This window comes from Bombina bombina, chromosome 1, assembly GCF_027579735.1.
Source record: "Bombina bombina isolate aBomBom1 chromosome 1, aBomBom1.pri, whole genome shotgun sequence".
Classification (NCBI taxonomy): domain Eukaryota; kingdom Metazoa; phylum Chordata; class Amphibia; order Anura; family Bombinatoridae; genus Bombina; species Bombina bombina.
This window is the reverse complement of record NC_069499.1, coordinates 1,518,451,791-1,518,595,969: the sequence shown is the minus strand read 5'-3', so window position 1 is coordinate 1,518,595,969 and position 144,179 is coordinate 1,518,451,791. Positions and strand designations below refer to the sequence as shown.

Genomic DNA, 144,179 nt, shown 5'->3' with positions numbered 1-144,179 from the left:
CAAAACCTGTGAGGCCATGCTGGAGCTACCAGCAGGACAAACGAGCATTCCTTTAGAATATTAGAGAATACCCTTGGAAGAAGAACTAGAGGCGGAAAGATATAGGCAGGATGACACTTGTAAGGAAGAGATAATGCATCCACTGCCTCCGCCCGAGGATCCCTGGATCCGGACAGATACCAGGGAAGTTTCTTGTTTAGATGAGAAGCCATCAGATCTATTTCTGAGAGTTCCCACATTTGAACAATCTGAGGAAATACCTCTGGGTGAAGACCATTCGCCCAGGTGCAACGTTTGGCGACTGAGATAATCCGCTTTCCAATTTTCCATACCTGGGATATGAACCGCAGAGATTAGACAGGAGCTGGATTCCGCCCTAACCAAAATTCGAGATACTTCTTTCATAGCCAGAGGACTGTGAGTCCCTCCTTGATGATTGATGTATGCCACAGTTGTGACATTGTCTATCTGAAAACAAATGAACAACTCTCTCTTCAGAAGAGGCCAAGACTGAAGAGCTCTGAAATTGCACGGAGTTCCAAAATATTGATCGGAAATCTCACCTCCTGAGATTCCCAAACCCCTTGTGCCGTCAGATACCCCCACACAGCTCCCCAACCTGTAAGACTTGCATCTGTTAAGATTATAGTCCAGGTCGGAAGAACAAAGAAGCCCCCTGAACTAAACGATGGTGATCTGCCCACCATGTCAGAGAGTGTCGTATAATCGGTTTAAAGATATTAATTGAGATATCTTTGAGTAATCCCTGCACCATTGGTTCAGCATACAGAGCTGAAGAGGTCGCATGTGAAAACGAGCAAAGGAGATCGCATCTGATGCGGCAGTCCTAAGACCTAAAATTTCCATGCATAAGGCTACCAAAGGGAATGATTGTGACTGAAGGTTTTGACAAGCTGATATCAATGTTAAACTTCTCTTGTCTGACAAGGACAGAGTCATAGACACTGAATCTATTCTAGAAACCTAAAAAGGTTACACTTGTCTGAGGAATCAATGAACTGATTGGTAAATTGATCCTCCAACCATGAACTTGAAGAAACAACACAAGTCGATTTGTATGAGATTCTTCGAAAATGAGAAGACTGAGCAAGTACCCAGATATTGTCCAATAAGGAAATACCAAAAAACCCTGTTCTCTGATTACAGAAAGAAGGGCACCGAGAACCTTTGAAAAAAATTCTTGGAACTGAGGCTAGGCCAAACGGTAGAGCCACAAAACTGGTAATGCTTGTCTAAAAAGAGAATCTCAGACACTAAAAGTGATCTGGATGAATCGGAATATGTAGATACACATCCTGTAAATCTATTGTAGACATATAATGCCCTTGCTAAACAAAAGGCAGGACAGTCCTACAGTAACCATCTTGAATGTTGGTATCCTTACATAACGATTCAATATTGATAGATCCGGAACTGGTCTGAAGGAATTGACCTTCTTTGGTACAATGAAGAGATAAAATAAAACCCCAGCCCCTGTTCCAGAACTGGAACTGGCATAATTACTCCAGCCAACTCTAGATCTGAAACACATTTCAGAAATGCTGAGCCTTTGCTGTGTTAACTGGGACACGGGAAAGAAAAAAATCTCTTAGCAGGAGGCCTTAACTGAAGCCAATTCTGTACCTTTCTGAAACAATGTTCTGAAACCAGAAATTGAGAACGGAATTGATCAAAATTTCTTTGAAGAAAACGTAATCTGCCCCATACCAGCTGAGCTAGAATAAGGTCCGCACCTTCATGGGTACTTAGGAGCTGGCTATAGGTTTTCTAAAAGGCTTGGATATATTCCAAACTGGAAATAGTTTCCAAACTGATACTGCTCCTGAGAATGAAGGATCAGGCTTTTGTTCCTTATTGTGAGGAAAGGAACGAAATGATTATTAGACCTAAATTTACCTTAGATTTTATATCCTTTGGAAAAAAAGTTCCCTTCCTTCCAGAAACAGTTGAAATAATAATTTATTACCCTGGGAAGAAAGGGAAAGCAAAGTTGACTTAGAAGACATAACAGTATTCCAAGTTTAATCCATAAAGCTTTTCTAGCTAAAATAGCTAGAGACATATACCTGACATCAACTCTAATGATATCAAAAGATGGTATCACCAATAAAATTATTAGCATGTTATAGAATAATAATAATGCTATAAAATTATGATCTGTTACTTGTTGCGCTAAAGCTTCTAACCAAAAAGTTGAAGCTGCAGCAACATCCGCTAAAAATATAGCAAGTCTAAGAAGATTACCTGAACATAAGTAAGCTTTTCTTAGAAAGGATTCAATTTTCCTATCTAAAGGATCCTTAAATGAATTACTATCTGCCGTAGGAATAGTAGCACATTTAGCAGGAGTAGAGACAGCCCCATAACCTTAGGGATTTTGTCCCAAAAAAACTCTAATCTGTCAGATGGCACAGGATATAATTGCTTAAACGTTTAGAAGGAGTAAAAGAATTACCCAAATTATTCCATTCCCTGGAAATTACTTCAGAAATAGCATCAGGGAGATTAAACACTTCTGGAATAACTACAGGAGATTTAAAAACCTTATTTAAACGTTTAGATTTAGAATCAAGAGGACCAGAATCCTCTATTTCTAATGCAATTAATGCTTCTTTAAATAAAGAACGAATAAATTCCATCTTGAACAAATACAAAGATTTATCAGCATCAACCTCTGAGACAGAAACCTCCGAACCAGAAGAACCATTATCAGTATCAGAATGATGATGTTCATTTAAAAATTCATCTGAAAAAAGAGAAGTTTTAAAAGACTTTTATGTAAACTAGAAGGAGAAATAACAGACATAGCCTTCTTAATGGATTTAAAAAATAAAAACTCTTATGTTTGGAACACTCTGAAAATTAGATGTTGACGGAACAGCAACAGGTAATGTAACAGTACTAAAGGAAATTTTATCTGCATTAATAAGTTGTCATGACATGCAATACAAACAACAGCTGGAGAAACAGATACCAAAAATTATAGCAGATACACTTAGCTTGGTAGCTCCAGCAGTAGACAGCGATTTTCCTGTAGTATCTTCTGACTCAGATGCAACGTGAGACATCTTGCAATATGTAAGAGAAAAAATAACATATAAAGCAAAATTGATCAAATTCCTTAAATGACAGTTTCAGGAATGGGAAAAAATGCCAAAGAACAAGCTTCTAGCAACCAGAAGCACTGAAAAAATAAGACTTAAATAATGTGGAGACAAAAGCGACGCCCTTATTTTTTAGCGCCAAATAAGACGCCCACATTATTTGGCGCCTAAATGCTTTTGGCGCCAAAAATGACGCCACATCCGGAACGCCGACATTTTTGGCGCAAAATAACGTCAAAAAATGACGCAACTTCCGGCGACACGTATGACGCCGGAAACGTAAAATAATTTTTGCGCCAAAAAAGTCCGCGCCAAGAATGACGCAATAAAATGAAGCATTTTCAGCCCCCGCGAGCCTAACAGCCCACAGGAAAAAAAGAGTCAAATTTTTGAAGGTAAGAAAAAATGATTAATTCAAATGCATTATCCCAAATATGAAACTGACTGTCTGAAAAATAAGGAAAGTTGAACATTCTGAGTCAAGGCAAATAAATGTTTGAATACATATATTTAGAACTTTATAAACAAAGTGCCCAACCATAGCTTAGAGTGTCACAGAAAATAAGATTTACTTACCCCAGGACACTCATCTACATGTTTGTAGAAAGCCAAACCAGTACTGAAACGAGAATCAGCAGAGGTAATGGTATATATAAGAGTATATCGTCGATCTGAAAAGGGAGGTAAGAGATGAATCTCTACGACCGATAACAGAGAACCTATGAAATAGACCCCGTAGAAGGAGATCACTGCATTCAAATAGGCAATACTCTCCTCACATCCCTCTGACATTCACTGCACGCTGAGAGGAAAACCGGGCTCCAACTTGCTGCGGAGCGCATATCAACGTAGAATCTAGCACAAACTTACATCACCACCTCCATCGGAGGCAAAGTTTGTAAAACTGAATTGTGGGTGTGGTGAGGGGTGTATTTATAGGCATTTTAAGGTTTGGGAAACTTTGCCCCTCCTGGTAGGAATGTATATCCCATACGTCACTAGCTCATGGACTCTTGCTAATTACATGAAAGAAAACTGAAATTATAAGCAGAAGAATCAAACTGAAACAGCTGCCTGAAGAACTTTTCTACCAAAAACTGCTTCTGAAGAGAAAACATCAAAATGGTAGAATTTAGTAAAAGTATGCAAAGAAGACCAAGTTGCTGCTTTGCAAATCTGATCAACAGAAGCTTCATTCTTAAAAGCCCAGGAAGTAGAAACTGACCTAGTAGAATGAGCCATAATCCTCTGAGGCGGGGATTTACCCGACTCCAAAAAAGCATGATGAATCAAAAGCCTTCTGACCTTTTCTAGAACCAGAAAAGATAAAAAATAGACTAGAAGTCTTTCTGAAATCTTTGGTAGCTTCAGCATAATATTTCAAAGCTCTTACCACATCCAAAGAATGTAAAGATCTCTCCAGAGAATTCTTAGGATTAGGACACAACGAAGGGACAACAATTTCTCTACTAATGTCGTTGGAATTCACAACTTTAGGTAAACATTTAAATGAAGTCCGCAAAACCGCCTTATCCTGATGAAAAATCAGAAAAGGAGTCTCACAAGAAAGAACAGATAATTCAGAAACTCTTCTAGAAGAAGAGATGGCCAAAAGGAACAATACTTTCCAAGAAAGTAATTTAATGTCCAGAGAATGCATAGGCTCAAACGGAGGAGCCTGTAAAGCCCTCAAAACCAAATTAAGACTCCAAGGAGGAGAGATTGACTTAATGACAGGCTTGATACGAACCAAAGCCTGTACAAAACAATGAATATCAGGAAGATTAGCAATTTTTCTGTGAAACAGAACAGAAAGAGCAGAGATTTGTCCTTTCAAGGAACTTGCAGACAAACCCTTATCCAAACCATCCTGAAGAAACTGAAAAATTCTAGGAATTCTAAAAGAATGCCAAGAGAATTTATGAGAAGAATACCATGAAATGTAAGTCTTCCAAACTCGGTAATAAATCTTTCTAGACACAGATTTGCAAGCCTGCAACATAGTATTAATCACTGAGTCAGAGAAACCTCTATGACTAAGCGTTCAATTTCCATACCTTCAAATTTAATGATTTGAGAACCTGATGGAAAAATGGGCCTTGAGATAGAAGGTCTGGCATTAACGGAAGTGGCCAAGGTTGGCAACTGGACATCCAAACAAGATCCGCATACCAAAACCTGTGTGGTCATGCTGGAGCCACCAGCAGTACAAATGAACGCTCCATTATGATTTTGGAAATCACTCTTGGAAGAATAACTAGAGGCGGAAAGATATAAGCAGGTTGATAACTCCAAGGAAGTGACAACGCATCCACTGCTACCGTGTGAGGATCCCTGGACCTGGACAGATACCTGGGAAGTTTCCTGTTTAGATGAGAAGCCATCAGATCTATTTCTGGAAGCCCCCGCATCTGAACAATCTGAAAAAACACATCTGGGTGAAGAGACCACTCTCCAGGATGTAAAGTATGGCGACTGAGATAATCTGCTTCCCAATTGTCTATACTTGGGATATGGACCGCAGAGATTAGACAGGAGCTGGATTCCGCCCATGCAAGTATCCGAGATACTTCTTTCATAGCTTGAGGACTGTGAGCCCCACCTTGATGATTGACATACGCCACGGAAGTGACATTGTCTGTCTGAAAACAAATAAACTGTTCTCTCTTCAGAAGAGGCCAAAACTGAAGAGCTCTGAGAATCGCACGGAGTTCCAAAATATTGATTGGTAATCTCGCCTCTTGAGATTTCCAAACCCCCTGCGCTGTCAGAGATCCCCAGACAGCTCCCCAACCTGAAAGACTCGCATCTGTTGTAATCACAGTGCAGGTTGGACGAACAAAAGAGGCCCCTTGAACTAAACGATGGTGATCTAACCACCAAGTCAGAGATAGTCGAATATTGGTATTTAAGGATATTAGTTGTGATATCTTTGTATAATCCTCGCACCATTGGCTCAGCATACAAAGCTGAAGAGGTCTCATGTGAAAAAGAGCAAAGGGGATCGCGTCCGATGCTGCAGTCATGAGACCTAAAACCTCCATGCACATAGCTACTGAAGGGAATGATTGAAACTGAAGGTTCCGACAAGCTGAAACCAATTTCAGACGTCTTTTGTCTGTTAGAGACAAAGTCATGGATACTGAATCTATTTGGAATCCTAAAAAGGTTACCCTTGTCTCAGGAATCAAGGAACTTTTTGGTAAATTGATCCTCCAACCATGTCTTTGAAGAAACAACACTAGTGTGTGAGATTCTGCAGAATGTAAAGACTGAGCAAATACCAAGATATCGTCCAAATAAGGAAACACTGCAATACCCCGCTCTCTGATTACAGAGAGTAGGGCACAAAGAACCTTTGAAAAGATCCTTGGAGCTGTTGCTAGGCCAAAAGGAAGAGCAACAAATTGGTAATGCTTGTCTAGAAAAGAGAATCTCAGAAACTGATAGTGATCTGGATAAATCGGAATATGAAGATATGCATCCTGTAAGTCTATTGTGGACATATAATGCCCTTGCTGAACAAAAGGCAGAATAGTCCTTATAGTCACCATCTTGAATGTTGGTATTCTTACATAACGATTCAAAATTTTTAGATCCAGAACTGGTCTCAAAGAATTCTCCTTCTTTGGAACAATGAACAGATTTGAATAAAACCCCAGACCCCGTTCCTGAAAATGAACTGGCACAATTACCCCAGATAACTCCAGGTCAGAAACACACTTCAGGAAAGCCTGAGCCTTTACTGGGTTCACTGGAATGCGTGAGAGAAAGAAACTTCTCACAGACAGCCTTACTTTGAAACCTATTCTGTACCCTTGAGAAACAATGTTCTGAATCCAATGATTTTGGATTGAATTGATCCAAACATCCTTGTAAAATCTTAGTCTGCCCCCTACCAGCTGCGATGGAATGAGGGCCGCACCTTCATGCGGACTTGGGGGCTGATTTTGATTTTTTAAATGGCTTTAAAGGATTCCAATAGGAAACCGTTCCTTTAGGGGAAGGGTCAGGTTTCTGTTCCTTATTCCGACGAAAGCAACGAAAACTGTTAGCAGCCCTAAATTTACCCTTAGATTTTTTATCCTGAGGCAAAAAAGCTCCCTTCCCCCCAGTGACAGTTGAAATAATAGAATCCAACTGAAAACCAAATAATTTATTACCTTGGAAAGAAAGAGATAGCAACGTTGATTTAGTCATATCAGCATTCCAAGATTTAAGCCATAAAACTCTTCTAGCTAAAATAGCTAAAGACATATACCTGACAAATTAAATTATTAGCATGTTGAATTAGCTTAACAATGCTATACACATTATGATCTGGTACTTGTGCGCTAAAGTTTCCAACCAAAAAGTTGAAGCAGCAGCATCAGCCAAAGAAATAGCAGGCCTAAGAAGATGACCATAAATGAACATAAATAAGCCTTCCTTAGATAAGATTCAAGCTTCCTATCTAAAGGACATTTAAAAGAAGTACTATCTGCCGTAGGAATTGTAGTACGCTTTGCAAGAGTAGAGATGGCCCCATCAACTTTGGGAATCTTTTCCCAAAAAAGTTTATCATGACAACTAACACAAACTACAGCCGGAGGAACAGTTACCACAAGTTTACAACAAATGCACTTAGCTTTGGTAGAACCGACATCAGGCAGCAGAATTGCAGAATTAGATTCTGAGACAGGGTCAGATTGAGACATCTTGCAATATGTAATAGAAAAAACAACATATAAAGCAAAATTATCAATTTCCTTATATGACAGTTTCAGGAATGGGAAAAAATGCAAACAAAATAAGCCTCTGGAAACCAGAAGCAAAATGAAATAAGGACTTAAATAATGTCAAAAATCTGGCGTCAAGTATGACAATATCTCTATAACTGTCGACAACTCCATCATTACCCCTACCCCGCATGCCCGATGTCTCGGGGTCACATTTGACTCAGATCTTTCCTTCACTCCTCACATTCAGTCCTTGGCTAAAGCCTGCTGCTTCCACCTTAAAAACATCTCCAAAATTAGACACTTCCTTACACAAGACACAACTAAGATTTTAATCCACTCTCTCATTCTTTCCAGCCTTGATTACTGCAACTCTGTCCTCTCTGGTCTCCCCACCTGCCGCTTAGATCCTTTACAATCCATAATGAATGCCTCTGCCAGACTCATCTTCCTTACACGTTGCTTTTCATCTGCTGCTCCTCTCTGCCAATCCCTTCACTGGCTTCCTCTGAAACAAAGCCCTCAACTGCACTGCTCCCTCCACTGCTCCATTACCTCCTACTTTCCTCCTCTCTGGTTACCTCATCGCACTCCCGTTTACAGGATTTCTCCAGACTTCAAGCGCTCCCTAAAGACTCTACTGTTCAGGGATGCATACAACTTATGCTAACTTACTTTATACCAGTTCCACTCCTCCATTGCTATCCCTTGAACCCCCTTAAGTTCAGCTGTCTGTAGATCACCTTCTTAAGAGCTAAATTACAACAGTGCAACTCTTGGCAGGGCCCTCTACCCATTTGATCCCTTTAATCGTTTTGTTGTACTACACTCTGCTTACAGTGCTGCTAATAATGACGCCCACAACTGACAAATATTTTTTGGCACCAAGAACGTCTGCAACAAACACGAGCGTTATAGATGACGCAACTACGTGAAAACTCTCGGCGCCAACTAAGACACCGGAAATGACAAAATTACGTCAACAAACGTAATTCTCGCGGCAAAAAGTCTTGCGCCAAAAATGATGCAATAAATTATAGCATTTTGCGCTCCCGCGAGCCTAACAGCCCGCAATTTAGATAAGAAAGTCAATTTGAAAAATATTCAGGTAAGAAAAACAAAACAAAATTTATGTTTACCTGATAAATTTATTTCTCTTGTGGTGTATCCAGACCACGGGTTCATCCATTACTTGTGGGATATTCTCCTTCCCAACAGGAAGCTGCAAGAGGACACCCACGGCAGAGCTGTCTATATAGCTCCTCCCCTAACTGCCACCCCCAGAAATTCGACCGAAGACGAGCAAGAAAAAAGGAGAAACTATAGGGTGCAGTGGTGACTGTAGTTAAAAATAAAAAACACCTGCCTAAAAATGACAGGGCGGGCCGTGGACTGGATACACCACAAGAGAAATAAATTTATCAGGTAAACATAAATTTAGTTTTCTCTTGTAAAGGTGTATCCAGTCCACGGGTTCATCCATTACTTGTGGGATACCAATACCAAAGCTTTAGGACACGGATGAAGGGAGGGACAAGGCAGGCCCTTAAATGGAAGGCACCACTGCCTGTAAGACATTTCTCCCAAAAATAGCCTCAGAAGAAGCAAAAGTATCGAATTTATAGAATTTTGAAAAAGTATGAAGCGAAGACCAAGTCGCCGCCTTACAAATCTGTTCAACAGAGGCCTCATTTTAAAGGCCCATGTGGAAGCTACCGCTCTAGTGGAATGAGCTGTAATTCTTTCATGAGGCTGCTGGCCAGCAGTCTCATAAGCTAAGCGTATTATACTTCTTAGCCAAAAAGATAGAGAAGTTGCCAAAGACAACAAACAAAGCAGATGTTTGACGAAAATCCTTCGTAGCTTGTAAATAAAACTTTAAAGCACGAACCACATCAAGATTGTGTAAAAGACGTTCCTTCTTTGAGGAAGGATTTCCTGATTGATGTTCTTATTAGATACTACCTTAGGAAGAAACCCAGGTTTGGTACGCAAAACTTCCTTATCTGCATGGAATACCAGATAAGGGGAATCACACTGTAAAGCAGATAACTCTGAAACTCTTCAAGGAGATAGCTACTAGAAACAGAACTTTCCAAGATAAAAGTTTAATATCTATGGAATGCAGAAGTTCAAACAGAACCCCTTGAAGAACCTTAAGAAGTAAATTTAAACTCCATGGCGGAGCAACAGGTTTAAACACAGGCTTAATTCTAACTAAAGCCTGACAAAACGTCTGGAACCTCATCCAGACGTTTGTGTAAAAGAATAGACAGAGCAGAGATCTGTCCCTTTAAGGAACTAGCAGACAATCCTTTCTCCAATCCCTCCTGGAGAAAGGATAATATTCTAGGAATCCTGACTTTACTCCATGAGTAACCATTGGATTCACACCAATGAAGATATTTACACCATATCTTATGATAGATTTTCCTGGTGACAGGCTTTCGAGCCTGAATTAAGGTATCAATGACCGACTCGGAAAAAAAGCAGTCAGACGCAGAGAAATTAGATTTGGATGGCCACGCAGCATCTATCAAAATCACAGATGCTCTCTCCTGCTTGATCTTGGCAATCAGACGAGGGAGCAGAGGAAACGGTGGAAACACATAAGCCAGGCTGAAGGACCAGGGCGCTGCTAGAGCATCTATCAGCGCTGCCTTGGGATCCCTGGACCTGGACCCGTAACAAGTAAGCTAGGCGTTCTGACGAGACGCCATGAGATCCAGTTCTGGTTTGACCCATAGTTGAATCAACTGGGCAAATACCTCCGGATGAAGTTCCCACTCCCCCAGATGAAAAGTCTGCCGACTTAGAAAATCCGCCTCCCAGTTCTCTACTCCTGGGATATGGATAGCTGAGAGATGGCAAGAGTGAACCTCTGCCCATAGAATTATCTTTGAAACCTTCAACATCGCCAGGGGGCTCTTTGTACCCCCCCTGATGATTGATATAGGCTACAGTCGTGATGTTGTCCGACTGAAATCTGATGAACCTGACCGCAGCTAGCTGAGGCCAAGCCTGAAGAGCATTGAATATCACTCTTAGTTCCAGAATGTTTATCGGAAGGAGGGCTTCCTCCTGAGTCCACGAACCCTGAGCCTTCAGGGAGTTCCAGACTGCGCCCCAGCCCAGAAGGCTGGTATCTGTCGTCACTATAGTGCATTCTGGCCTGCGGAAGCTCTTTCCCCTGGACAGATGGACCCGAGATAGCCACCAGAGAAGAGAATCTCTGGTCTCTTGATCCAGATTTAGCAGAGGGGACAAATCTGTGTAATCCCCATTCCACTGATTGAGCATGCAAAGTTGCAGTGGTCTGAGATGTAGGCGAGCAAACGGAACTATGTCCATTGCTGCTACCATTAAGCCGATAACTTCCATACACTGAGCCACTGACAGCTGAGAAATGGAATAAAGAGCACGGCAGGAAGTTAGAAGCTTTGACAACCTGACCTCTGTCAGAAAAATCTTCATTTCTACTGAATCTATCAGAGTTCCTAAGAAGGAAACTCTTGTGAGAGGGGAGAGAGAACTCTTTTCTTCGTTCACCTTCAAAAACCCGTGAGACCTCAGAAAGGCCAGAACAATGTCCGTATGGGACTTGGCGATTTGAAAAGTCGACGCCTGTATCAGAATGTCGTCTAGGTAAGGGGCCACAGCTATGCCCCGTGGCCTTAGAACCGCCAGTAGGGACCCTAGAACCTTCGTAAAGATTCTTGGTGCCGTGGCTAACCCGAAGGGAAGAGCCACAAACTGGTAATGCCTGTCTAGGAAGGCAAACCTGAGAAACCGATGATGATCTCTGTGTATCGGAATGTGGAGATAAGCATCCTTTAAGTCCACGGTAGTCATATATTGACCCTCCTGGATCAAATGTAGGATGGTTCGGATAGTCTCCATCTTGAAGGATGGGACCCTGAGAAATTTGTTTAGGATCTTGAGATCCAAGATTGGTCTGAAAGTTCCCTCTTTTTTGGGAACTATAAACAGATTTGAATAGAATCCTTGCCCCTGTTCCTCCCTTGGAACTGGGTGGATCACTCCCATGACCAGAAGGTCTTGAACACAACGTAAGAATGCCTCTCTCTTTATCTGGTTTGCAGATAATAGTGAGAGATGAAATCTCCCTTTTGGAGATGAGGCTTTGAAATCCAGAAGATATCCCTGGGAAACAATCTCCAGAGCCCAGGGATCCTGGACATCTCTTGCCCAAGCCTGGGCGAAGAGAGAAAGTCTGCCCCCATCTAGATCCGGTCCCGGATCGGGGGCTACTCCTTCATGCTGTCTTAGAGGCAGCAGGCTTTTTGGCCTGCTTTCCCTTGCTCCAAGCCTGATTAGGTCTCCAGACTGGCTTGGACTGGGCAGAATTTCCCTCTTGTTTTGTAGTAGAGGAAGTTGAAGCTGCACCACTCTTGAAGTTCCGAAAGGAACGAAAATTAGTCTGTTTGGTCCTTAATTTGTTGGAGCTATCCTGGGGAAGGGCGTGGCCTTTCCCTCCAGTAATATCAGAAATGATCTCCTTCAGTCCAGGCCCGAATAGGGTCTGCCCCTTGAAGGGAATGTTGAGAAGCTTAGACTTTGAAGTAACGTCAGCTGACCAGGATTTAAGCCATAGCGCCCTACGCGCCTGAATTGCAAAACCAGAATTCTTAGCCGTTAGCTTAGTTAAATGAAACATGGCGTCAGAAATAAATGAATTGGCTAACCTAAGAGCTTTAATCCTGTCTAGGATATCATCCAACGGGGTCTCCACCTGAAGAGCCTCTTCACGAGACTCGAACCAGAAAGCCGCTGCAGCAGTGACTGGGGCAATGCATCCAAGAGGCTGGAGAATAAAACCTTGTTGTATAAAGATTTTTTTTTTTTTTTAAGGAAACCCTCTAATTTTTTATCCATTGGATCTAGGAAAGCACAACTGCCCTCGACGGGGATAGTTGTACGCTTAGCTAGGGTAGATACTGCTCCCTCCACCTTAGGGACTGTCTGCCACGAGTCCCGTGTAGCGGCATCTATGGGAAACATCTTTTTAAAAGCAGGAGGGCGAGAGAACGGTACACCTGGTCTATCCCATTCCTTCGTAATAATTTCTGAAAACCTCTTAGGGTTTGGAGAAACATCAGTGTAAACAGGCACTGCAAAGTATTTGTCCATTTTACACAATTTCTCTGGGACTACAATGGTGTCACAGTCGTCCAGAGTTGCTAATACCTCCTTGAGCAACAAGCGGAGGTGTTCAAGCTTAAATTTAAATGCTGTCATTTCAGAGTCAGACTGGAGTAACGCCTTCCCTGAATCAGAAATGTCACCCACAGATAGAAGCTCTTCTGCTTCGGCTTCTGTACATTGTGAGGGTATATCAGACATAGCTAGTAAAGCGTCAGAAAGCTCTGTATTTGTTCTAGCCCCAGAGCCGTCTCGCTTTCCTTGTAACCCTGGCCGTTTGGACAATACCTCTGTGAGGGTATGATTCATAACTGCCGCCATGTCTTGTAAGGTAAACGCATTGGACGCGCCAGATGTACTTGGCGTCACTTGCACGGGAGATATAGGTTCTGACACGTGGGGAGAGCTAGATGGTATAACCTCCCTTTTGTCAGTCTCAGAAACCTCAGGTGATAAATTTTTAAAAGCCATAATATGGTCTTTATAACTTATAGAAAGGTCAGAGCATTTGGCACACATTTTAAGAGGGGGTTCCACAATGGCTTCTAAACATAATGAACAAGGAGTTTCCTCTATGTCAGACATGTTTAACAGACTAGTAATGACACCAGCAAGCTTGGAAAACACTTTAATAAATGTGAAAAAGCAATTAAATAAAAAATTAGAAAAAAAAACTACCTCAAACTGCAAAACAGTGATAAAAAGTAGTAAACTCTACGAAATTTTTACAGTGTGTATAAGAGACTAAAGCAGCATTGCACCCACTTGCAAATGGATGATTAACCCCTTAGGCTCCAAAACGGATTAGAAAAATGCAAAAACAGTTAAAAAACGGTCAAACAAACTGCCACAGCTCTGCTGTGGCCCTACCTGCCCTTAAACACGATGTTTTGCAGGAAAAATACCCTCTATAGTGGTCCTAGATGCCAGAGGACTCCTTCAGGGAAGCTGGATGTCTCAGACTGAAAACGAAAATAGGCCCCTCCCACCATGCACTGAAAGTCAGGGGGCCTTTTTTAGGAGTGATCTAACGAGCCATGTGGAAAATTAGGCCCCAAAATAAAGATTTATCACCCTCAGAGAAAAAACGTTTTTACTTCTAAAACATGCAAACGTTTTTAAACTAAGTAATAAGAGTATTAACATGTATATTACCCTTTTTTGCAAGCATGATCCGAGTTGCTGTTAAATCACTGTATCAGGTACCAGGCACTGTCAGCATTTTCTAGACCTAATCCTCTCTGTAGAAAAAAATATACTGAACATACCTCAAAGCAGGCAATCTGAAGACCGTCCCCCCAACTGAAGTTTTCTTTCCATACTCTTCAGTTATGTGTGAGAACAGCAATGGACCTTAGTTACAAACCGCTAAGATCATCAAACCTCCAGGCAGAATTCTTCTTCCAATTTCTGCCTGAGAGTAAAAACAGTACAACGCCGGTACCGTTTAAAAATAAACTTTTGATTGAAGGTAAAAAAACTACACTAATTCACCACATCTCTCTTGATACTTCCTTTCTTGTCGAGAGAATGACTGGGGGTGGCAGTTAGGGGAGGAGCTATATAGACAGCTCTGCTGTGGGTGTCCTCTTGCAGCTTCCTGTTGGGAAGGAGACTATCCCACAAGTAATGGATGAACCCGTGGACTGGATACACCTTTACAAGAGAAATATATATATATTTTTTTATGCATTTCCCAAAATGAAACTGACATTCTGTAAGAAGGAAATAAACTGATTAACCTGAATCATGGCAAATATAAGTACAAAACATATATTTAGAACTTTACATATAAAGTGCCAAACCATAGCTGAGAGTGTCTTAAATAAAAGAAAACATACTTACCAAAAGACACTCATCTACATAGAGTAGATAGCCAAACCAGTGCTGAAACGAGAATCAGTAGAGGTAATGGTATATAAGAGTATATAGTCTATCTGAAAAGGGAGGTAGGGGATGAATCTCTACTACCGATAACAGAGAACCTATGAAATAGATCCCCTTTAGGATGACCATTGTATTCAATAGGTAATACTCCCTTCAGATCCCTCTGTCATTCACTGCACTCTGAGAGGAACCGGGCTTCAGCATGCTGAGAAGTGCATATCAACGTAGAAATCTAGCACAAACTTACTTCACCACCTCCATAGGAGGCAAAGTTTGTAAAACTGAATTGTGGGTGTGGTGGGGGGTGTAGTTATAGGCATTTTGAGGTTTGGGAAACTTTGCCCCTCCTGGTAGGAATGTATATCCCATACATCACTAGCTCATGGACTCTTGCCAATTACATGAAAGAAAACTGTCTTATGGGTACAGAGCATTTCTTATTTCCCCATAATATTCCTTTAAATGAATGGTTTTATGCACATTACACTACTTTGCAACCTGACTAGGATATTTACTCGCCACAGTTCAATTTCTACTCGCCGATGGCAAGTAGGCGAGTGGAAATTTTAAACCCCAATAGATTTTTATATATAACATTTACAACTTTCATGCAAATATACATCTAAATCTTTTCACTTTTAATCCAATGCATCCATCCGAGAATTCAGTTCTTGTTTTTAGTGCGGCGTCTTCAATTGCTTTTATTATCTGCGTATACACACATGTGTTTATAGTACTTGCCATTATAAAAAAAGGTGTTTATAAATAACAAACACGTGTTTTACAATCATTTTATTAGTACACTCAAAATGCAAGAATGACATAAAAATGTGTACAGAAAAAAAAATAATGTAAAAGTTCACTTAATACTTAGATAGGTTAAGCTATAAATGCTACCAGAATCACAAATACAGTGAGCAGCTACACATGTTTAGTGGTTTATGCATTATTTTTAACGGTACATGAATTTGTAAGAAGAGGGATAAAACACATTGGGATAAGTGTACAAAATATATTCAGTAAATTCACTTACTATTTTGTTTGCTTTCCATAACATGCACATTCACAAAGAAAAAAACCCTTTGCAGATTGAGATATGGCAGCGATACAGAAATGTATAATCAAAATATCAAATAAAGGTAGGTGGAATCATTTGAATGGGAATACAGATGGTTTAAACACTTTACTGTGAGCGTAGTTCAGATCCTTTGGTGCAAGGTAACAGAAACCTCACATTGTAAAAGCTCTTATACTGTAAAGCACACAGATTACAAACAAACAAATTTAGGAAACTGATTACTCTTCCCGCAGCTGTATCCATGCTATGTTCATTGTGTCCTGAGAACTGGCGCTACATACCACTGCCACAAATATATACAATTGATATATAAAACACTAATGCCAGATTAAAACATTTAAAGGCCAAGGCAAACAACCAATTTGGTGATCCTATATTCCAATCAGACACCAGATTGCTTATGTTATGTTAAATCTGTTCATAGATATCAACTTTTCCCTATTATCCTACAACCATTGTATCAGCTTTTTTATAATGAGGGACTGTAGAGCCAATGGTCAGATGTGGGAATATGACAGAGGAGCTGCAGGGCAAGGGGTCTAATATGTAGCTGAGAGCGGTTTTATGAGAATTATGTTTGAGGATGGGGATAACTGATAACAGGAGAGAGAATAATAAAAGATCAAGGATTTACTAGTCTCTAAGTGCAGCATGCAGGTACATTACAGACTAGTTGTGTGCCTGATCAGCTGACTATTGATGCTAAGGCAGCTACACTAGTTGTGTGCCTGATCACCTGACTGATAAGGCAGTTACACTACTCGTGTGCCTGATCCGGACGGATAAGGCAGCTACACTAGTCGTGAGCCTGATCATCTGGCTGATAAGCAAGTTACACTAGTCGTGTGCCTGATCATCTGGCTGATAAGCAAGTTACACTAGTCGTGTGCCTGATCACCTGGCTGATAAGGCAGTTACACTACTCGTGTGCCTGATCCGGACGGATAAGGCAGCTACACTAGTCGTGAGCCTGATCATCTGGCCGATAAGCAAGTTACACTAGTCGTGTGCCTGATCATCTGGCTGATAAGCAAGTTACACTAGTCGTGTGCCTGATCACCTGGCTGATAAGGCAGTTACACTACTCGTGTGCCTGATCCCGACGGATAAGGCAGCTACACTAGTCGTGAGCCTGATCCCTGACGGATAAGGCAGCTACACTAGTCGTGAGCCTGATCATCTGGCTGATAAGCAAGTTACACTAGTCATGTGTCTGATCACCTGACTGATAAGGCAGTAACACTAGTCATGTGTCTAATCAGCTGACTATTGATGCTAAGGCAGCTACACTAGTTGTGTGCCTGATCACCTGACTGTCGATGCTAAGGCAGTTGCACTAGTCATGTGCCTAATCAGCTGACTGTTGATGGTAAGGTGGTTACTAGTCATGTGCCTGATCAGCTGACTGTTGATGGTAAGGTGGTTACTAGTCAGCTGATCAGGCACATGACTAGTAACCCGACTGTTGATGGTAAGGTGGTTACTAGTCATGTGCCTAATCAGCTGACGGTTGATGGTAAGGTGGTTACTAGTCATGTGCCTGATCAGCTGACTGTTGCTGCTAAGGCAGCTAGACTAGTTGTGTTCATGATCAGCTGACTGTTGATGCTAAGGCAGTTACATTAGTCATGTGCCTTATCATCTGACTGTTGATGTTGCAGGACCTAGACTAGTTGCGTGTCTGATTGTGGATGCTGGGACATTTGGGCTGGTATTGTGCATGCTCTCTCAGCTGGGCTCCTGTAGCCAAGGACCTTAGGAGATCAACTAACACGCCCTGTCCTTAATTTTACTAAGACTAAACATTAGTTAACTGCCAAATGCAATAGAAGGCAGAAGCTTGCGGCATTCGGCTCTTTATGGAGAATGTTTTCTTCTAGTGAAAGTGCAATACACAAGATCTGGATTTGAAACTACTGAATTCACATGTCAAGATATAACTGCTCAAGCACTTAATGTAACTGTTTTAACATTTGTATCATTTTAATCCAACCCAGCTTTACATTTCTACCAGATGAACAGTTACCACACTGACACATTCAACATACCTCATAAAAAATTCAGTCATATCATATCAAACACCAATCTGGTTTTTATTCCATGATAAAAGGTGTTACATAAAAAAAGTGTTTAGATGCAACTTTCTAATTTACTCCTATTATCAATTTTTCTTCGTTCTCTTGGTATCTTTTTTCAATTTTTCTTCGTTCTCTGGGTATCTTTTTTTTTTTTTTTTTTAATGTAAGCTTAGGAGCCAGCCCATTTTTGGTTCAGAACCTGGGTAGCGCTTGCTGATTGGTGGCTACATTTAGACACCAATCAAAAAGTACTACCCAGGTGCTGAATACCAAGAGAACGAAGAAAAATTGATACTAGGAGTAAATTAGAAATTGCTTAAAACTGCATGCTTTATCTGAATCATGAAAATTTAAATTTTAACTAGAACATTCCTTTAAATATTAATAAAATAATATATTATATACACACAAATAATTCCTTAATCAGTATCGCACCAAATAGAAAATATCAGAAATCTATATAAGACACAGTTAAGATTAGGCGTGTTGGTACCTTTTCTTCAATATCTATCACAACTATAGAATAACTAGGATACAAATGTTGTCCCCAAATAGATACAATATAGATCATTTTATTGGCACAGTTGAAGGAAGAATAATACAAATTACTTTATTAACTATTGTAAGTATTTATAAAAAAATAATAAAGACACACAATGGGGAGATTATATATTTAAAAAGTAAAAAAATGCCTTTAATTCTGAAATACAGAAGCCTTTCTTTATGTTTAATTTTCATTGCATTAAATATCCCTGCAAGTAAATGAAAGGCATTTAAGTTCACATTGCTCGAACTAAAACATGCCAATGTTTGGTCAAGACTATTATACAGTACTTTGTCGGAACGCTGGATGAAGCATTCTGGAAGAAAGGGGCAATTCATCAGTTTCTTTGTCAACTTGACAGTGGAAAGAGAGGTCCTTCTAGTCACATTATATTCAGCAAAGGTTGTTTTGTTTTTTTACTTTTTGCCTTTTATATTATATATATTTACTAACAATCAGAAAACAAAAAGGAAAAAATATAAATATCAGCTATAAATGTGTATAATATCTACTACAATTGATGCACACAGTGATATTTTTTTCTTCTTCTTTGGGCCAGATTACAAGTGGAGCGCAAATTAATTGTGCTAGAAGCTAACCCGATGAGGGCAAAAAGCCAAACTTACAATTTCGCATGCACATCACATATTCTCCTATAGAAGTCAATAGAGAAAAAAAAAAAGTGAAGGAAACGCCCCCAAATCTCACGCAAAGCCGATTGCACATTCTCATGTGCGCAAACCGGACTTGAAAATATCAATATTTCACATATTAATGTTCTTCACATAGAATATGTTCTATTTATTCTTAAATAATATTTCTACAAATGTCTGATGGTATTTTGGTACTAATATATATATATATATATATATATATATATATATATTCATAAATGTGTATCTATTTATAAATACATTGAACAATCTGCTATGTGCAGAACATTGGAATGTGAAATAGTTAGTTAGGCTTCTGCTAGACAGCTGAACATGAAGAGGAACTTTATCTTTCAGCATGACAACGACCCTAAGCATACATCCAAATCAACAAAGGAATGGCTTCACCAGAAGGAGATTAAAGTTTTGGGATGGCCCAGCCAGAGCCCAGACCTGAATCCAATTCAAAATCTGTGGGGTGATCTGAAGAGGGCTGTGCACAGGAGATGCCCTCGCATTCTGACAGATTTAGAGTGTTTTTGCAAAGAAGAGTGGGCAAATCTTGCCAAGTCAAGATGTGCCATGCTGAAAAACTCATACCCAAAAAGACGGAGTGCTGTAATAAAATCAAAAGGTGCTTCAATAAAGTATTAGTTTAAGGGTGTGCACACTTATGCAACCATATTATTTTATCTTTACTTCCCTTCACCTAAAAGATTTCAGTTTGTTTTTCAATTGAGTTGTACAGTTTATAGGTCACGTTAAAGGTGGAAAAAGTTCTGAAATTATTTATCTTTGTCTCATTTTTTTACATCACAGAAACCTGACATTTTAACAGGGGTGTGTAGACATTTTATATCCACCGTATATATGTGTGTGCGTGTGTGTCTCTATATGTGTACATATGTATTTATGTGTTTATAATATATGTTTACAATATATATACATACATATACACACACACACAAAATATATATATATATATATATATATATATAAATATATATATACACATACCCCTTATCACTTGCTTTGTGATCCACTCATAATCTGGCCCTTTTTTTAAGTTACTAATGCAGGCTTAAAAAAAAATATGAAAAAATAAAAAATAAAAATAAATCAACATACATTCACCTTATTAAAAAAACAGAATTTATGCTTACCTGATAAATTTCTTTCTCTTGTGATGTATCGAGTCCACGGATTCATCCATACTTGTGGGATATTCTCCTTCCCTACAGGAAGTGGCAGAGAGAGCACCCACAGCAGAGATGTCTATATAGCTCCTCCCTTAGCTCCACCCCCCAGTCATTCGACCGAAGGCTAGGAAGAAAAAGGAGAAGCTATAGGGTGCAGTGGTGACTGAAGTTTTTTAAATAAAAATATACTACCTGTCTTAAATAGACAGGGCGGGCCGTGGACTCGATACATCACAAGAGAAAGAAATTTATCAGGTAAGCATAAATTCTGTTTTCTCTTGTAAGATGTATCGAGTCCACAGATTCATCCATACTTGTGGGATACCAATACCAAAGCTTTAGGACACGGAAGAAGGGAGGCACAAGACAGGTTCCTTAAACGGAAGGCACCACTGCTTGTAGAACCTTTCTCCCAAAAATAGCCTACGAAGAAGCAAAATAATCGAATTTGGAAAATTTGGAAAAAGTATGAAGAGAAGACCAAGTCGCCGCCTTACAAATCTGTTCAACAGAAGCCTCATTTTTAAAAGCCCATGTGGAAGCCACTGATCTAGTAGAATGAGCAGTAATTCTTTCAGGAGGCTGCTCGCCAGCAGTCTCATAAGCCATACGGATGATGTTTGACGGAAATCTTTGGTTGCTTGTAAGAAGAACTTTAAAGCACGAAACACATCAAGATTGTGCAACAGATGTTCCTTCTTTGAAGAAGGATTAGGACACAGCGAAGGAAGAACAATTTCCTGATTGATATTCCTATTAGAAAGAACCTTAGGAAGGAATCCAGGTTTGGTACGTAAAACCACCTTATCTGCATGGAAAATAAGATAAGGTGAGTCACACTGTAAAGCAGATAACTTAGAAACTCTTTGAGCCGAAGAGATAGCTACTAAAAACAAAACTTTCCAAGATAGAAGCTTAATATCTATGGAATGCATAGGTTCATACGGAACCCCTTGAAGAACTTTAAGAACCAAGTTTAGGCTCCACAGGTTTAAATACAGGCTTGATCCTGACCAAGGCCTGACTAAACGCTTGAACGTCTGGGACATCTGCCAGACATTTGTGTAAAAGAATAGACAAAGTAGATATTTGTCCCTTTAAGGAACTAGCTGATAATCCCTTCTCCAATCCTTCTTGGAGAAAAGACAAAATTCTAGGAATCCTAATCTTACTCCATGAGTAACCCTTGGATTCACACCAACAAAAGATATTTGCGCCAAATCTTATGATAGATTTTCCAGGTGACAGGCTTTCTAGCCTGAATCAGGGTATCAATGACCGACTCAGAGAAACCACGCTTTGATAGAATCAGGCGTTCAATCTCCAAGCAGTCAGACGCAGAGAAATTAGATTTGGATGCTTGAACGGACCTTGGATTAGAAGGTCCTGCCTCATTGGCAGAGTCCACGGTGGAACAGATGACATGTCCACCAGGTCTGCATACCAAGTCCTGAGTGGCCACGCAGGCGCTATCAGAATCACAGAAGCTCTCTCCTGCTTGATTCTGGCAACCAGACGTGGGAGGAGAGGAAACAGTGGAAATACATAAGCCAGATTGAAGGACCAGGGCACTGCTAGAGCATCTATCAGTACCGCCTGGGGATCCCGGGACCTGGACTCGTAACGCTGAAGTTTGGCGTTCTGTCGGGACGCAAAGTCTGACGACTTAGGAAATGCGCCTCCCAGTTCTCTACCCCTGGGATATGGATTCCTGAGAGATGGCAAGAGAGATCCTCCGCCCATCGGATAATTTTGGTTACCTCCATCATCGCTAGAGAACTCTGTGTTCCTCCTTGATGACTGATATAGGCTACAGTCGTGATGTTGTCCGACTGAAATCTGATGAATTTGGCCGCAGCTAGCTGAGGCCACGCCAGAAGCGCATTGAATATAGGTCTCAGTACTAGAATGTTTATCGGGAGGAGAGATTCCTCCCGAGACCATAAGCCCTGTGCTTTCAGGGATTTCCAGACTGCACCCCAGCCTAACAGGCTGGCATCCGTCATTACTATGAGCCACTCTGGCCTGCGGAAACATATTCCCTGAGACAGGTGGTCCTGAGACAACCACCAGAGAAGAGAATCTCTGGTCTCCTGGTCCAGATGCAGTTGAGGAGATAAATCTGCATAATCCCCATTCCACTGTTTGAGCATGCATAGTTGCAGTGGTCTGAGGTGTAGGCGGGCATAAGGAACTATGTCCATTGTCACTACCATTAGTCCGATTACCTCCATACACTGAGCCACTGATGGCCGAGGAATGGAATGAAGAGCTCGGCAAGTGATCAAAAGTTTTGATTTTCTAACCTCCGTCAGAAATATTTTAATTTCTACCGAGTCTATCAGAGTCCCTAGGAAGGAAACTCTTGTGAGAGGGACAAGAGAACTCATTTTTATGTTCACCTTCCACCCGTGAGATCTCAGAAAAGCTAACACGATGTCCGTGTGAGACTTGGCTAGCTGGAAAGTCGACGCCTGAATTAAGATGTCGTCTAGATAAGGCGCCACTGCTATACCCCGCCATCTGAGAACTGCCAAAAGGGACCCTAGCACCTTTGTGAAAATTCTGGGAGCCGTGGCCAACCCAAAGGGAAGGGCCACAAACTGGTAATGCCTGTCCAGAAGGCGAATCTGAGGAATTGATGATGATCTCTGAATAGGGATGTGTAGATACGCATCCTTTAAGTCCACGGTAGTCATATATTGACCCTCCTGGATCAGAGGAAGAATAGTCCGAATAGTCTCCATCTTGAAAGATGGTACTCTGAGGAATTTGTTTAGAATTTTGAGATCACAAACAGGTTGGAGTAAAAACCTAGCCCTTGTTCCGCTCTTGGAACTGGGCGAATCACTCCCATGGTATGTAGGTCTTCTACACAGAGTAAGAACGCCTCTCTCTTTGTCTGGTTTGCAGACAATTGAGAAATGTGAAATCTCCCCCTGGGGGGGGGAGTCTTTGAAGTCCAGAAGATATCCTTGGGACACAATTTCTAAAGCCCAGGAATCGTGAACATCTCTTGCCCAAGCCTGAGCAAAGAGAGAGAGTCTGCCCCCTACTAGATCCGGTCCTGGCTTCTTGGCCTGTTTACCTTTGTTTCAAGCCTGGTTAGGTCTCCAGACTGACATGGATTGGACAGAATTCCCCTCTTGTGCTGCAGGGGAAGCTGAAGCGGGACCACCCTTGAAGTTCCGAAAGGAACGAAAATGATTTTGTTTGGTCCTCATCTTATTTGTTTTATCCTGAGGGAGAGCATGGCCTTTCCCTCCAGTGATGTCTGAAATAATTTATTTCAGTGCAGGCCCGAATAGGGTCTTTCCTTTGAAAGGGATGTTCAACAATTTAGATTTTGATGACACATCAGCAGACCAGGACTTAAGCCATAACGCACTGCGTGCTAAAATGGCAAAACCTGAATTCTTTGCCGCTAATTTAGCCATTTGGAAAGTGGCATCTGTAATGAAAGAATTAGCCAACTTAAGGGCCTTAATTCTATCCATAATATCCTCTAATGGAGTCTCCACCTGGAGAGCCTCTTCTAGAGCCTCAAACCAGAAAGCAGCTGCAGTAGTTACAGGAACAATGCATGCAATAGGTTGGAGAAGAAAACCTTGATGAACTAAAAAAATTTTTTAGGAGACTTTCTAATTCTAATTTTTTTATCCATAGGATCTTTGAAAGCACAACTGTCTTCGATAGGTATAGTTGTACGCTTAGCAATAGTAGAAATAGCTCCCTCCACGAGTCCTGTATGTTGTCAGATATGGGAAACATTTTCTGAAAAACAGGAGGGGGAGCGAACGGAATACCTGGTCTATCCCACTCCTTAGTAACAATAGTCACAATCCTCTTAGGGATTGGAAAAACATCAGTGTAAACAGGAACCTCTAAGTATCTGTCCATTTTACACAATTTCTCTGGGACCACTATAGGGTCACAATCGTCTAGAGTAGCTAATACCTCCTTGAGCAATAAGCGGAGGTGTTCAAGCTTAAATTTAAAGGCCATCATATCAGAATCTGTCTGAGGGAGTGTCTTTCCTGAATCAGAAATCTCTCCCTCAGATAACAAATCCCTTACCCCTACTTCAGAACATTGTGAGAGTATATCGGATACGGCTACTAAAGCGTCAGACAGCTCAGCATTTGTTCTTAACCCAGAGCTGACACGCTTTCCTTGTAAACCAGGCAGTTTAGAGAAAACCTCTATGAGGGTTTTATTCATAACTGTGGCCATGTCTTGTAAAGTAAATGAATTAGACGCACTAGAGGTACTTGGCGTCACTTGTGCGGGCGTTACTGGTTGTGACACTTGGGGAGAGCTAGATGCTAAACCCTCATTTCCTTCTAACTGAGAATCATCTATTGCAATATTTTTAAGTGCTAAAATATGCTCTTTATAATTTATAGACATATCAGTGCAAGGGGGACACATTCTAAGAGGGGGTTCCACAATGGCTTCTAAACACATAGAACAAGGATTTTCCTTGGTGTCAGACATGTTAAACAGGCTAATAATGTAACAAGCAAGCTTGGAAAACACTTTAATCAAAGTAAATAACACTTGAAACAAAAACGGTAATGTGCCTTTAAGAGAAAAAAAGCTGCACAAACTCTGCAAAACAGTGTAAAAAAGCAGTAAACACAACAATTTTTTTACAGTAGCATCATAAAGCCTTAGTAACTTTGCACAACTATGCAAATAAACAATTAACCCCTTAATGTAAAAACCGGATTGAAAAAAACTTAAAAACCGGTAAAATAACGTTCAGCACCTTGCCACAGCTCTGCTGTGGCGCCTACCTGCCCTTTAGGAACGAATTGTGGGGAAAAAAAGCCTCTTTACAGCCCTCAAATACAGCAGGAATCTCTGGAGAAGTAGCTGGATGCTTCTGAGGTAAATAAACTGTGCAACTGAAAATAGGCCCCACCCACCTCACTCGATGTTATGGGGCCTAAAAAACACCACAGAGTGTTTCTTAAACTACCCATGTGGGTTAATAGCCTTTAAACAAGCCACAAAGACCCCTTAAAGTCCCTCAAAAAACGTTTTATTTGTAATTAAACCAAAACGTTTTTTCCTATCAGTGTCACCAGTAACTAATGAGCCCTTTATGCAAGCTGGGATTCCTACTAAGTGTCTGAATACAGCTTACCCTTCCCTCATGGGGATATTGTCAGCCTTTTCTAGAATTAACACAGTCTGTCTAGAAAAATATAGACTGAACATACCTTATTGCAGTTTAGCCTGCAAACTGTTCCCCCAACTGAAGTTTTCCTCTACTCTTCAGCCCTTGTGAGAACAGCAGTTGATCTTAGTTACAAAGTGCTAAAATCACCATCCTCCCTGCAGAAATCTTCATCCCTTTTCTGCCAGAGAGTAAATAGTACACACCGGTACCATTTAAAATAACAAACTTTGCCCTTCCTAGCAGTTTAGCAGGCAGAGAGAATGACTGGGGGGTGGAGCTAAGGGAGGAGCTATATAGACAGCTCTGCTGTGGGTGCTCTCTCTGCCACTTCCTGTAGGGAAGGAGAATATCCCACAAGTATAGATGAATCCGTGGACTCGATACATCTTACAAGAGAAAAAATAAAAAATATGAAAAGTGCCATTGAACATTAAACCACAAGAAACAAGGCTAGTACGTTGCTTCATCCTGATCTATGCGTGGGAAGCCAGATCATTATATCTTGTGAGATTTAGATTTAATTTAGAAGCCACTAGTAAGACCTTTAACATTATACTTTGTTTCTGCAATGTCAAATAAATTATTAATGAATGTTAATATACAATTTGCAGGCTGTACATTGAAATTGGGTCCTACCTAGAGTGAATTTTTTTTTAACATCTTTGTTTTCAAATGTTCTATCACTGAAAAAACAGTTAAAAACTAAATTTTTAGTTTATGTAGAAACATTACCTGATACTCACCTATATTTAATACTCACTGGGTGGTTTGTGGTTTTAAAAGAATAAAAATGGTTGTAAAATATGAGATACAAAATCCTATACATAATTAACACATTTAATTTGAGGTAATTTGTTAATTACTATAATTAAGATGGTGTATGACGGTATCTCTCAGTTAAAAAAAAAAGCTGTATGTTTAGACCTCAAGCAAACATTGTAGGAGTTTAATGAATACTTTGTTAAGAATTGCAAACAAATAGTGAGTGAAATTTAACAGAACAAATGGGGGTAGAAAACTGCAGATAAATAAGCTACAACAAGGGGAATAACTTGATTAAAGGCAACATATGTCTCAGTACAAACATGAAAACAGTTCACACAGGTATCTTAATATAAGACACTTGTATAAAGCAAAAAATGGAAATATGATCATGATTCTTAGCTGCGTGCTAAATTACGGATTTACGACACGTGAAATGTTTCTTATGGAAAGTGACGGTATGTTTGAGAGTCATGATTCTGCGCTCATTCTCTCTTTACATTTAAAAAGGATGTAAAAGTGTAACAATAAAATGCTTTATTTCCTTTAAGCATTTTAAATATTGAAATAATTATTTTGTTTTAGTGCGTCTAATGTTGTATAGTTGTGCAGTCAGACACAATGCATTACGGCTTCTAAAAAAGGGACATGGCTGGTGAGACAATGAAGAGAATCATATGTATGTGTCTACCAATCACTGTCTGTGTCTTGCTTAGGAAGAACCTTCGGAGCAAGTCGGTTGAGCGACCTATGTGTTTCAAGTGGCATTAAATTCTACAAATTTCTATTATGCATGTTAACATTAAAAAAAGTTATGTTAAACTTGTTGAAACCGATATTGAAATAACTAAGTCATCCAGGAAAAAGTTTATATTTTAAATAAAAAACAAACAAACAGCCAAACTTTTATATATTGGCTTTTTTAGATGCATAAAAGGGAGGGGGGGGGGGGGTTAAGTGACTACTGTTCCTTTAACCACTTTTTGGAGTTAAAAAGTGGAAAAAATGGAGCTTGATCAAAAAATAAAATGCTCTGATGAAACAGATTATTTTATGTTTACACTTTTATATCCCTTTAAGGATACAGATTTAAAGGGACAGTAAAGTAATAATTAGACATTCATGATTCAGACAGAACATACCATTTTAAACAACGTTTCCAATTTACTTCTATTATTTAATTTGCTTTCCTTTTCTTCTTATCCTGTTGAAGGGTTTATCTAGGTAAGCTCAGGAGCAGCAAAGAACCTGGGTGCTAGCTGCTGATTGGTGGATGCATATATATGCCTTTTGTCATTGGCTCATCCATGTGGTTCAGTTAGAAAGCAGAAGAGCATTGCTGCTCCTTCATCAAATGATACCAAGAGAATGAAGCAAAATTCTTAATAGAAGTAAACTTCAAAACTATAAAAAATCCTATATTCATGTCCCTTTAAGCACCCTTGCCTATATACAGAACAACCTTGGTAGTTTAATACTCAAACACAACTGCATCACACCTTTTTTTTAATATATATACATTTACATAATCTTCATTTGATTAAGCAACTTTTAGATGATTCTAAAATAATACTGGTACCAGAAAAAAACCCCAGTAAGATAATAATGGCAACAATCAGAAATACTTGTCTTTTACGGTTGTAAACAGTTAAACACTCCAATCCTTAAACCTTTAGGGCCTCTGAATAGCGCTTTTATCTTTCACAAATTTGTTCATCTGGATTCAAAAATAGAAACAAGACACTAATGAGCGCATTATAATTTAATCTGAAAGACAATATTTTTTTTTTTCCTACTCAACATGAAAATGAGTTGATACCTTACCAGCATAGTTACTTTTTGGAATGTATATTTTAAGTGCTTGCAAAAATTGAGGAAGAAAAAACCTCATTTTCATTTTTTTTTTTTTTTAAACATTGCCTGTTAAATGTTAAATGCATCATTTTGTAAAGAAATAAATCTGTTTTAAAAATTGTACAGTCAAACTATAGATTTACAAAAAAATCTCTGCTTTGTAAACATTAGGTAAGCCAGTTTCCAACTCTAGCTTAATCGTGTGTTAGACCTGGCATGTGAAGGCGATTTTAAAAACCTCAACATACCTGTTAATAGAAACGCCAGCAGCAAACTGGCTGTGGAATGGGCCTTGTCGTAGCAGATGTATAAAAGAAAATACCTGGATACACACTTTGTTCACAGTAGTTTGTAGAGAACCAGATAAGTCAGTGCATTTGTTTTTTGTGTATCATACAATACTTCCCTCAAACATACACTACTTTCAAGTCAAGTAATACTGATAATCAAGAAGGTTTCACAAGTGTCGTATGATGTCGGTGGCGGTACTTTTGTACAGGTATTTCCATATGGCGTAGTAATGCACGGCAGCCGCTATGGCTACAAATAGATGCCAGATGGCATGGGCAAATGGAATGATACCATCGCTCTTGAAGAACACCACCCCCATACAGTATATCAATCCACCCCATGCGAGTTCTTGTAAACCATCCGTATTATTCTGTAAAGAAAGGGTGCAACGTTATACATATAAACAGAACAGATAAAACATATATAGATTAGTTCAAATAAAAAAACAACATTCTACTTAAAAAAAAAAAAAAAAAAGGTTTAAAAGGGATAGTCTAGTCAAAATTAAACTTTCATGGTTCAACGCCCTGGGTAGCGCTTGCCGATTGGTGGCTAAATGAAATCCAATCAATCAGCAAGAGCTACCCAGGGTGCTTTACCAAAAATGGGCCGGCTCCTAAGTTTACATTCTTGCTTTTTCAAATAAAGGATACCAAGAGAATGAAGAAAAATTAATAGTAGGAGTAATTTAGAAAGTTGCTTAAAGGAATAGTCGAGACAAAATTAAATTTTCATTTTTAGACAGATGAATGGCTACATTAAGATACCAATCATTAAGCGCTACCCAGGTGCTAAACCAAAAATGGGCCTGGCTCCTAAGCTTACATTCCAGCTTTTTTTAAATAAAGATAACAAAGAAAAAATAATAGGAGTAGATTAGAAAGTTGCTTTAAATTGCATGCTCTGAGTCATGAAAGTTTAATTTTGACTAGACTATCCCTTTAAAATTGCATGCTCTAACTGAATCATGAAAGTTTAATTCTGACTATCCCTTTAAGCATGAAAAGATGTATTTAAATTTTGGGAAAGCATACATAACATGGGCAATCCACTGACAGAGGGACAACTAAGCAGTATCATTTTTAAAAAGAATATTTTATTACTATGTCATTGTTGTGATTATTAAAGGGACATAATATAGTTAAATTTTAATTGTGCACAAATGTGTATTGGTTTTGAAGAGAAGCATTTCTGCAATATACTATCATTGTTTCAATAGTATACAAACATATGTTGTGCATAACCAAGCACCTTTATTCAAACACTGTGCCTCGCATGTAATGTCAGAGGTGGCATATCCGGTGTTGTACAAACATTCTAGTTAATACAAGTAGATTTCAAAGCTGCTTCTATTCAAAACTGAAAATCACTCCTGCAAATTTCAAATGTTTTGATTATGTCTCTTATATTTAAGTACGCAGCCAAAACAAGCACTTATAAAAAGTCACTTTTTTTGCAAAGAGGATTTAATTATAATACAGATTTTTTTTATTATATGGGTGTCTAATTCAGCGTTTTCAACACCGTTTGCGTTTTCTGAGAAATGTGCTTTTGTTCACTATCCACTACTGATGATGAGAGAGAGAGAGTGAGTGAGAGTGAGAGAAAGAGACTGACAGAGAAAGAGAGAGAAAGAAAGAGAAAACAAACAGAGAAAGAATTAAAAGGGACATGAAACCCAAGTTTTTTTCTTTCATGATTCAGATAGAGAATACAATTTTAAACAACATTCCAACTATACATTATTTAATATGCTTCATTCTTCAGATATCCTTTGTTGAAGAAATAGCAATGCACATATGAGAGACAATCACATGAGGTAGCTTTGTGCAGTCACCAATCAGCAGCTACTGACCCTTTTTAGATATGCTTTTCAACAAAGGATATCAAGCGAATAAAGCACATTGGATAATAGAAGTAGATTGGAAAGTTGTTTAAAATGACATGCTTTGTCTGTATCACGAGAAAAACAATTGTGTTTCATATGCCTTTAAAGAACAAAGTAACAAAAAAGAAAAAAACAAAAGAAAGCCATAAAGAAAGAAATAGCGAAAGAGAGAGACCGAGAGAGAGAGATAGATAGGGGGAGAGAGAATGCGAGCGATAGAACCCGAGCGAGAGAGAATGCGAGAGACAATGCGAGAGACAATGCGAGAGACAATGCGAGAGAGAGAGAGAGAGAGAGACACAGACAATGCGAGAGAGAGAGAGACACAGACAATGCGAGAGAGACAATGCGAGAGAGACAATGCGAGAGAGACAATGCGAGAGAGAGACACAGACAATGCGAGAGAGACAATGCGAGACAGAGAGACAGACAATGCGAGACAGAGAGACAGACAATGCGAGACAGAGAGACAGACAATGCGAGACAGAGAGACACAATGCGAGACAGAGAGAGAGAGCGAGAATACAAAAGAAAGAGAGACTATTTTGTATGGACGTGCAAAAGGATTTGCAGCAACAACTATGTTTTTAAAATTAATTTTAAGCAGTGTTATGCATTGAACAGAGCAAAAGTTCAAAACTGCAATGACTGTTGAGAAATGCAGGGAAAAGGGTGTTATGAAAAAAAATACAAAAATAAAAAACGGGTTGTTACACGAACATACAATTCCTTACCATTGATGTCACTACTAAAGCAGGAGAAAATCCCATTGCTAAATAGAAGAGCAGTTCAACAATCTTATACCTAAAAGAATAAAATACATTCATATTGGCTCAAGCTGAACAATGCTCCCACACACTGCAAAATACATCAGTGAGCTATGTTGCCTATATGCTTAGTAATTTAAATACATCTTGTGCACACATGCAAGGCCAGAGGTTGTTTTTGCACGGGAACTTAATAGAACTGAGTAATGTATTGAGTAATGTAAAATATTTCAATACTTTAAAAAAAATAAAAAAAGTAAAAAAAAAAAATACTGTGGAGATGTTAAAACCAAACAATTTAACAATACATAAGCAATAGACAATTTAAAGACTATAAAAATAATAATAAAAGCATTAAAAAGAAGTGCAAGCTTACGGACATTCAAATGCAAATTGGCCTAGTCAAATTTGCTAGACATTTATGCTGCCATTTATGCATTACAGACCCTAACTAACTATGCAGTTCATATCACTCGTTTGATAATTGGCATGTTAACAGCTGCAGATGAGACCTTTTTAATGCTGATATAATCATAAGCAGCCATTTTTTAATTTTTTTTTTATCCAAAAGCCCTTTTTACATTATCGGTTTGGTGAAAAATGGTCCTATATTTAATATGCACCTGTTCCATTTGGCTTATCACAATAAAAAATGTGAACATTACGTTACAAGGCAAATTAGTGGAATGAGCCGTAATTCTCTCAGGAGGCTGCTGTCCAGCTGTCTCATAAGCCAAATAAATAACTCTTCTTAACCAGAGGGAAAGGGTTAAAATTTCCTTTGAGCTGGACATGAACCAGCGACCTAAGGATAACTGAATTGTTCCTCTACAGTCCTCCGCTCTACCAGCTGAGCTATCGAAGGGGACTAGTAGAAGTGGCCTTCTGACCTTTACGCTTTCTAGAGAAAACAACAAACAGGGCAGAAGATTGCCGAAAATCTTTAGTTGTTTGAAGGTAAAATTTTAGAGCACACACAACATCTAGGTTATGCAAAAGACGTTCCTTATGGGAAGAAGGATTAGGACAAAAAGGAACGAACAACAATTTCCTGATTAATGTTTCGATCCGACACAACCTTAGGGAGAAAAAACAAGTACGAAGGACAGCCTTATCTGCATGAAAAACAAGGTACGGGGAATCACACTGCGGAGCCGAAAGCTCAGAAATTCTGCAAGTAGCAGAAATAGCAAGAAGAAACAAAACCTTCCAAGATAACAATTTTATATCAACAACAGAGCCTGCTGCAAAACTTTAAGAACAAGGTTAAGGCTCCAAGGAGGAGCAATAGCTTTAAATACAGGCCTGAATCTGACCATGGCCTGAACAAAAGCTTGAACATCTGGCAAATCTGGCAGATGTTTGTGCAAAAGGACAGTGCAGAAATCTGACCCTTCAGAGTACTGACTGACAAACCTTTCTCCAGACCATCCTGAAGAAAAGATAAAATGCGGGGAATCCTAACCCGGTTTCAGGAAAAACCCTTAGATTCGCACCAATAAAGGTATTTATGCCATACCTTATGGTAAATAGGAGGGTGAGTGCAGCTGCAGACGCTTCCGTCAGTGTGAATGAGAAGCCAGGTCACAGCCAAGTACAGGGGTTGTGTGGAGCCAGTGAAAAAAAAGCGGTGGACAGCCACACATCAATAGGCGGCTTTTTTTCTACCTTATGGTAAATCTTGCGAGCCTGAAGCAAGGTATTAATGATCGCCTGAGAAAAACCGCCGCTAGTCAAAACTAGGCGTTCAATCTCCAAGCAGTCAGCTTCCGAGAATCTAGATTTTGAAGGAGGAAGGGACCCTGAAGTAGAATGTCCTCCTCAAAGGCAATCTCCAAGTGGGAAGAGATGACATCTTCACCAGATCCATGAACCAGATCCTGCTAGGCCAGGCGGAGGGCGATTAGATCATCAACGCTGTTTCCTAATAGATGCAAGCTATAACTAGAGGAAGGAAAGCAAACGGAGGAAACAGGTACACAAGACCAAAATCCCAAGGACCCGCCAGAGCGACAATCAGAGCTGCTTGCAGAACTCTTGATCTTGACCCGTACTTTGGAAGTTTTGGCGCTTAGACGAGACGCCATCAGATCTTACTCCGGAACCCCCCCACCTGAGGGATATATCCAAGTTCCTCCCTGGTTGTAGATGTACACCACCGAAGAGATGTTGTCCGACTGGAATCTGATAAACCGGACTAACTCAAAAGAGGCCAGGCATTGAAGATTGCTCTCAACTCTAGGATATTTATTGGGAGAGAAGACTCCTCCCGAGTCCAAAGACCCTGAGCCTTTAAAGAACCCCAATATGCTCCCCAGCCCAACAGGCTGACGTCTGTGGTAACAATCTCCAAAGATAGTCTCAGGAAACATGAAACCTGGGCCAGAAGGTCCTGAAAGATCCACCAGGACAGTGAATCTCTTTCAACCAGACGTCAAGACTATCCACAGAAGGAGGTCCGAGAAGTTTCCGTGCCATTGTCTGAGTATGCATAACTGTAGAAGTCTCAGATGAAATACGAGCAAAAGAAGTAGTATCCATGGAAGCCACCATTAGACCATTTACTTCTATACACAAAGTCACTGCATGAAAGTAAAAATCTCAGCAACTAGAAAGAAAAATGAAGGTTGCTGCCAAAAGGACTGGAACTTAAATCCAACCCTTTAGGCCACTCGGCCACGCTGCTGGCGTCATCCTGACCCCACGCTATCAGCAAAGAACAGAGATCAGTAAAGAGTGGAAAACTACTGACTTAAGATAAATTATCCCTATTTGTGAAAAATATGAATAAAACATGCTAGGTGGGCCAGATAACCACTAGGCTACTTACGATTATCTAGACTTGCTAGATATAAAGTTGTTCTAGAAGGGCGTGCAAATAAAGAAACAATCCGGTTTAGTTAAATGCAAGCCCTCAAACTTCTAACTTACAAAGACATCTTTGCAGGCCACAATAAAACAGAACCCGTGGGTGGATCTGATCCCTCTATCATCTGCTTTGTAACCAGGCATGCTGACCACTAAGCAATGTCAGAGAGACCCAAAAATGTACACATTAATATGTACAGAAAAAGAATAACCTAAGCAGAAAAGTACTTCTACTATAAAAATTAGGGATATAGAGATAAAATCCCTAAAAACACTCAATTTATATGCCCAAAAGAAAAAGATACAATAAGCAAACAATGCTTATAATAATATCAATAAATATTTAAATATAAAACATCAGATTATTATGATGACAAGACATTAAAATGAGAGGGATTATACCAAAGTATGTCTATAAATACAACCATGCCTGTCACGGACATAAGGAAAAAACAATTCCCTCAATAAGAGAAAAAAAAAAGGAACATACTGTCACAGGCAATCGTAAAAATCACCTCAAGAAGAGGATGATAAATATAAGCCCCTATTAAAAAAGGACAATATACATGTCCTTATGGAGGTGAAGAAATATTCACCTCCATAAGAGAGAAGTTAACATAAAGCCCTATAAATAATAGGACAACGGACATGTCGCAGACAGTAGAAAAAATCAACTCTTCTAAGAAAGAGAGAGATAAATAAAATCCCCTATTTATAAAATAGGACAACAGACCTGTCACACACAGAAGGAAAAATCACTTCCATAAGAAAGAGATTAATAGAAGTCCCTTTAAATAAAATAGGGCAATATATATGACGCAGGCATGGGTAAAATCACCTCAATAAGGGAGAGATTAACATTATACATAGTTTCCTGCGTGAAAATAGGAAACGTAAATATGGAAAGAAAAATATATAGTACAGGATACCAAAAATATTTGAAAGCTCTATAGTCTCCTCAGAATGAGAGATAGAGAAATTGCATCTTTATATGACAATATATAAAATCATTTTAAAAAGAACTGCCAGCAGATAGTAGCAAATACTAAGGAAATGCACTATTATCCAGAGAAAACACTTCTGAAAAATAAAAGTGCAGACATATTGAATTTTAGAATAAAAAACCCAAGCCATCAACAAAGATTATCAAGCTCATTACACTGTGTGTACATAATACTCATTACACTGTATGAGTTACCGGCTTACGTGAGTACATAATAGAAATAATGTTGAGCCACAGCCAGTTCTTAGTTATCCATTGCTAAAAGGGTATCAATAAATATCGGCAACCTGCAGATCCTCCATCGCAATCTCTATGTAAGAGATCCCTCCTGAAAGTGCTAATGGAGCCGAGCGCACTATCACAGCGGCTCTAATGTACCCGCCCACAATGGCGGAACAAACTGCGTAACCCAGCAAGAAATCAGGACAAAATACGCACATGGTGTGGCAACAAAGCAAGTCCGACTAGGTAAAGCCTAGTATGCGATACGGTATAACTACTGCGATCACAAACAGCAGGGGGAGGAAACCAAAATGACAGGCAAAACAGCCTAAAATAAAATAAGCCTATGGCATTTAACCTGTGAAAAAGGAAAGGCGCAGGAAAATACCTCTAAGGTATGAAGGCTCTAACTGCGCCATTAACGGTCCGGTCCCTCAGCAGTTAGTAAAAACAAGGGAATGATAAAAAGTTACAAACACAAATACATACTGGGCTCTTACAAATATATAATCCCATATTTGTAGTGAACAGACCGTGCAGGGAAATAAAATGGGAAACTCATTATTACTTATATCCTCTTATGAGAGCCGGTCCCCACAAACCATAAAACCTGGGTGCTTATAGGAATGCCCGATCATGGAAGCGGCAAATCCCTGATCATATGCTCAGCAGCATTAAATCTTGGTGATCAGATACATATATTACAGGATAGACCCCATCTGAAGGTAGCAGGTCCCGCACGGTCCCTGATTGTCACAGTCCTTCTTCCAAGATATTTCTGATTCCCAAGAAATATGAAGAAAAAAAAATTACCTTCCAGGGTCTTCACCTGTGGAGCAATCACAGCACTTTCAGGTCTGTCAGCCTTATCCGACAGGGACCTGTGGATCCAGCTGTAGGGCAGGAACAGCTTCTTAGCTGTGATAGATACTCCACTCGCTATCAGGGACCTAAAGAAAAAACAGAGTAACCAACCCTGGCTTTCTATAAGGGGTAGCAATCATGTTAGAAATAAAGCAAATACAACCTTGCCGCTTTCTACTTGCTAATAGCCATCATTACTCTTACTAAAGAGATTGACATGGACACAACATAACTCCAATCCTTGCTTGCAGGGAAAAGTGCCCATAAAAGGATTAAAAATACATTAATTTGCTTAATAGCATTACTAAATAAAGGAATCAGCCAACATACAGGTCTTTCAACCTATCATGTAATCGCTAACCCTCTAAAATCGCCATATTTGTTTTGTCCATAACCCTGCACATTTGGTTTTTGCTTTATGAACGAGGGAAATAACGGTTCTGTGGTTTCATTATCAGGAAGTAACAATTTCACACTTTAGAAGTATTAACGGCAGAAGCATTTTGAGATAGTGATAACTGAAGAAAACTCCCAAATACAAGCACAAGTGTAATCTTCAGCAAAACATAGCCAATGATTTTTCGGTTGAGGAACTGCCATTTCTGATTGGTCTCCCAGCCATGTTCTGCTCAGTAGTAGAAATGCTTGTGGCTCCTCCGGGTGGAAATTTAGATTTGTGTTTACTCACACACACACACACTCTGTAATCTTGAGTTTTGAGCAAAAAAAAAAAGAAGAAAAAAAAAAAGACGCTTTAACAGACTAAATCATGTCATTTTTGCATTAGTCTATCCCTTTAAATAATCCCCAGAATAGCTTTATGCTATACATTTTCATCTGGAAGGCTAGTCTGTCTATCAGCTAGTTGTTAAGTAAAATAGTGCACTTATAAAAGAATACTGAAAATGCTTTATCAGTAGCATGGACAGACGTTGGTTAATATTGCTAAGGACACTGCTTGTTCTACCTAGGATGCTGTATAGATGACTAGCCAGTGCCAAATCTGTAACATTTAAAAGGGACATAATACCCATTTGCTAAATCGCTTTAAAGTGATATATATTTTACCTCAAAATTTCTTGGAGTAAGTGCTCTGGTAACAGTTATACTTCAGCTGCTGTCCAGCTGAAAGTGGGAAAACCCAACAAAAAAAAAAGACAATAGCCAATCAGAATCAGCAGTGTGAGGTCCTGCTATGCTTTGCTGTGATCTCATGAGATTTCACTGAAATCTTGTGAAATTTCATAATAAACTTCCATAAACTGAATAGGAAAATAACATGACTGTGCCTGCACATGCCAGACAAATGCTTGCTCCCTTGCAAGTCCTGGGACTAGCATCTTGTCTTTATAGTGGGGTGTGAATACTTAGGGCATTTTGAGGAACAATATCTTCCTTTTTTTACAAAGAGATGTTCAGGTGATATTTCCTGGCCAGCTTTTTACAACTATGCTGCATCACATTCAAGTGCTTCAACATTTGGGTATCATGTCCTTTTAAGATGGAGAAAAATGTATTTATTTTTTCCAAATTAACTATTATCAAATGTACGTCTTTCTTTTCGCATATGGAAACATAGCTCCATTCCTAGGTATGCTTAGGAGCAACAGTGTGTGCAAGAATATTATACATATACTGCACGTTATCAAGTGCCTATACTATCATGGAAAGGAACTACATTTCAATGTAATTACCCCAAAAAATACAGTCAAAATAAACATTCATGATTCAGATAGATCATAGCAGTGCGGGATCTGTTGATGCGCTAGAAATAAATAATATTATTATTTTTAATAGTGTGTGCAGTTTTAAACCCTTTACCGCCGTTAGGACGTTCCATGCCGTCCTAACTGAGCTGGGCTTTAGCACTGTTAGAACGTCCTAGTAATTTGGGTGTCCTGAAGCCATAGAGGTTTGGTAAATGGCATCGCGGGCTGGAGCGCATTCTAGTGTCATAGGCACCCCCCTCCCCGACCCCATCATTGAAATGCGATCACGTGATTTCAATTTGTTCACATCGGAACTTGGTTCCGATGTAGACAAATTAGTCCAGACGGGAAAGGGTTAAACAACTTTCCAATTTTCTTCTGTTAGCAAATTTGGTACATTTCCGATAGAGTACGCAATTTAAAAAACAAACAAAAAAAATCTTCTAATTTACTTGATGATATTAATTGTCCAGTGACAACCATGGTTCAGATAGCACATGCGGATTTAAAACAACTTTTCAATTTACTTGTACTATTAAATTTGCTTTGCTGTAGAGCATACCTAGGTAGACTCACAGGACCTCAAGAGTGCACGTGTCGTTAGCACTCTATGGAAGCTGTATTTGCAGCAATATTTGAAGCAATGTTATAAAATGTTGAAAACATGAGCTATCCGATTCATGAAAGAAAATTTTGACTTCACTAGACCTTTAATATCAACAAGTAAATTTTTTTTAAATTGCACACTCTATAGGAAACAAAGTTTTATTTATTGTTTAGCGTATTATGTTTATGTTCATTTTCAGTTGTACACTAATCTTTTTATTGCACACGGATAAAGACAAAATCAATATATACTGTATTACACAGATACACGTACTACCATGTGATCACAGGACTAAACTCACACTGTCATTTTAAAGTGAATATGATCACACCAAACCAAAAAAAGATTATGTTAGATATAGGAAGCCACATACCGATTAATGCTGCACAAAACATGATTCCCTCTACACTGAGGTTTTCCTATCTATGATAAAAACCTTCATAAAGTATGCATGCTTGTATATAAAAAGGAGACTAAGGAACAATGTAACATAATGCATAATCACGTGCACGCTAAAGCTATTCAGCTGGCTGTGAGGAGTGATGAAAAGGTTCTAACTTGGCTTGGTCTGCAATAGTCCTATCCTGGAAATAGTTTGGCTGGAACAAAGAACCTTTCATGAATGTCACGCTGTGTCCTCGGACTATCTGCTGCGTAAGCTTTTGTTAGAGTCTGCATAATTACATTAAAAAAATATGGGCATTTCAGAGGAACTGAAATTCACATATTTTATAATGTAATTATCCAGTTAAGAACATTTTAAATAATGAATCAAAATTAATTGATTTCCAGTAACAAACAATATTTCATTTTCATCTTACCTTTCATGATAAAGAAATACATAAATAGTTCCTCCTACTGCCATTAACCATATAAACCATCGCATATGAGAAGCCATAGGGCCAAGCTCTCTTAGGTTTAACCTAGAAATAAAAAAATATATATATTTATATATAAGAGGGAATCAAAAGGATAAGAACGAGAGGTGGGGAGAAAACAAAATACAGCTAAGGGGAATGAGAAAGAGAGATATGGTAAAGACACAGGAGATTAGGTACAAGGGAATGTTTGTAGACGGAAAAAATATTCAGAAATGAGAGAGAACATCTGAAGCAAAAGGATAGAGGAGGCGCGTGGAACATAAGAGAGCGCCGAGGAAAGCTTTTTCTCTTGACATGGTTTGGACAAATACACTAAACTTTAGTATATATACTTTATACAGAGAGATAAGTGCATAGCCAGGAACCAACAACAGCTCAATAGCTTGTTCTTTGGTGAGTTACCACCTGGGGATCAGACTCTTTTAGCCCAGTTGTGCATTTCCTGAAGTATATTGGTCTGATACCACCTAAAAAGGACAGTCCAGCCCTGAAATACCTAGCAATCCTGCTCTGAACAAGTATATGTACTACGCATACATTAGTAAAACAAAACGCAGAATACAAAGGCACGTTTAGATATGTAACCATGATATGGTATTAATTATTCAGCACTTTAACTTGGTGTATGTTGAACTGAAGCTAATTAGGTCAAGGTATATGTAATGCATCTGCTGGTAATTATCCATAATATATATAAAATAAACTGAAAGAAAATAAACTGGCGCCCACTGCTTTACATTCAAACCCTAGATAGGGGTGATAAACCCTGGCACACTAGCCCATGAATGCAAAATCATGTTGGTTTACAGAGGATAGGTAATATTTAACTTGCAGATAAAATACATTGTTTCTTTAGGAGGTGATACAGATTACAAAAGCTGTAAAAAAAAAAAAAAAAATTTAAAAAAAAATTGCTTAAGAAAATACACACCCTGATGAATTCTAAAAAAAATAAATAAAAAAAAATAAAAAAAATAATGAAATACCCAAGATCTGGAATATAAATTTGGGATTTTAGAATTATGGACATATAAACAACCAGTGGGGAAAAACAAAATGTATGCTTACCTGATAAATTTGTTTCTTTCCGGATATGGAGAGTCCACAACGTCATCAATTACTAGTGGGAACATCACTCCTGGTCAGCAGGAGGAGGCAAAGAGCACCACAGCAAAGCTGATAACTATCAATCCCATACCCATAATCCCCAGTCATTCGACCAAAGGGAAATGGGAAAAAAAAGAATAACAAGGTGTAGAGGTGCCTGAGGTTTAGTCAAAAAAATAACTGTCAAATTAAATTAAGGGTGGGGTCGTAGACTCTCCATATCCAGAAAGAAGCAAAATTTATCAGGTAAGCATACATTCTGTTTTCTTTCCCAAGATATGAAGAGTCCAGAACGTCATCAATTACTAGTGGGAACAATACCCAAGCTAGAGGACAAAGATGACTAGGTAGGGATAACAAGACAGGCAAACCTAAACAGAAGGCACCACCGCTTGAAAAAACTTTCTCCCAAAAGAAGCCGCAGCCAAGGCAAACAAATCAAATTTGGAAAAAGTATGCAGAGAGGAACAAATTGCAGCCTTGCAAATCTGTTCTACAGAAGCTTTATTTCAAAACCCCCAAAAAAGGAGACACCCCTAGTGGAATGAGCTGTAATTCTCTCAGGAGGCTGCTGACCAGCAGTCTCATAAGAAAAACAAAGTATACTTCTCAACCAGAGGGAAAGATAAGTAGCAGTAGCCTTCTGACCTTTACACTTTCCAGAGAAACAAACAAACAGGTCAGAGGACATAGAGAAGGAACAACAATTTCCTTAATAATATTTCTATCCGAAACCACTTTAGGAAGAAAGCCCAACCTAGTACAAAGAACGGCCTTATCCGCATGAAAGATAAGGTAATGCAAATCACACTGCAAAGCCGACCGTTCCGAGACTCTCCAAGCAGTGACCAAGTGCGCATGCGCACGAAACGCGTCTGGTACTAGAGCACATTTACCTGTGTGAGCTTTTACCTGAAGTTACCTCGTATGTTTTTACTTTTTGGATTAATAAAACTTTAGAATTTTTCGTACTGTGGATTGTGCCGTAACTGTAGCTAGAGCGCACAACCCCTTGTATTCCTGTATCGTATTCGTGTGTGGAGTAGACACACTTGCTGCTGCTCTGAATGCTCTGTTCTTGGAGGACATAGAGACACCCACTCTCTAATGTGCCGTTTACCTCTGCTGTAAGCTGGGCGCTATTTCCCTGCAGAAATTGGTTTGCATCTATCAGGGCAGCCTGCGGATCTCTTGACCTTGAACCGTACCTAAGCTTGGCGTTCTGCCGAGACGCCATCAGATCCAACTCCAGTGCTCCCTATTTGAGGGTTAACCTGGAGAACACCTTCGGATGGAGAGCCCACTGCTCAGGAAATCCGCTTCCCAGTTGTCCACTCCTGGAATGTGGATGGCAGATAAACAGCAATTGTGAGCTTCCACCCACTGAACAATCCAAGCCATCTCCTTCATGGTTAAGGAACTCCGAGTTCCTCCCTGGTGGTTGAAGTAAGCCACTGAGGTGATATTGTCTGACTGGAAACTGATGAACCGGGCTAAGGACAACTAAGGCCAAAGCCATCAGAGCATTGTAAACCGCTCTCAACTGCAAGATGTTTATGGGGAGAGCAGACTCCTCCCGAGTCCATAGTCCCTGCGCCATTAAAGAGTCCCAGGCTGCTCCCCAGCCCAGCAGGCTGGCATCCGTGGTCACAATCACCCAGGAAGGTCTCTGGAAGCATGTTCCCTGAGACAAATGCTCCTGAGAAAGCCACCACGGAAGAGAGTCTCTTGACGGCTGATCTAGATCCATCCGTTGATACAGATCCGAATGGTCCCCGTTCCATTGTCTGAGCATGCATAACTGCAGAACTATCAAATGGAATCGAGAAAAGGGAATGAAGCGACCATCAGACCAATTACCGCAATACATTGACCCACTCATGGCCGAACAGTAGACTGCAAAGAGAGGCAAGAGGAGAGAATCTTGGATTTTCTGACCACTGTCAGAAATATTTCTATAGATAGAGAATCTATTATGGTCCCTAAAAAAAAGTATCGGATAAAGGAATTATACTGTCCGAATCTGAGATTTCACCCTCAGAGGCTACCGACATATCCTTCTCATCAAACTTTTGAGGGAGGGCAACCTGTGTAGCAGCAGGTGGAACAGAAACCTTATCTGAATCTCCTAATTTTCCTCTTGCGATTTCCCTGTAACATAGGAAAAAACAGATAATGCCACAGATACCGCTGAAGATACCTGAACAGCAATTTCTGCAAGCAAATAAACTCCTACAGCCATTGAGGCTTTGGACATTTGAAGAGAAAACTGTGGCATTGCCTGAGCAGCATCATCCTGAAAGACATTGGGCTATAACCTAACTCTACATTCAAGAGTTCTAATAAAACAAACAGCACAGAACTGTATATTTGAAAAAAAAAATGCTGCAATTAATAGCATATAAGAAAAAACAGAGTGTCCATAATTAAAAACCAAAAAATTAACAAAACTTTTATTTGTAACATTCCTTTAAGGATCCCAGACTGAAAAAGTCTAGCACTACGCTAGCTAAAACAACAATAAGAACTGCTATACCTCAGTCTGACTGAGGTGTCCAAACATGATCATATAAATTAGACCGGAAAAATACAGCATTCTCTACTAACGGAATCGGAGAACACGCCGCTCCGCTAAAGCATTGAAGCGGGTCACGTAGCATGCTAACGAGAAACTGTGCAAACAAAATACAAGCTCGCGTTTCTCCTCTGTATAAATTAGCCTGCTGTTCTCCTCCCCGCCATGCTTTAATGGCCGATAGACAGAGAAGACAAACGTTTAAGCCCTATGCAACGTTTTAATCACAGTGAAATGTAAAGCCAAAATGCAAACTGGCTGCATAATATACAATGACTATCATTGAACACATAAGACACCCTAGCAAAATAAGAAGTTTGCCTTGATAATTAGCCCACAATAATATAAGGGATTATACTTTAAATTCCAAATGAAAAGAAATAACCCCTAGTCTCTTGTCACAATAGAGTGCCTGCTCTCTGCCTGTAAATATCCTATATGTCCCAGATAATGTTTCAGCTCACCTTATTAAGTGCACAGTCTCCCATACCTAGAAGACAAAAGGCACTTACCTGGAGTCTGGCCGTCCAGCAGGAGGACAGCTTACAAGGTGTGAGAGGACACATACTCACAGACACCTGTAAAAAAAAAAAAAAAGAAAGAACAGAGTAAACCTACTCTGGCTTTCTATACTATGGGCAGCAAATATGTTAGGAAAACGCAGCAAGGTCGACCTCACAAGTTCCTGACTGCTTTAAAGCCACCACTACCCTACTGAAGAGATTAACGTGGACTACGTCTAGACACAAAAGCTCTTGCTTGTAGCAAAAGAAATTCAGACAGCAGAACTTCACCACCTCCATTGACAGAGGCAAAAAGAATGACTGGGGATTATGGGCATGGGAGTGAAACTTAACAGTTTTGCTGTGGTGCTCTTTGCCTCCTCCTGCTGGCCAGGAGTGATATTCCCACTAGTAATTGATGACGTCGTGGACTCTCCAAATCTTAGGAAAGAAATTATATATATATATATATATATGTATATATGTATATGTATATATATATATATGTATATATATATATATATATATATATATATATATATATATATATATACACACACACACCACATGGCATGTCATGTTGATAAAAAGCTATGGACCTATGGGAGGGCAGTAAAGTATGTTTAAAAATTAGACCCACAAGTGTCTAAAATACCATATTTATAATGTGATTTAGTAATTGATAATAAAAATTTAAAAATTAAAAACATAAAATTAGGCATGGGTAAAATTTTGGATTTTGGCATTCGTTTGCTAAACAAATGCCAAATTTGGTTTCATTTAGCTGGGATTTAAATTTCTTGCAGACCTCTATAGCTATTATTTATGATGCAGAATACAGGATTGTGCTGGTTTTGGCAGTGAGATTTGAGTGCAGCTTCTTGCTTTAGAATAAATTCTGGATGAAAGAAAATGTAATTGTGGCGCCTGAAAATGATGTGCTAAATCAGTTTAAACAAAGATATGACTTACCATGGTGTATAGGATGCGGCAATGAAAAAGTAGATCACCATGCGGTCACACATGTGGAAACAGTGTTCTATTGTCCTAATGAAAGTAGAAGGGCAAATAAAGTTATCTGGAAAATGATGCAACTGATACATTGTGTTTAGATAAATTATGCAACAGGTCAATTGAATATGGCTAGTGCTAAAGTGCTCAGCCGAGCATTTATAGTCCAATCAAAAGTACAGATAAAGTTCAGGTAACGCAATGCTTTAAACTAAATCAGTAAACACTGAAGAAAAACAAATATCACACTTTTGCTTTACCTGGTATCACAGACTAACTAAAATTTGGTACATTAAAAAGGGACACATACACTTTCAGATTGCAATACAAAAATATTTAAAGGGACATAAAACCCAAATTTTGTCTCATGCAATTTAAAACAACTTTCCAATTTATTTCTATCATCTAATTTGTTACGTTCTCTTGGTATCCTTTGTTGAAATACCTAGGTAGGCTCAAGAGCTGCTGAATGATGGCTGCACATATATGAATTATGTTATTGGCTCACCCATGTGCATTACTGTTTCTTAACCCCTTAAGGACCAAGGGCGTACAGGGTACGTCCTACAAAAACTTAATGACCAAGGACGTACCCTGTACGTCCTCAGGGTTTTCAAGCGCTGGAAGCGATCATGATCGCTTCCAGTCGCTTTCAGGTTATTGCAGTGATGCCTCGATATTGAGGCATACTGCAATAACTTTTTAAGCATCTGATGCAGAGAGAGACACTCTGTGGCCCTCTCTGCATCGGCAAGCGATGGTGCAGATCGTTGGTGGGTGGGAGCCATAGCAGGTAGGCGGCCCATCGCTGGTGAGAGTTCCGAATTCTGTTCCTGAGTGTCCGGGAGTGCGCATGGGGGCGCGGACATTAACGTTATGTCCAAGGAGGAAGAGGGAAAAAAATGTTTGGAAAGGGATCGGGGAGGGGGTAGCTACACTACACTCAGCCTGGCCAAACAAGTCTATTTCTCCTCCCTTGTGTCATCTCATGCATCCAACCCCAGAAAGCTGTTCTCAACCTTTAACGCCCTTCTACGTCCGCTTAGACCCCGCCCACAACCAACCTCACTGCTCAGATTATTGCTGATCACTTCAAAAATAAAATTGACACTATTAGAAAATATATCTGCACCTCACACCCTTTAAACCCAGCAATCATACCCACCCCTTCTATTAACAAAACTCTATGCTACTTCCCTCCTGTAACAGAGGAAGAAGTCTTTGTACTCCTATCCTTGGCTCATCTCACAACCTGCCTCTATTCCTTCACGACTTCTTCCCTCTCTCTGCTTCACTAACCCCTACCCTATCTCATCTCTTTAAAGGGACAGTATACACCAATTCTCATATAACCGCATGTAATAGACACTACTGTAAAGAATAAGTTGCACAGATACTGATATAAAAATCCAGTATAAAAGTGTTTAAGATCTTACTTAGAAGCTCTCAGTTTAGCTCTATTGAAAAAGGTAGCTGGAAAGCCCACTGCAAGTGGGAAATAAGACACTCCCCCTCCTCCTTTTGCATGTGAAAAGACCCTTTACACAAACAGGAGCAAGCTGGAGTAGGTATCTGACGGTATTCTCATAAAACTTTGAGGTTTGGTTAGGAGTCTGAAAATCAGAGCAATGTTATTTAAAAAAAAAACAAAAAAAAAAAAAAAACTTTATGGGCTATATAAATAGATCTACAAAACATTTTTGCAAAGAAAAAATGAGTGTATAATGTCCCTTTAACCAATCTCTCACTGCTAGCACATTTCCGGATACATTCAAGCATGCGTCAATCACACCAATCCTAAAAAAAGCTCTCACTTGGCCTTCTAACTATCGACCGGGCTTCTTACTTCCCTTTGCTTCAAAATTATTGGAACGACTGGTCTATAATCGGTTAACTCAATTTCTCACAACTAACTCCTTACTTGATCCACTACAATCTGGTTTCCGCCCTAAACACTCAACAGAAACTGCTCTTGCTAAATTAACAAATGACCTGTTTCCGCTCTGCCAGTCTCTACACTGGCTCCCCATACACTCCAGAATACAATTTAAAGTATTAACCCTAACTTACAAAGCACTAAAACAGTCTAACTCCCAACTATATTTCCTCTCTCATTGTGAAATATTCCCCATCCCGTCCTCTTCGATCAACCTCTGACCTAGTAGAAGGGTTCTAATGCTAGCACTAGAAAGTATGTACCTGAATAGCACTCCACAACACTAATGGCTAGATTACGAGTTTTGCGTTGGAGGCGAGTTTTTGCGTTTCACTCATCGCTCACTTACCTACAGCGCTGGTATTACGAGTTTTCAAAAACCCGGCGTTAAAAGGCAAGAAGTGAGCATAGAGCCAAATTCTACTCATTACCGCACTCCAATACCAGCGCTGCTTAAGTCAGGGGATATATTCATCCTTACATTTGCTGCACCGACAGTACCACGTTGTGCTTTTTCAATGCTTACGTTTTTTTAAATATAGATTATTAAAAGTTAAGTTTTAACCCCTTCTCCCGGGGATCGAAAATTGTTCTCCCCTTTCTATTACCCATACTATTCACTTAGTGTTGTGGAATGCTATTCAGGTACATACTTTCTAGTGCTAGCATTAGAACCCTTCTAACAGTTTCCACTTTTTATGTACAGCGCCCCTGTCCTTACAATATACCACTGAAGATTACATTTTTACTTAATATAGAACCTTCATGATATAGGACACAACACCTGCAGTGTCATCATTTCTCTTTCTTTTCAACCTCTGACCTACGCCTCTCCACTCCTGTTATCTCTACGTCCCACACTTGGTACGTGCTGCTCCTGTCCTCTTGAACTCTCTACCCCGCTCCATTAGACTGTCTCTCCCCTTGTATAGCTTCAGACGCTCCTTGAAAACTTACCTATTCAGAGAGGCTTACCATCTCTCCTCCATCTCTCATCTGAACCAAACTAATACATGAACTGCCTGACTCACTGCTGCAACTACAACCGATGTAACAAGCTACCCCAACCTTATGTCTCTGCACCCTAAACCTGTAGACTGTGAGCTCTCTGGAGCAGGGCCCTCTTCCTCCTGTACTAGATTTGTTTAGTTTTGTATTTTATCAAAAATCTTTGTCATTGAATACCCCTATCATTGTACCCAGCGCTACGGAATTTGGTGGCGCTATACAAATAAATAATAATAATAATGGGGTGTTTGTTTTTTAAAAAAAGAGCAGACAGCTGCCAGTACCTAAGATGGCAGCCAATAGGCCGAGGCTGTAAGGGGAGGTGGGGTCAGGGAGGTTGGGGGGTAATGGGGGATCCTACACTTAGAATATATATTAAAAAAAATCTTAAAAAAAAAAGCACCTTTATTTTTAAACTGGCAGACTTTCTGTCAGTACTTAAGATGGCGGTGACAATTGAGAGGTGGGGGAGGGAAGAGAGCTGTTTAAGGGGGGTCAGGGAGGAATAAGAGGGTGGGATGTGTCAGGTGGGAGGCTGATCTCTACAATAAAGCTAAAATGAACCCTACAAGCTACCTAATTAACCCCTTCACTGGTGGGCATAATACAAATGTGGTGCGCAGTGGCATTTAGCGGCCTTCTAATTGCTAAAAAGTAATGCCAAAGCCATATATGTCTGCTATTTCTGAACAAAGGGGATCCCAGGGAAGCATTTACAACCATTTGTGCCATAATTGCACAAGCTGTTTGTAAATAATTTCAGTGAGAAACCTAAAGTTTGTGAAAAAGTAAACATTTTCTTTTTATTTGATCACATTTGGCTGTGAAATGGTGGCATAAAATATACCAAGATGGGCCTAGATCAATACTTTGGGATGTCTTATAAAAAAAATATATACATGTCAAGGGATATTCAGGGATTCTTGACAGATATCAGTGTTCCAATGTAACTAGCGCTAATTTTGAAAAAAAAAAAAAGGTTTGGAAAAAGCAAAGTGCTTCTTGTACTTATTGCCCTATAACTTGCAAAAAAAAAGCAAAGAACATGTAAACATTGGGTATTTCTAAACTCAGGACAAAATTTAGAAACTATTTAGCATAGGTGTTTTTTGGTGGTTGTAGATGTGTAACAGATTTTGGGGATCAAAGTTAGAAAAAGTTTTTTTTTCATTTTTCATCATATTTTATAAAAAAAATAATTTATAGTAAATTATAGGATATGATGAAAATAATGGTATATTTAGTAAGTCATTTAATGGCGAGAAAAACTGTATATAATATGTGTGGTTACAGTAAATGACGAAGAGGAAAATTACAGCTAAACACAAAAACAGCAGAATTGTTAAAATAGCCCTGGTCCCTAACGGTAAGAAAATTATAAAAGTGCTGTGGTCACTAAGGGGTTATAAAAAGGATACCAAGATAAAGCAAATTAGATAAAGCATACACTTTTAAACAACTCTATTTCTATCTGAATCGTGGTTTTGGGTTTCATGTCCGTTTAATTATGATTGTGTAATGAAATATGTATTCTTTATTTTGCCCCCTTTTCATGTAATTTAACTGGAAAATTGTGGGTTTCCCCAATTCTGAGATTTGGATGGGCACACTTCACAAGACTAAGTACGCTACATAGTTTGGCTTCATCGCAGGTTATCAAATAGGATAATGCAAAACAATGCTAGTTTTGATAAAATGGGAGTGGCAAGCATTGTCTACTCCAGCAACAAGTACAAATTGTCTCCTCAAAGTAAGGCAAGTGGTGGATGGCGTTTGGTCATTAAAAAGTAGATAAGTAAATGGCCCAAAAAATTTGGTTTGGCTGAATCTTTCAGACCAATTATTCAGAAAAAGTTTTCCGAATATTCGCCTGTCGTGCTATTTGGTATTCATTTAAGCTAAACGAATACTGAATAGTCGTGCAACATTTAAACAAATGTAAATGTTCCTTTGCTACAGGTGTAAAAGTTTACCTGTAGTGTTATACTTACTTCTAGCGTGCTGGAGAGCCGCCCTAATGGCGACACTTCTGTACAGAGCCTCAACCACACTAATAAGAGGCTTAGCACAGCGGATCCCAGAGCCTGTACTAAAGGACCTATAATGCCGGCCCTGGGATCGGCCATGTTACCGCTTCTATTCAAGTGGCCCGGGGCTCTATTCAGAAGTGTCGGGATTAGCGCGGCTCTCCAGCAAGTTAGAAGTATTTAAACCCCTAAGGTAATTTAAAGGAAACAAATGAATATGGCTGAATTTCATCACTATTTATTTGGATTTCTTTAAACTTGGTTTGTGCATTTGTTCGAAAATTTTTAATTTTAACAGACTTTTTAAATTCAAAATCATCCTATAATATAAAAGTGTGTTTGTCCGAAGCTGTCATGCGCAGTAGAGACTGCGCGAGGACAAACACACCTGGCCTTCGAGAGAATCTAGACTGACCTGGCATCGCCCAGGTGTGAGGGAGCATGACAAGAGTTTAAAAGAGGAGAGAGACAGAGAGAGAGAGAGAGAGAGACAGAGATATATATAGAAGAGAGGGGGACAGAGAGAGCAAAAGAGAGGGGGGATAGAGAGCAAAAGAGAGGGGGGGATAGAGAGAGAGCGAGCAAGGGGTGGAACTGCTGTATGCAAAAAATGGCCCGTGTACACAGGCTTTAGGACTAGTTACCAGTATATTTGAAAACCCTGTAATAGTGAACTATACCAAGATTTTTTTTTTTTATTGTAAACACATTTTGGCATTTCCGAGCAGCGTATCTTAGCCGATTGAACATAATTTTTAAAGATAACATTTTTAACGTTATGTTGTGTGAATTCTCAGTTCCCATATACGTCAACAAAAATGTTTTTTTGGTTTAATGGAAATTTTAAAATTGTTTAAAGTAACAAATGGCATTCTATATGGGAAAAAAACATAACCACAACAGCACAGTGATCCCCATTTATCAAGAGACAGATGGGCAACTCTCAAACCTGAAAATGCTGGTGCAGCCCAGCGTTTGGTTGTGTGAGAGCAGAGCTTTTTAGTCATCCCGTACAAATGAATCTGGGTTGATTTAACACTGTTGTTTCCTCAGAGGTTGTGGAGATGTTAAAAAGCAGCGACTCACAACAAAGCTATGAAAGATACCTTGAATGGATGCTATCTCAGAACATTTTAGCAAGCTTCCTTTATTCTTAAAGGGACAGTCAAGTCCAAAAAAAAAACTTTCATGATTAAGATAGGGCATGTCATTTTAAACAACTTTAAAATATACTTTTATCACCAATTTTGCTTCGTTCTCTTGGTATTCTTAGTTGAAAGTTAACCTAGGAGTTTCATATGCTAAATTTCTTAGACCTTGAAGGCCGCCTCTAATCTATATGCATTTTGACAGTTTTTCACCACCAGAGGGCGTTAGTTCATGTGTTTCATATAGATAATATTAAGTTCATGCACATGAATTGAGCACTGATTGGCTAAAATGCAAATCTGTCAAAAGAACTGAAATAAGGAGGCAATCTGCAGAGGCTTAGATACAAGTTAATCACAGAGGTAAAACGTGTATTATTATAACTGTGTTGGTTATGCAAAACTGGGGAATGGGTAATTAAGGGATTATCTATCTTTTAAACCAACAAAAATTCTGGTGTTGACTGTCAAATTAAACTGATATATTTTTGACACATATAAACAAATATTTTCCCTCCCTATAATTTATGACAGTTTGTCTTATAGGGTGTGTTTATTTACAGAATGAAACACTTATGGTAATTCAATATGGCTGATGACACTTCCTCATAACACTGCTAAATACAGCCACATAGCTGAAAAATCTTCTTACTAATGTACAGTATGTAACAGTCACATAAAAAAATATTTTCACAGTATAAACAGTGACTAATTTGGTTTTGTTTCAGTCGCTTATTGAGCATCTCACAATAATAAAATACACATATACGGAGGAAATAAAATGCAGAAAAAATGGATACATTGATGCTTGATCAAAGCCAGGATAATTAATGTATTAAGATTTTAAATAAATTGATTTAAATACTTTTATACATATAATGCCTATTAGAACAGATGTGGCCTTCAAAGAAGCCAAAGATACACAGCCAATAAGATTGTCAATACTGAAGCAATTAGCCACCATGTTTTACTAAGACTAATCGGTTTGAATCAGGTTTATGAAATTGTGCACAGTCTTTTTATATTCACACTTTCTGATGCACCAGCTCCTACTGAGCATGTGCAAGAATCCGTGATTGGCTGATGTCTCACATGATACAGGGGGCCGGCAAAGTGATTGCTTTCATCATGTTCTAAGTGTCTATATTATGTCACGACATGGAGAAAGACAGGGACCTCTAACAAAGTGGTTAACAACCAGAAAATCCCTCCTCTGGCATGATCTTTTGCATACCATACATGTAGTCATGACCCTTAGATATCATGGAAAGGCTACTGTGCTTTTACTTAAGACTAATATTATCTTGCACTGAAGCCCTAGATAAAGTCCTGGGGTGCCTAAATCCATGCTTTTCTATTGGTATTGATCTTTCATCATTTGCTGAAAGCAACAGATCGGGAGTGGAAATGTATATATATATATATATATATATATATATATATATATATATATATATATATATATATATATATATACCGAAATGTGAATTTCTGTTATTTCGGTTTCTATTGCCTTTTATTTTCGGTAAAATTATTGTGTAGCATATTTCAAATTTGATGCCAGCCTAGAGCTGCTGTTTGAGTTCATTACTTGACTTACTGTTTTGCATATAATAATAGTTTTCTAAGGACTATACTTTATTTTGATAATTGGTAACAAAACAAAAACGGTTAAATCTGATTCTGTTACACAGAACTAAATAAAGAATAATACTAGCGATGCACCAAAATTTGGGCTGCCGAAAATGTGCAATTCCAATTGCGGCCCAAAAAGGACCAAAATGGATAAAAATGTACAGCCCTCCCCTGTTCTATTGAGTTACATGTCTATCCTTAGCATAAGGTGAGCAGCACAGCACTGGCATGGTACACAGAGCACACACATAAGTACCATGACATGATGATATTTAAAACCAGCAGAGCCCTTTTTTTTTTTTTTTTTTTTTTTTTTTTTTTAAGAAGGAAAACAAAGTTCTGAATAGTGAAGACAGTAATTAAAGGAGGATAAGTAACCTGTTTATAAACACTTGATATTATCAGACACAGCCCTAAGCACACACAGTGAATATCTATAGCCTCTTGTGCGTAGACATTCTATTCGCCTGAGGTAAATATGCGTGCACACTATATATGCATAAGCCCCAAGCTCGCACACAGTTGGTACAAATTAGCAGCCACCAGACAGTGTATACAAAAAAGCACAGTAACTTTCAATAACCACCTTGCACTTAAGGTTATAGCCAAGTCCAGTGGTCCTGGTGATAGGTGACAGGCAGACTCCATTTGGGGCTCCGGACATATAATCTGACGGGTCAGTGGGAGACCCAAAACAGGAACTAGGCGGAGATACGATGAGAGAGGATCAGGTGCAGCCACGCCCATCGCACGGATAATTACACCCAAAAACAAAACACATGTCCACCTCGTATTGTTGTCTGGCTATAACCACGCCCTCCCTTATAGAGCTCCAACTTCATTGCAGATCACGCCCTACGGTACAAGTGACCACGTCCATTTGTTGGAGCTTTCCCGCCTACAAGCTCTCTCAGCCACACACACACACACTGTAGTTAAAAAAGAAAAAAACAGAATTTATGCTTACCTGATAAATTACTTTCTCCAACGGTGTGTCCGGTCCACGGCGTCATCCATTACTTGTGGGAAATGTTCTCCCCCACAGGGAAAGGCAAGGAGAGCACACAGCAAGAGCTGTCCATATAGCTCCCCCTCTGGCTCCGCCCCCCAGTCATTCGACTGACGGTTAGGAGAAAAAGGAGAAACTATAGGGTGCCGTGGTGACTGTAGTGTATAAAGAAAATTTTTTTCAACCTGATTAAAAAAACCAGGGCGGGCCGTGGACCGGACACACCGTTGGAGAAAGTAATTTATCAGGTAAGCATAAATTTTGTTTTCTCCAACATTGGTGTGTCCGGTCCACGGCATCATCCATTACTTGTGGGAACCAATACCAAAGCTTTAGGACACGGATGAAGGGAGGGAGCAAATCAGGTTACCTAAACAGAAGGCACCACGGCTTGCAAAACCTCTCTCCCAAAAACAGCCTCCGAAGAAGCAAAAAAATAAAATTTGTAGAATTTGGCAAAAGTGTGCAGAGAAGACCATGCTACTTGTTCAGAGCGGCAAGGAGAATGACTGGGGGGCGGAGCCAGAGGGGGAGCTATATGGACAGCTCTTGCTGTGTGCTCTCCTTGCCTTTCCCTGTGGGGGAGAACATTTCCCACAAGTAATGGATGACGCCGTGGACCGGACACACCAATGTTGGAGAAAACAATTTCGGTTTTTGGCCAGGGGCATCCTGAATATATATATATATATATATATATATATATATACACACACACACACATACACACACACACACACACACCAGATATCCTATATGTGAACAGCTTTAAAGCTCTAGAGGTCCGATAACAGACAACATATGTTTTCTGGTGTTGAAGACCGAGTTTAGGAGCCAAATAGTGGACCAGGTTGTACTGATATGTCCAGCAATGACAGATATTGTAAAAGACCTCAAGGAAGAGAGAAAATTGGTAGCTGGATGGTTTCCAAAAATTTATGCAAACGAGAGTCCTCTAGAATGAGTGATTAACATTTCTTAGGTTTACTAACATTTCTTAGGTTTATTATGGTCTAGAGATAAAGATGTCGCCCCACCCATGGCTTGTTGTTGAGCGTGAGAAAGATGGCGGGGCTAAAATAAAGAGGGAGAATACACTCTGTAGTATTCAGTGATCTTTAATGAAAAAAAGGAAAATAAGAAAAGCTGCCATAATAATCATGCAGCAGCTCTTACCCAAATAATCCAGTTTTAAGCTATAATTGAAGACTAGAACGGAAACTGCAGATTCACAACTCGATAAATTTAACACAGAGGACATAAATATCTGCTGCTGATCAGAAAGGAGTGATAGAGGGAAAAAAAACATAATTTATGCTTACCTGATAAATTCATTTCTTCTGTTGTGTGATCAGTCCACGGGTCATCATTACTTCTGGGATATTATCTGCTCCCCTACAGGAAGTGCAAGAGGATTCACCCAGCAGAGTTGCTATATAGCTCCTCCCCTCTACGTCACCTCCAGTCATTCGACCAAAGACCAACGAGAAAGGAGAAGCCAAGGGTGTAGTGGTGACTGAATTATAATTTAAAAATATGTACCTGCCTTAAAAAACAGGGCGGGCCGTGGACTGATCACACAACAGAAGAAATGAATTTATCAGGTAAGCATAAATTATGTTTTCTTCTGTTATGTGTGATCAGTCCACGGGTCATCATTACTTCTGGGATACCAATAACAAAGCAAAAGTACACGGATGACGGGAGGGATAGGCAGGCTCATTATACAGAAGGAACCACTGCCTGAAGAACCTTTCTCCCAAAAATAGCCTCCGAAGAAGCAAAAGTGTCAAATTTGTAAAATTTGGAAAAAGTATGAAGCGAAGACCAAGTTGCAGCCTTGCAAATCTGTTCAACAGAGGCCTCATTCTTAAAGGCCCAAGTGGAAGCCACAGCTCTAGTGGAATGAGCTGTAATTCTTTCAGGAGGCTGCTGTCCAGCAGTCTCATAGGCTAAACGTATTATGCTACGAAGCCAAAAAGAGAGAGAGGTAGCAGAAGCTTTTTGACCTCTCCTCTGTCCAGAATAAACGACAAACAGGGAAGAAGTTTGGCGAAAATCTTTAGTTGCCTGCAAGTAGAACTTGAGGGCACGAACTACATCCAGATTGTGTAGAAGACGTTCCTTCTTTGAAGACGGATTTGGACACAAGGATGGAACAACAATCTCTTGATTGATATTCCTGTTAGAGACAACCTTAGGTAAGAACCCAGGTTTAGTACGCAGAACTACCTTGTCTGAGTGAAAGATCAGATAAGGAGAATCACAATGTAGGGCTGATAACTCAGAGACTCTTCGAGCCGAGGAAATAGCCATTAAAAATAGAACTTTCCAAGATAACAATTTTATATCAATGGAATGAAGGGGTTCAAACGGAACACCCTGTAAAACGTTAAGAACTAAGTTTAAACTCCATGGCGGAGCAACAGTTTTAAACACAGGCTTGATCCTAGCTAAAGCCTGACAAAAGGCCTGGATGTCTGAATTTTCTGACAGACGCCTGTGTAACAAGATGGACAGAGCTGAGATCTGTCCCTTTAATGAGCTAGCCGATAAACCCTTTTCTAAACCTTCTTGTAGAAAAGACAATATCCTAGGAATCCTAACCTTACTCCAGGAGTAATCTTTGGATTCACACCAGTATAGGTATTTACGCCATATTTTATGGTAAATCTTTCTGGTAACAGGCTTCCTAGCCTGTATCAGGGTATCAATAACCGACTCAGAAAAACCACGTTTTGATAAAATCAAGCGTTCAATTTCCAAGCAGTCAGCTTCAGAGAAGTTAGACTTTGATGTTTGAATGGACCCTGAATCAGAAGGTCCTGTCTTAGAGGTAGAGACCAAGGCGGACAGGATGACATGTCCACTAGATCTGCATACCAAGTCCTGCGCGGCCATGCAGGCGCTATTAGAATCACTGATGCTCTCTCCTGTTTGATTTTGGCAATCAATCGAGGAAGCAGCGGGAAGGGTGGAAACACATAAGCCATCCTGAAGTTCCAAGGTGCTGTCAAAGCATCTATCAGAACCGCTCCCGGATCCCTGGATCTGGATCCGTAGCGAGGAAGTTTGGCGTTCTGGCGAGACGCCATGAGATCTATCTCTGGTTTGCCCCAACGTCGAAGTATTTGGGCAAAGACCTCCGGATGAAGTTCCCACTCCCCCGGATGAAAAGTCTGGCGACTCAAGAAATCCGCCTCCCAGTTCTCCACTCCCGGGATGTAGATTGCTGACAGATGGCAAGAGTGAGACTCTGCCCAGCGAATTATCTTTGATACTTCTATCATTGCTAGGGAGCTTCTTGTCCCTCCCTGATGGTTGATGTAAGCTACAGTCGTGATGTTGTCCGACTGAAACCTGATGAACCCCCGAGTCTTTAACTGGGGCCAAGCTAGAAGGGCATTGAGAACTGCTCTCAATTCCAGAATGTTTATTGGCAGGAGACTTTCCTCCTGACTCCATTGTCCCTGAGCCTTCAGAGAATTCCAGACAGCGCCCCAACCTAGAAGGCTGGCGTCTGTTGTTACAATTGTCCAGTCCGGCCTGCTGAACGGCATCCCCCTGGACAGATGTGGCCGAGAAAGCCACCATAGAAGAGAGTTTCTGGTCTCTTGATCCAGATTCAGAGTGGGGGACAAATCTGAGTAATCCCCATTCCACTGACTCAGCATGCACAATTGCAGCGGTCTGAGATGTAGGCGTGCAAAGGGTACTATGTCCATTGCTGCTACCATTAAGCCGATCACCTCCATGCATTGAGCTACTGACGGGAGTTGAATGGAATGAAGGACACGGCATGTATTTAGAAGCTTTGTTAATCTGTCTTCTGTCAGATAAATCTTCATTTCTACAGAATCTATAAGAGTCCCCAAGAATGGAACTCTTGTGAGAGGCAAGAGAGAACTCTTCTTTTCGTTCACTTTCCATCCATGCGACCTTAGAAATGCCAGAACTAACTCTGTATGAGACTTGGCAGTTTGAAAGCTTGAAGCTTGTATCAGAATGTCGTCTAGGTACGGAGCTACCGAAATTCCTCGCGGTCTCAGAACCGCTAGAAGGGCACCCAGAACCTTTGTGAAGATTCTTGGAGCCGTAGCCAATCCGAATGGAAGGGCTACAAACTGGTAATGCCTGTCTAAGAAGGCAAACCTTAGATACCGGTAATGATCTTTGTGAATCGGTATGTGAAGGTAAGCATCCTTTAAATCCACTGTGGTCATGTACTGACCCTTTTGGATCATGGGTAAGATTGTCCGAATAGTTTCCATTTTGAACGATGGAACTCTTAGGAATTTGTTTAGGATCTTTAAATCCAAGATTGGCCTGAAAGTTCCCTCTTTTTTGGGAACCACAAACAGGTTTGAGTAAAACCCTTGTCCTTGTTCCGACCGCGGAACCGGATGGATCACTCCCATTAATAATAGATCTTGTACACAGCGTAGAAACGCGTCTTTCTTTATTTGGTTTGTTGACAACCTTGACAGATGAAATCTCCCTCTTGGGGGAGATAATTTGAAGTCTAGAAGGTATCCCTGAGATATGATCTCTAGCGCCCAGGGATCCTGGACATCTCTTGCCCAAGCCTGGGCGAAGAGAGAGAGTCTGCCCCCCACTAGATCCGGTCCCGGATCGGGGGCCCTCGGTTCATGCTGTCTTAGGGGCAGCAGCAGGTTTTCTGGCCTGCTTGCCCTTATTCCAGGACTGGTTAGGTTTCCAGCCTTGTCTGTAACGAGCAACAGCTCCTTCCTGTTTTGGTGCAGTGGAAGTTGATGCTGCACCTGCTTTGAAATTCCGAAAGGGACGAAAATTAGACTGTCTAGCCTTAGCTTTGGCTTTGTCTTGAGGTAGAGCGTGGCCCTTACCTCCTGTAATGTCAGCGATAATTTCTTTCAAACCGGGCCCAAATAAAGTTTGCCCCTTGAAAGGTATATTAAGTAATTTGGACTTAGAAGTTACATCAGCCGACCAGGATTTTAGCCACAGCGCCCTACGTGCCTGAATGGCGAATCCTGAATTCTTAGCCGTAAGTTTGGTTAAATGTACTACGGCCTCCGAAATGAAAGAATTAGCTAGTTTAAGGACTCTAAGCCTGTCCGTAATGTCGTCCAGCGTAGCGGAACTAAGGTTCTCTTCCAGAGACTCAATCCAAAATGCTGCCGCAGCCGTAATCGGCGCGATGCATGCAAGGGGTTGCAATATAAAACCTTGTTGAACAAATATTTTCTTAAGGTAACCCTCTAATTTTTTATCCATAGGATCTGAAAAAGCACAGCTATCCTCCACCGGGATAGTGGTGCGCTTAGCTAAAGTAGAAACTGCTCCCTCCACCTTAGGGACCGTTTGCCATAAGTCCCGTGTGGTGGCGTCTATTGGAAACATCTTTCTAAATATTGGAGGGGGTGAGAACGGCACACCGGGTCTATCCCACTCCTTAGTAACAATTTCAGTTAATCTCTTAGGTATAGGAAAAACGTCAGTACTCGCCGGTACCGCAAAGTATTTATCCAACCTACACATTTTCTCTGGTATTGCAACAGAGTTACAATCGTTAAGAGCCGCTAAGACCTCCCCTAGTAATACACGGAGGTTTTCCAATTTAAATTTAAAATTTGAAATATCTGAATCCAATCTGCTTGGATCAGAACCGTCACCTACAGAATGAAGCTCTCCGTCCTCATGCTCTGCAAGCTGTGACGCAGTATCAGACATGGCCCTAGAATTATCAGCGCACTCTGTTCTCACCCCAGAGTGATCACGCTTGCCTCTTAGTTCTGGTAACTTAGCCAAAACTTCAGTCATAACAGTAGCCATATCTTGTAATGTTATCTGTAATGGCTGCCCAGATGTACTAGGCGCCATAATATCACGCACCTCCCGGGCGGGAGACGCAGGTACTGACACGTGAGGCGAGTTAGACGGCATAACTCTCCCCTCGCTGTTTGGTGAAATTTGTTCAATTTGTACAGATTGGCTTTTATTTAAAGTAGCATCAATACAGTTAGTACATAAATTTCTATTGGGCTCCACCTTGGCATTGGAACAAATGACACAGGTATCTTCCTCTGAATCAGACATGTTTAACACACTAGCAATAAACATGCAACTTGGTTACAATCTTATTTAACAAAAACGTACTGTGCCTCAAAGAAGCACTAAACGATTAAATGACAGTTGAAATAATGAACTGAAAAACAGTTATAGCATCACTCTTTAAAAACAACACAACTTGTTAGCAAAGGTTTGTTCCCATTAGTAAAGTAACACTAATTAAATTTTAAACATAAAAATCACAGAGCAACGTTTTAAAACACAGTCACTACATAAGTCTCACAGCTCTGCTGAGAGAATCTACCTCCCTTCAAAGAAGTTTGAAGACCCCTGAGTTCTGTTAGAGATGAACCGGATCATGCAGAAAATACAAGAGTAACTGACTGGAAATTTTTGATGCGTAGCAAAGAGCGCCAAAAACGGCCCCTCCCCCTCACACACAGCAGTGAGAGAGAAACGAAACTGTCATAATCAAAACAAGCCAACTGCCAAGTGGAAAAATAATGCCCAAATATTTATTCACTCAGTACCTCAGAAATGCAAACGATTCTACATTCCAGCAAAAACGTTTAACATGAATTAAATACCTATTAAAAGGTTTAATGTACTTTTACAGAGTAATTCCGGTGAAATACCATCCCCAGAATACTGAAGTGTAGAGTATACATACATGTCATTATAACGGTATGGCAGGATTTTCTCATCAATTCCATTCAGAAAATAAAAACTGCTACATACCTCAATGCAGATTCAACTGCCCGCTGTCCCCTGATCTGAAGCTTTTACCTCCCTCAGATGGCCGAGAAACAGCAATATGATCTTAACTACTCCGGTTAAAATCATAAGAAAAAACTCTGGTAGATTCTTCTTCAAACTCTGCCAGAGAAGTAATAACACGCTCCGGTGCTATTGTAAAATAACAAACTTTTGATTGAAGTTATAAAAACTAAGAATAATCACCATAGTCCTCTCACACCTCCTATCTAGTCTTTGGGTGCAAGAGAATGACTGGGGGTGACGTAGAGGGGAGGAGCTATATAGCAACTCTGCTGGGTGAATCCTCTTGCACTTCCTGTAGGGGAGCAGATAATATCCCAGAAGTAATGATGACCCGTGGACTGATCACACATAACAGAAGAAAAACCTATATTAATTCTTACCTGATAAATTAATTTCTTTCTTGGTAGTGAGAGTCCACAAGTCCTTACTCTCTTGGGTATTACTTCACCTGACCACCAGGAGGAGGCAAAGACACCCTACACCAGAGTTTTCAAGTATCCCTTCTACTTTCCCTTCCTACTTTAAGTTGGAAGCCAGACTTATTCCGCAAAACAGCTTTATCCTGATGAAAAACCAAATAAGGAGGAACACAAGAAAGAGTTGACAGCACATAAACTTTTTAAACTGAAGAAATAGATAACAAAAGCAATACCTTCCAAGACAACAGCTTGAAATCCACAGAATGCATCTGTTCAAATGGGGATGTTGTAAAACCGAACCAAGTGACTCCAAGGAGGAGTAATAGGTGTGATAAGGATTGAATACCTGCAATACAAGCTAATTTCCTGTGTAAAAAACATAATTTATGCTTACCTGATAAATTCCTTTCTTCTGTTGTGTGATCAGTCCACGGGTCATCATTACTTCTGGGATATTATCTGCTCCCCTACAGGAAGTGCAAGAGGATTCACCCAGCAGAGTTGCTATATAGCTCCTCCCCTCTACGTCACCTCCAGTCATTCGACCAAAGACCAACGAGAAAGGAGAAGCCAAGGGTGTAGTGGTGACTGAATTATAATTTAAAAAATATTTACCTGCCTTAAAAAACAGGGCGGGCCGTGGACTGATCACACAACAGAAGAAAGGAATTTATCAGGTAAGCATAAATTATGTTTTCTTCTGTTATGTGTGATCAGTCCACGGGTCATCATTACTTCTGGGATACCAATACCAAAGCAAAAGTACACAGATGACGGGAGGGATAGGCAGGCTCATTATACAGAAGGAACCACTGCCTGAAGAACCTTTCTCCCAAAAATAGCCTCCGAAGAAGCAAAAGTGTCAAATTTGTAAAATTTGGAAAAAGTATGAAGCGAAGACCAAGTTGCAGCCTTGCAAATCTGTTCAACAGAGGCCTCATTCTTAAAGGCCCAAGTGGAAGCCACAGCTCTAGTGGAATGAGCTGTAATTCTTTCAGGAGGCTGCTGTCCAGCAGTCTCATAGACTAAACGTATTATGCTACGAAGCCAAAAAGAGAGAGAGGTAGCAGAAGCTTTTTGACCTCTCCTCTGCCCAGAATAAACGACAAACAGGGAAGAAGTTTGGCGAAAATCTTTAGTTGCCTGCAAGTAGAACTTGAGGGCACGAACTACATCCAGATTGTGTAGAAGACGTTCCTTCTTAGAAGAAGGATTTGGACACAAGGATGGAACAACAATCTCTTGATTGATATTCCTGTTAGAGACAACCTTAGGTAAGAAACCAGGTTTAGTACGCAGAACTACCTTGTCTGAGTGAAAGATCAGATAAGGAGAATCACAATGTAGGGCTGATAACTCAGAGACTCTTCGAGCCGAGGAAATAGCCATTAAAAATAGAACTTTCCAAGATAACAATTTTATATCAATGGAATGAAGGGGTTCAAACGGAACACCCTGTAAAACGTTAAGAACTAAGTTTAAACTCCATGGCGGAGCAACAGCTTTAAACACAGGCTTGATCCTAGCTAAAGCCTGACAAAAGGCCTGGATGTCTGAATTTTCTGACAGACGCCTGTGTAACAAGATGGACAGAGCTGAGATCTGTCCCTTTAATGAGCTAGCCGATAAACCCTTTTCTAAACCTTCTTGTAGAAAAGACAATATCCTAGGAATCCTAACCTTACTCCAGGAGTAATCTTTGGATTCACACCAGTATAGGTATTTACGCCATATTTTATGGTAAATCTTTCTGGTAACAGGCTTCCTAGCCTGTATCAGGGTATCAATAACCGACTCAGAAAAACCACGTTTTGATAAAATCAAGCGTTCAATTTCCAAGCAGTCAGCTTCAGAGAAGTTAGACTTTGATGTTTGAATGGACCCTGAATCAGAAGGTCCTGTCTTAGAGGTAGAGACCAAGGCGGACAGGATGACATGTCCACTAGATCTGCATACCAAGTCCTGCGCGGCCATGCAGGCGCTATTAGAATCACTGATGCTCTCTCCTGTTTGATCTTGGCAATCAATCGAGGAAGCAGCGGGAAGGGTGGAAACACATAAGCCATCCTGAAGTTCCAAGGTGCTGTCAAAGCATCTATCAGAACCGCTCCCGGATCCCTGGATCTGGATCCGTAGCGAGGAAGTTTGGCGTTCTGGCGAGACGCCATGAGATCTATCTCTGGTTTGCCCCAACGTCGAAGTATTTGGGCAAAGACCTCCGGATGAAGTTCCCACTCCCCCGGATGAAGAGTCTGACGACTCAAGAAATCCGCCTCCCAGTTCTCCACTCCCGGGATGTGGATTGCTGACAGGTGGCAAGAGTGAGACTCTGCCCAGCGAATTATCTTTGATACTTCTATCATTGCTAGGGAGCTTCTTGTCCCTCCCTGATGGTTGATGTAAGCTACAGTCGTGATGTTGTCCGACTGAAACCTGATGAACCCCCGAGTCTTTAACTGGGGCCAAGCTAGAAGGGCATTGAGAACTGCTCTCAATTCCAGAATGTTTATTGGCAGGAGACTTTCCTCCTGACTCCATAGTCCCTGAGCCTTCAGAGAATTCCAGACAGCGCCCCAACCTAGAAGGCTGGCGTCTGTTGTTACAATTGTCCAGTCCGGCCTGCTGAACGGCATCCCCCTGGACAGATGTGGCCGAGAAAGCCACCATAGAAGAGAGTTTCTGGTCTCTTGATCCAGATTCAGAGTGGGGGACAAATCTGAGTAATCCCCATTCCACTGACTCAGCATGCACAATTGCAGCGGTCTGAGATGTAGGCGTGCAAAGGGAACTATGTCCATTGCTGCTACCATTAAGCCGATCACCTCCATGCATTGAGCTACTGACGGGAGTTGAATGGAATGAAGGACACGGCATGCATTTAGAAGCTTTGTTAATCTGTCTTCTGTCAGATAAATCTTCATTTCTACAGAATCTATAAGAGTCCCCAAGAATGGAACTCTTGTGAGAGGCAAGAGAGAACTCTTCTTTTCGTTCACTTTCCATCCATGCGACCTTAGAAATGCCAGAACTAACTCTGTATGAGACTTGGCAGTTTGAAAGCTTGAAGCTTGTATCAGAATGTCGTCTAGGTACGGAGCTACCGAAATTCCTCGCGGTCTCAGAACCGCTAGAAGGGCACCCAGAACCTTTGTGAAGATTCTTGGAGCCGTAGCCAATCCGAATGGAAGGGCTACAAACTGGTAATGCCTGTCTAAGAAGGCAAACCTTAGATACCGGTAATGATCTTTGTGAATCGGTATGTGAAGGTAAGCATCCTTTAAATCCACTGTGGTCATGTACTGTCCCTTTTGGATCATGGGTAAGATTGTCCGAATAGTTTCCATTTTGAACGATGGAACTCTTAGGAATTTGTTTAGGATCTTTAAATCCAAGATTGGCCTGAAAGTTCCCTCTTTTTTGGGAACCACAAACAGGTTTGAGTAAAACCCTTGTCCTTGTTCCGACCGCGGAACCGGATGGATCACTCCCATTAATAATAGATCTTGTACACAGCGTAGAAACGCGTCCTTCTTTATTTGGTTTGTTGACAACCTTGACAGATGAAATCTCCCTCTTGGGGGAGATAATTTGAAGTCTAGAAGGTATCCCTGAGATATGATCTCTAGCGCCCAGGGATCCTGGACATCTCTTGCCCAAGCCTGGGCGAAGAGAGAGAGTCTGCCCCCCACTAGATCCGGTCCCGGATCGGGGGCCCTCGGTTCATGCTGTCTTAGGGGCAGCAGCAGGTTTTCTGGCCTGCTTGCCCTTATTCCAGGACTGGTTAGGTTTCCAGCCTTGTCTGTAACGAGCAACAGCTCCTTCCTGTTTTGGTGCAGTGGAAGTTGATGCTGCACCTGCTTTGAAATTCCGAAAGGGACGAAAATTAGACTGTCTAGCCTTAGCTTTGGCTTTGTCTTGAGGCAGAGCGTGGCCCTTACCTCCTGTAATGTCAGCGATAATCTCTTTCAAACCGGGCCCAAATAAAGTTTGCCCCTTGAAAGGTATATTAAGTAATTTGGACTTAGAAGTTACATCAGCCGACCAGGATTTTAGCCACAGCGCCCTACGTGCCTGAATGGCGAATCCTGAATTCTTAGCCGTCAGTTTGGTTAAATGTACTACGGCCTCCGAAATGAATGAATTAGCTAGTTTAAGGACTCTAAGCCTGTCCGTAATGTCGTCCAGCGTAGCGGAACTAAGGTTCTCTTCCAGAGACTCAATCCAAAATGCTGCCGCAGCCGTAATCGGCGCGATGCATGCAAGGGGTTGCAATATAAAACCTTGTTGAACAAACATTTTCTTAAGGTAACCCTCTAATTTTTTATCCATAGGATCTGAAAAAGCACAGCTATCCTCCACCGGGATAGTGGTGCGCTTAGCTAAAGTAGAAACTGCTCCCTCCACCTTAGGGACCGTTTGCCATAAGTCCCGTGTGGTGGCGTCTATTGGAAACATCTTTCTAAATATTGGAGGGGGTGAGAACGGCACACCGGGTCTATCCCACTCCTTAGTAACAATTTCAGTTAATCTCTTAGGTATAGGAAAAACGTCAGTACTCGCCGGGTACCGCAAAGTATTTATCCAACCTACACATTTTCTCTGGTATTGCAACAGTGTTACAATCGTTAAGAGCCGCTAAGACCTCCCCTAGTAATACACGGAGGTTTTCCAATTTAAATTTAAAATTTGAAATATCTGAATCCAATCTGCTTGGATCAGAACCGTCACCTACAGAATGAAGCTCTCCGTCCTCATGCTCTGCAAGTTGTGACGCAGTATCAGACATGGCCTTAGAATTATCAGCGCACTCTGTTCTCACCCCAGAGTGATCACGCTTGCCTCTTAGTTCTGGTAACTTAGCCAAAACTTCAGTCATAACAGTAGCCATATCTTGTAATGTTATCTGTAATGGCTGCCCAGATGTACTAGGCGCCATAATATCACGCACCTCCCGGGCGGGAGACGCAGGTACTGACACGTGAGGCGAGTTAGACGGCATAACTCTCCCCTCGCTGTTTGGTGAAATTTGTTCAATTTGTACAGATTGGCTTTTATTTAAAGTAGCATCAATACAGTTAGTACATAAATTTCTATTGGGCTCCACCTTGGCATTGGAACAAATGACACAGGTATCTTCCTCTGAATCAGACATGTTTAACACACTAGCAATAAACATGCAACTTGGTTACAATCTTAGTTAACAAAAAACGTACTGTGCCTCAAAGAAGCACTAAACGATTAAATGACAGTTGAAATAATGAACTGAAAAACAGTTATAGCATCACTCTTTAAAAACAACACAACTTGTTAGCAAAGGTTTGTTCCCATTAGTAAAGTAACACTAATTAAATTTTAAACATAAAAATCATAGAGCAACGTTTTAAAACACAGTCACTACATAAGTCTCACAGCTCTGCTGAGAGAAACTACCTCCCTTCAAAGAAGTTTGAAGACCCCTGAGTTCTGTTAGAGATGAACCGGATCATGCAGAAAATACAAGAGTAACTGACTGGAAATTTTTGATGCGTAGCAAAGAGCGCCAAAAACGGCCCCTCCCCCTCACACACAGCAGTGAGATAGAAACGAAACTGTCATAATCAAAACAAGTAAACTGCCAAGTGGAAAAATAATGCCCAAATATTTATTCACTCAGTACCTCAGAAATGCAAACGATTCTACATTCCAGCAAAAACGTTTAACATGAATTAAATACCTATTAAAAGGTTTAATGTATTTTTACAGAGTAATTCCGGTGAAATACCATCCCCAGAATACTGAAGTGTAGAGTATACATACATGTCATTATAACGGTATGGCAGGATTTTCTCATCAATTCCATTCAGAAAATAAAAACTGCTACATACCTCAATGCAGATTCAACTGCCCGCTGTCCCCTGATCTGAAGCTTTTACCTCCCTCAGATGGCCGAGAAACAGCAATATGATCTTAACTACTCCGGTTAAAATCATAAGAAAAAAACTCTGGTAGATTCTTCTTCAAACTCTGCCAGAGAAGTAATAACACGCTCCGGTGCTATTGTAAAATAACAAACTTTTGATTGAAGTTATAAAAACTAAGTATAATCACCATAGTCCTCTCACACCTCCTATCTAGTCTTTGGGTGCAAGAGAATGACTGGAGGTGACGTAGAGGGGAGGAGCTATATAGCAACTCTGCTGGGTGAATCCTCTTGCACTTCCTGTAGGGGAGCAGATAATATCCCAGAAGTAATGATGACCCGTGGACTGATCACACATAACAGAAGAAAAATGGAAAGAAAAAATCTGCCCTATAATAGAACTGACTGATAACCCTTTATCTAGGCCCTCCTGCAGAAACTGTATTATCCTTGGGATTCGCACAGTGTGCCGGGAGTAACCCTGATTAGAACACCAAGACAAATAAACTCTACACACCTTATAATAAAACTATCTAGTGACAGGTTTATGGGTCTGGATTAAAGTATCAATTACAAAGTCAGAGAAACCGCTCTTCAAAATAAAATAAAAAAATCAACCGTTTACTCTCCAAGCAGTTAAAGGGACACTGAACCCAAAAATTTTCTTTCGCGATTCAGATAGAGCATGTAATTTTAAGCAACTTTCTAATTTACTCCTATTATCAATGTTTCTTCGTTCTCTTGCTATCTTTATATAAAAAAAGAAGGCATCTAAGCTTTTTTCTTGGTTCAGAACTCTGGACAGCAGTTTTTGATTGGTGGATAAATTCATCCACCAATCAGCAAGGACAACCTAGGTTGTTCACCAAAAATGGGCCATCATCTAAAATTAAATTCTTGCATTTATTAATAAAGATTCCAAGAGAATGAAGAAAAAAATTATAATAGGAGTAAATTAGAAAGTTGCTTAAAATGTTATGCTCTATCTGAATCACGAAAGAAAAAAATTGGGTTCAGTGTCCCTTTAAGCTGAGAGACTGCAGATCTTGTTGAAAGAACGGTCCTTGAGAAAGAACGTCCAGCCTCTGAGGCAGATGACATGGAGGAGCACTGGACATCTGTACTAGGCATACCAGGCTCTGTGGGGCCATGCTGGAGCTATCAGAATCGCCAAAACTCTCTCCCATTTGAGATAAGCTATCACCCTGGGAAGAAAGACAATCAGATCCCTAAATCTCAACCTGTACTTTGGAAGCTTGTGATTCAGTCTTGATCCATCTCTAGAACACACCAGCAAGATAACAGTAGCTCGAAAATTTTTTGGTTGAGAGACCATTCCCCTGGGTGAAGAGTCTGGCGGCTAAGGTTATCTGCCTCTCAGTTCTTCACTCAAGGGATGTAAATAGGTGATGTGATATACATTGGTGACCTTCCGCCCAGTTCAGAAGACACTTCCTGCATCGCTAAGGAACTGTATTGTCCACTCCTGATGGTTTATGTATGCCACTGTTATGTTGTCGGATTGAAACCGGACAAATAGAGTCATGCAAAATAGTGGCCAAGCTAGTAAGGGATGATATTAATGGGTAGACCAAATGCCCCAGACTACACCCCACCCAGACAGACTCATGTTCATGGTAATTATTTCCCCATTGGACGGTTGAACCCCATACCCAGAGATACCGGGCATGGAGCTATCCTGCAATAAAATCGACTGTCTGGTGGACTTGTCTAAGTGCACTGAGACAGATCGGAGTGGTCTCCGTGCCATTGATGAAGCATACACAACTGAAGTGGGCATTAACGAAACTCAGCGAATGGTATGACATCTGACACTGCCACCATGAGACCTATTACCTCCATGCATTGGGCTACTGAGGGAGAAGTTGAAGTTTCCGACAAGCTGACTGAAGCTAGAGTCTGTGCGGAAAAGTTTCATAGTGACAGAATCTTTGAACACACCCTCGTCTGAGGAGTGAGGGAACTATGAAGAAACCAGAGTAACCTCTGGGGGTTGGCAGTTGCTAGAGGTTAAGAACCAAAATATTGCCCAAGTAAGGAGCCACCTCTACGCCTGAATCACAGAGAGCAGAACTCCCAAGACTTTTGTAAAGATTCTGGGAGCAGTAGCTGAACCAAGTGGCAGAGCAATAAACTGGCAATGCCTGTCCATTAAGGCAAAACGTAGAAACTGATAATCCAGATTAATCGGGATGTTAAGATACACATCCTTTAGGTCAATTGTAGACATAAGCTGACCCTGACATATCAAAGGTAGAATCAACCTGATGGTCTCCATCTTGAAGGATGGGACCTTTAAAAACGTGTTTAAAGTTTTTAAATCCAAAATAGGTCTGAATATTCCCTCCTTTTTTGGGACAATGAATAGGTTTGAATAGAACATTGTTCCCTCTTCTGCTTTTGGGAAAATTACTCCCATCTAGATCTTTCACACACTGAAGAAAAGCTACTCTCTTTTCTGGTCTTCGCGAAATGTGAGACAGCATGAACCTCCCTCGTGCAGGACGAGATCTGAATCTAATTCCGTACCCCTGAGAAACTATTTCCAGAATCCATGCCTCCCCGAAAAAGGCTTTGTCTGCCCCCTACCGGAAAAAAGTTGAGATCGGGGCCACACCTTCAAGCGTTCTTGGAATCAGCAGAGGATTTCTTGGCTTGTTTGAACTGCTCCAAACTGGATTTGGTCTCCAGGTAGGCTTAGATGACTCATTCTTCTGAGAAGATGAAGATCTTTGATTCTTTCTGATGAAAGGAACAAAACTTTCTCTTGGGCCTAGATTTTTTGTCTTGATGCAAAAAAGCCCACTTGCCCCCTGTCACAGCAGAAATAATTGAATCCAAGTCAAGACCAAAAAGGTTCTCTTAAATGCTAAGGACAGTAGTATGGACTTGGAAACCATGTGTGCTGACCATGACTTAAGCCAAAAGGGCACGTCTAGACCATACAGCGTAGGCTGTATTTTTGACATTAATGCAAACAATCTGGATGATTACATCACAAATAAGAGATTGCAGTCTTTAAAGACCAAATACAATACTGAATCTCTTCTAAAGAAGATTCCACTTATACTAAATCAGATAGGGATTCACACAAAAAAGCTGCAGCACCTGCAATACCTAGTGCAGATAGAAATAGCAAATCACCTGTCAAAAAGGCTTTCCTAAGGTAACCCTCCAACTTCCTGTTCATAGGATCCTTAAAGGAAGTGCTGTTCTCTAGAGGAATAGTAGTAATCTTGGCCAGAGTCGAGATGGCACAGTATACCTTGGGGATAGTACTCCAGAGCTCCAAGTTGGACTCAGGTACACAAAAAAGTTTCTTAAAAGTTGGAAAAGGGGTAAATGGTACTCTAGATCTATCGCATTCCTTGGTAATGTTAGAAACCAACGATGGAACAGGAAAGTCGTCAGGCGTCCTAGACTTGGGCCTAATAAATGTCTAACCTATGTCCCGGCTTATCCTCAACCGTAGGCCTCGGAACTTCTAGAGTCTTTAAAACTTTCTAAATTAAAAATTGCAGATGCTCAATCTTAACCTGAAATCGTGTCCTCAGATTCTTTATCTGAGTCAGCTGACGTATCATCAGATGAGACCTCACCATCTGAACTGGAATACAATTTATCCAAATCAAAAACCTGAGATTGTCTGAAAACCAAAGAGCTAGAGCCCCCTGTCACACTACCACCCCCCCCCCCCCCCCCCCATGGAAGAAGAGCTTGGAGTAATATGTTTAAGTTTGTGTTTGCTCTTACCTGCAGTCGCCTTAGTAACTGTGGATTGTAAGTGAGATTTAAAAAATCGGGGCAAATTCAGTGACTACACCCTGAGTGATATACACTGGTAGGTGACTCATAGTAGCAGTAGAAGTTGGCCTCTTTGAATGTAAGACAATAATTGCAAAGTTGTGCAGTAGGACACACCATGACCGTTTTGCATAAACAACATTTATTTATTGGAATAAAAATATTAGAGGGATTAACCTCTTCTTGCACAATATTTGCAGCTGCAGACCCAGATTGTCCCGGAGTGATAATATCAGAGGGATTGTCTTCCTCTGAAGAGACATCTGGGCTGCAGATCCAGTTTCATCCATGGCAAGGTAACTTAGAAAACCGTAACTCCCTTAATAATTATCAATAAAGGATGTTACCTGTTTTCCTTCCGCTAGTCAAAACAGGATTTCCCTTAACAGTGTAGCGCTATACTATAGCACATTTCTCCCAGACAAGTAAAAATACACACACTGACTGCAGTAACGTGTCCATCCTCCCTTTAACTGAGACTTAGTATGTCCTGTACATGGCCCACAGCACTAACTAAGCACATAGAAGCACCCACATACACAGCCAGTGGGATAACACAGACCTGGGTACTTAGCCACCAATAAATCTCACTCCACTGCTCAGAACAAGTTAATAAAAAAAAAAAACAGTGAGCATGCATCCTGTGCCGCAACTTACAGTACAGGAACCTTTACTGGAAAGTACATACACAAGGAGGCTTAGGAACTACCCAGCAACAAGCAAGCACAAACTCTAAAGAAGAGATTTATAATGTTTTAGCAGTATTTTCCTGACTCTCTCTTCTAGGCCCATTCCATTGAGGGGGGAAAAAAATAAATCAATAAAACTTCTTCAATATGCAGAACACCTCTCATTCTTGCCCTCTCCTTGATGAGGCAATGAAGTACTGGGAGGGAAGGGGAAGTAGGAGGCTCTGGTGTAGGGCGTCTTTGCCTCCTCCTGGAGATCAGGTTAAGTAATTATCAAGAGTAATGACTTGTGGACTCTCATTACCATTAGAAAGAAATGTTTGAAAAAGTGTGAAGACATACGAAAAGCTAACATGTAGCCCTAAATTTCAAATTATTTGGATAGCTTCTAGAGCTAAGCTGTAGAAGAGAAAAAAATTAGATAACTGCAGATGTTTACTAGATGAACAGAGAGGAGGAGAGTTGGAATCAATCCCATCCTCAGCTCAGATCCCAACCATGATGGAAAGGCATGTGGGAGAACCCTGTACAATGAGGTAAGGAAAGAAAAACATTTATATAAAATATGTGTCACCAAACCCTTATCCTAGAACTCCACACATACAGGAAACAGGTGTGAGAAAGCTCTGTGACAGACAACCAGTGCTGTATGATGGAATCCTTGCAGTCGACCAGAGAAATGCAGATGAGAAAGCATCACAGGACTATTAATGGTAGAGAAATCTGACAGAATTATATATATGAACTGAAATGAATCCATCTCAAAAGAAAGGTACATGAAGTTAAAGGAAGATGAATGGGAGTAGAAGGGTCTTCTGGTTAAAGGGACACTGAACCCAAATTTTTTTCTTTCGTGATTCAGAGAGAGCATGACATTTTAAAGAACTTTTTAATTAACTCCTATTATCAAATTTTCTTCATTCTCTTGGTATGTTTATTTGAAAAGCAAGAATATAAGTTTAGATGCAGGCCCATTTTTGGTGAACAACCTGGGTTGTCCTTGCTGATTGGACAGCACCAATAAACTAGTGCTGTCCATGGTCTGAACCAAAAAATTGCTGGCTCCTTAGCTTAGATGCCTTCTTTTTCAAATAAAGATAGCAAGAGAATGAAGAAAAGTTGATAATAGAAGTAAATTAGAAAGTTGCTTAAAATTGCATGCTCTATCTGAATCATGAATGAAAAAAATTGGGTTCAGTATCCCTTTAATCTTGTTGTTCTTGTTTTCCCGAGAACGATTTCTTTGAACTTTTGGCTGTTACTGTCTGTGTGTTTTTCCAGTGATCCCAATTCTAAAATGATACTTAATCAATAAACCTAAAGCCATAAATAGCTACCTCTTGAAAACACAATATAATTATCTGAACCGTTATTAACCTTCAGATATCATAAGCCAAAAAACAAAATGTGCACAGTTAATGACAAACAAAATGGTGATCTCAGGGGTCTAGCGATTACATCACAGCTTGAGGGGCCAATTTGTTGATTGGTCTCTTTTAATAGTTTGCAGTTATAGGTAACATGTATGCAGTAGTGTTTGGTTATGTTGTTTCCTAACATCATCCAATATGCCTACGCATGAAAACCAACATTCGAAAACTTTCATTTATCAAGTGCTTTTAACTGTTGAATTTGAGAAGTGAAAATGGTCCTATAAATATGATGTTAAAGGGACATGAAACCCCCTTTTTTCTTTCATGATTCAGATAGAGAAAATAAACTAAAAAAAAAGTTTCCAATTTACTTGCTTCTTTCTCATTCGTTTTTGAAGAGATATCTAGATAGGTAGCGTGCACATGTCTGGAGTACTATATGACATGAAAAAGTGTTGCCATCTAGTGCTCTTGCTAATGTACATTGTTGCAAAACTGCTGCCATATAGCGCTGCAGACACGTGACACGCCTGACCTTACCTCACTACTTTTCAACAAAGGATAACAAGAAAACAAATTAAATATAATATAATAGAAGTAAATTTGTATGCTCTGACTCATAATTGAAACAATAAGGTAGGGAAAGGAAATCTATCAGAACCCCACTAATACATATTACATAAAATGATGTGTGCACTAAAACGTAGATTAAAAATCCCAAAAATAGGTGGTGAGTACCAGCAGCCTAAATAAATAATTGACAAGTCAAAGGCGATGGTGTAGTGACTCCCTAGCCTTTGAGAAAGCCGCTTGTTGGCGAAATGCGCATCAGACGTATACACAGAGTCCACCTACCGTATTTATTTAGTCAGCTCTATCTGAGGGAATATAGTCCTTTTGGTGAGCGCATGGGTTGTTTTATACTTGCAAACACTACACTTTATTTAGGTTATTAGTTGCGAGGTTTATCCTCTTTTCTAGTTAATTGTATTGTGCAGCTTGCAAGCAGATAACCTTTAGCCTGTTTGGGAGTCACTACACTATCGCCTTTGACTTGTCAATTGTTTCTTTCGGCTGCTGGTACTCACCACCTATTTTTATTATTTTAATCTAAGTTTTATTGGACACAGCATTATTTTATGGGGTTTAATAAAAGTTATGTTTTATGTAATTTTATGTAATGTAAGGAGAGATTCCCTCCTTCTAAAACCTTCTCTTGAGTGCTCTATAAGTGCCTTCTTTGCTCGCTCTCCACAATTCATATCTATCTGAATCATGAAATAATTTTTTGGGGTTGTATGTCCCTTTAAATAATATATTGGTATTGTGGACAGAAAAACAGGACTGGCACATGCTAAGCATAGGACCAATTTTCAACTTATGAAATGGAAAAGTGCTGTAGCTACACAATAAAAATGGCTGATTGTGTTGACAAAGATATGGGGTCACCAGCAGCCATTAACCTGCAGATAATTATCAAACGATAGATTGTAGTAAACCCAATCGGTTGAGATTTCGACCTTCTTTCAAGCCCCATTAGTAATGAATCATTTACTTGCTTCATGCACAAATTGGCCTTTATGTATCAGAAAAACTCCATTTCAGATATCCTCTAACAGAACATTTATTGGAGATTTGGAAGTTATTTTAATTTCCATTATTTCTTATGTTTATCTGGGGAGATTTGATTATTTCATTTAAAGGGCCATAATACCCAAATGTTTAAACACTTGAAAGTGATGCAGCATAGCTGTAAAAAGCTGATTAGAAAATATCACCTGAACATCTCTATGTACAAAAGAAAGATTTTACCTCAAAAGTTCCTCAGTAGCCACCTCCCATTGTAAAGGATTTCTAAGCAGCATTTTAGTGTGTTTGTCCTGGGACATCTGAAGGGACTAGCATCGTGCACTCTCATATTATTTCACCAATCAGGTAAAGGAAGCTTACTATGAAATCTCATGAGAGTCAAGTCAAATCTCATGAGATCAAAGTAAGAGTTCATGACCTCAGCACTGCTGATGCTGATTGGCTGCTGTTCATTTCTTCATTTTTTTTAATTTGTTTACCTGCAGCTGGGAGCAGCTGAATATAACTTTTTACACAGAACTCACTCTGCTGAGCTGAGGAGATTGTGAGGTAAAATATCTTCCTTTTTTACATAGAGATGCTCAGGTGATATTTTCCTGTCAGCTTTTTACAGTTATACTGCATCAGTTTCAAGTGATTTAGCATATGAGTATTATGTCCCTTTAACTAGTATAACCACATGTACTCAATTGAGAATGTACTACTGGGCACAAATTGGAAAAGCACTATACCTACTCATTATAAAAATGATATCCCTATATACAGGGCCGGAAAAATACTAATCAGAGGAGAAAAGTTACTGATACACTCAATGTTAAAGATATGAAAAAAGTCACTGTAATATTTTATATATTTAAATATATGTTTCAAAACCAGTTAATAAAATTCTAGGTGAGGTGGATAACATTTTGGGGGGGGGGGTTGCTTCGGTTAGTCGTGGCTCTTTATAAAAGTACTTCTATACCTTAAATGACTCTTCTTCCATGTTACTATGTGGAATACAGTAGACACTATAAAGAGGGTGCAGAGACCAATGCCATATATCCATGCCGTTATCCTTTCCCATCGATCATCTGATAACCGATGTAGCAACGCACTACCCACAATAGCTGGGAAAATCAGGAACTGTGAAAGAGAAATTAAAAGGTATTTAGCAAGACCTATGTAACACATTTCAACAGTAATTAAATAAAACCTTTAAATAAAACACTGCAATATACATGATTTTATTTTCCCTGCTTTTGCCGTTAGGTATGTCTGAAAAGTAAGCTTGTTCCACTCCCTTACAGAGAGGCAGTTGTGCCTTCATCATACTTAACGGGACATGTTAATCATCTGAATGTGATGCAGCACATCTGTAAAAAGCAGACTAAAATATCACATTAACATTACTTTGTATAAAAGAAGATATTTTACTAGAAAATGTCTTCAGTAACCACATCCTATTGTAAAGGGGCTTTAATTACCAAATCAGCATACTGGGTTGGCAAGGGGACGTAAATATGGCATGTGCAGACACAGTCACTTTATTTCCCTCTTTAAGAAAACTTACTATGAAATCTTGTGAGATTATGGAGATATGACAAAAAAGAGGTTATAAAAAGTCCATAATCCGAATCCACTAGTATAAAAAAATCACTTTATTGAAGATCACATTAAGAAGGAGGATAGGAATCCAGAATGAAGTACAGAGCCAGCACAAAAAGTCTGACCGGTTTCGGTCAAAAGACCGTAATCATAGACATAAGTAAAAACAGCTGATTACACCTATAAATGATGTGAAACAAACTGATTGGTTAAAACCACTAATTGCCTCAATACTTAGCATAATGGATGAGGATATACACATTCTAGTTAACTGTTTACATACTGAAAAAGTGGAAAACTATGTTAAGGGACACAAAGTTAACCAATAACACTCAATTGATTAACCCAAATTGTTAGGACAGTACCACATAGATATAATGTATAACACAATATAGAAACTTATCCAACAGTAATAAGTGGAACACAATATTTAGCTAATTAGAATATCCATATTGATCATATGTGTCTAACACCAATAAATGCAGGACATAGAAAATAATAAATTCAAGGATAAACTTGAAGTATGCGTGACCTACCCTTGAAAAAATAAAGGCAGTATAATCTAGGCTTTACTATACATACTTATTCACAAGGGGGAGCTAATTGGATAGTGGATATCAAGGGGTGGTATAGAATGTGGAACTAGAGTTCAACAGTACACAGAATGCACAAAAAAAAAAAAGGAGTATTGGATTAGGTCCATATATGCCTGCCTAGTTATTACTACTTGTTATATTAAAATATTAACTTCAATAGAAAAGATCAAAATTGTATGCCATATATATGTTACTTAAACATATGGCATGCTACTCTCTACCCCACCACCATAGACAAGCGTACAGTATAGCCCCATAACTCTTAACATGCTCAAATAATATTTACTGGCATGGTGCAGTGATACAGAGAAGAGCCTCTCAGCATACATGATTGAGTATTATAGGCAAGGAATAAACATACTTTTTCACAAGGGGGAGCTAGTTAGATAGTAGATATCAAGGGGTGGTACAAAATGTGGAACTGGAATTCAACAGTAAACAGAGTGCACTAAAGAAGAGTATTGGATTAGGACCATATATGCCTACCTAGTTAATACTACTTGTTATATTAAAATATTAACTCCAATAGAAAAGATCAAAATTGTATGCCTTATACTTGTTACTTAAAAATATGGCATGCTACTCTCTACCCCACCACCAATGACAAGCATACAGTGTAGCCCATAACTCTTAACATGCTCAAATAATATTTACTGGCATGGTGCAGTGATAGCGAGGAGCCACTATGCAGACATGATTGAATAGTATAGGCAAGAAATAAACGCATATCGAATTACTGTGTAGAAATAGAAATAGGTAACCACCTAATCTGATACACCTAAAATGAGTGTTAGATAACAGTAGCAATTTATAATCTACTACCCCATTTAAAATCAATATTTTAAATGGGGGAGAACGGCGTCTGCTTTGGAGTTGCCTTGAGACGCTGACACGACTAAGCTATACCTCATCCAGGACCGGTGGGACTGTCGCCTTCGGATGGATCAATATGGGGGGTGAGTGAAGAGTTACATTATATTTTAGTGAAAAATCCAACACTGCTTTGCCCGCAAACACCACTTTGCCTGTGGAAAATGTATCATAATTTTGCCTGCTTTAAAAGGGCTACTGGCGTTGATGTGGGTGTTGGGCTGATGATTTCGTCTGTATCCCTCACACTTTGCCTGCGCATGGTGCAGGGGTGTGTAGAAGCATTTGACAATACATCCTAATAAGCGGTATGGGTTGCTCTTAGCTATATTTATGGACTGATTTCCTCTAAGCCTCACCCTCATAGCTTATGTGACAGCCTGAAACGATATTGGAACAGTGGGTTTCTTCTGTTAATCTCCTGTTGTGTTAAGCCTCTGCAATTTTTTGCTTATTTACTTCTTTTAAATATTCATCTCTTTTCCCAATTATGGAGATATCCCACAAGATCACAGTAGAGCAAAGTGTGAACTTAACACTGATGTTTCCTATTAGCCGTTGTTTTTTTTTTCACCATGCAGATGACAGTAGCTGAATTATAGCTGTTCACGGAGCACTTAACTCTATTGAGCTGAAGAAATGTTGAAGTAAAATATATTGTTTTTTTGCATAGATATTATAGTGTGATACTCTTAAAGGGCCATGATACCCACATTTTTTTTCTTTCATGATTTAGAAAGAGAATGCATTTTTAAACATCTTTCTAATTTACTTCTATTATCTAATTTGTTTTATTCTCTTGATATTCTTTGCTGAAAAGCATATCTAGCTATGCTCAGTAGCTGCACATAGAAGTCTCATGTGATTGGCTCACCCATGTGCATTGCTTTTTCTTCAAATAAGGATATCTAAAAAATTAAGCAAAATAAATAAAAGAAGTAAATTGTAATGTTGTTTAAATTTGTATGTTCTATCTGAATCATGAAAGAAAGATTTTGGGTTTAGTGGCCCTTTAAGTCCTCTTTTTACAGATACACTGCATTACCTTCAAGTGATATAGCATTTGGATAATATGTCCCTTTAAGTATGGTTAAATATACTTGAGCTTGCTACATTCTAAACAGTTGCTGATTAGCTCATTTAGTATACATTTGTCCCTAATTGGCCACAGCAAACAAGACAAGAAACATGGATTCCACCATGTTTTTAAAGAGTTGTATCTCTGATATGCTCTTGATTTTGTGTTGAAAAAAACAAAAATGTATTCTAACCTGATAAAATGTATTTATTTCCGGATATGGTGAGTCCACAACATCATCAATTACTGTTGGGAATATCACTCCTGACCAGCAGGAGGCGGCAAAGAGCACAACAGCCAAGCTGTTAAGTATCACTACCCTTCCCACAAACCCCAGTCATTCGACCAAAGGAAAATGGAAAAAAGTAGTAACTCAAAGGTGTAGCTGTGCCTGAGGTTTAGACAAAAATAACTGTCTTAAAATAAAGGGGTTGTGTACTCACCATATCCGGAAATAAAGAAATTTATCAGGTAAGAATATATTTTGTTTTCTTTCCTAAGATATGGTGAGTCCACTACGTCATCAATTACTGTTGGGAACCAATACCCAAGCTAGGAGACAAAGATGACTAGGGAGGGAGAACAAGACAGGCAAGCCTAAACAAAAAGGCACTACCGCTTGAAGAACCTTTCTCCCAAAAGAAGCCTCAGCCGAGGCAAAAATATTAAATTTGGAAAAAGTATGTAGAGAAGACCATGTAGTAGCCTTGCAAATCTGTTCCATAGAAGCTTCATTTTTGAAGGCCCAAGAAGAGGAAAACAGCCCTCATGGAATGAGCTGTAATTTTCTCAGGAGGCTGCTGACCAGCAGTCTCATAAGCAAAACAAATCTTACTTCTCAAACTTAGAGAAAGAAGTAGCAGTAGCTTTCTGACCCTTACGTTTTCCAGAGAAACAAACAGAGCAGAAAAATGGCGAAAATTCTTAGTCGTCTGTAGGTTGAATTTCAGAGCATGCACAACAATCAGGTTATGCAACAAATGTTTCTTATGAGAAGAAGGATTAGGACATAGAGAAGGAACAACAATTTGCCAATTGTTATTTTTTTATCTGTAACCACTTTAGGAAGAAACCTCAACTTGGTACGAAGAACTGCCTTATCAGCATGAAAAATAAGATAAGGTGAGTCACACTGCAAAGCAGAGAGTTCCAAAACTCTCTGAGCAGAAGAGATAGCAAAAAAACATCCAAGATAATAACTTAATATCTATGGAATGCAAAGGTTCAAATGGAGCCTGCTGCAAAACTAAGAACAAGGTTAAAACTCCAAGGTGGAGCAACACCTTAAACACAGGCCTGATTCTGACAAGGGCCTGACAAAAAGATTGAACATCTGGCACATCCGCCAAACGTTTAAACAAAACAGATAATGCAGAAATCTGACAATCCCTTCTCCAGACCTTCCTGGAGAAAAGACAAAATCCTAGGAATCCAAACCCTACTCCAAGAGAGGCCCCTGGATTCACACCAATAAAAAGGTATTTACGCCATACCTTATGGTAAATCTTTCTAGCAACAGGCTTACGAGTTTGAATCATGGTCTCAATGACCGACTCAGAAAAGCCACGCTTACACAGAACTAAGCGTTCAATCTCTAAGCAGTCAGCTTCAGAGAAACGAGATTTGAATGAAGGAATGGACCCTGAGTTAGGTCCTTCCTCAGAGGTATCCTCAAAAGGTGGAAGAGATGACATCTTCACTAGGTCCGCAAATCAGATCCTGTGAGGCCATGCAGGCGCTATTAGAATTACAGACGCTCTCTCCTGTTTGATACAAGCAATGACTCGTGGAAGGAGAGCAAACAAAGGAAACAGGTATGCTAGACCAAAGTCCCAAGGAACCGCCAGAGCATCTATCAGGGCGGCCTGAGGATCTCTTGACCTTGAACTGTACCTTGGAAGCTTGGCGTTCTGACGAGACGCCATCAGATCCAACTCCGGCGCCCCCCACTTGAGGGTTAACCTGGAGAACACCTCCGGATGGAGAGCCCACTCCCTGGGATGAAAGGTCTGTCTGCTCAGGAAATCCAACTCCCAGTTGTCCACTCCTGGAATGTGGATGGCAGATAGAAGACAATTGTGAGCTTCCGCCAACTGCAGAATGCGAGTCACCTCCTTCATGGCCAAAGAACTCGGAGTTCCTCCCTTGTGGTTGATGTAAGCCACTGAGGTGATGTTGTCCGACTGGAACCTGATAAACCGGGCTAAGAACAACTGAGGCCAACAGAGCATTGAAGATCTCTCTCAACTCCAAGATGTTTACTGGAAAAGAGGACTTCTCCCGAGTACATAGGAAATGAGTCTTTAACAAGTCCCAGACTGCTCCCCAGCCTAGCAGGCTGGCATCCGTGGTCACAATCACCAAGGATGGTCTCCAGGAGCCATGAGAGAGAGTCTCTTGTCAACTTGTCTAGATCTATCCTCTGAGACAGATTCAAATGGTCTCCGTTCCATTGTCTGAGCATGCATAATTGCAGAGCTCTCAAATGGAATCAAGCAAAGGGAATGTTTTCCATGGAAGCGACCATCAGACCAATTACCTCCATACATTGAGCCACTGATTGCCGAACAGTAGACTGTAGAGAAAGGCAAGTAGTGAGAAGCTTGGATCTTCTGACCTCCGTCAGAAAATTTTTCATGGATAGGGAATCGATGATGGTCCCTAAAAAAAAAACAAAACACCCTTGCAGCTGGAACAAGGGAATGCTTCTCCAAATTCACTTTTCAGCCGTGGGAACGTAGAAAAGACAACAAGATCTCTGTATGAGAGTTGTTTGCTGAAAAGATGGCACCTGAACCAATATGTCATCCAGGTAAGGTGCCACCGCAATTCCTTGAGACCTGATAACTGCCAAAAGAGCCCCCAGAACTTTTGAAAACATTCTGGTAGCTGTGACAAGGCCAAACGGAAGAGCTATAAACTGAAGCTCTTCCGCTTGTCCAGAAAAGCGAATCTCAGGAACTGGAGATGATCCCTGTGGATGGGAACATGAAGATACACGTCCTTCAGGTCTATGGTCATCATGAACTGACCCCTCTTGGACCAAAGGAAGAATGGTACAAATGGTTTCCAGTTTGAAGGGCGGTACCCTGAGAAACTTGAGACACTTTAGGTCTAAAATGGGAACCACAAACAGATTTGAATAAAATCCTAGACCCTGTTCTTTTACTGGAACAATCACTCCCAGGGAGGAAACGTCCTGAACACACTTTAAGAATGCCTCTCTTTTTACCTGATGTGCAGATAACCTTGAGAGGAGAAACCTGCCCTTGGGAGGACGAGATTTGAATTCTATTTTGGACCCCTGAGATACTATGTTCACAGCCTAATGATCTGGGACATCTCATATCCACGCTTTACGAAAAAAGGAAAGTCTGCCCCCCCACTTGATCCGATCCAGGACCGGGGGCAGACCCTACATGCTGACTTAGTCTCAGCAGAGGGCTAATTTGATTGCTATCCCTTATTCCAAGACTGATTGGGTTTCCAAGAAGACTTGGACTGCTCCTGCTTTGAGGTAGGAGAGGAAGACTTTTGACCTTTGAAGTTATGAAAGGAAAGAAAATTACTTTGACATCCTTTAGGTCTATTCTTCTTGTCTTGTGGTAGAAAGGACCCCTTTCCACCCGTAATCTCTGCCAGACCAGGACCAAACAGGGTCTTACCCTTGTAAGGTAGCGACAGAAGCTTGGACTTGGAGGTAACATCAGCTGACCATGATTTTAGCCACAGAGCACTGTGGGCTAGGACAATGAAGCCCAACATCTTGGCTCCCAGTCTAATGACTTGCATGTTAGCATCAGAAATAAAGGAATTGGCTAGTTTGAGAGCCTTAATCCTATCCTGGGTTTCCTCCATTGGAGTGTCCTCTAAAATTAGTTTTTCAAGGCATTGCATCGATAAGATGTTGCACTTGCTACAGTAGCAATACAAACTGCAGGTTGCCATTGAAGCCCCTGATGAACATACATTTTCTTTAAATAAGCCTCCAGCTTTTTGTCCATGGGATCCTTAAAAGGAACAGCTATCCTCAATAGGGATTGTAGTTCTCTTAGCCAGAGTAGAAATTGTCCCTTCTACCTAAGGCACTGTGTGCCATGAATCTCTAATGGAGGAAACAGGAAACATCTTTTTAAAGACAGGAGACGGGGAGAAAGGTATCCCTGGCTTCTCCCATTCCTGTGTAAAAATCTCCGTCATACGGTCTGGAACAGGAAACATTTCCACAGAGGAAGGAACATCATAGTATTTGTTAAGCTTACTAGATTTCTTAGGGCTGACAGCGACAGGAGAGCCAGAGTCATCCAAAGTAGCCATCCTTTAACAGTAAATGAAGGTGTTCAAGCTTAAATCTGAAGTTTACTTCTTCAGTATCAGATGAAGGAATGATACTGTCCAAATCTGAGATTTTGCCCTCAGAGGCTATCGAAGTATCCTCCTCATCAGACTTATGAGGAAGGTCCACCTTCACGGCAGCAGATGGGACAGACACCTTACCATCTGACAAATGTTTAGATTTCCTCTTGCGTTTTCCCAACATAGGAAAAGCAGATAATGCCGCAGATACCGCAGAGGATATCTGTGTAGCAAAATCTACAGGCAAATATACGCCTCCAGGAGGCTGAGAGGAACTGCAGGGCACTGTATGTGACGCCATTGAGGCTTAGGACGTTTGAGGAGAAAGTTGTGGAATTGCCTGAACAGCATCATTCTGAGAGATATTAGGCTCAGAAACAAGAAATGTATCTTCATTTCAATGTTTTATCTAGACATGAGGAACAAAATTGCATGGGTAACACAATTTGGGTCTCAAGACACAAACATTTGTCCATAAGAACAGACTCCTGTTCCATGTCCATAGCTTAAGATTCCCAGAGATACAGGAATGACAAGTAAAAATAAATATTTTAAAATTGACACTGTCACTTTAAAATTTTCTCAATGCGAATTTGCGCTCATAAACATACCCCTAATTAAGAACCTTTACACCTCAGCAGACTGAGGTGCCCTACCTGTCCCTCCGGAGTATAAAAAAATCTTGCCAAAATAAACCTGCCGGCCTCACAGGGAAGACTAACAGATTCGACTAACACAGCAGACACCGCTCCAATCAGATCTGTGAGCGGAAGAGAGGGAGTCATGTGACCGGCTGAAAATTAAACTGTGCATCAAAATAAAAGCGCGCATTTCTTCCTTTTTTACATAGAGATGCTCAGGTGATATTTTCCTGTCAGCTTTTTACAGTTATACTGCATCAGGTTCAAGTGATTTAGCATATGAGTATTATGTCCCTTTAAGCCAAAAATTGGAGGGTAATGTCATTACTCACTTTCAGTTTACATTCCATTAAGCTAATTAAAGATGCTACTGTGTTGAGTCACTATCTTCAAGTTCCAGCTATGCACTATTTTGTTTTAAAGCATTCATAAAGGTTTATTTGGTTTCAGGGCTGAAATTGGCTTCTAAAATGAGACAGGGGGGTGATTTTTAGCTTCTGTTTTCCCTTAGACCTGCAGATACATTTGAGAATAATGAACATAAAACGGATAGACATATTTTTTGTGCTCTTTGGAATACATTACAGTTCAGCTATGTCTTTAATCTTTTTTATTATTATGGTAAAATACTCAAATGCATTTAAACCAATAGCTTTGGTGTAGCTGTTCTTAATGTATTATTTAACACAAACTTTCCAAAATTTGGATTGAGACCAAATAATAAAAGCGTCACTTTGTTATTTTAAGACAGTCAGCAAACATGTAATTACAACATTTTTCTGCAGTCCTCCAATGGATTAACATGTTAACAAAGTCTGAATGTTATCAGAACAGATTAACGCCTTGTTTGCTGCAATTGTTTTTCAATGGTCATACTCTACCAACCACTATTCTTATTTGGAGGAGCCAATCCTGGGCTTGAGTTAGAAAAGATAAGATAAACTGCAACTAGGTAGAGTATCTGGAAGGGTTAAGCTTGTGAAGCCTCCTCCTATTTAAATAAATAGTCTTTACTCAATAGATTTTCAGGCAATAAAAAAATATATATTTTCAAATGCTGCTTTTTCTAATGGTTGACAAAAAATTTGAGTACAATGTCCATGGCACTGATAACTCCACAGCGACACCTTTATACACCTCTCTATCAACACTCCAGTTATCTTTAGTTACACGTCTTAGACACAACTCCCTTTTCTGTAACAGTATAATGCTATAGACCTATAATATATAAAACAAATAGTGCTATCTATAATCTCACAGAGAATAATAATCTCTCAATTAGGTACTTTAAAGCATATTAATGACATATAGAGCAATGAGTACATAATTACACATAACTGTTAAGTAGATTTAATTAAAAGTTATTAGCATTCTTCTTCCTTTACTGCATACTGGTTTAACAGATGTCATGTGTGTAGTTGTTAAATACATGTGTTATAAGATGTTACTCAACTGCCAAATTTGTTTTTAAAGACGTCAGAATCTTGTCTGCTTAGGAATCTCATTTAGCTGAAAGATTTTTTTTTTCCCCAGCAAATGTCAATTCATCTCTATAACTATTAAATTTCTACTTTCACGTACATTTACATAAGCATATATCTGTGCCTGTGTGTTTAAAGAGGCACCATTTACTTTATGAATAGTATTTTTACATTTCATTTAAAATTGTATTTTTTCTATTCTATGTCCTGAAAATCCCCATCAATAAAAGTTTTAATAAAAGTATTAGCGATATTAAACCGAGATTTTTCAAGCCCTTCTCCTACCTTCGACTGCAGGTTCTCACAATGAGAAGCAGCAGTCATCAGACCTCTACTTCCCTACCATCTTCTCCACCTCTTAGGTGAATAATTTCAATGTCCCTGGTCTTGTCTGACCGGAGAGATTGACAGCTCCTGCCCGTCTGTGATTGGCTGTGCACGGGAAAGGGCGTGGTTGCACACGAGCGCAAAATAGCGCTCGTGTGCAATGCTAAAATTTGGGCAGCAGATTGCTTCCCACCAGGGGAGAGCTGGGGCGGAAAGGGTTGAATATATATACGCCCCTGTCTGCCCTTGATTGATAAATCGAGCCCTAAGTACAATATGAAAAAGTCACAGCTTTTTTTTATGGAATCCTACAATATAAAGCACTTCAATAAAGCTTTTAATTAGTTAACTGTTAATGTATGAATACAAGAGTAACTCAAGACATTTTGATTGTGCTAAACAACTTTTCGCTTGCATGGAATCAGATTGAAAAGCAAAACGTAAAACAGAAGCAGCCTATGACTTGCAGTCAGGGAGCTCTTACAGGGGACTTGTAACCAAGCAGGGCCACAGCTGTGACACTGAATATGTAACCACCTTTTAGATATAGCAAGATAATGAGGCAAAAGCACCAATGCAACAGTGCTGTTTGTGTCTACCTTACAGATTCTAGTTGGCAAAGGGATGTACGGAGAGCAATAACAGATTGTTCAACTACTCTTACAACTACTTCTGTGTCACTGTTTGGCTTTGATTGCAGCCATGTGCCTAAGCAATACAACGGTTTATATAAGCTGCCTAAGGGCTAGATTACAAGTGGAGCACTAATTAATCGCACGCCCGTAAATGGGCAAATGTGCCTCTTTACGTGCGTGCGATAAATAACCAGTGCTCTGAAAATTAACCAGAGATCAGAACTCTGGTTAATTTTCCTAAAGGGCCCCAACTGCCAAATTTTATGGTCTAGTGTGGGTTTTGAAAATAAAAAATTCTCATACCGGACAGGGTACACATCCCATGACCCTGCAACATGCTCAGCCCTGGGTGCCACTGGCACTCACAGGAAGCTGTGCTGTCCATAGATATATATATATATATATATATATACATACACACACACACACACACCTGTTAAAATGTCAGGTTTCTGTGATGTAAAAAAATGAGACAAAGATACATAAATTTCAGAACTTTTTCCACCTTTAACGTGACCTATAAACTGTACAACTCAATTGAAATACAAACTGAAATCTTTTAGGTAAAGGAAAATAAAAAAATAATATGGTTGCATAAGTGTGAACACCCTTAAACTAATACTTTATTGAAGCACCTTTTGATTTTATTACAGCACTCAGTCTTTTTGGGTATTTTCAGCATGGCACATCTTGACTTTGCAAGATTTGCCCACTCTTCTTTGCAAAAACACTCTAAATCTGTCAGAATGCGAGGACATCTCCTGTGCACAGCCCTCTTCAGATCACCCCACAGATTTTGAATTGGATTCAGGTCTGGGCTCTGGCTGGGCCATCCCAAACATTAATCTCCTTCTGGTGAAGCCATTCCTTTGTTGATTTGGATGTATGCTTTGGGTCGTTGTCATGCTGAAAGATGAAGTTCCTCTTCATGTTCAGCTTTCTAGCAGAAGCCTGAAGGTTTTGTGCCAATATTGTCTGGTATTTGGAACTGTTCATTATTCCCTCTACCTTGACTAAGGCCCCAGTTCCAGCTGAAGAAAAACAGCCCCAAAGCATGATGCCGACACCACCATGCTTCGCTGTGGGTATTGTGTTCTTTTGGTGATATGCAGTGTTGTTTTTTTGCCAAACATATCTTTTGGAATTATGGCCAAAAAGTTAAACTTTGGTTTCATCAGACCATAACACCTTTTGCAGCATGCTTTTGGGAAACTTCAGATGTGTTTTTGCAAAATTTAGCCGGGCTTGGATTTTTTTTTGTAAGAAAAGGCTTCTGTCTTGCCACACTACCTCATAGCCCTGACATATGAAGAATACGGGAGATTGTTTTCACATGTACCACACAGCCAGTACTTGCCAGATATTCCTGCAGCTCCTTTAATGTTGCTGTCGGCCTCTTGACAGCTACCCAGACCAGTTTTCTTCTCGTCTTTTCATCAATTTTGGAGGGACGTCCAGTTCTTGGTAATGTCACTGTTGCACCATATTTTCTTCACTTGATGATGACTGTCTTCACTGTGTTCCATGGTATATCTAATGCCTTGGAAATTCTGTTGTACCCTTCTCCTGACTGATACCTTTTAACAATGAGATCCCTCTGATGCTTTAGAAACTCTCTGCGAACCATGGCTTTTGCTGTAGGATGCGTCTAACAAAATGTCAGGAAAGACCTACTAGAACAGCTGAACTTTATTTGGGGTTAATCAGAGGCACTTTAAATGATGACAGGTGTGTACCGACTCCTATTTAACATGATTTTGAATGTGATTGCTTAATTCTGAACACAGCTACATCCCCAGTTATAAAAGGGTGTTCACACTTATGCAACCATATTATTTTAGTTTTTTATTTTTATTTCCCTTTACCTAAAAGATTTCAGTTTGTTTTTCAATTGAGTTGTACAGTTTATAGGTCACATTAAAGGTGGAAAAAACAGAATTTATGCTTACCTGATAAATTACTTTCTCCAACGGTGTGTCCGGTCCACGGCGTCATCCATTACTTGTGGGAAATGTTCTCCCCCACAGGGAAAGGCAAGGAGAGCACACAGCAAGAGCTGTCCATATAGCTCCCCCTCTGGCTCCGCCCCCCCAGTCATTCGACCGACGGTTAGAAGAAAAAGGAGAAACTATAGGGTGCCGTGGTGACTGTAGTGTATAAAGAAAAAAATTTTCAACCTGATTAAAAAAACCAGGGCGGGCCATGGACCGGACACACCGTTGGAGAAAGTAATTTATCAGGTAAGCATAAATTCTGTTTTCTCCAACATTGGTGTGTCCGGTCCACTGCGTCATCCATTACTTGTGGGAACCAATACCAAAGCTTTAGGACACGGATGAAGGGAGGGAGCAAATCAGGTTACCTAAACCGAAGGCACCACGGCTTGCAAAACCTTTCTCCCAAAAACAGCCTCCGAAGAAGCAAAAATATCAAATTTGTAGAATTTGGCAAAAGTGTGCAGAGAAGACCAAGTTGCTGCCTTACATATCTGGTCAACAGAAGCCTCGTTCTTATAGGCCCATGTGGAAGCCACAGCCCTAGTAGAGTGAGCTGTGATACGGTCAGGAGGCTGCCATCCGGCAGTCTCATAAGCCAAGCGGATAATGCTTTTCAGCCAGAAAGAGAGAGAGGTAGCAGTAGCTTTTTGACCTCTCCTCTTACCAGAGTAAACGACAAACAAGGATGAGGTTTGTCTAAAATCTTTTGTTGCTTCTAAATAGAACTTTAAAGCACGAAAAACATCTAAATTGTGTAATAAACGTTCCTTCTTTGAAACTGGATTCGGACACAAAGAAGGAACAACTATTTCCTGGTTGATGTTCTCGTTGGAAACAACTTTTGGAAGAAAACCAGGCTTAGTACGCAAAACAACCTTATCTGAATGGAACACCAGATAGGGTGGATCACACTGCAAAGCAGATAATTCAGAAATTCTTCTAGCAGAAGAAATAGCAACCAAAAACAGAACTTTCCAAGATAGTAACTTAATATATATAGGAATGTAAATGTTCAAACGGAACCCCTTGAAGAACTGAAAGAACTAAATTTAGACTCCAAGGAGGAGTCATGGGTCTGTAAACAGGCTTGATTCTAACCAAAGCCTGAACAAAAGCTTGTACATCTGGCAAAGCTGCCAGTCGTTTGTGCAACAAGACGGATAATGCAGAAATCTGTCCTTTTAGAGAACTAGCTGACAATCCTTTATCCAAACCTTCTTGGAGAAAGGAGAGAATCTTTGGAATTTTAATCTTACTCCAGGAGAATCCTTTGGATTCACACCAACAGATATATTTTTTCCATATTTTATGGTAAATCCTTCTTGATAGAAGAATAAAAAACTACAACTAACACCACAAACTCCTCGCCATCCCCGTGGTAGATGCTACTTGTTCAGAGCGGCAAGGAGAATGACTGGGGGGCGGAGCCAGAGGGGGAGCTATATGGACAGCTCTTGCTGTGTGCTCTCCTTGCCTTTCCCTGTGGGGGAGAACATTTCCCACAAGTAATGGATGACGCCGTGGACCGGACACACCAATGTTGGAGAAAGTTCTGAAATGATTAATCTTTGTCTCATTTTTTTACATCACATATACATATATACATATACATATATATATATATATATACATATATATATATATATATATATATATATATATACATATATACATATATATATATATATATATATATATATATATATATATATATATATATATATATATATATATATATATATATATATATATATATATATATATATATATATATATATACACATATACATACACACACACTTTGCTGCCCATCGATGCGGGACATACTCACTTTTCTGCGCTCAGTTCTCAGCCGTGTCACAAAGTATTAGAACAAGGCTCCCATTGGAGCATGCTCTCATGAGCGCAATGCTTCCCTGCAATGTGAACGCGAGGTCACGTTCGCATTGTGATTTACTTGTAATACCAGGGCACATATGCTTTCGCTGGTATTACTTAGTGGAGCACAAATATTGCGCTTGCACTCAATCAGGCCCTAAATAAGTCAACCGCTTGTATTAATAGAAACAGGACTGTGCTTGTAAATTGGATAGAATATAAATTTGAAAGAATCTATACATTATTAGATGAACACTATTTGTGACAATATCTAAACTAATCTATTACGTGGCCTCACCTTGTAATAGTTTTATGTAAAGTGGCTGCTAACCTTTGGAACTGAAGCATTTGTGCCTGGGACAGCCTGCTTTATCTAACTATGACCTGTAAAGATGCACTAAGTGCAATGCTGCCAGTGCTACTGAAAAGTAAACTATTTCTAAATAAAAAAGAAAGGTTAGGAATTCTGTTTAAATGGATATAAAAAATAATGTTTCATGATTCAGTGTAGAATTAAAAAATATAAAAAGGTTCCAATTTACTTAAAAGGGACATTAAACTCTTTGAGGTGGTAATATAAAATGATAAATCATATACATACATCAGGGGTCGACAAATCTGTTTAAAATTTAGGAGCCAGACATAGCTATTTGTATATAGAAATATGGAAAATAGCCCAAAATTTTAGGGGCCAGTGGCTCCCGAGTTTGTCAAGCCCTGATAGATAGATATATTTAAAAAAACAAACTCTGCAATATATTTTCATTATTTATTTTGTCCCCTCTTTTCTGTAATACCAATCTGAAACTATGTTTTTCAGTTCCTGTTAGAAATGGAAGTGCATTTATTTAGTGTTTAATGTCCCTTTAATTTACTTCTTTTAGATGCAATTTGTCTTCCAGTTTGTAACAATTGTACACGTTCTAGAAAACACTGCTGCCAGTGCTCAAGACATGTGCACCCTCCTGAGTATACCTAGGTATGTGCTCATGGAAAGGAGATACCAAAAGAACATAATCTCAATTTAAAGTGATATGAAACCTAAATTATTTATTTCATGATTCAGATAGAGCAAGCACTACTGGTATCTTTATTTGAAAAGGCAGGAATGTAAGCTTAGGAGCCAGCCCATTTTTGGTTCAGACTCTGGGTAGCGCTTGCTGATTGGTGGCTAAATTTAGCATTTAAAAAAAAGGGAGCAGTTTAGGAGTTTGGTTAACTCTTTGCCTGCCACAGAGGACTGCAACATGATTTTGTAGACTACGGAAGCCTAGTGGTTAACAAAACTTTAATAGGTGAGTATAATTTAGCACAATGATCTGTACAAAGAAAGGAGAAAAGCAGTCAAGATTCAAGTGTAGGAAACTTGTTTAATCACAATCCCATGCATACATCCAAAAACTGTTCCGTCAGAGGTCTGAAAGCAGCACAATTACCGCATAGATGATTCCTAGCTGTTAATCAGTGAAAAGGCTTTGCCGCCGACCGCTTGAACCAAATCCACTGCGGATGTTGAAAGTGAACCCACCCTCGGCTGATACCAATGGGATCCTCTATGTCATGAGGATCTATGGATGCCTCATAGGGACAAAAGCAGAAAACTCAAACTTCTACGCGTTTCGATGATCAGGACAAAACGTGTAGCAAAAAACTCCAGGAGCAAGTCAAGCTCACAGAGACCAAAAAAAAAAAAAAGTCCTTAGAAACAACGCCCAAACCCCAAAGAGTACAGAACAACAGACTAGGTCCGGGATCTGAAAGAAAACTTCTCCTATAACAGTGCAAACGCACCCTGATAACAACTGAAGACGAAGTCCGCAAGTCGCAAGGAACTCAGAATATCAAGATATTCAGAAACCAACATACGTGCCGCAAACCCAGATAGAAACACCTGCATCAAGCACATGTAATAGTCATACCAGGATGACTCTGTAAACAGAAGGACTTGCAGAGCAAGTAAAGAGCAGCTGAAGTAGATTTGATAAAATACACTTCCCAGTAATGGGAATCAAACCCGAGTTGTCAAAAGACCTAAGCTAATGCTCTAACCATTATACCAGATCAGAGCACAAACCCCACCTTCAACTGTGAAACATCACAGGTTAGCCAAAGCCACCAAGCTACTCGCGTAACCTGAAAACGGGGAAGAACCAAAACCTCAAAGAGGCTTACTGTACCACAAACTCGAGGACTAAACCCAGATCCCAGATTCTGCTACCAACACCAGACCAGACCAGCTACAGGCAGATCTGACAAGCAGGGGAGCATAAAAGGACCCCAGTATCTGGCCCAGAAAAAGGACAAAATGGAACGGACCTAGCCCTCCCATAGAGTTCAGGTGCCAAGCCCAATAGGTCCCTCAATTAGGAACTACCAAGAGAACCTCAGAGATAAATGGAGAAAAGCAGTAGATCACCATAAGATCCAACACAATACCATGACAGTCGCAACACGGAGACTGCAATCTCCACAGATGGAACAGAAAACCACAAGAGGGTTAAAATACCCATTCCAATCACCTGCCCACAAGACAGGACAAGAGAGGATTCTACCTCCTAAAGGAGAACAAAACTACACCTAGAAGGGGGAAAGCACAGAGAACAGCAGTGCACAAGCTCCAAACAGGAAGCCGTAGCCTGATGAAAACAAAAGCTGAATGAAAATCATCCAGCCACCAAGGAGAGCACCCATCATTCAAAGGGCAGGACAGACCAAAAAGGAGCATATTAAAAAATGCACCGATCCTGACCAAGCCGCAAGCAGCTCAACTAACTAGACCACAAGACATAGCCAATGTTCCCTGGAAATTGGAACGCAGTGAACCAGCCACAGGATCATATGTTTCCGGACATCAGGAAAGTTCCAAGACAAAAACTATAGGCCCGAGCCCAGAATGTGTGGAACCAACCACACCCCAAGGAACACAACTACCCCGTCTTAAAACAGACGACACAGGGAAAGAGCGGACTACTCCGGAAAAACGCAAGATTCACTTGAACAAATTCTCAACTCAAAGAAAGAGAACACCCCTTGCCGGAGTCCAACACTCCAAAATGAGCTAGAGCACAACAGAGTAGTTACAAGACTCTGGAGCCCAAACAGAGTGCAGAAAACCACCAAGACGTCTAGGACCAAGGGAAACATCAAGGACCAAGCCATCCGAAGAGGGAGTAGAAGGCGGCTAGGGCAAACCACGAGGCCACGCCAGTGTGTCCCTAAACATCTCCATGAACACCTCAGAGTTCGTAACCAGAGGGACCCACATAAGGAAAAAAAAAAATGCAAAGCATCCCAGCCCCGGTAGAAAAACCCCTAAGCAAAGCTTGGAGAAGGAGACAACACAGCCTATCGTCCCCGATAGGAAAAACACAATTTCCCAAAACTGGAAAAGGGCACAGGCCCTCCCAGAAGGCGGCTACGCCGCTAAGGATCCCAGAAAAGTCCAGAAGTCTCGACCCTAAAGAAGAGAAATACCAAAGGAACAAGTCCAAAAAAGACTAGTCCAAAAGCCCCTAAAAGGCAAGACCACCAGAAACCGCCGGCAAGAAGGCCCTAAATCCTCCCAACCTTCACCCATGCGGGAAGGAACACTAAGTCCTGACAGACATCGGAAACAACTGAGTGTGTCGCAGCAGGACTCCACCGAATCCCAGACGACCAGCTAAAAATGCTAATAAGGACTGAATTCTTAGGTCCTACCAAAATGCTCAGCAGAACGTGTGTTAAAAACAAAATAATAATAATAATGTGAAGCACTCGCCGCCTTAACTGGATTAGCCAGGCAGAACCGGCGCCACAAGTCTCAATAGGCCCCAAGATAGAAAGGTCTGAACACAAGCAGGACTAGCCTGCAATCAAGGGCCCAAGGCCTCACATATTCACCCCCAGAGGGAGAATAACCATAGATAAACATAGGACCAAAAGCGTCCTTTATAACACCTTTCGAGTGCGATCCAAAGGTCGGGCGAATCTATTCCAGAAATAAAGTTCCCGAAGGAAAAATAAAACAAAATGAGCTGAAATCAATAAAAAAACTTCCTTACCTGAGTAAAAAAGAAGGAAACCCGTAGGTTATTGTCCAATAAGAACAGATGCCCCAACAGTGACCCTGTTCTTCCAAGCTCAGAACTGGAAAGGATACTCAACATATAAGTTTATAAGAGGAATACTGCATCCCCTTATATCTAATACTGAAAGCTATTCGGGGAAGAAGACAGATTTCTCAGATCCGTTAAGGATGGGATCTTCTAATGATGCCAAAGCGTGCCGCAATAGAACACAAAGGCATGCCAGTCTATACCGAAAAGCACAGCATACCCCCGCCGGAGCAAAAGACGACTCCAGCCCCGAAGGTTGACCCCCAGAGAGCTGACAGGCCATCCCATGCCTGAAGAGCCCCGGATAACGGAACACGAACAATAACTTAAACAATTTTCTGGAAGTTGCAGATGCGCCAGCATTATGGACATGCAACATCATGCCGAAACCCCCAGTGGGAACAAGCTACCTTCCCGAGAAGGATAAGCAAAGTCTGGGTTACCTGCATGCGTAGTAAGGTGTAGTGGAAGGGAACTCGCCACTCGGAGGACAGAAGCCCCAGAAGCGGATGGCTCAGCGGCCCCTTGATTCCCCGATCCCGAGGAATTGAGCACTCAAATACGGCATTCAGAACATAACCTGATAGGCTTGTATTATCCTGGGCAATACGCATTCTGCGCAAGGAGTAAAATCTAAAACAGAGACATCCGTCTCCCCCATAACTAGGATATTGAATACAAAAGAGTGGACTAAAAAATCTAAACGGCACCTGACACCCACAATGGCTGGTGCGCTTACCCCCTCCTATAAACCAGACACCAGCAGACCAGAATATCTCCGTCGTCACACGGTCAGGAATGCGAAATGGAGCCCAAAAACTTGACCACGCCCGGTCACCAGGTGAACCATATAGTCCAAAAAAGCACGCCCGACCGCAAGGTTGCATCACTTTCCCAAAGCCGTTATGTTCCATAAGCCATAATAACACTACACATAAGCAAGATGAATCGTATAATAAACATGATTAACCCCTCCGTTCAATAAACCCCCTCAGGAGATATTAACCCTTGATTCCAAGATACAAAAGGCGCCTCACTGAGACCCTGTGTTATAAATTGGTCCCGCGAGGTGGTAGCCCCTCGGAAAAAACTCTGTAATACAGTACATTTCATAAAGAAAGTAAAATGAAACGATCTTACCAGAATCTACGCCGTGGAACAGGAACACGGTCCTTCAAGTGTGATAGACAGTTGCATCGCTTCTGCCATGGACTTGAGAGAAGAAGCAGGCACCAAAGCTTGTCACATGCTGATTGCTTGTGGAGCTATTAATGATAGCTCCACAAGCAATCTCCGGACTCTAACTTTCATCCACGATTTCACTGAAAGGCTGAGAGGACTACCCACATTTTATCTTTCATGATTCAGATAGAAAGTTGCTTAAAATTGCATGCTCTATTTTACTCCTATTATCAATTTTTCTTTGTTCTCCTGCTATCTTTATTTAAAAAGCAGGAATCTGATCAATAAGAGCTGGCACATTTTTGGTTGAGAACCTGGGTTATGCTTGCTTATTGGTGGGTAAATGTAAGCCTCCAATAAGCAAGCGCTATCCATGGTGCTGAACCTAAAATGGGCTGGCTGCTAAGATTTACGTTCCTGCTTTTAAAATAGAGATAGCAAGAGAACGAAGAAAAATTGATAATATGAGTAAATTAGGAAGTTTATTAAAATGTTATGCTCTATCTGAATCATGAAAGAAATCCCTTTAAAACTCCAGTCCCATGTCGAAGAGTACTACCCTCCATAAGAGACTAATCTAAAACTTCTGACACTTCTCTGCCAACCTCCTGGGACGAAAGGCAAAGAATGACTGGGGGACGAGGGAAGTGGGAGGGGTATTTAAGCCTTTGGCTGGGGTGTCTTTGCCTCCTCCTGGTGGCCAGGTTCTGAATTCCCAAAAGTAATGAATGCAGCTGTGGACTCTTTCCATTTATGAAGAAAACCTTCTACGTAATAATTAAAAAGTTTTATGTATTTTAAACAAGTATCAATTAGGTTCTATTATAAAATTTTCCTCTATTTGTGGTAAGTTGTAAATGAATGTATCATTATTTCCAAGTCCTCTATGAAAGTCAATATCAGAGTCCTATCACAGAGAACTACCTAAGTGCTATGTTTGTGAGGGCAGTGCTCTACGTCACTGGTTACTGAACATGTGAAGTTTCACAGTGCCAACATCACTAGTGAAAGGGACCACCCGCAATGCTAAAAGCCCCTGAACCCTCCGTTAAGCTAAAAATTATATATATGAAAAAAAACAACAACAAAAAACAGCGCTAATGGTGCTGCAGTATGCTCTGTGTTTACACTCTGACCAGGTAACAATGTTGATGACAGGTGGTTACAATGGTCATGAACACGTTTATTGTACTAGTGCGCATGCAGACAGGAGCAAGTCTGCATACAAATAATTATGCAAAGACTCATTATGCAGAGTGGTAAAATTGGAGTGTTCAATGACCATAACTAAAAATCTCAAGTTGTTTTCTGTGCCTTTAATACAACAATACTGCCATTAGGAAGCATTTCATTTTTAAATAGAGGCCTTTTTGACATATAGAGGTAGTAGTGGCTTTTTTACAGTGCACTGACATATGGAGCTCTGTGCACCAGCATTTTAAACACGGTGTGCGCTCAGCGAGAGAGAGCAGCTTTATACCATGCAATGTGTGTAACCACAGATGTGATACAGGGCACTGCAGGCTTTCTGAAAATACACACTGCTTAAAATGTTAGTACACAGAGCATATCTAGATATGTTCCAGGTACCCGTGCACAGTAAAACCCATTACTGAAACAATCCTAACCATTATTAGAAGCATTTTTGCAAATACTGCAGAAATACTTCCATTCGAAATGCACGGTGTAATTAAATTTCTCATTTGCTTTTATGTACACCCAAAACAACCTACAGTTTTGTGTGCTTAAAGGGACATGAAACCCAAAAAATGTCTTTCATGATTCAGATAGAGAATACAATTTTAAACAACCGTGCACTACTGGTTTCTAACTGAACACATGGGTGACCCAATGACAATCAGTTTATAGATGCAGCCACTAATCAACAGCTAGAACCTAGGTTCTTTGATGCCCATGAACTTTCATAGATAAACATTTCAGCAAAGGATAACACAAGAAAGAAGCAAATTAAATAATAGAAGTAAATTGGTAAGTTGTTAGACATTGTATTCTCTATCTGAATCATGAAAGAAAAATTTTGGGTTTCATGTCCCTTTATTATTATTATTATTCTTTATTTATAAAGCGCCAACAGATTCCGCAGCGCTGGTAGTTCCAATATGGGAGATGCAGATCCCATTTAAATGGTCTTCCCCTTAATGAGATCCCAATGATCCTTAAGTGCATTAAATTATTTACAGACAGCTCCTGTATAAAGCTAACAGTGCCACATACTGAAAACTTCAGTGCTATGCTACAGTATTAGCAATAGAAAATCTATGTAAACAGGAGGCTGCAGCAGAATTCAACCTTCTATCAGTAGGTGGCAAATACTGAATTTTGGTTCTCCACTGGATTTCAAAACCATCTTAAAAACAGAGGAACTTAAAAGGTCATAAAACCCAACACTTTTTTTTCATGATCAGATAGAACATACACATTTTAAACAACTTTCCAATGTACTTCTTTTATCAAATTGTCCTCGTTGTCTTGTTATCCTTTGTTGAAAAGCAGGCAGGTACGTTCAGGCGTGCACGTGTCTGCAGCACTATATGGCAGCAGTTTTAGCACTATTCCTGTCATGTGCATGCTACCTATTCAGATATCTCTTCAGCAAAGAATAACATAAGAACGAAGCAAATTTGATCATCAAAGAAAATTTGAATTTTTTTTTTCAAATTGTATTCTCTATTTGAAAAATGAAAGAAAAAAAAAATTTAGAGTTTCATGTAACTTTAAACCCTGACAGGTTCTGCTGCTGTTTAATTCACCAAGCAGAATACATGCGCAAACACAAGGAACGTCACTTACTGCATGTGTGTAGCAGTTGGCGGCATGTTCATAGCACGTTGGTTTATAGCGGCTGTTTGCTGGGGCGCGATGGTTCATGAACCTGTGAACAGGAAATATTTAGATTCAGATACACTAAGCTTAGAGAAACAAAAGGAAGATAAACGTACCACCAGATCATTTGCATATTAAAACAGTAAATAAGACACATGCACTGCGCAGTATTATTGTGAATATTAATCCCTTAGTAGCTGTTGAAAAGCAATGGATATGTGTATAACCTACACCTAAATTACTTGTTCTTAAGATATATGTTATGAGAGATAGCCAGTTTGTAAGGCAAATATATCGAAAAGGCACGTTGAACTTAAAATTAAATTCCATGCAAAGGGCTAGATTACGAGTGGCACGCTATATGTTGCACACAAGTGGAAGGGGGTTTATCCCGGTTGTTTGCGCACATCGGAAATACCGCGCTCAATTAAATTAAAACGGGCGTCGGTAAAGTACGACTTCAGAGCTGATTAAAAGGACATTGTACACTAGATTTTCCTTTGCATACATGTTTTGTAGATGATCCATTTAGATAGCACTTCTGGGAGCGTTTTTGTAACAATATATAGTTTTGCTTAATTTTTAATAACATAGTGCTGATTTCCAGACTTCTAACCAAGCCCCAAAGTGTAAGATGTAGACTGAAGTCTACAGATTCCTGCTTGTTCTTGTTTGTGTAATGGGTATTTTCATATGGAAGGAGGAGGGGGGGGGGAGGTTTGCTCTTCCTGTTTTCCCAGCCCCTTTCACTGGGAGTCCCAGCCTAACCTCATCAACAGTGTTAAACTGGATTTTAAAAGGTTGTATACTGGAATTTTAGATCAGTATCTGTACATATTCTTCATTATAGTAGTGTATATTACATGCATTATAGGAAAATTGGTGTACACTGTCCCTAACTGTTACGCTCAACTAAAAAGTGCAATACGGGTTCAAAGGGCTAACAAAGATAGATAGATAGATAGATAGATAGATAGATAGATAGATAGATAGATACACACACACACACGTCTAAATATAAGTTATACACACACATATATATGTGTATTCACATATAGACACACATACATATGTACACACATATGCAGATTATATATATATATATATTTTTTATTATTATTTTTTTTGCATTGAAAATCTTTGCAATCACGTAGCTGAAAACATGCAAAATCATATTTATGCAATAGTGTTTAACTGTATTTAGTGTAAATATTTCACATTCCAATGTTCTGCACATAAGATAACGTGTGTGTGTGTGTGTATGTATGTGTATATATATATATATATATATATATATATATATATATATATATATATATATATATATATATATATATATATATACACACACACATATATATATATATATATATATATATATATATATATATATATATATATATATATATATATATATATATATATATATATATATATATATATATATATATATATATATATATACACACACACACACACACACATACGTCACATACCTATCTAAATCCAAAACACGGAAGGGAACTGCACTCTCATACCGGACCGGGTACACATCCCGTGACCCTGCAACATGCTCAGCCCTAGGTGCCACTGGCACTCACATGAAGCTGTGCTGTCCCCAGAGCCACAGGCAGTTAACCCCAGACAGGTCTGGGTGCAAGAACCATAGGGAAAATTACAAAACAAATTAATACAACACACAGAGAAAACCCAGCACTCACTTACAAGCTCTCAGCTAAGATTTAAAAGCAAAAATGGAAAGGTTAGTCACCGCATCTGGCCAAATGGGAAAAGCCCAGGTACCTCGAGCTTGTAAGACCTGTCTGGGGTTAACTGCCTGTGGTTCTGGTGACAGCACAGCTTCCTGTGAGTGCCAGTGGCACCCAGGGCTGAGCATGTTACAGGGTCATGGGATGTGTACCTGGTCCGGTATGAGAGTGCAGTTCCCTTCCGTGTTTTGTATATGTCTAGGGTGATTACATATGCCTGTGCACCCTTCCCTTGTTCCCAGTCTGTTTGGATTTGAAAGCTTGCATTGTGTGGCTGTTTTAGGGTCCCAGGTATTGGAAAGGACCTTGACGAGGTACCTGGGCTTGTCCCATTTGGCCAGATGCGGTAACTAACAAGTTATTGAGCTGGTTCTTTGTTCCTAAGTATGCGCATATATATGTATGTGTATATATGTGTGTATATATGTATATATATCACACACACACATATATATGTGTGTAGGTATATATACACACACACACATATACACACACACGTTATCTTATGTGCTTAACATTGGAATGTGAAATATTTACAGTAAATACAGTTAAACACTATTGCATAAATATGATTTTATCCATCTGTGTGTGCTGGTGTACCCACCCAAAATAAAAAAAAATAACACTAATAAACCTAAACTACCCATTGCCCCTAAAAGGGGCATTTGTATGGATATTGCCTTTTAAAAGGGCATTTAGCTCTTTTTCAAATTGCCCAAAAAATCCTAATTAAAAAAAAAAAAGTTTAAAAAAAAAGCTACAAAAATTAAAAAAACAACAACCTAATACTAAAGCCCCAAATAGGTACCTCACGGTTCCTGAAATCCAGCGGAGGTCTTCTTCCAGGCAGGTCCATCATCTTCATCCACAGCAAAGGTGGCGCGGTTTTTCCAGGTGTGGCGATCCTTGGTGGCGTGGAGGCTCTTCTTCATGCGATCGTCTGCAGCACACTGAAGATTAAATGCAAGGTACCCCAAATGCAAGGTACCCCATGAAGAACAGCCAATAAGATTTGAGTTGCTTTCATCCTATTGGCTGATCACCAACCAATAAGATTTCACTGGCTCTCATCCTATTGGCTGATGTGAAAATGTCAGCCAACAGGAATGCAAGATACCCATATAAATATGGGGTACCTTGCATTTAATCTTCAGTGTGCGGTGGATGATCCCATTAAGATGAGCGCCGCCGCCGGGGACCGTCGCCGCAGAGAATCGCCACATCTGGGAACACCGCTCCGCATCTCCGCACTGCGCCGCCTTCGCTGTGGATGAAGATGATGGACCTGCCTGGAAGAAGACCTTCTCCTCTGGACCTATTTAGGGCTTTAGTGTTAGTTTTTTTTAATATTTTTTTTTTTGTTGGGGGGGGTTATTTTTTTAATTAGGGTTTTTTGGGCAATTTGAAAAAGAGTTGAATGCCCTTTTAAAAAAGCAGTAAAAAAAGAGCAATGCCCATACAAATGCCCCTTTAGGGGCAACGTGTAGTTTAGGTTTATTAGTTTTAGGTTTTTATTTTATTTTGGGGAGTTTGGTGGGTGGGGGGTTTTAATGTTAGAGGGGGGGGGGATTAGTAATTTTTTTTTAGGTAAAATAGCTGTTTAACTTAGGGCAATGCCCTACAAAATTAATCTTAGCTTTTTTATAATTTTAGTTATTGGAAAGGGGGATAGGGAAATAGGGGATAGATGAATAGAGGGATTGGGATGGATAGGTATATTTCTTTCATTAAACATTTTGGTCCGTGTACACGGGCTTTACCACTAGTTTTGTATAATCAGATTTACATGTAATTAATATCTGATACATCGAGTCCAACAGTAAATCTGAAAGTTAAAGAGACATTCCAGACAAAATATAATTGCACATAGATTTATTGCATTTTTGAACAGAAACATATTTGCAATATACATGTACTGGCAAAAATGCTTCTAGTAAGAGTTATCACTGTTTTAGTGTTAACATTTTTTTGTGCATGTGAGGTATAGCTAGATATTTTCACAAAGTTTATCTTTGCTAACATTCTTCTACTTTTTTTTTTAATTGAGGTAATAATTACATATTCGTTACAAACATAATAAGCAAGGTTACAATTTTTCCCTGTAATAAGGATCAGTGCATTACATAAATCAGAAATATGAACGCTCACCAGGCTGACTCATATGACAATAGTTTTTCAGCACCTCATTTTGTTCTTATATTTTCACTGTGGCCACCATGTGAAACAGATAGACGCAAAGGACCAGAGTCTTTAATGAACAAGTGAGGGCGCACTGATTAATCTCATACATTCTTCTACTTTAAAGGGATAGTAAAGTTCAAATTAAACTTTCATGATTCAGACAGGGCATGTAATTGTAAAGCACTTTCAAATTTACTTTTAATCATCAAATTTGCTTTTTTTCTCTTGTTATTCTTATCTAAAAGCTAAACCTAGTTAGGCTAATATGCTAATTTCTAAGCCCTTGAAGGCCGCCTCTCATTTGAATGCATTTGACAGTTTCACAGCTAGAGGGCGTTAGTTCATGAGTTTCATATAGATAACACTGGGCTCTAATTGCATGAAATGCAAGTCTGTTAAAAGGTCGGAGATAAGGAGGCAGTCTGCAGAAGCTTAGAAACAAGATAATTACAGAGGTAAAAAAAAGTGTATTAATATAACAACGTTGGTTATGCAAAACTGGGGAATGGTAAATAACATAATTTATGCTTACCTGATAAATTCCTTTCTTCTGTTGTGTGATCAGTCCACGGGTCATCATTACTTCTGGGATATAACTCCTCCCCAACAGGAAATGCAAGAGGATTCACCCAGCAGAGCTGATATAGCTCCTCCCCTCTACGTCAGTCCCAGTCATTCGACCAAGAATCAACGAGAAAGGAGTAACCAAGGGTGAAGTGGTGACTGGAGTATAATTTAAAAGATATCTACCTGCCTTAAAAACAGGGCGGGCCGTGGACTGATCACACAACAGAAGAAAGGAATTTATCAGGTAAGCATAAATTATGTTTTCTTCTGTTATGTGTGATCAGTCCACGGGTCATCATTACTTCTGGGATACCAATACCAAAGCAAAAGTACACGGATGACGGGAGGGATAGGCAGGCTCATTATACAGAAGGAACCACTGCCTGAAGAACCTTTCTCCCAAAAATAGCCTCCGAAGAAGCAAAAGTGTCAAATTTGTAAAATTTGGAAAAAGTATGAAGCGAAGACCAAGTTGCAGCCTTGCAAATCTGTTCAACAGAGGCCTCATTCTTAAAGGCCCAAGTGGAAGCCACAGCTCTAGTGGAGTGAGCTGTAATTCTTTCAGGAGGCTGCTGTCCAGCAGTCTCATAGGCTAAACGTATTATGCTACGAAGCCAAAACGAGAGAGAGGTAGTAGAAGCTTTTTGACCTCTCCTCTGTCCAGAATAAACGACAAACAGGGAAGAAGTTTGGCGAAAATCTTTAGTTGCCTGTAAGTAGAACTTGAGGGCACGAACTACATCCAGATTGTGTAGAAGACGTTCCTTCTTTGAAGAAGGATTTGGACACAAGGATGGAACGACAATCTCTTGATTGATATTCCTGTTAGTAACTACCTTAGGTAAGAACCCAGGTTTAGTACGCAGAACTACCTTATCTGAGTGAAAAATCAGATAAGGAGAATCACAATGTAATGCTGATAACTCAGAGACTCTTCGAGCCGAGGAAATAGCCATTAAAAACAGAACTTTCCAAGATAACAATTTTATATCAATGGAATGAAGGGGTTCAAATGGAACACCTTGTAAAACGTTAAGAACTAAGTTTAAACTCCATGGCGGAGCAACGGCTTTAAACACAGGCTTGATCCTAGCTAAAGCCTGACAAAAGGCCTGGACGTCTGGATTTTCTGACAGACGCCTGTGTAACAAGATGGACAGAGCTGAAATCTGTCCCTTTAAAGAACTAGCCGATAAACCCTTTTCTAAACCTTCTTGTAGAAAAGACAATATCCTAGGAATCCTAACCTTACTCCAGGAATAACGTTTGGATTCGCACCAGTATAGGTATTTGCGCCATATTTTATGGTAAATCTTTCTGGTAACAGGCTTCCTAGCCTGGATCAGGGTATCAATAACCGACTCAGAAAAACCACGCTTTGATAAAATCAAGCGTTCAATTTCCAAGCAGTCAGTTTCAGAGAAGTTAGATTTTGATGTTTGAATGGACCCTGTATCAGAAGGTCCTGTCTTAGAGGTAGAGACCAAGGTGGACAGGATGACATGTCCACTAGATCTGCATACCAAGTCCTGCGTGGCCATGCAGGCGCTATTAGAATCACTGATGCTCTCTCCTGTTTGATTTTCGCATCAATCGAGGAAGCAGCGGGAAGGGTGGAAACACATAAGCCATCCCGAAGTTCCAAGGTGCTGTCAAAGCATCTATCAGAACCGCTCCCGGATCCCTGGATCTGGACCCGTAGTGAGGAAGTTTGGCGTTCTGGCGAGACGCCATGAGATCTATCTCTGGTTTGCCCCAACGTCGAAGTATTTGGGCAAAGATCTCCGGATGAAGTTCCCACTCTCCCGGATGAAAAGTCTGGCGACTCAAGAAATCCGCCTCCCAGTTCTCCACTCCCGGGATGTGGATTGCTGACAGATGGCAAGAGTGAGACTCTGCCCAGCGAATTATTTTTGATACTTCCATCATTGCTAGGGAGCTTCTTGTCCCTCCCTGATGGTTGATGTAAGCTACAGTCGTGATATTGTCCGACTGAAACCTGATGAACCCCTGAGTTGTTAATTGGGGCCAAGCCAGAAGGGCATTGAGAACTGCCCTCAATTCCAGAATGTTTATTGGAAGGAGACTCTCCTCCTGATTCCATAATCCCTGAGTCTTCAGAGAATTCCAGACAGCGCCCCAACCTAGCAGGCTGGCGTCTGTTGTTACGATTGTCCAGTCTGGCCTGCTGAATGGCATTCCCCTGGACAGGTGTGGCCGATAAAGCCACCATAGAAGAGAATTTCTGGTCTCTTGATTCAGATTCAGGGTAGGGGACAAATCTGAGTAATCCCCATTCCACTGACTTAGCATGCACAATTGCAGCGGTCTGAGGTGTAGGCGTGCAAAAGGTACTATGTCCATTGCCGCTACCATTAAGCCGATCACCTCCATGCATTGAGCTACTGACGGGTGTTGAATGGAATGAAGGACACGGCATGCATCTTGAAGCTTTGTTAACCTGTCTTCTGTCAGGTAAATCTTCATTTCTACAGAATCTATAAGAGTCCCCAAGAATGGAACTCTTGTGAGAGGAAAAAGAGAACTCTTCTTTTCGTTCACTTTCCATCCATGCGACCTTAGAAATGCCAGAACTAACTCTGTATGAGACTTGGCAGTTTGAAAGCTTGAAGCTTGTATTAGAATGTCGTCTAGGTACGGAGCTACCGAAATCCCTCGCGGTCTTAGTACCGCTAGAAGGGCACCCAGAACCTTTGTGAAGATTCTTGGGGCCGTAGCCAATCCGAATGGAAGAGCTACAATCTGGTAGTGCCTGTCTAGGAAGGCAAACCGTAGATACCGTTGATGATCTTTGTGAATCGGTATGTGAAGGTAAGCATCTTTTAAATCCACTGTGGTCATGTACTGACCCTTTTGGATCATAGGTAAGATTGACCGAATAGTTTCCATTTTGAACGATGGAACTCTTAGGAATTTGTTTAGAATCTTTAAATCTAAGATTGGCCTGAAAGTTCCCTCTTTTTTGGGAACCACAAACAGGTTTGAGTAGAACCCTTGTCCTTGTTCCGACCGTGGAACTGGATGGATCACTCCCATTAATAACAGATCTTGTACACAGCGTAGAAACGCTTCTTTCTTTATCTGGTTTGTTGACAACCTTGACAGATGAAATCTCCCTTTTGGTGGAGATAATTTGAAGTCTAGAAGGTATCCCTGAGATATGATCTCCAGCGCCCAGGGATCCTGAACATCTCTTGCCCAGGCCTGGGCGAAGAGAGAAAGTCTGCCCCCCACTAGATCCGGTCCCGGATCGGGGGCTCTCGATTCATGCTGTCTTTGGGGCAGCAGCAGGTTTCCTGGCCTGTTTGCCCTTATTCCAGGACTGGTTAGGTTTCCAGCCTTGCCTGTAACGAGCAACAGCTCCTTCCTGTTTTGGTGCAGTGGAGGTTGACGCTGCTCCTGTTTTGAAATTCCGAAAGGGACGAAAATTAGACTGTCTAGCCTTAGCTTTGGCTTTGTCTTGAGGTAGGGCGTGGCCCTTACCTCCTGTAATGTCAGCGATAATTTCTTTCAAACCGGGCCCAAATAAAGACTGCCCCTTGAAAGGTATATTAAGTAATTTGGACTTAGAAGTAACATCAGCTGACCAGGATTTTAGCCACAGTGCTCTACGTGCCTGTATGGCGAATCCAGAGTTCTTAGCCGTAAGTTTGGTTAAATGTACTACGGCCTCCGAAATGAATGAATTAGCTAGTTTAAGGACTCTAAGCCTGTCCATAATATCGTCAAGCGTAGATGAACTAAGGTTCTCTTCCAGAGACTCAATCCAAAATGCTGCCGCAGCCGTAATCGGCGCGATACATGCAAGGGGTTGCAATATAAAACCTTGTTGAACAAACATTTTCTTAAGGTAACCCTCTAATTTTTTATCCATTGGATCTGAAAAAGCACAGCTATCCTCCACCGGGATAGTGGTACGCTTAGCTAAAGTAGAAACTGCTCCCTCCACCTTAGGGACCGTTTGCCATAAGTCCCGAGTGGTGGCGTCTATTGGAAACATCTTTCTAAATATTGGAGGGGGTGAGAACGGCACACCGGGTCTATCCCACTCCTTAGTAACAATTTCAGTTAATCTCTTAGGTATAGGAAAAACGTCAGTACTCGCCGGTACCGCAAAGTATTTATCCAACCTACACAGTTTCTCTGGTATTGCAACGGTGTTACAATCATTGAGAGCCGCTAAGACCTCCCCTAGTAATACACGGAGGTTCTCCAATTTAAATTTAAAATTTGAAATATCTGAATCCAATCTGTTTGGATCAGAACCGTCACCCACAGAATGAAGCTCTCCGTCCTCATGCTCTGCAAGCTGTGACGCAGTATCAGACATGGCCCTAGTATTGTCAGCGCACTCTGTTCTCACCCCAGAGTGATCACGCTTGCCTCTTAGTTCTGGTAATTTAGACAAAACTTCAGTCATAACAGTAGCCATATCATGTAATGTTATCTGTAATGGCCGCCCAGATGTATTAGGCGCCATAATATCACGCACCTCCCGGGCGGGAGATGCAGGTACTGCCGCGTGAGGCGAGTTAGTCGGCATAACTCTCCCCTCGCAGTTTGGTGAAATTTGTTCACATTGTACAGATTGACTTTTATTTAAAGTAGCATCAATACAGTTAGTACATAAATTTCTATTGGGCTCCACCTTGGCATTGGAACAAATGACACAGATATATTCCTCTGAGTCAGACATGTTTAACACACTAGCAATAACTTGCAACCTGGTTATAATCTTTTTTAGCAAAAACGTACTGTGCCTCAAAGAGGTACTTAAACGATTAAATGACAGTTGAGATAATGAACTGAAAAACAGTTATAGCATCGACTTTAAAATAACCCAACTTTTAGCAAAGGTTTGTTCCCATTAGTAAATAACAATAACTAAATTTGACATAAAAAATTATAGAGTAACGTTTTTATTCACAGTCAATATAAAATTCTCACAGCTCTGCTGAGAGAATGTACCTCCCTTCAAAGAAGTTTGAAGACCCCTGAGATCTACCGGATCATGCAAGAAATATAATAGTAGCTGACTGGAATTTTTTGATGCGTAGCAAAAGAGCGCCAAAAACGGCCCCTCCCTCTCACACACAGCAGTGAGGAGAAACGAAACTGTCACAATTTAAAGCAGACAACCGCCAAGTGGAAAATAATGCCCAAACATATATTCACTCAGTACCTCAGCAATGTAAACGATTCTACATTCCAGCAAAAACGTTTAACATGATAATATTTATTAAAAGGATTAGTGACCTTTAACAGAGTAGTTCCGGTGAAATACCATTCCCAGAATACTGAAGTGTATACATACATGTCATTATAACGGTATAGCAGGATTTTCTCATCAATTCCATTCAGAAAATAAAAACTGCTACATACCTCAATGCAGATTCATCTGCCCGCTGTCCCCTGATCTGAAGCCTTTACCTCCCTCAGATGGCCGAGAACAGCAATATGATCTTAACTACTCCGGTTAAAATCATAGTAAAAAACTCTGGTAGATTCTTCTTCAAACTCTGCCAGAGAAGTAATAACACGCTCCGGTGCTATTGTAAAATAACAAACTTTTGATTGAAGTCATAAAAACTAAGTATAATCACCATAGTCCTCTCACACATCCTATCTAGTCGTTGGGTGCAAGAGAATGACTGGGACTGACGTAGAGGGGAGGAGCTATATCAGCTCTGCTGGGTGAATCCTCTTGCATTTCCTGTTGGGGAGGAGTTATATCCCAGAAGTAATGATGACCCGTGGACTGATCACACATAACAGAAGAAAAAGGGATTATCTATCTTTTTAACCCTTTAGTGACAGGGTGATCGCGAGATTTCAATTATTGGATCGCATCTGGGGGGCGTCCCTACAGGACAGACGTTTGTTATGACGTTCTATTCCGTCATAACGGCTTTAAAGCCCAGTATAATGATGACGGAATAGAACGGCATAACAGCGTTAAAAGGTTAAACAATAACAACATTTTTGGTGTTTACTGTCCCTTTAAAAATGCAGGTTGCACCGTAATATTTTAGAACATTACAGAATTTTAATAAATTACATTTTATGTGAAAATGAAAGTAAGCAAACTAATAAAACAAAATACAGCGTTTATTTTACGATATGTATATACAAATTGCTTCAAATGTCTAATTAAAAGGACAATCTAATGCAAAAAAGACATGTTCTAACAAGCATTATTTACCCTTGTTAGCCATATGTTTAACACATAGTAAAGACCTGCATGGAAGCAGCAAGTATTGCAGTGGGAAACAGGCAGTGAGCCAATCCGGAGTGGCAGTCGCACAACCCACCGAGCCGCAATGCTTTTTTTTTTTTTTTAAAGTTTCCAATTTACTTCTATTATGAAATTTGATTTGTTCCCATGGTATTCTGTGCTGAAGAGATACCTAGGTAGGCATCTGAAACACTAAATGGCATAGAGCTGCCCCTTCTAGTGCTCTTCCAAATGGATAACATTCTTGCAACACTGCAGCCATATTGTGCTCCAGAAATGGGCTGACTCCTAAGCATAAGTCCCTGCTTTTCAACAAAAGATACAAAAAGAACATTTGATAAGACGTAAATTAGAAAGTTGTTTTAAATTGCATGCTCTATCTGAATCATGAAAGAAAAATGTTGGTTTTTATATCCCTTTTGAATGAATACAGGCAGATAAAAAAAAATGTATTTATCATGAAACAAGTTAGCCTGGTGCATATCTGCCCACCTAGCCTTCAGATAAAAAATATTTGGGTATCCTAATAATGCTTAGAATAGTCCATATTAAAAACGTTGCCAGATACCAATCTACTGTAGCAAAATCATTTGAAATACGATTAGGTTTGGCGTTTGGAATCTGTGGTAGTGTCTCTGCTTTACTTTACAGATTTATGATGGAAGATCTAGACAGTTGAGGCACGGTGTGGTATTTTGCAATTTGAACAGGATCATACATGCCCAGGGTTGCAGTAAGGATTAGTTCTGCCATTTGTTAGTTTGACAATGGATACAATATCACACAGGAGAAATCCCAGGCACTTTCCATCAAAGGTAAAAATGTAGGGCTGTCTCAACTCTTAAATACATTACTAGCAAGGGCAGTTTAAATGCTTCATTCATCTCCAGAACAGAAAAATATTTAGTTACTTATAAATGTTATTTTTCATTTTTTCCCCATAGACATCTTCTGGCTTAAAAATACCTCCAGTGCTCAGGTAGGTTGATCATGTAAATCATATTCTTTCTACACAGAAAACACGGCTGGATTTTTTATTACGCCTCCGATAACAATACTGCTTCTGTCATGCGAACTACTGGAACAATGAGGTTCTATTAGTAACACTGCAAATACAACAAGCAACAACCACAAAAACAGCAAATACAAAAGCTAAGTGCAACACAAAACCAGCGTGGTTTAAAAGCATATATGCCTCCCAACGGACTCTCTGCCTCTTTCTTTGAAGGACCAGTTCTAATTTAAAGAGGACATAAAACCCTTTTTTTTTTTTCTTTTATGATTTAGATAGAGCATGCAATTTTAAACAACTTTCCAATTTACTTCTATTATCTAATTTGCTTCATTCTCTTTATCTAAATAGGCTCAGTAGCTGACGATTGGTGGCTGCACATAAATCTCGTGTGTTTGGCTCACCCATGTACATTGCTATTTCTTCAACAAAGGGCAACTAAAGAATGAAGCAAATTAAATATTAGAAGTAAATATGATTGTTATTTAAAGTTGTATTCTCTATGTGAATCACAAAATAAATATTTTGGGTTCCATGTCCCTTTAAAGACAAATCTCCCTTTCCAACCTGACCACATAAAGGTCCCTGTTTTTGTAGGATGTCTATTGATAAATGTTCTAATGTTCTGGAGCATTGTCTTATTGCACTATTGCTTGCACAGAGCTAATTACTTTATTCCCACAAAGAGGTTAACCACATAGGTAAAGTCAGCAATTCTTTGCCACTCCAGAGCTTCTCACCCCTGGTGATTGGCATTCATGCCCATATACTGCCAGTCTGCCTTACTGGCTTGAAGCTCTTGAGCAGTGCTTTACCCCTCTGTGGGGGGTTAAACACATGCAAAATTGATTACAATCTATCATTCAATAAGTATCTGCATGCTAATGTCTGCAGATGTCGCCACGGTGACAATCATCCATTTCTTTTGGTTATCAGCAGCCCTTTTTATATTATTAGCTTGGTGAAAAATAGCCCTATACTTAAAGTGAAGGTCAATTTGGATAAAATTAGTACCCGGTTTTTAATAATCGTATTAAAAAAAAAGGGCACTTTAATAAATCAAAATTGGCATTTCACTTCTTTTCTTCAAAAACTTACCTTTTAATCCTGGCAGCCGCTCCAGCGATTCCCCCGGCTGTCGGAAGCCTCTGCAGACGTCAAAAAGGACTAACCCGGCTTCCTCATTTTGGACCCGAGAAGACAGCTTGCGATGGGCAGAGGAAGTGCTGGAGCGGCTGCCAGGATTAAAAAGGTACGTTTTTTGAAGAAAAGAAGTGAAATGGCAATTTTGATGAATTATAGTGCCCTTGTTTTTAATAGGATTATTTAAAACCGTGCACTAATTCATCAAAATTGACCTTCACTTTAACATTTCCGAGTCCTGTTTTTCCGATCACAATCCACATTTTCACTACTTAACTTAGAGAGCCATTTTCACCTATCGAATTCCAGAGCTAAAATGGTTTAAAAAAACCTCCAGAAAACACTCTTCAAATTGTTGTTTTCGGAAGGTAACAATTACGAGCTTCAGAGGTATTACTGCCAGAAGCATGTTTGGATTGCAATCACTGGAATAATACACCGACAATACCGGCCGACTTTCAGCAGGGCCGGCTCAACCATGGGACCAAGTGGGTCCAATGGACCCAGGCAGCACTTCAGTGACTTTGTCAGTCACTATTAGACCCAGACTACTTCTGTGTAGACTCTCAGCAACATAACCTCCTCATGCACAAAGACACAGAACCGGTCACGGTTGACATTCAAGTTGGGAAAATTGCATCTCGTCTATAACTACCTACCCACTTATTGCGCAATTGTGCATAAGCATTATTGGTATGCAGGCGGATTTAATAAGGTCAGCGGACAGACTAGTAGGCTGATATGCTAATCAGTAATGTTACTACTGGGGATGGACATCATTTCATTCTCAGACCCAGGAAGCACAATATCTTGAGCCAGCCTTGACAGTCAGAAATCGCTATTAGCCAAAAGCAAGCACAAGATTTTTATCAACCCATAGTCAGGATCATTAATAACAAAAAGAGTGAATAAGACTGTACCTTTTTAATAATTCATTGTCGTTGAAGAGATAGAAAGGTCAAAATTTAGATCTGAATGGGTGCATTTCAATGTGAAATGGAAGCATATTTGCATTATAGTTCCATTAACAATGCTTATAGTAGAAGCTATTACAGTTTTTCTGCGGCATACGCACATATCCTGTGAGGGCCTGTGCACTATTATCGTAAAATACTTGCATTTATTATCTTGTTCCCTTGCAATTACAGGGAACATAAAGCTTAAATATCACTGCAATGCTCATTAAATGAGCACCAGGTTAACTGAACAAGGCTTTTCAACCAGCTAATGGTAAGCAAGCTCTTTACATTACTTCAAACAGCACAAACATAATGATAAGGTTGATAATGAAATGCTGACATCAAGTGTAGAACAGTTACAATGTCAGGGGGCAGCTTTTAATGTTTTAGTTAACATTTTTGGTGTCAACAGAACGTTGCTGTCAGCACTATGACAAGATAAAGTATGGGAAACTTGTTTAGGATCCAAGGCAGGGCAGCAGTGGTGTACTCTGTGTAGCCTATATGGTTGTAAATATGTTAATTCGTTGCCCATGAGAAAAAAAAAAAAAAAAAAAATAAATATATAATAATAATAATAATAATAATAATAATAATAATAATAATAATATATATATACATATACACACACACATATATACACACATACAGGTAGCCCTCAGTTTACGTCGGGGTTAGGTTCCAGGAATAATGGTTGTAAATTGAAACCCAGTTTATAATGTAAGTCAGTGGGAAGTGAGGGAGTTAGGTTCCAGGCCCCTCTCAAAATTGTCATAAGCAACAACTAATACATTATTTTAAAGCTTTGAAATGAAGACTTTAAAAGCTAAACAGCATTATAAACATAATAATATAGGTTGTATCATCATCAAACTAAGTTTAATGAAAAAAAAAAAACATTTGCTAAGAGCACCTAATTAAATAATCACACAACAGACTGCATCATCATCAAACTAAGTTTAATGAGCAAAAACGTTTTTTTACTTGCATTTTTCTGCAATCAGTTCTCTGCATTCTTAGCATGTTAGATAATATTGGGTCTGCGCCTATTATATGCATTTCAATCTGCAGTGATTAATAAGCAGTTAGGCACCCTCATTTCAAGCAGCTGGACAGGAAGATAATAGGGAAGTGGCTGCTAGAGCTTGTTGCTTGATAGGTCTGGTCTGCTCTATGTACACAGATCAATTTGAGACTGCTAAGTTGCATTACTTTACTGCAAAACAAACGGACAGCTCCACCTACTGGCTATTTTAATTAGTGCACATGACTGAAAAAAAAGGTTGTTATTCTGAAATGGCGCAAATTGAACCGGCGTAAACCGAGGGCCACGTATATATATAACAACAACAACAACAACAACAAATTCAGCTGTAGGGGGTTGATCATGCTAGCTCGTACTAAATACCTAGTGGGGTGCAAACAAATCCATTAAGAAGCCAGTTCAGTCCCCATGGGAGTAAGCTTTCTGTATACATCGCTGCAATACTTTTAAATAATTTAAGAATTGTGTAATTACCAACACTTTCAGGAAATGTGAGTTTGCAGGTATATTATAATAAACTTGTGCTGAATCACAATTTACTGACGTAAGACTATTTTTACTTGAGGCTAAATGTATCTGTGGGAAACACATTTAAACATTTATTTAACCCTGGTATTACCTTTACTGCTTGTGGGTAAAATCTGAAAATCGCAATGCAAATGTGTGATAAACTGGTCAGACCATGACTCTATAAACACATTAATCTGCTCCACCTCCTATAAGAAAGGCTCATAGTTCTACATACATTTCACAAAAGGTGTTTGACAATAGCACTGTCAATATACTAAGATTATACAGAGATTGTCACGGAAGGGAGTTGTTAGGAATAGGTCGGTAATGACAAACAGCCAAGAAGTCTCAAAACAAAAAATGAAACAAGAAATGTAGCTGGTTTCATTTTTTGTTTTGGAGACTTCTTGGAAGACCCACATTGTTTCATTTACTCCTATTATCAATTTTTTTTCATTCTCTTGCTATCTTTATTTGAAAAAGGAAGTCCAGAACACTGGACAGCACTAGTTTATTGGTGGATCAATGTATCCACCAAACAACCTAGGTTGTTCACCAAAAATGGTCCGGCATCTAAACTTACATTCTTGCTTTTCAAATACAGATACCAAGAGAATGAAGAACATTTGCGAATAGGAGTATATTAGAAAGTTGCTTATAATTGCATGCTCTATCTGAATCACAAAAGATAAAATTTGGGTTCAGTGTCCCTTTAAGTATCTGCAAAATCAGAAACAACTGAAAATATATTCACAGGGACTTGGTTTATAAGGACCCAATTTCTAAAGCACCCTGATCTGGGGAGGTAATCTAGGAAGTTTTGCCAGCCCTCTTTGGTCCAACAAATAGAATTTAGCTTTAGAGTGGCTCTGCATGTGAAGGAAAGGCACATACATTACAAAATAATTCTTAAAAAGTGTGATTTTTCTCCATTTCTGCAAGCTTTTGATAATCAGGCTCTAATTGTCATTCCCTTTTATAATCACAGTCACAGCATTTACACATTAAAGTGTTTTCCCCACATGGAACTGACAGCATACTGAAATGTATAATGTAATGGGGGAGGGGGGAAATAAACTGTTCCCTACATGTTTTTTCTTTTGTATTATATTTAAACTAAATAACCTCTGTTCCCTTTAACTCCCTTGAATTATCTGACCAACAGAGATATACTTTTTCGGATCATTTATAAAAGCTGTCAGTGTTTTTTTGTAGTTGTTTTTTTCCTGTCAGATTGATGTATTGTTCTACCCACATATTGTAATTACCAATGTCTAAAAGTTATAATACCATGAAAAGGAATTACAGTTAAGTTTAGAATTAAAAACAAAATGTGTATACATTTGTAACATATTACTAAAAAAAAAAAAACTTTCATGTTTCAAATAGGGTATATCATTTTAAATAACTTTCCAATTTACTTTTATCACCAATTTTGCTTTGTTCTTTTGGTATTCTTAGTTGAAAGCTAAAGCTAGGAGGTTCATATGCTAATTTATTAGACCTTGAAGGCCGCCTCTAATCTAAATGCATTTTTATAGTTTTTCACCACTAGAGGACATTAGTTCACATGTTTCATATAGATAACATTGAGCTAATGCACGTGAATTTACCATGAAGACAGCTCTGATTGGCTAAAATGCAAGTTTGTCAAAAGAACTGAAATAAGGGGGGCAGTCTGCTGAGGCTTAGATACAAAGGTAATTACAGAGGTAAAACGTGTATAATTATAACTGTGTTGGTTATGCAAAACTGGGGAATTGGTAATTAAGGGATTATCTATCTTTTAAAACAACAAAAATTCTGGTGTTGACTGTCCCTTTAAAGGGAAATGTTTATAACATGTATTGGACTTAGGCTGTAGTTATTAGACACAACATTCATTTTCTCAGAGCTGGATGAAGGTAGGCACAATACAGCACAATGTGAAACGAGTCCCACGGGGTGAGGCAGACATCAGTGTTGGTACCGGAAATACAATGTTAAAAGTCACCCAATCCGAAACAATCTGTCTTGAGTGCTGTAGCTGCGGCGGATCAAACTGCTCAACATCCCAAAAACAAACAGAAGAGCAGGTACTGCTGAGTGTGTAAAATAAAATCTTTATTTATACATCCACTAATATATAAATATATAAAATTAGCTGATCTCAACATGGGAGCAAAAATTGAAAGGCACATAAGTATACAGTTGTACTAGCAAAAATGCTTCTAGGGAAGATATCATTGTTCTGTGCATCTGTATTCCAATGTCGCACCCAAATAGGAATTGGTGGCTTGTATCATGTCACCAACAGCACCATACGACATGAACCACAACTGGTGCTCTGAGTAGCCACAGGATTTGAATGCGGTTGAATCAGATATGTACATATGCTTGGTGTGCCTGCACACTATAACTATCATTAAAAAGCAACAGCTAGTTTTTGCTTGTACAACTATTTCAAAGCAGTTTCTTCTAAACAGTGATATTAACTCATGTACACTTCAGTTTTATCTACCATATGCCATTAACACACACACATATCTATATCTATCCATATAGTTGTTTTTTTTTTTTTTAAACACCACCAATACAAGATCATAATGACTGGTTACCCCTAAAAGTTTTTGTGCTAGACTTTTGATTTATGAATTAAAAAAGGGATTTATGTTGCACTAGTTAGATAAGAAAAATGTAGTGTGCCTGAGGTGTGACATTAATGCAAGGACATAAGCATATTATATCTTTAATATAAATTATACAAAATCACTTAATTAGGATAAACCATTAAGGTGTGTTGATACTACAAATTTGTACATAATCATCTTCAGCATCACTTTAAATTGAATGCACAAATATTTGTCTTTCGTTCAAGAAATTGATGCTCTCATTACAGATTCCAAAAGCTTAAGTTGACGTCGTTTCTCAGAACACAATTAAAAAGAATAAAACAGCATCGAGCAGGGACAGCATTCACTGTTGTAAATAATAGAATATGGGTGATGGTTGCTAAGGTTCTCTGCCAGATTCCAACTTGTCAAGAAGCAACGCTAGGCAGGCGCATACAATGAGGCACAAAACAGCCTTTATTTAGTAATGCGCATGAAAGGCAAATTTAAGGCCCTTTCTTAAGCTCTTAGTCATACCCTGGCTGGGGAAGAGGCCCCAGGTTTGCACTCCATGTGCATTTCTGAAAAGTTGTGTCTAATAGATTTTCTCTTTTAAAACAGAAAAGCAGCATTTACATCTATTTTAAGAATGTTAGTCTGCCAAAAAATGTTAAAAGGGACATGTGACCCATTTGCTTAAAGGACCAGTAACTACAGTAGATTTACATAGCCAACAAATGCATGATACAAAGACAATGCAATAGCACTTAGTTAGAACTTCAAATTAATAGCTTTTTTTTTTTTTTTTTTTAAAAACACATTTCAAAGTTATGTCTATTTCCACTCCTCCTGTATCATGTGACAGTCATCAGCCAATCACAAATGCATATACATACATTCTGTGAATCCCTGCACATGCTCAGGAGCTGGTGACTCAAAGTGTAAATATAAAAAAACTGTGCACATTTTGTTAATGGAAGTAAATTGGAAAGATGTTTTAAACTGCATGCTATGGGGCACATGTATCAAGCTCCGAATGGAGCTTGATGCCCCGTGTTTCTGCAGGCTCGCCAGAAACAGCAGTTATGAAGCAGCGGTCACAAAGACCGCCGCTCCATAACTTGTCCTCCTGCTCTGAGCAGGCGGACAGATATCGCCGCAATTCAACCCGATCGAGTACGATCGTGTTGATTGACACCCCCCTGCTGGAGTCTGCAGGGGGCGGCATTGCACCAGCAGCTCTTGTGAGCTGCTGGTGCAATGCTGAATACGGCGAGTGTATTGCTCGCCGTATTCAGCGATGTCTGTCAGACCTGATCCGCAGTGTCGGATCAGGTCCGACAGACATTGATAAATATGCCCCTATATCTGAATCAGAAAAGTTTAATTTAGACTTGAGTGTTCATTTAAATCACTTGCAAGTGATGCAGCATTTTTGTAAAAAGCTGAAAAGAAATATCACGTGAATATCTGTGTAAAAATATATTTTACCTCAAACTTTCCTCAGCTCACCAGAGTAACTGCTCAGGAGTTATCCTTCAGCTACTCTTCTTACTGTAATCTACATGGTGAAAAAAATAAAACAATGGCCAATCAGCATCATCAGTGCTGAGTTCACACTTTGCTTTACTGTGATCTTGTGGGATTTTACCATAATCTTATGAGCTTTCATAGTAAACGTCCTTGCACGTTCCAAAACAAGCATTTAGATTGGCTGCTTTAAATACCTTTACAATGTGGTTACTGAGAAAAAGGGTTTTCTTTTTTTACAATTCAGAAATCTGTTTAAAATTTAGGAGAAGCCAAACAGTCGTGTGTGTGTGTGTATACAGGTAGCCCTCAGTTTACGCCGGGGTTAGGTTCCAGAAGGAATGGTTGTAAATCGAAACCGTTGTAAATTGAAACCCAGTTTATAATGTAAGTCAATGGGAAGTGAGGGAGTTAGGTTCCAGGCCCCTCTCAAAATTGTCATAAGTAACACCTAATACATTATTTTTAAAGCTTTGAAATGAAGACTTTAAATGCTAAACAGCATTATAAACCTAATAAAATAATCGCACAACACAGAATATATAATTAAACTAAGTTAAATGAACAAAAACATTTGCTAAACAGCATTATAAACCTAATAAAATAATCACACAACACAGACTTCACTTGCATTTTTCTGTAAACAGTTCTTTCTATGCATTCCAATCTGGACTGATTTATAGACAGGAATATCTTGTTCCTTTGAAATCTGCTCAATAGCTCATGTCTGGTTAAACTGATTAATTTCAGCTTGCTTGGCTTTGCTGCATGACAAGCGGATGGCTCCACCTACTGGCTATTTTAATCAATGCACTGCTTCTCAATAGCAGTCACATGACTGGAAAGAAAGGTTGTTATTCTGAAACGGTGCAAATTGAACCGTTGTAAAACGAGGGCCACCTGTATAATATATATATATATATATATATATATATATATATATATATATATATATATATATATATATATATATTATACACATACATACACATCTGGGTTTGTCGAGACCTGTTTTACATGGCGATGTTCATGTGATATTTTCTAGTCAGCTTTTTAAAATCATGCTGCATCACTTTCAAGTGATTCTACATTTTGGCAACATGCCCCTTTAAGTAAAAGCGGATTAAATTTAAATTTATTACAGCTAAGTCAGCTGTGCATTTCATGCTAATCCTCACTGGCTAATAAGGAAAACTCCCACAGCTACATTGTTGGAAATAGACACGCCTCTAAGAAACGATCAAGAAAATAGATATATATGTATGTATACATACAGTAAATACACAATAAACGGCAATACATTTTGAAATGCCATTTTTAACCGCTTGCGCCAAATGAACATAGGTACTACGTCACAGAGTACTTTTTACAGTATACCCTGTTGACATAGTACCTATGACCAACATAGAGGTACATGCTGCGGTCTATACAGGTAAAATAAAAAAAACAAGGCTCAGTTTCTGTTAAAATTTCTCCAGTACTTTGGGCAAGTTTTTCTCTGAAATTTACAGTGCTGAAGGGGTTAAGATGTTAAATAAAAAAAGACAATTAGAACATCGTTGTTTTAATGTTAGTATTCAGTGCCATCTGTTCCGAACAGATTTTTGGCTACCAACTTTTTAAATTATTATACATCAACCTATATGCATTCATTCTTATCTGGCTCCTCAACTGTGATCAGCAACTCAATATCAACATTTGAAATGAAAATTTGCTGAGTGTCTAAGAACCAAGTCCCTTTAAGCACAGCAATTCTCAAGCTCTCTAAAAGGAGGGATCACATTTTGCTACTTACAGCAAAATATCCGTGCAAATAAACAGAAAGAGAGGGCAGGAAAGAGCTCTCTTTCATTGTACAAACTTGAATTGGCTCGGCATTCTGTGTGTTGTAAATGGACATATATATATATATATATATATATATATATATATATATATATATATATATATATATATATATATATATATATATTTTATTATTATTATTATTATTATTATTATATTATATATCTCACACAATTGTGCTGAATGTAAGTAGCTTAGACCAGCAGGCAGATCTCAAAGAAAAAAAAAACAACCTAATATGGTTCATACACAAATGAAATAGGTACAGTATATAGATCTAAAACAGTTGAATTAAGTACTTTGTCCCCAGGGCAGTAAGTTAAATATACGTGACCCTGAAGATGGGGAGGTCTGATAAAGAGTCATTCACAACAGATATTGAGATCTGTACAAATTCTAGACACAAGGAACAATGACTTAACCTCTTAGTTAACCAGAACACAAGGGTTAAATCACTGCAGCGACAGAGGTGACAACCCTGGACTGTCCAGAACACAATAGGTTAACCATGAGAATTAATAATTATTTCAAATGCACTATATGGGCACAAATATGTGTCTATCCCTATTACTTACTGAGTTTCAGCCACACCCATTGCTAACAGGTGTATAAAATACTTCACAGCCATATAAATCTCCATAGACAAACATTAGCAGTTCAATGGGTCATTCCGAAGAGCTCAAAGACTTTAAACATGGCACTGCCACAGGATGCCACCTTTGCTTCAAGTCTGTTTGTGAAATTTCCACCCTACTACATCTGCCCTGTGGCCAACAGTAAAAGCTATTATTTTGAAGACGAAGCATCTAGGAGTATCAGCAGCCTAGTGGTAGACAAAGCAGGGCTAAAGCATCTAGCGCGTAAAACCATCTGTTGAATCACAAACTACAGAGTTTCAAAATGCCTCTGGAAGCATCAGTAGCACAGGAACTGTGTGTCAGAAGTTTTATCAATTGTTTTTTTATGGCTGAGCAGCTGTACACGAGCCTCACATCAACATACGCAATGTAACAAATAATCTGGGGTGGTGTACAACATGCCACCCTCCTGGTCTCCGGAGTAGAAGAAATGTGTTCCCTGGATTGAATTATGCTTCACTATGTGGAGGCCTGATGGAAGAATCTGGCTGTGGCAGATGGCAGAAGACTACCTACCGGAATGCATACTGTCTACAGTAAAGTTTGGTGGAGGAGAGATAATGGTCTAGGGTCATTTTTCAAGCTTTGGGATTGGTCCCTTAGGTCCGTCATCTTAATGCAACAGGATACAAAGACATTTTAGAAAATTGGATGCATTCAACTTTGAGGCAACAGTTTGGGGAAGGTCCTTTCATGTTCTATGACTGTGCCCCTGTACCCCATGAATATACACTTTGTTGAGCTTGGTGTGGAGAAACTGGAGTGGCTTGCACACAGCGCTGACCTATACCACATTGAACACATTTGGAATGAACTAGGACGCTGATTGCCAGCCAGACCTCATCAAACATCAGTGCCTGGCCTCACAAATGTTCTTTTGTCTAAAAAGTCACAATTTTATACAGACACACTTCAAAATCTTGTGGAAAGCCTTCGTAAAAAAAGTCCACATAATTTCGGGTATACAGAGTATCTTAATCTTTTGACCCTTTGACTGGACAGATCTCTTCGGCAACAGTGTTTATCTTTTTTATGGCTAGAACATAAACAAATATGGTAAAATCATTGCCAGTTTGCCACATCCACACACATAGCTTGATTGCCAAAATACACATAACAGTAAATGGACCATTACTTTATCTGTGTAAGGCTAACTCAACCCTAAACAGTTCAACAAAACAGGATAAAAACACTGAGCCTGGCTTCCTTTGGACGGAAGTGTATACAGTGTGACAGTGAGAGGTACTGCTGTCAGACCCACACTTTTCTCTCAAGAAGCAGAGCCAAGGCACTTTACCGGGTGCAGGGCCCAACTTCAAGTAACTACTATCATCTAGATTTATCAAGCCTGGAGTTAATGTAGTTTTTGGTTTCTAAAAATGTTTTAAGTAGAAGTCTGTCTTAATTTTTCCATTACTGAACCATGTCTTCAAAAGGCCATTTAAGCAATAACCCATGGACTGATATGTTCAGAACAGCGATACAGCAAAAAAGTATGCTCCCAGTGAGGGTTATTGCAGACACAAAATGTAACGCATGGCAAAATAACTGAAAAAAGGGAAATTTGCCAAAAATGCAATTGCTGAAAACATCTGGATGATCATTACACCTGCGGAGGTCATTCCATCTATTTACAGCTACAAGAAAGTCTAACTGTATAAGAATGTTTTAACTTCTACAAAACACAAACTTTATCAGAAAGTAAATATTGACAAAATGCCAATAAACACACAGCTTTAAAAAGTGGTACTAAAAGGACATGTATTTTAGTTACAATAAGACAAAACACTTCCATCTTGGAGCCATATTGCATTCCTCAGATGATGGTGAAACAGTTTAGTCGTTTGTACTCACTGAATTAACACAAAGTCAGAGCCTTTTTGTGGTCATATGCTCAATAGGACTATGATGATCTCAATAGTTATAAAGACTTGAAACTCCTTATATAATCTTGAGATTACTCTCTTTTACATGAGGGACTGCATGATATATTTACATGCCATTTTAGGTATTATAGCCAAAACAAACAAAATTGGACTAGGAACAGATATCATTGCTATGACAAATCACTTGTTACAGGAGCATTTCCTCTTTCAAATAAGGTTTGCCATGTCCCTATGCATAGTGTGGGTGATAAAGGGGTTGCTCAACCTCAGAAATGTTGGTCTAGAAAGCCTTTTGTTCTATTGGTGGATTATTGTTGTTAGTCACCTGATGACCCCCTGGGTATGTAACCACTTTCAGAAAATGTTAGTGCATATATTGGATGCCAGGTTCCTTTTAAAACCCTGCCTGCTAAAAAATCACTTAGAATAGAGGAGATTATGATTCCTATAGCAGTGACCGGCAACCTAGTTCCCCTCTTTCATATGAAGGTACAATGTATATGTGAATATGCTGTCTTTAGTAAATAATGGATATATTGAAGCTTCTAATCATCTTATACAAAAAAACATATATAAATAATATAAGTAGGTGATTTGCATAGTAAAAGTCAATGGAGAAATCATGTGCCTCACTGGAAAGAGCATGTTTTCCTTTCTTTCCAAAATGATATAGGATATACATAAAAAAAAAAATTATATATATATATATATATATATATATATATATATATATATATATATATATATATATATATATATATATATATATATATATATATATATATATATATATATATATATATATATCTACTTTCAATGAAATAGGTCCAATTTTACTATGTAAAACCTGCATAGAAAATCCCCTTGGTATCCAGTGGATAAGATGATTCTTATTTCTCAAAGTGATCACCTGCATTCTAGGATGACATGTAATTCCTCATTTGAAAGAGGCGCTTCTTCCCTTTCAAATGTGGTGACTATTGTTCAGCTATGTCATAGAGAGTGCTGGAGAGATGGGGATACTCTGGTGCTGCAGGTGATTTTTGTTAACCAAAGACAAAAAGGAGCATGCAACTCCAAATGAAAGGCAATTCTCTACAGAACAAATCTGTCATTTTTGGGAGAGGCGAGTCCATTCTTTCATCATATTAATCGTCAGATTTTTAGTTTTAACATCTGCAAAAGAGGTGAAATACACAAAGTTGTGTCCCTGTGTCATTCCAGGTGATTATAGATCTTGAGCAGATTGGGGGTGTTCCAGGACTGATAAGTAAATGTGCTTAATTGTTTAGTTTTTTTGTTTTTTTAAATAAAAAAACATTTGTAAAAGAAAATCTATTTCAAACTAAAATGTTCTAACAAAATAAGGCATTTGGGGGGGGGGGGGGGGGGAGAGTTTTTACACTAGAATGTGCCTTTTAAAAAATTTTTTATAGTGTCTGAGGATGAAGTGTGACCCAGTGACATCAGATGTAAATTTATCAATATTATAAAAGGGATATATCTGTTCCTTCCATTTTTCAGAGGAATCACAAAACAAAAAAACAATAGACCCAAAAAAGATAAAAACAAAACAAAACTACTCTTCATTAAAGCTAACACATTGGCCTGTGTTTTAACAAAAAAAAAAAAAAACACCAACAACAACAACAACGGCACGTTGAATATATTATAAAAAAAAAGTATAAATATAAGGTGCACCTAAGGTGTATCAAGAAAGATGGTGTGAGAAAGCAAATTGGAAATTTTTTAAGATGTAAAATACGTTGTGAATCGTTTCTCTAAATTAATATGTTGGAACTAGGAGAAGAAAACGGAAAGAAAATGTGTCAAAATAGACAAATCAAATGTAAACATCTGAATACAAAGAAATGTGTCTTAAAATAGACAAAAAAAGGGGGGGGGGAGAAAAAGGTATGTGTCTAGTGATACTCAATAGGGTTAATCCCCAAAAATAGTGTATTTAATATAAATATAAAATATTGCTGTGTTTAATATAAACATGAGATATGGCTGATAATAAAAATGTAAAAAATAAAAAACAACAAGCAATATTAATCAAAACAATATTGTTAGCGTTTAACAAATTGTTGTACTTTGGATGGAACAAAAACAGTTTGTGATGTTTCAAAGCGTAAAAAAAGTCTTTTTGGTCAATATAAAAAAGTGGTGAGGCTGCTTCTCTTGAGGCTGACGGTGAATCAGTAAATCTAAAAAACAAAAACAAAAAGAGAGCGCCTCATGGTGTGAATAACTCTAAACAAAATATAGCACAGTGCAGTGGTGTCCGGTGGAATGGTACTCACAAGGAAGGTGGCACTTTTAATCAAAAAAGTGCAGACAGGCAGGCTGACATTTAAACAGCAGTCAGTACGCTGAGGATCAGTGCGGTAAGGTGTGCAGTGAATCTGGCTGTCAGGAACCCACAGGGGAAATCCCAGTTATCGTAGAGCCGTGGTCCACAGAAAACAGTTGTCAGGTCCTCACAGCGGAGCTCCGATTTTTACTCCAAGGCTGGCAGATGTAATTGCGGCAAAAATGCAGAGAGTAGAGACCCTCTGATAGGATACCAAACAGGACAGAGTCTCTCCGTGAAATTCGGGTAGCCGTATTTTAGGCAGAACAACTCAGAGTGTTCTAATTTTATATGCTCAAGGAGAGGGTAATTTGAGCAGAATAAAAAGGTCTAAAAACAATCCAATTAGGATATAAAAGTGGTTTATTTGAGCTAGTAATGCGTTTCTCGGCCGCTAGCTCCTGGCCGTTTCATCAAATCAGAAACGGCCAGGAGCTAGCGGCCGAGAATTGCATTATAAACTGCTTTAAAAGTGCCTGCCTGCACTTTTTTGATAAAAAGTGCCACCTTCCTTGTGCGTACCATTCCACTGAACAACACAGGCAGCCTATGAATGCAATTCCCAAATTAAATCCTAAATGCAATTAAAGTTCTTCTTGGCCTGTGCGTTATGCAAAGAGAACGTGAGGTATGTATTTCAGTGATTATATTCTGCCACCATCCGCTCTCAATTCCTTTTGACTTGTATCCAAGTTTTAGTAAACAATGCACCAGGACAAGCATATTTCTTAACCTCTTCCTGCTTGTAAAAATAATTTAAGGTTTCCCGTTTGTAAAAATAATTTCCTTTGCACATGCTTTTAACTCCTCCTATTAACAGGTTAGCCGGTTCAAACATATTAGAGTTCAGATTACCAGAGACAGCAAAGAACATATTAGGTTTATGGTTTTAGTGCTTAAAAGAGACAGTAATCACCTTGAGATAAAACATCTAGTTATGCAAAGAAAAAACACTTAGCAATATAACTTAGTTATTTTGCTTCCTTTTGTGTAATTTAGCTCTGAAAACAGTGGATTTTCTAATTCTGAGAGCTGTAAATGCACCCAGCAGACTTTGAGGCTAACCCTGCAGCATAGCTTCCCTAATTGGCTTTAGCAAATAACTGCAGAACAATTCACTGCAACTGTAATAATGATCATGAATAGCCTTGTTGTCTGTGGACTCATTGCAAGGTTGGCTCTTCCGGGAGAAGTTTGGCTAATGAAAAACAATTGCAGCAAAGAAGGCGTTATTTAAAAAAAAAATGAATTTGGTTTATATAGTATTTATTGTAATTACAAGACATTATACATGTGTTTACTGCCCTTAATTTTACTAGTAATAACTATTAACATTATTCCTAATAAAAACAATAAAAGTGAGATATTAATTTAAAATTTCCATTTCTTTATGGGGGGGGGGGCATTCTTCAAATAGGCAATTTAAATGCCATTTTAAATTCAGACAAGACAGACAGTGACCATATTGCTGCTTTAAAAAAGGGAAACATAAAAAATACATGTCAGGGCTGTTTAAAGAAATATTTTGTATAAGAACCCTGACATGTATTTTTCATAATACAGGTATACCCCGCTCATACAGCGGGTTAGGGACCGGAGCCCCGCTGTAAAGTGAAAACCGCCTTAAAGTGAAACAAGACAGTTTTAGCTATCTTTTCCCTTGCCACTGTGTTTAAAAACATGTGTGAACTAACTTATATTAGGAGGTGCAATATTGCTATGTTTAGTGTAACACTAGCTCAGTACAATATTCAATAAATGCTGTACCTGTAAAATAGTGACAATTACTGTAGTAAAATTTGCCAGACTATAATACTGAGACACGGATTGCACTGTAATGCTGTAAACAAAGTGAACTGCACATAACAAAATGGTGCCAGTCACTTTTCTCGCAATCTCACGAAGATTACAGCACTGTTTCAAATTTTTGGAGGTTGAACTTCAGCTCCACAAAGCGCTGTATTAGCGAAACGCTGTAAAGTGAAGCGCTGTAAAGTGAGGTATACCTGTATATATATATTATAATATATGTGCTGCCATCTACTGCTCTTGCTAATGTATAACATTGTTGCAAATCTGCTGCCATATACAGGCCCATTTATCAAAGGGCTTGCAGACCTGATCCGACACTGCGGATCAGGTCCGCAAGACCTCGCTAAATGCGGAGAGCAATACGCTCTCCGCATTTAACATTGCACCAGCAGCTCACAAGAGCTGCTGGTGCAACGCCGCCCCCTGCTGACTCGCGGCCAATCGGCCGCCAGCAGGGAGCTGTCAATCAACCCGATCGTATTCGATCGGGTTGATGTCCGGCGATTCCTGTCCGCCTGTTCAGAGCAGTCGGACAGGGTTATGGAGCAGCGGTCTTTAGACCGCTGCTTCATAAGTTGTGTTTCTGGCGAGTCTGAAGACTCGCCAGAAACACGGCCCTTCAAGCTCCGTACGGAGCTTGATAAATGGGCCTGATAGTGTTTGCAGACAAGTGCACACTCCAGACATTACCTAACTGCTTTTCAACAAAGGATGACAAGAAGAAAAAAAAAAGACAATTTGATAATAGAAGTACACTGGAAAGCTGTTTAAAATAATATGCTCTATCTGAATCATGGAAGAAAAATGTTTGTTTTTTTATGTCCCTTTAAGCAGTGTGTGCTTATGATTGTATGCCCTTTAGCTTACAATAAATATAATTTGAGAATCAAATTACATTAGCTATTTTATGCAGACAGGCACCACATTACAATACCTGAATGTAAATAATAATAATAATAAAAAAAATGTATTATATTGCAGCATCTTGTTTTAACCAGGCACATCGCTGGTCTTCCTATGGTGGTGCGGTTTTCAAAAGCGCAGTCTTTTAGCAAGCCTTCCAGATGGAGGGACTAATAGCGCTATCTTGATGTCCGTGGCAAGACCCGCGCTATTATAGTCACACAATCCTTTAACAACAAGGTACGTCGCGGTCGTTAAAGGGGTTAATATTATTATTAGTATAATATAACTATAAATTATCGTCTTTAATTTGTAAAGTGCTGCCAAATTCTGTAGTGCAGGATTTTATAGTGATCTAAAGTGTGAGAAATAATCGGACAAAAAATAACTGCTGACTTAGAACCAAAAGAGATCAAGTAGCAAAACCCTATGTAATGTCTAGATAGCTCCAACTGTGCTAAAGGTTACTTGAGGTTGACTGCTTACAGCCCAAGAGACATCTGCAAATATATCTCCAGACATGAAATCTCTCATCAGACCTAGACAAGCAAGAGACATTTATTGTGTGTATTGGACATTGTTAAAAAAAAAAAAAAAAAAAAAAAATTATTACACAAATTATTTTACACAAATATATACATACAAATTCCAAAATCAAAACGTTTTCTGGAATCCAAACTTTATAATTAATATTTTTGAAAAGTAAAATGATCAAAAATGACATTTCCCTGCCAGTATCTTTGGTTTGTTTTTTGTGTTCTAAAATGCAAATTGTCTATGTTTATTTAAAACATCAAATAGTAACTTTCTAATTACACTACATCTTTTCAATGGTACTATGTATACAAAATATACCTTTAGGTTACATGTATAAGCTATGCTAGGACATATAAATATTGCCTAAATGACACAAGATATTTTTGTTTACATTTGGTTCCATCCTCTCTCTAAGCTGTCCCATTTTACAGATGCAAATATTCCAAAATCCAAACCTCTTCCGGTCCCAAGCAGTTTGGATAAAGGGGTTTCTACCTGTACAGTGTATAGAGATCCATTTTAAAAAGGTATTTGGTCAATGCATGCTTAAACATTGAACTCAATTTAATCCCCCAGATAATTTTAAGAGTAGTTATAAAAAATAAATGATTAAAAGGAACTTTCATTATTGATTTTGTCAATTTTAAACCCTGGATTTCAAAATCAATTGATTTTGTAGGTTGAACTTTTGCAATGCACTGCTTAAAGTGAACTTAACTTAAGTTTAATGAATAAACAATAACGATTTTTTTTTTAAGATACTTACCTTTCTTTATGTAAAACAGACCGGCAATCTTCCACCTGCATCTCTTGCTGTAGTTAGCACAGCGATGACGAATACGGCTTCCTTCAATCGTTGTGTGCCTCACAAGCTGGACTCCAAAGGGGGAACACAACGATTGGAGGAAGCCGGATTGGTCATCGCTGTGCTAAGTACAGCAGGAGATGCGGGAGGAGGATTGCTGGTCTGTTTTCTATAAAGAAAGGAAAGTATTTTAGAATGAGAAGAAGGTTCATTGTAAAGTTTAATGAATGAAAGTGCCCCTATTGTTAAGATTAGTTTTAGAGACCGGGCACTTTTTCATTAAACTTTACATTCACTTTAATTGCGCACATATAGGATAGATAGATAGATCACAAAAAAATGTTTACTGTGATTAAATTATAACTATTGTTATATATATTTTGTTAGAACATTTATTTTTAAAACAACATTTTTTTATGTTTTTTGCAAGGGGTTAAACACATTGTTTACTTTAAAATAAAATTATCTTTCAAAATAGAGCATTCATTTTACAGCAGAAGGTCTATTTAAACATTAAATATTTTGTAATAGTGAAAAAAGCAAGAGAGTTCATCGCTTGGATAAAACGCACCAATATTATATACACTGATAAAGCAAGATATATGTTAGCTGATATTTAACACTGTCAATCTGTTAAAACAATACAATGATAAATCATTTTCATTTCCAGTCATGTGTCAGCACTGGAACATACAGTAAATGAACAATTAACATGGTTTAATAAGAGTCTATTCTCCTATATACAAGGGTGAAAAGGTCAAGAAATTCTACAGGGCCGTTCCTAGTAATACTCATCCTGACTGATGAAATGGAGACAGTTATTCAATTCCCCACCTCCATAAATACAGGGGTTACATTTAGAGACAAGTTTTATCCCCTTGGCTACTAGACAAGACTGCAATACACAGTGCAGACTTCTGACAGCCAATACCAAAATGCATATTGCTACCAGCAACAGATCTAAAACGTGTTATGACAAAAAAATGTTTTAAATGTTTTCAATAACTCATAATAAGATCTGTAGATTTGAGGGGAGGGGGTGTAATTTACATACAGGGTAAAATATTATTATTTGAGGAACAGGTCAAATATAAAATACTAGTCCTAAAGCCCGTTCACACGGGCCATTTTTTGCAGTACAGCGGTCCTGCCCCTTGCTCTCTCTCCCCCTTTCTTTTGTGCTCTCTCCCCCCCTCTCTTTTGCTCCCTCTCACCCCCCTCTCTTTTGCTCCCTCTCCCCCCCCCTCTCTTTTGCTCCCTCTCCCCCCCCCCTCTCTTTTGCTCCCTCTCACCCCCCCCCTCTCTTTTGCTCCCTCTCCCCCCCCCTCTCTTTTGCTCCCTCTCCCCCCCCCCTCTCTTTTGCTCCCTCTCCCCCCCCCCTCTCTTTTGCTCCCTCTCCCCCCCCTCTCTTTTGCTCCCTCTCCCCCCCCCCTCTCTTTTGCTCCCTCTCCCCCCCCTCTCTTTTGCTCCCTCTCCCCCCCCTCTCTTTCGCTCCCTCTCCCCCCCCCTCTCTTTTGCTCCCTCTCCCCCCCCCTCTCTTTTGCTCCCTCTCCCCCCACCCTCTCTTTTGCTCCCTCTCCCCCCACCCTCTCTTTTGCTCCCTCTCCCCCCCCTCTCTTTTGCTCCCTCTCTTCCCCCCCTCTCTACTGCTCTCTCTCTTCCCTCCTCTCTACTGCTCTCTCTCTTCCCTCCTCTCTACTGCTCTCTCTCTTCCCTCCTCTCTACTGCTCTCTCTTCCCTCCTCTCTACTGCTCTCTCTTCCCTCCTCTCTACTGCTCTCTCTTCCCTCCTCTCTACTGCTCTCTCTTCCCTCCTCTCTACTGCTCTCTCTTCCCTCCTCTCTACTGCTCTCTCTTCCCTCCTCTCTATTGCTCTCTCTTCCCTCCTCTCTATTGCTCTCTATTCCCTCCTCTCTATTGCTCTCTATTCCCTCCTCTCTCTTCCCTCCTCTCTCTTCCCTCCTCTCTCTTCCCTCCTCTCTCTTCCCTCCTCTCTCTTCCCTCCTCTCTCTTCCCTCCTCTCTCTTCCCTCCTCTCTCTTCCCTCCTCTCTATTGCTCTCTCTTCCCCCCTTTCTTTTGCTCTCGCTTCCCTCTATTTTGCTCTCTCTCCCCCCTCTCTTCTGCTCTTTCCCATCTTTTTGTCTAAATTAGAAAGTTGCTTAAAATTGCATGCTCTATCTGAATAACAAAAAAATGTTGGGTTCAATGTCCCTTTAATGCTATATGGTCAATTGCAACAATTGTTTTACAGTGTAAAAGATGACTGTTGTGCTGTCCCAGTCCTTTCCTAAGGGTATAGAGATAATCAAATCCAAAGAAGCAAGTTTATAATGTAATTAGCTTCTTCCAGATGGTTCAAGTCACAAATAATATTATTAATGAACATTATTCACTTCTTGTGAAACAGTAACATTTTTTTCCCTTTTATCAATTATTTCATAGAAACTGAGCATAACTAAATTTAAACCCCACAAACATTAACTGAATAAGCCATAAAACCTTTAATTAAAAATTGCCAAAACCCCAATAAAGATTTTCATCATTTATACAACAAAGATCCAAATAATAAACCATATATCTGCAATGATAAAAAAAAAAAAAAAAATGGCTAAATATCCCAATGCGAAATTACTGACCAGCTGGGTAAAATTTAAAAGGCCATAATAGTAATAAAAAAAAAAAATCCCACATGCTCCAATCCATTAGAACATGTCATTTTACAACTATTGAGCCAGCTCGTCTGTTTGTTTAAACCCACACAAAGAGGTTAAACACAAAGCAGAAGTAATGCTCATGACCCTCAGTCCACTGCAGGTCCCTAGTGCAATCCACCACCAATCAGCAGCGCTAGTCACACAGATGTGCAAGCAAATATATATATATATATACACACACACACACACAAACACACATATATTTAGTGTGTGTGTATATATGCACATGTCAGTAATGCAGTGAGACCCAGTCTGTATCAGTGAGGCTGCATATCAGAAATGCAGTGAGACACAGTCTGTATTATTGAGGCTGCATGTCAGTAATTTAGTGAGACCCAGTCTGTATCAGTGAGGCTGCATGTCAGTAATGCAGTGAGAACCAGTCTGTATGTCAGTAATGCAGTGAGAACCAGTCTGTATCAGTGAGGCTGCATGTCAGTAATGCAGTGAGAACCAGTCTGTATGTCAGTAATGCAGTGAGAACCAGTCTGTATCAGTGAGGCTGCATGTCAGTAATGCAGTGAGAACCAGTCTGTATCAGTGAGGCTGCATGTCAGTAATGCAGTGAGAACCAGTCTGTATGTCAGTAATGCAGTGAGAACCAGTCTGTATCAGTGAGGCTGCATGTCAGTAATGCAGTGAGAACCAGTCAGTATCAGTGAGGCTGCATGTCAGTAATGCAGTGAGAGCCAGTCTGTATCAGTTAGGCTGCTAGTCATTAGTCAGTGATACAGTGAGACCCAGTCTGTATCAGTTAGGCTGCTAGTCATTAGTCAGTGATGCAGTGAGAACAAGTCTGTATCAGTTAGGCTGCTAGTCATTAGTCAGTGATGCAGTGAGACCCAGTCTGTATCAGTTAGGCTGCTAGTCATTAGTCAGTGATGCAGTGAGACCCAGTCTGTATCAGTTAGGCTGCTAGTCATTAGTCAGTGATGCAGTGAGACTACATGTCACTAGTCAATGATGCAGTGAGACCCAGTCTGTATCAGTGAGGCTGCTAGTTATTAGTCAATGATGCAGTGAGACCCAGTCTGTATCAGTGAGGCTGCTAGACATTAGTCAATGATGCAGTGAGACCCAGTCTGTATCAGTGAGGCTGCTAGTCATTAGTCAGTGATGCAGTGAGACCCAGTCTGTATCAGTGAGGCTGCTAGTTATTAGTCAGTGATGCAGTGAGACCCATTCTATATCAGTGAGGCTGCTAGTCATTAGTCAGTGATGCAGTGAGCCCCAGTCTGCATCAGTTAGGCTGCTAGTCATTAGTCAGTGATGCAGTGAGACCCAGTCTGTATCAGTGAGGCTGCTAGTTATTAGTCAGTGATGCAGTGAGACCCATTCTATATCAGTGAGGCTGCTAGTCATTAGTCAGTGATGCAGTGAGACCCAGTCTGTATCAGTGAGGCTGCTAGTTATTAGTCAGTGATGCAGTGAGACCCATTCTATATCAGTGAGGCTGCTAGTCATTAGTCAGTGATGCAGTGAGACCCAGTCTGTATCAGTGAGGCTGCTAGTCATTAGTCAGTGATGCAGTGAGACCCAGTCTGCATCAGTTAGGCTGCTAGTCATTAGTCAGTGATACAGTGAGACCCAGTCTGTATCAGTTAGGCTGCTAGTCATTAGTCAGTGATGCAGTGAGACCCAGTCTGTATCAGTTAGGCTGCTAGTCATTAGTCAGTGATGCAGTGAGACCCAGTCTGTATCAGTTAGGCTGCTAGTCATTAGTCAGTGATGCAGTGAGACCCAGTCTGTATCAGTGAGGCTGCTAGTCATTAGTCAGTGATGCAGTGAGACCCAGTCTGTATCAGTGAGGCTGCTAGCCATTAGTCAGTGATGCAGTGAGACCCAGTCTGTATCAGTGAGGCTGCTAGTCATTAGTCAGTGAGTCATTAGTCAGTGATGCAGTGAGACCCATTCTATATCAGTGAGGCTGCTAGTCATTAGTCAGTGATGCAGTGAGACCCAGTCTGTATCAGTGAGGCTGCTAGTCATTAGTCAGTGAGTCATTAGTCAGTGATGCAGTGAGACCCATTCTATATCAGTGAGGCTGCTAGTCATTAGTCAGTGATGCAGTGAGACCCAGTCTGTATCAGTTAGGCTGCTAGTCATTAGTCAGTGATGCAGTGAGACCCAGTCTGTATCAGTGAGGCTGCTAGTCATTAGTCAGTGATGCAGTGAGACCCAGTCTGTATCAGTTAGGCTGCTAGTCATTAGTCAGTGATGCAGTGAGACCCAGTCTGTATCAGTGAGGCTGCTAGTCATTAGTCAGTGATGCAGTGAGACCCAGTCTGTATCAGTGAGGCTGCTAGTCATTAGTCAGTGAGTCATTAGTCAGTGATGCAGTGAGACCCATTCTATATCAGTGAGGATGCTAGTCATTAGTCAGACCCTCTCTATGACAGTAGTTGCCACTCATCACTCCACGTACAGCCAGACTGTTCCTGCCCACGCACAGACCATCATTGCCCCTCAGTTACTGATCACTCACCGCTTGAAATCTTTAGAACCCATTGATGAGCCGGCGTGGGTAACACCACCAAAGCAGCTCAGCGCGGCAGGAATCAGGAGGGAATAGCAGCGGTCATCAGATAGCACCGGAGCCCGGAGAGATGGGGATGACTGACTCCACCGCCGCCTCACCGGGCTCAGTCCCTCAGCCCATTCCCTACGTCATCACTTCAGCACCGCCCGTAAGATTACCTCACCAGCAAATCCGAGCCACTGTCACCAATCAGAAACGAACTGACACAAAAAAGGCATGCCTGCAAGTTGATTGACAACTGACTCGGTCCCGCCCATCAAAGCTTCTCTCTTCTGCAAGCGACTCACTGCAGTTCTGGCGGGGAAAGGGTTATTCGTTGTGTGTGGCAGCTCAGGCTTTAGCCCTGTCATTCATTTGTCACGACACGAGAAACAAAGAGCCATACTTTATAAATGATACGCATACATATTTTAGTGTGTTATAAATCGTGCCACGGTTCCTCTCGGTGGATTAAATACAAAACTATTTGTTCAATGCTATTTACTTATTGCCATAAAATAAAAAAAATATTAATATTTGTATTTTTTTGTGATATGATTTGCATGATTTAAATTCTGATATATTATACGAATAATTGTATTTTTTAAACGCTAGTGACAATACACATAAATTAATTAAATCATAAAAAAAAGTCTGACTAAAAATAAACCTTTAAAGTAGTATGTTTTCCTTTGTTTATGTCACTACCACAGAAGCTGGAAGGCTGTGCCATGTCTCCCCATTGTAAAGAAGTGGTTTTAACAACTACTAAGGAATCTAAACTTTAGTTTTCCATTCCCTGTAATCCCAGTCATTTATAACCTTCCCTTCTCCCAACTTATTTTCTTTAATTAATAATAATAATGACAGACACAAAAGTTTGGCGTTAGAAAAGGTCACTTATTTATTAATTAAACTGAATTATGCCTTTATGGCAGTATCATGAGCGATCCTCAAACTGTCAATCATAATAAATCAAATCCAAATCAAAATTAAATGCACCAGCATTGAATAGAAATATGCGGCCCACGTAACCAAGGAGCGTGACCGCGCGCAACTCAGGGGTAAAATTAATGGCAAATAGCAGGCAGATAGATCTGCAGATTAGGAGGGCAAAATGAGTTTGACTGACAGACCACCACTCAATGACCCCGTAGTCTACGGACCTCCCCCCATTATCGCCGTACCCACATGCTAGGCAGCAATATTTTCCGCAATATGTATATGAATGACAGTCCTAACTATGCTCAATTACTTGCAATCAACCAACTTTGACCGATAGACCACAAGCTGATTGTCATGCCACATGGTATCATGGCCCATGATTATCTTTAAAGGCACAATCACCACAGTATTTGCCCCTATCCGTGTTGTTCTGATCACTCCATACGATGTGACCTCTTCGTTTTGGCAAGCCTTGTTTATATCTAGGGAGGGTGGGAGGGAAAAAATTGTGGGCAAATTTTTCTAAAGGTTCTGCTAACACATAATATTTTTCTTTTCGATGGAGGATTCTACCTGCAGACCTGTGGCACGGCGATGGGGGTAAAATGTGCCCCCACTTATGCCAATCTCTACATGGGATGGTTTGAATCATCATATATCTTTGGTGATAATAACATTTTTCATGCTAAAATCAAAGTATATGCAACGTATATTGACGATTTAATAATAGTATGGAATGGCACGGGTCTGCAGGTGTAGTCCTTCATCGAATATCTTAATGATAATGAAGCTAATTTGGAGTTTACTTATAAGTTGAGTGACAAATGTATAGAATATCTAGACATTCAACTAACCGGAGGCAACACTGTAAACACTGAACTATACAGGAAAAGTATAACAGGGAACACAATATTGAGGGTGGATTCCTGACATCCAAAACATGTTACATAAGGGATCCCCAAAGGTCAATTGATTAGAATTAGAAGATTATGTAATACAATATCAAAGTATGATGAATATTCTCTGGACCTAGTCAATCGTTTAGAATGTAGAGGATTTAATAAAGAAAACCTTATGATGTTAAGAGCACAGGTGAGCGATTTGGATAGGTCTAAACTTCTAAAGGGTAGCAGGAATAAGGCCAACAAAATAAAAAATTCCAAAAGTATTCTTTGTTACACCATTCAGTAATCAATTCCAATAAATTGCCACATAGTGAAATCAAATCTGGATATTCTAAGGTTGGACGCAAAAATGAATTCAATTTTGGAAAAGGGATGTAAATATGTACTCAGGAGAGCTCCAACCATAGTATCCCAGGTTATCAACTATGTATACAAACAACAACAATTAGGCAGAGAATCATGGCTCTCTAAAAAAGTTTTTTTTCAATGTGGTAGACATCCATGCATGACGTGTGAACATACAATTGTGGGTAAAGATTTTACCTCCACAGTAGAAGAAAACAGGTTCAATATGAGCTTCAGATTAGATTGTTATTCAAAATATGTTGTGTATTTAATTACATGCACAGTTTGTAATAAACAGTATACAGGTTGTACGAGTCGCAACCTCAAGGACCGAATAAGGGAACATCTATCCTCTATTGAGAAGGACCATCCGAAAACTCCAATAGCTAAACATTTCAGCAAACATTTAGAAGGGTAAAAAGCACTTAGGTTTCAGGCAATAGACTTTGTCCCTTTTCAGATAAGAGGAGGAGATAAATTTAAACGACTACTGGATAGAGAGGTCCAGTGGATATTTAAATTAAATACAAGGGAACCATTTGGCATAAATCTAAGAAGGGATGTAAACCTGTATCAGGGCCCTTAATACTCTATTCCACTATATAATTACTTGCCATATAAATATACAACCAGGGGCAACAAAAGGTTATAATATTGCCTTTCCTCTTAGCTATTATACTTGTATACGTGTATGCAACTTGTTATATATGTGCACTTTTCGATGGGTATCACATATATATATATTATTAATTAGGTTTAGAACTGCATAATAGTACATTCAGTATTGCTCCTTAATGTATGAATGTCTACATTCCTATATTTTCATGATAACACATACTACTGCTCAAATTTAAAAAACTCTGGTATTGCTGATCATCCGTTAACCTGGTTTAGATCATATGTATTGTATCAATCACAATATGTCTCCATTTCTAAAAGTGCTCCCTCCCTCTCCCAGTCACGTGTGGTGTTCCCCAAGGCTCCATTCTCGGCCCCCTACTATTCACATTATTTATAAATGATCTGCCTAATGTCTGCAAATCCTCAACTGTACACATGTACGCAGACGACACGGTAATCTATGCAAACAAATCTGATCTGCCGCAGCTTGAATCAGTGCTCCAAGAACAGTTCACAGAGGTAGAAAAGTGGATCTCAAACAACAAACTCTTCCTAAACACTGACAAAACTGTCACAATGATCTTTAGAACGGGTCCTAAATTACACAAATTACAAAATTCCCATCTACTCATCAAAACAAAATCCAATTGCTCGCTTACCGCAGTCCACTCTTTCAAATACTTGGGAATGTTGTTAGATCCTAATCTATCTTTTGGCCTCCACATAGAAAAACTTGCATCTAAACTTTATCCAATTAGGTGCCCTGTACAGAAACAAATCTTGCCTCAGTCCTACAGTAAAGGAAAAGATTGTACAGCAATTGCTGATGCCTATCATGGATTACGGGGACGTAGTATACGCACCTGCACCGCAAACTCACCTTAATAAACTTAATACATTGTATAACTCGTTCTGCCGCTGTTTGCTACAATGTAACTACAGGACCCACCATTGTGACATGCTAAAAGAACTAAACTGGCTGACGCTGGAATCCAGACGCACCCTCCATCTTTCCTGCCTTGTGTTTAAGAGCCTTTCTGGGAAGCTCCCACCCTACCTGAGCAGAATGCTCTCCCCGGCTATTCCCACCTCCTATAACCTCTGATCCAGTACCAGCACATTATTTAGCTTGCCTCAATACAAAAAGAAAGCAGCTTAATCCTCCTTTTCCTACAGCGCGCACAGTTATGGAATGACCTCCCGCACACTTTCAAACCTTCCCCAAGCCTAATATCCTTTAAGAGATCCCTCTCTACATATCTCAAAACAGAATGCACCTGTCATGGTTGATTATATATTTCCTACCTGTTCTATGTAAAAAAATTTGCATATATTGTGTATTATTCTTGTTTTTGAATTTTATTGTACCCTATTGTATCAATGCAATGTTTTGTGGACCCAGGACATACTTGAAACGAGAGAAATTTCAATGTATCCTTCCTGGTAAAATATTTTATAAATAAATAAATAACTATCTTACACCTAGATTTAGAGTTTTGCGGCCAAAGGGGTGCGTTAGCTACGTGTCTTTTTTTTCTAGCGCTGCTTCTAAACAACGCTGGTATTTAGAGTTATCTGAAGGGCTGCGTTAGGCTCCAAAAAGGGAGCGTACAGGCATATTTACTGCCACTTCAACTCTCAATACCATCGTTGCTTACGGTAGCGGCTAGCTGGAAAAACGTGCTCGTGCACGATTCCCCCATAGGAAACAATGGGGCAGTTTGGGCTGAAAAAAAAACCTAACACCTGCAAAAAAGCAGCGTTCAGCTCCTAACGCAGCCCCATTGTTTCCTATGGGGAAACACTCTCTTAGTCTGTACCTAACACCCTAACATGTACCCTGAGTCTAAACACCCCTAACCTTACACTTATTAACCCCTAATCTGCCACCACTGCTATCGCTGACACCTACATTACACAATTAACCCCTAATCTTTCTCTCCGGACACCGCCGCAACCTACATTATCCCTATGAACCCCTAATCTGCTGCCCCTAACATCGCCGACACCTATATTATATTTATTAACCCTTAATCTGCCCCCCCAACATCGCCGCTACCTTACCTACACTTATTAACCCCTAATCTGCCGACCGGACCTCGCCGCTACTCTAATAAATGTATTAACCCCTAAACCGCCACATTCCCGCCTCGCAAACCCTATAATAAATAGTATTAACCCCTAATCTGCCCTCCCTAACATCGCCGCTACCTAACTTCAAGTATTAACACCTAATCTGCCGACCAGACCTCGCCGCTACTCTAATAAATGTATTAACCCCTAAAGCTAAGTCTAACCATAACACCCCCCTAAGTTATATATAATTTTAATCTAACGAAATAAATTAAATCTTATTAACTAAAGTATTCCTATTTAAAGTTAAATACTTACCTGTAAAATAAACCCTAATATATCTACAATATAACAAATAATCATATTGTAGCTATTTTAGGATTTATATTTATTTTACAGGCAACTTTGTATTTATTTTATCTAGGTACAATAGCTATTAAATAGTTATTTACTATTTAATAGCTACCTAGTTAAAATAATTACCAAATTACCTGTAAAATAAATCCTAACCTAAGTTACAATTAAACCTAACACTACACTATCAATAAATTAATTAAATAAATTAACTACAAGTACCTACAATGAAATACAATTAAATAAACTAAACTAAATTACAAAAAAAACAAACCGGCGGACATCTTCATCCAAGCGGCATCTTCTATCTTCATCCATCCGGAGCGGAGCCATCTTCTTCCAGCCGACGCGGATCCATCCTTCTTCACTGACGCCTACTCGCCGAATGAAGGTTCCTTTAAATGACGTCATCCAAGATGGCGTCCCTCGAATTCCGATTGGCTGATAGGATTCTATCAGCCAATCGGAATTAAGGTAGGAAAAATCTGATTGGCTGATTGAATCAGTCAATCAGATTCAAGTTCAATCGGATTGGCTGATCCAATCAGCCAATCAGATTGAGCTCGCATTCTATTGGCTGTTCTGATCAGCCAATAGAATGCGAGATCAATCTGATTGGATCAGCCAATCCGATTGAACTTGAATCTGATTGGCTGATTCAATCAGCCAATCAGATTTTTCTACCTTAATTCCGATTGGCTGATAGAATCCTATCAGCCAATAGGAATTCGAGGGACGCCATCTTGGATGACGTCATTTAAAGGAACCTTCATTCGGTGAAGAAGGATGGATCCGCGTCGGCTGGAAGAAGATGGCTCCGCTCCGGATGGATGAAGATAGAAGATGCCGCTTGGATGAAGATGTCTGCCGGTCCGGATGTCCTCTTTTGCCCGAATAGGATGAAGACTTCTGCCGCTCCGGATGTCCTCTTTTGGTCCATCGGTGCCCGGCTGGTAGAACACGACTCAAGGTAGGGAGATCTTCAGGGGGGTAGTATTAGGTTTATTTAAGGAGGGTTTGTGTTAGAGTAGGGGTATGTGGGTGGTGGGTTGTAATGTTGGGGGGTGGTATTGTGTTTTTTTTACAGGCAAAAGAGCTGATTACTTTGGGGCATGCCCCGCAAAAAGCCCTTTTAAGGGCTGATAAAAGAGCTGGTTACTTTTTAATTTAGAATAGGGTAGGGACCTGTATTAATTTGGGGGGCTTTTTTATTTTATTAGGGGGCTTAGAGTAGGTGTAATTAGCCTAATATTCTTGTAATCTTTTTTTATTTTTTGTAATTTAGTGTTTGTTTGTTTTTGTAATTTAGTTTAGTTTATTTAATTGTATTTAATTGTAGGTACTTGTAGTTAATTTATTTAATTAATTGTGCTTTGGCTATTCCTGGGAACTGAGTTCAGCAGCCATAGAACTTGAAAAAGGATTAACAGGAAAGGTATGAGCAGTCCCTGAAGCTTGACAAGTAAGTCTCTCCTCTTGTCTTTTTACAAAAATGTCTGTCAATCTGGATCACTAAAGAGATCATACGTTCTAGATCACTTGGCCTACTTGAGCAGGTTCATCCTTTAACTGCCGAGAAAGACCCAGACAAAATTCCATTCTGTATCATTAGATATGCAACGAAAATCAGACACATAGCACTGCACAGGTCTATTGCCCTGACGAGAGTTCTCAAAGCAGACTGAGCAGAGAAAATTTGTTCATCATATAAGACACTCATAGCAGCAACAAAAGGGTTTCACTGTTTCTTTCAAAAAAATTTTGGCACAGCTCTGAGGTTCTCCAGAAAGTACAGCAATAGCTTTACAAACCTTCACAAAATCTGTAGAATAAGTGCCAGACTTGACAGAGAACAAAATGTGAGAAAAAGATTGGCTAGTACTTTCAGTAACTGAAGCCAATAGAATGCGAGCTCAATCCTAATGGCTGATTGGATCAGCTAATAAGATTGAAGCTCAATTCTATTGGCTGATTGCATTAGCCAATAGGATTTTTTCACCTTTAAATCCGATTGGCTGATAGAATTACTTTTAAAACCTCCTCTTGTGTGATAGGGTTGTTGAGTATGGTAACGCTCTCTATTGGGAGGAGAGGGAGATTAAGAGAGCTTAAAAATGTTTTTATATTGTCTATATTAGGTGGTGGACTGTCTGGGTTCTCTTTAATATTGTATAATGAATGATAGTACGCCTGAAAGGTTGCACCGATATCCTTCGGGGAATAGACTAATTTGTTCACTGCGTTCCGGATCGAAAGTATTTTAGCCTGTGCTGTACGGTGCCTAAGTTTGGCTGCTAACAGTGTGGAGGCTTTGTTGCTATGGTGGTAATAGATTCTCTTAAATTTCTCCAGTGTATCATATGTCTTTTTAATCTCTAATTCCTGAATTTGTTTGGTAAGATCAACAATTTCCTGGGCTACTGAATTGGAATACGAAATATTTATCGTTTGTCGGAGCTGCCTGATTCTGATAACCAAAGTTGCTAGAGGGGCTCTCTGTTTATTACACCTGTCTGTATCAATTGCGATAAAGTGACCTCTAAGATAAGCCTTAAGAGTGGCCCATAATATCTCTATTGGGGCCTGGGGATTGTCGTTAATGTTTAGGAATTCTGATATCTTCTCCTGAATCTCAGTGTTAATGAGAGGATCCGTGACCAGGTGGACTTTAAGCCTCCACACGGGGGGGGGGGGCAAGTAATGTGTGGGCTCGGAAATAGGGTAACCGCTTCATGATCAGACCATGAAACTGGTAGTATTTTTGTGTAAGATATTTTGTCTAACAATCTAGTGCTAACGAAGAAGTAGTCTATACGAGTGAATGATCTGTGTGGGGGAGAATAGAATGTATTTTCCCTGTCTTGTGGGTGCTCTCCAGGGGTCATATAAATCATATTGACTAATGAGTTGTTGAAAGGCCCTGGAGAGAGGGTGAGTGGCCCTCTCGAGAGTAGATATCTTAGGCCCCATCCTTTCAAGAGCTGGATCCCATGTTAGATTGAAGTCCCCCCCTACAATTAGTTCCCCTTGTTTCACGGCTGACACTGATTGAAGTAACTTTGTCAAAAATTTGATTTGTTTAGAGTTAGGTGCATACAGATTCACTAGTGTGACAAGGTGACTGTTAAGTTTACAAACGTGTATAATGTAGCGGGCTTGTGGATCTAGTTCCTGGTAGATGGATTCATATTGTATATTTTTACTAAAATACATGACTACTCCTCTAGATTTGGACTGGAACAAGGCTTCCAGTATTATCGGGAATCCCCTAGATGTAAATGTAGTGGTTTTATCTAGTGTTCAATGTGTTTCCTGCATAAATGCTATAGCTATCCTAGATTTCCTCAAAAAGTTTATCAATAAGCTACGTTTTGTGGGGGAGTTAAGACCCTGGGTATTGATGGTTAAGAAGCGAATACCCTCCATTTCCATCAAGTGCAAGTGGGGAGAAGATAAAAAAAAGGGGGGGGGATAGAAAAAGGGAGAAAAGGGGTTGGTGAGGGATATAGGGATGGGGTAGAGATTCAATTATTATACAGAAACTATAGACGCCAACTTCTCGCCAACTATATTGTAGAATAAGTCCAAATTTAAATCTATGTGAATGTGTGACTCAGCTATACTTATGTTAATTGTGGATATTATAAGGTAGTTCAGCGGACAAGAGCCGCTCAATAATGGGGTAAAGGGGGGAATTAGTATGTAAAAGGGAAGTGAAATATGCTAATAAATGAAAGGGAGGAGGAGAGCGAGAAAATAAAACTTACGTTAAGTATAATCTGAGAAAAATAGATTAAATCAGAAGTAAGGCTAATAATAATAATAAACAGAGTGGAGGATATGATGATAAAATTTGTGGGATAATGTAATCTATGTGTGAATTAAGTATGAAGTAGGAAAGGGTCTATATACGGGGAGCCCAACTGTAATGGGATCTCCCCTGACATGCAACCTAGAAGAGAGGTGATAAGAAAGGAGGTGCAACAAAAAGAAACAAAAGAAAAAACCTGGGGCTCCATGAGAGTAATAATTAATGAACAAAATAGAAATAACAATACAGGTGTAAAATATAGGTCAGTCGCTGGAGGACATTGGCAGGTCTAATTGATCATCAGGACAAATTGGCAGGTTTACTCTACCCAGAGAATTTAGAAGGGTAAGCGAGGTCCAATTTGTTACGTGGGGGATAAAGATCAGTTATTGAGGTGTGGTGCTGAAGATGAGGTCCGATATGGGTGAGAGTATGATTATTTTGACTCCCGTAATTACCCATATATATATAGTCCCCCAGCGACTCACTAGGTGCAGTAAAAATCTCAGAACATCAGGATCACTATAAGTAGAGTACAATATAACTAGTGAACAACAATACATATCTCAAAAATAACCAAACATCTACATTCCCAACAGAAGGCAGTTACCTTTAAGTAAGGAAAAGTTAGTGGATAAATGTATATATGTGGTTTCAATAAGAGTGGTCAAGCACTATAGTGTGATTGTATCTTCTGTATTTTCATCTACTAACTATTCCCTTTGGAAAGGGAGACATGTTAGCTTTGGTGTGAATGTGCCCTAGAGGGTCTAATCTATCATATGTGTACAAGGGGACGTAGGTAGTTAGTAGTTATATAAAGAGGTAATCAGTTTATTGATCTATAATTAGTGTTCCAATTACAAGAGGGGACCAGGTAAAGGGGGTGATCTCAGTGCCATATTATTTTTCTCGGTGAGTGAGTGAATGAGTGTAGTTGACAAGTGTAGTCATGATTGTGTGGGTTTGTTTATAAAGAAACCTACATGAAATGAGATGAGAAATACAGATCCCTGTAAAAAGAGACCAATAAAACATATAAAGCATATTAGTTATGATTGAACATAGACATAAGTATAACCATAAACATAAACTTAAACAGAATAGCATCATGCAGAGAGGGGTATGCCCCTATAAGTCAGACCTGTCTGTCGATAGTGGTTGCAAATGGGTGATGAGTTGTGCTAAGGATGACGGGTAAGATGGGTACCCGTTTGTAAACTCAGTCTGTCTGCAGGTTATGTGGCACATTCGTTGCTTTGGGATGTCAAAAGGTCTCTCTAGAAGATAGGGGAGGTAACAGAGAGCTAAAAGAGTAAGAGAAATACCCGTATACGGTCTCGTACCATCTCCCTGAGCAGGTTTAATCAAGTGACCTCTAGATGAGTAAGAAAATGTTATGTTAGAACCCAGAGTTTCTGTCCTTTTGGTTTGTGGGACGGATGTCTGGGCAATGGTTGCCATTCATGTGCGGCTGAATTTAGGGGTCCTGGCTGTTCTGGTTTCTGGGAGCTCTGGTTGTGTCCTGAGTAAGATCTAGGGATTGTAGAATCTTCATACCTTGGTCGGGCTTGGAGATAACATATGAGCGATCCCCATGTTGGAAGAAGATCTTTACAGGTAAACCCCATCTGTACTTTATATTATGACGACAAAGATGTTGTGTAAGTTGTTGAAATGTCCTGCATTTAGCCAAAGTATGTGGTGAAAGATCTGGAAATATTTGTATTGTATCATATGGCATGGTCAGATTTTTGTTTGTAAAGGAGGCCCGCAGTATTTTCTCTTTCATTGTATAGTAGTGCAATCGGACTATAATGTCCCTTGAAAACAAAGAAATGAAGGAATCCGGCACTTCTTGAAACTTAAAGAACAAACGGCTTTATTGGCAGGTAAAATAGAAAGCAAAAGTAATGCATAGCAACCCCAGCAATTCAGTCATTGCGGCACAGCAAACAACAGATTAGCATGGATGGTGGTCACTAGAGCTGACGCGTTTCGGCATCCCACGCCGTAGTCATAGCATAGTTAGTGGCCATCATCCT

The 144,179-nt window shown here is 39.7% G+C and overlaps 1 protein-coding gene and 1 non-coding gene across 2 annotated transcripts; both read right to left on the bottom strand.

Moving 5' to 3' along the window:
* Positions 1-26,550: 26,550 nt before the first annotated feature.
* MMD (monocyte to macrophage differentiation associated) lies at positions 26,551-133,193 on the bottom strand. The gene is made up of 7 exons (XM_053708250.1): positions 133,048-133,193; positions 97,471-97,552; positions 74,899-75,059; positions 44,507-44,581; positions 39,290-39,391; positions 31,163-31,232; positions 26,551-28,910 (listed from the first exon to the last, which is right to left on the bottom strand). The coding sequence occupies exons 1-7, from the start codon at positions 133,068-133,070 to the stop codon at positions 28,707-28,709; spliced, it is 717 nt and encodes a 238-aa protein (XP_053564225.1). The 5' UTR covers positions 133,071-133,193; the 3' UTR covers positions 26,551-28,706.
* On the bottom strand, positions 31,973-32,060 carry TRNAY-GUA (transfer RNA tyrosine (anticodon GUA)). Its single transcript is given in 2 exon segments — positions 31,973-32,008; positions 32,024-32,060. It is a non-coding gene; the product is annotated as a tRNA-Tyr (tRNA).
* Positions 133,194-144,179: the final 10,986 nt, after the last annotated feature.

Coding starts and splice junctions, on each gene's coding strand:
- MMD (XM_053708250.1), bottom strand. CDS start 133,070: ATGGGTTCTAAAGATTTCAAGCG. Junction 39,392..44,506: donor GCCGCATCCTATACACCATG/GTAAGTCATATC, acceptor TTTTATTTCTAG/GTTAAACCTAAGAGAGCTTG. Junction 28,911..31,162: donor CTTTAGTAGTGACATCAATG/GTAAGGAATTGT, acceptor CTTTCTTTACAG/AATAATACGGATGGTTTACA.